Source organism: Heloderma suspectum, chromosome 6 (genome assembly GCF_057233095.1).
Source record: "Heloderma suspectum isolate Gila_16-S chromosome 6, 16-S_ref, whole genome shotgun sequence".
Lineage (NCBI taxonomy): Eukaryota > Metazoa > Chordata > Lepidosauria > Squamata > Helodermatidae > Heloderma > Heloderma suspectum.
The window spans coordinates 77,347,484-77,475,883 of record NC_139463.1 but is presented as its reverse complement, the minus strand read 5'-3'; the positions used below and the strand labels follow the sequence as shown (position 1 = coordinate 77,475,883).

Here is a 128,400-nt window from a genome sequence, read left to right as displayed (position 1 = left end):
CTGGACAGATAAAAGGATCCTTACCCTGCATCAATTAGTGGGTGTTGATGATTTTTTGCTATTTTCAACTTTGCAAGATAAATGTGGTTTGCCTGCTACAGCGGAATGGCAATATTTGCAGTTGAAACATTTGTTAGTATCTAGATTCAGTCCTGCTGCTTTTGCGTCTCCTTCACTACTCAAAATACCTATTGAAGCTGACCAGATGTATCAACCTACAATTCATGTTTATAAATACTTATTATCAATGAACAAATATGATACAAGTGGTTTACGGCAGGAATGGAATAGGGAATTGGAATGTCCTATTTTGTTTAATCAATGGACCACTGTTTCGGCATCTGTATCGGATATCTCTATGGATCTTTGGTTACGCCTTATTCAGCAAAAACTTTTGTTTTGGGTCTATCAGATGTCACAATGTCTCTTTAATAAAGGGTTGTCAAATTTGGCTAATTGTTGGAGGTGTAATGTAGTCAATGCTTCTCTTATTCATATGTTTTGGAAATGCCCAATAGTTGTTCCTTTGGGGAGAAAGTTATTATATGGATAAATTTTGTATTGGAAAGCTCTTTAATATTCCCTGATGTAAAGGTTCTCTTAAATTACTTGCCTGTTTTTTGGAATGTGACACGTGGTCAGCATAAATGGATCTTCCGTGCCCTTGTGGTTGCTAAAAGACTGATACTACGATACTGGAAGGATAAAAGCTCACTGCCTATAATGCAATGGACTGAAGACTTAACAACGCTAGCAACATTTGAAAGACTGAAATATAGGCGTAACTTGCAAATGGACTTCTATTTGGATATCTGGTCTGCTTTTACTGATGTGTAACCTATTTTTTTCTCCTAAGAATATTGTAATATTTGAAACTGAGGATTTTAGAATATGTTATTTTTTTAAAAAATGGGATTTTTATGTTTTTTGTTTGTTTGGTTGGTTGGTTTGGTTAACATTCACAATAAAAAAATCTGATTGAAAAAATAGTTGCTGGTTGGGGAGCACCACAGCTTCCCATTGGATGCACCATCCATTGTACAAGTTGAGTAAGATTGGCCTCTGTAGATAAAAGAAAAGATGCATGGCCCCTTTGGATGAGAATAGCCCTGGAGGGAGTACAGGGAAACAGTGAGAAAGACTGAGAGAAGAGCAACATACTTTCAAGTTTGGCTAGAAAATGAGACTAAAGATGCCCCTGACGTCAAACTGTGTGGACTGCAAAGTGATGTGCTGGTTGGGGAAGTCTGCCCTTAGTGGCTGAAGATGTTACTGCAGGCTTCAACTCTGTGGACACATTTAAATGAATTAGAACATCCAGTTTACAGCGGATGCAACTCAGGAATCCACATGGCAAGGAGGGGTGGGGAGCAGGTGGTTCAAATCCTTCCTTTCTTCCTGAATTCGTGTGCTAAATGGTGAATGTGGTTTTAATGGAGACAGAGATGGGTGTACAATGTTAAAAAAAGGATTATAACTTGAAGTGGAAAAAGTTACCTGTGTATATTGTATTTATATTACTTTTCAGCCAATTTCAGTTTTTGTTTACAAATTGCTATTAATTTTAAAGTGCTTTTCTGTATAACCAGGCAATACTGCATATTTAGTCTATTGTAATCAATTACATTTAACAGTCTACTTCCTTTTATGAATCCGTACAAATTAAAATGTAGAGAACATATTTGTACACAGTGCTGTCTGCTCTTACATTGGATATTAAAATAAACAAATTGTGAGATGGGCTTCACAGGAACATGCAATGTAAAACTGACCATGAGAAAAGCACTCAGTTCACAAGTCCAAACTGACAAATTTCAGTGATTGTCCCTGTGATTTGTTAAGAGACATAGCAAAGCAGAGTTTAACTGGAAACTGTATTAATTTGAAATCAAACAGATAATCTGAAGGAATTATCGGAATTCTAGGGACAAATACAGTTTCATCTGAAGCACACTCAGTTAAAACAGTGGCTCCAATCACGTGGGACCTTAGGCTCTTTACTTGAAGGTATGTCCCATTCCACAATGTTGGGGGACTTAAATTGCACAAAAGCATTATTGGTGTAATTTGGGCAAAGGCAACCCAGGCGGATTCTGTGAGTTTAGGAACTCTACAGGATAGTGGACCACTTTGTCCACGTTCACTACCACATCTATAAAGTAATAAATTCTTTTGTCAGCATTGAACTTGTCAAGGATGAGCTCATTAACTATTGCAGTCATATCATTTTTTGAAACTAAAATAGCTTATTCACATAACCACAACATGGGCTTAGTTGCTGATTGCTCAGTTCCAGGGTAAACATTGGACACTAAATTTTCAATGGAGTTTAGCATGTATATTTTGAACTGAAAAGACAGCCTCTCTAGATTATTATAATACATGAGCAGACACACTCTTAAGTCTCTGCCCTGACTGACAGATACTCAGAGATGGCCAGGGCTGAGAAATTAGTTGGAAAGCTAGAAGGTGATTCGGGGGGAGGGATCATTTTTCGCCCACCCCCCAAAGCCCCTCCCCCAATTTGAACTTGAAACTTCTTTTGAAAGTGCTTTTAGTACAACCTTAGTTTGGATGGACTATAGAAAACCTGAGATGTTCTCACAATGGTTTTATGAGGGACCACAAACAATGGTTATTTTTATAGATAGAAAGGGGCTAAATTAATCTCTGCACCTTATGTTGTACTCACCTGATGTAGAGTCTTGCTGTCTCGTGATCTCACAAAATTTAATTTTTGTGAACCACCCAGAGAGCTTCGGCTATTGGGCAGTACAGAAATGAATGAATGAATGAATGAATGAATGAATGAATGATCTCCTACCTTGAAGGGCACACACCTTCCATTTACCATCCCTGTCATAATTACCTTTTGTGGCACACCACAGTACATTATCGCCAGCTCCCTCCCTGGTGCAAGCGGAGTATGACTCATTCTTGAAAATGAAGGGAAAGGTACATGGGCGATGTTCTGAGGAGGAAACAAAAGGTATGAGAAAGAATCCTTAAGAAGAAACTCTTACAGGGAAATGAAGGGAAAGGTACATATGGGTCATGTTACTTAAAGAACAGATGGAGCTGCCACATACAAAGTCAAACCATTGGTTCACTGAGCCCAGTATTGACCACATCAGCCTGTGGTCTAAAGCTATTAGAAAGAAATTACAAATGCTGGGTTTTTCTGATAGCTTTCTTTCCACCCAAGATACTTCTCAAGTAAAATCTCTCCTTGCACTTTGGATTAAAAACATGGATATCCAATATTCCGTATCTGCAGCCCATACTACTTGTTCCCCAACTCATTTAGGTTTGACATTTGACATGGAGGGCACAATCCTATCAGGATAGGTGTCCGACTCCGAACTTGGAGGCGACCACCTATCCAATGCAGGGCAGGAGAAGCACGGAGGGGATTGTCCCCTCTGTGCTTCAGCCACCCTGCATTCACGGCTAGACAACTGATTTCAGCTGTCTAGCCATGGGAAGTCAGAGCGGGGGGGCGGATGCTGGACGACGCATAGAAAGCATCGGAACAGTGTGTCCCCCCTCCCCGCCCCAGCACGCCCCCAGGAACGCCCCATTTTCACCGCTATTCCGGGGCCATTCTGCGCTGCCTACAAGGTGGGAGGGTGGGAGGGGGTGGAGGTCGGCTCTCAGGGAACCAACCTATCCTGTGGCTGTCTAGCCACTGACTAGCGGCCATAGGTTTGTGCCCTAAGAGCTGTGCAAAATATATTGAAATTTTGACTGTTCCTAAATATTGTATAATTTTCTCTAAAGCCAGGTTCAATGCAATTCCTTCTGCTGTAGTGGATGGCTGCTTCCAGGGAAGCGGTAGAGTCTCTATCTCATATATTTCTTTTTTGTAGTTTTTATAGAAACAAGTGAATAAGATATATCATATCCATCTTAAATAAATTCCCTGGAAGACCCTCTGACTGGTATTTGACTTACCAATTGGCTGATGCTAATAAATATGTAACACAGGCTGCTGCAAAAAAAATTATTCTCTGCTGTTACAATTCATAAGGACATTCTTCAGATTATTAATAACTGGTTGATGGTATTTTATCATACTATTTTTACTGTATTTATGTTTTAAATATTTGAAATATTTGTACAGTTAGTTGTTGATGATGTATTTTATTTGTGGAATATTTTGTGTTTTAAATGGGCTGTGACTATATAATAATAATAATAATAATAATAATAATAAACTGAACATTACCATTGTCAATACTGGCTGGGGATGATGAGAGTTATATTCCTACACATTTGGAGGGCACCAGTTTGGGGAAGGGTGTGAACCTTTGGAGGGACAAGAAGATGTTTCAAGCACAAAGCAGAACTACACACTGCAAGGGGAAACGGGGGTTCTCGATATTCTGTTTCCCTCCAGAACACCCATACAGAGGTAGGGAGCAATTGCCAGGGAGATTCAGCTGGCAAGAAGGGGAGACTAGCTTTCTTTCCATGCCAATTTCCCAGGCTCTCAAATCTGAAAGAAATACTATGATGGGAGTCTGAGGCATGACCTTTGGGTGGGGGGAGGGGGCATTTGCAGGGAAGAAAACATAGATGTGGGGAAGGTTCAACCACTTTTCACACCTGCCAGTTTTCTTCTGCAAAGTGCTCACTGCTGCATTTTGTATTATCTTGAAAACCCTGGGTTTTAGATGCTGTGTTTGCCCAAGGCATCTAAAACTCCCTCAGTCGGGCCCAACACACTCTTGAGAAGCCCTTTTTTCTCCCTACACTTGTTGGAGCACCAACAACAGAGCAGCAATGACTGTAGAGGTTTATGCTGCTGCAGTGAGGGGGCCTTGGACAGAAAACCCCCTTTATGCTTGCGGTCCACAATATCCTAAGGCTACTGGGGTGCCCTCCCAGGGACCTTAGGATTGCGCCCTAGTAAGTTAATTAAAAAAGTAAGACTGTGGAGCAATATCTTATCCCTGAGTGGAGGTTTCTGTTGGGATTCTGCACTTCTCACCATGAAGGGCACAGTATTTCCGCTGCTGATGCTCATCCTAGTTTGTGGCTGTGATGCACCACAGCATCTCATTGGAAGAATCATCCCTGGTGCATGAAGAATAGGACTTCCCTTTGTTCATTATAGGGAAAATGCAGGGAAGAGAAACTGAAATGGAAATAGAGGAGGAGGAGAACCGGAGCTACAGGGCTCCTTCACGCTGAGCTTTTATCCTGCTATTGAGATTGCTCACTCATGGAAGTTCGCGGGTCCTTTTCTTGATGTTGGAAGAAAACTTCTTGAATTGGAGGTTTGCGGGTCCTTTTCTTAACCTCCAGGGCACATCCCAGGGTATTTCTTGCTTATTCCACCTCAAAAAGGTCTGGAACGAATGCACCATTTATTTAAGTCGGGTTGTTGCACTAGTGAAACAGCCACTAGATGGCACCGTTTCATTGAGTTCTATGGAAACTTGAACATTATCAGCATCCCCTCTCAGCAATCATGTGGTCACTGTCTGGGAGCCCACTGTAAACGTGGGAAGGCTCCGGAACGGGAGGACCGTGGGGGTTTTCTTTAGTGTAAAGGCAGCCACAATAAACTAAAATGAAAAGGGAGAAAGAGTGGCGTAATAATGCAAAATCTCATTTTAGGCTGTAGCACAGGCTGAAATTATTTATTTTTCATTCCTTTTTGAAGATTTATCCCCTGCCATTTGATCAAACAATTGTCGAAATGGCTTACAATAGGTTGTAATAATAGAAGAACTCACACACCCCAAAATACCTCACATATTCACAAGCCACTAGACACACACATTCACATGCACTAGCTGTGGACCGGTTCCATTTGTATCACAGTTTGCCAAGATCAAATTCTTCAAGCATCCCTGACAGTAAGAGCTTTAAGCAAACTATGCTGGTGTTTGGGGTATTTAGCCCCACCCCGTTTGCCTTTGGCCTCATCCATCACTGGAAACCATCCCCAAAGAGCTTCTCTGAAGTTTAATTTGGCCTTCAGGCCATACGAGACTCCCTACATTCAGTGTATGCAGTTCTGAACAAGATGGATGGATGATCTGACTCAGTATAGGAATAGTGTGAATGGTGAGTGAGAACACTGGCTGGCGCTCTCATCTCCGACATTCAGTGGAGAACTGTTATGGCTAATCAATAATGGAAGAAACATATGGAAATGTAAACTTCAACCAATTATTAAAAATCATTTAACTAATATGGCTAAAGGCTTTGGGAATTGTAATTTGGTAAACGGGCTGAGTATTTTTTGTTGAAGATCTCTCTCTTTCTCTTTCACACACACACACAGTTCCCAGAGAATGGGCATGACACCACTTTTATGGTATAGGAATACTCTACAGAAAGTCAAAGCCAGTTTCAAATCAGTCACTGCTTTTCTATCATCATCATCATCAAAACCACTAATACAACCTCACAATTATGTTTTGGGGGCATGACTTTAATGCTCTGCAGAGTTACCTGGGAATAAGCTCTATTGAACTGAGCGGTGCTTAGTTACAACTCCAGAGGTTCAACTTGTAGAACACATTGAGCTTTAACAAAACATCATCAGGCAGCTGGAAGGCAATCTTTACCTTTAAAATCAAAATGCAAACCATTTCAAAGTACTAGCATTTAGACTGCAAGCAGCCTGATGTAGGTGAGACCTACCCACTCCTGCCCTATTCTCTGATCACTTCTATGCTTATCTGTCACAATAAACAGCAGTTAAATCTGAATGCCTCATTATCTCATTCACTTGTCAGACGGAGGGTCCATTAATTGCTCCAGCAGATGATACCATTCATTTTGCTTAATTTCTTATTGTTGCAGTATGGATGCCCCCCCCCCCATGTCCATGTAACACGGGCTGTACATTATAACTATAACGTATGCATTACAGAGCATTGTATGAAATGTATCTTATTCCAATACAGCATCTACATCTGATGGTTCTGGCACTCCTGTGGAATAATGGAACCCTGGGTTCCATAGCATTATTGTGTGAAGAATTGCTCCTGTTTCCTTAGATTAATCTTCCTACCAGTTCATTTCAGTGGCTGATCACAACCAGTTGTAATTTATGTTGATATTTGTCTTTATCCTACCTTATTTATTTCTGATATTTATATAATGCTAAATGTAATAAAATTAGGGGTGTGCATGCCCCCCCCACTTCACTTTGGATGCTGCTTTGGACCTTCTGAAGCAGCCATGCTTTGCTTTGGACTGATTTGGACCCAACCCACTATCTGAATCGTTCAGTTTTGATGTTTTCCCACTGACTTGCATTGGAAAACAGAAAAGGCGATACCTTTTTCAGTTTTCATGATAAACGCACAAAATTTGGGAACCTGGCAGCCCTCATGGAGCTGATTCAACCTGCCAAATTTCAGATGGTTTGGCCCAGGAGTTTTTGTGCTAGGCACAGGTGAAATTTGAGTTCTTCAACAAAAACTCTCAAAGCAAAGAGCTATAATTTTTCACTGTTTCCCCAGAAGTGCATGAAATTTGGGGACCTATCAGTTCCCATGGAAGGGATCCCACCTGCCAAATGTCAGAAAGATTTCCCAGCAGTTTTTGTAGTAGGCACAGGTAAAATGTGCTGCTCTCAGAAACTCCAACCAAAGTTCATAAAGGGATCATCAGAGAAGTTAGGTGTTGAAGCTGTGATAGGAGGAGGTCACTATTCCTAATCTCCGCTGTAGGTTTCATTGAAGGTCAAAATAACAACCCTTTCCCCTAGTACTACCTTCCTATTCACAGTCAGTGACCTCAGGCTCTCTTTGGATGAATTTCCTGGGAAAACACTGGCTGGTAGGCAGGAAGCAAACACAGCAACCCTGCCCGGCAGACACAGCAGCACCTCATCCACCTCTGTCCCTGCCAAGACCCCCGAAGATGACTCATATTGGGCTGGCTTGCTTAAATAATATAATAGTATTATATTATTTAAATAATAGATGTTGATGTGTGTGTAGTACTTTGCACACTGTATTTTGACATGTGGACATGTCTTTGAACAAATGTGTATTTTGAAATGTATTTTGAAATGTGGACATGTCTTTGAAACAAAGACAGGTCTTTGAACCTGGAGACTGATGGGAATCCTATGCAGAAAGGGAGCGGTGAGGAGGCAATCTTCACCTCAGTGCTCCCTGTTCTGCATTTTAGCTAGACGGATGTAGGGGGAGGGAAGGAGGCTGGGGCAGCCTCTGAATATGGCATAAGGTGGCCTCCCCAGTCTCCTCTGCTCCCCACCCACCAGCACACCCACTTTCCCTTCCCATCGAGATCATGTTTGCAAGCTCGTAGAGGCAGCTGGCACGGTCCTCTCCATTCCAGCTGTGAGGGGAGGGGAACTTGGACTCCTGGGTCTGAGGTCAGAGTGCTGACTCTGACCTCAGATCCAGGAATACAAAATATCCTGTGACCCCCTCAGACACTGTCTAGGGGTCATAGGACTGCTCTCCCTGAAGCCTACACAGAGTGATAGAAGCTCCTGGGAACTGAACAGCACTAATGCAAAAGAAGGATCATGAACGCCAACCAAAGCTTATTTGGAATGAGGGATAAAAAAAAATACCTAGAAACAACAGAATTCCACCCCACCCTGTCCTGCCCAAGTGCAAAACACAGAAGAGCTCTCTTAAGAATATATCGTATATTTTATGGCATCGCTGCGCTTATCATAACGTTGACAACTTTAGATGACTCATCTTAGAATGATTTCCTTCATCTTAGAAACATTGCTGAACACTCTCTAGAGTGGTCTTCCCTAACCTGGTGTCCTCCAGTTGTTCTGCACTGCAACGCCAGCTTTCCAGACCAGTGGCCCTGCTGGCTTAGGCTGGTGGGAGTTGATGTCCAAAACATATGAAGGGCACCAGGTTGGGGAAGGCACCTCTAGAGAGCAGCAGTAGAGTCTGTGGGGAGTGTCTTTAGGACTGGAAGGAGAAATGAGGATGCTTGATCAGGTATCAGGGTTCTGGAGGAGCCTGGATGACTCGCTTTACTTTCCACATTGTTATCAGCCACTTTTGACATCAGCTAACAATACTTTTCCATGGCTTGAATTTTGAAGTACAGCAATGTACTTTTGGAACGGCATATTTTCCTTGAACTGTACATTTTGTCCATGGTCACGCGTTTTAAAAAGGCCCTGATAGCATCAGGGAAAAGGTCTACCATTTCTGGTAGATCTCGTGGCTGAGTAGCGATAAGTCCTGGGCACCAGGTCTACCAAGAGAGGTGGATCTCACCTCAGAGAAATTGGTATACCAGGTCTACTCCTCTGTTGTTTCTCCGTAGGTAGACCTGGTGTCCAGACAATGTCCATCTACAGCTGAAACCCTCAGTTCTTTCCATGCCTCCCTTCACCCCTATAATAGCCCTTTGGGCCAAAGGCCATGACAGGGTTGAAAGGGATGTGACCAGCTCAGCCTGCAGCTCACTGCTAGACTCTGCTCTACAAGCAACACACAATAGATTCAGGTACCTTCACTTTGGCTCTAAGGCCAACAGTAAAAGACAGATGGGGAGAGGTTCCACTTGGGCAACCTGCAAAAGCTATAAATTGCAGGTTCTCTGAAAACTATACACATATTACAACAACCCATTCTAACCCTTAATCAATTGTGGTGCTGCTACAATCGATTTCACAGCCCCATCTGCATTTTCTTAAAATACTGACAACACTGGACTGCTAACACACACACCCTCCGCAACATAGGAATAACAACACTGGGCTCCTTTGGGTTACTTGTGTAACCCACACTTTCTCAGCCACAGCCCTGCCTCCTGCCATATGGGTAGAATAACAATGAACTTTATCTGCACACATCATTAGTGTATTTTTTAAAATGATTATGAACTCAGAAAAAATATTAACAAGACCTGAGTTAGACAGACCATGAACTCCTGTCTTTGCTGCTACCTTTTGCTTTTGTTATTGTTGTTCAGTCATTAAGTCGTGTCCGACTCTTTGTGACCCCATGGACCACAGCACGCCAGGCCTTCCTGTCCTCCGCTCTCTCCCAGAGTGTGCTCAAGTTCACATTCATTGCATCGGTGATGCTATCTAGCCATCTCATCCTCCGCCGTCCCCTTCTCCTTTTGCCTTCAATCTTTCCCAGCATCAGGGTCTTTTCCAAGGAGTTTTCTCTTCGCATTTAGTGGCCAAAATATTTGAGCTTCAGCTTCAGTATGTGTCCTTCCAATGAGCAGTCAGGGTTGATTTCCTTTAGGATGGACTGATTTGACCTCCTTGCAGTCCAGGGGACTCATAAGAGTCTTCACCAGCACCACAGTTCAAAAGCATCAATTCTTTGGCGCTCAGCCTTCCTTATAGTCCAGCTCTCGCAGCCATACATTACTACTGGGAAAACCATAGCTTTGATTAGACGGACCTTTGTCGGCAAGGTGATGTCTCTGCTTCTTACCATGCTGTCTAGGTTTGCCATAGCTTTCCTCCCAAGGAGCAAGCGTCTTTTAATTTCATGGCTACAGTCACCGTCTGCGGTGATCTTGGAGCCCAAGAAAATAAACTCTGTCACTGCTTCCATTTCTTCCCCTTCTATATGCCAGGAAGTGATGGGGCCAGATGCCATGATCTTAGTTTTTTTAATGTTGAGTTTCAAACCAGTTTTTGCACTCTCCTCTTTCACCCTCAAAAAGAGGCTCTTTCGATCCTCTTCGCTTTCTGCCATTAGGGTGGTATTGTCTGCGTATCTGAGGTTGTTGATAATTCTCCCAGCAATCTTAATTCCGACCTGAGATTCATCCAACCTGGTGTTTCTCATGATGTACTCTGCATATAAGTTAAATAAGCAGGGCGACAATATACAGCCTTGTCGTACTCCTTTCCCAATTTTGAACCAATCGGTTGTTCCATGTCTGGTTCTTACTGTTGCTTCTTGACCCTCGTACAGGTTTCTCAGGAGACAGGTAAGGTGGTCTGGTACCCCCATCTCTTTCAGAATTTGCCAGAGTTTGTTGTGATCCGCACAATCAAAGGCTTTAGCGTAGTCAATGAAGCAGAAATAGACATTTTTCTGGAATTCTCTTGCTTTCTCCATGATCCAGCGAATGTTAGCGATTTGATCTCTAGTTCCTCTGCCTCTTTGAAACCTCGCTTGTACTTCTGGTAGTTCTCAGTTCACATACTGCTGAAGCCTAGCTTGTAGGATTTTGAGTGTAACCTTGCTGGCATGTGAAATGAGTGCAATTGTACGGTAGTTTGAACACTCTTCGGCATTGCCCTTCTTTGGAACTGGAATGTAAACTGACCTTTTCCAGTCTTGTGGCCACTGTTGAGTGTTCCAAATATGGTGGCATACTGAGTGCAGCACTTTAACAGCATCATCTTTTAGGATTTTAAATAGCTCAGCTGGAATACTGTCATCTCCGCTAGCTTTGTTGTTACTAATGCTTCCTAAGGCCTACTTGACTTCACTCTCGAGGATGTCCAGCTCAAGTTCAGTGACCGCACTATCATGGCAGACAGGGGCATTAAGATCTTTCCTGTATAGTTCTTCTGTGTATTCTTTCCACCTCTCCTTAATCTCATCTGCTTCTGTTAGGTCCCTGCCTTCTTTGTCCTTTATCATGCCCGTCTTTGCACAAAACGTTCCCTTGAGATCTCCGATTTTCTTGAAAAGATCTCTAGTCTTTCCCATTCTGTTGTTTTCCTCGATTTCTTTGCATTGTTCATTTAAGAAGGCCTTCTTGTCTCTCCTTGCTATTCTCTGGAACTCTGCATTCAGTTGGATATATCTTCCCCTTTCTCCCTTGCTTTCGCTTCCCTTCTTTCCTTAGCTACTTGTAAAGCCTCATCAGACAGCCACTTGGCTTTCTTGCATTTCTTTTTCTTTGGGATGGATTGAGTTGCTGCCTCCTGAACAATGTTACGGACCTCTGTCCATAGTTCCTCAGGCACTCTGTCTATCAGGTCTAATCCCTGAAATCTATTCCTCACCACTGTATATTCATAAGGGATATGATTTAGGTCAAACATGTATGGTTTAGTGGTTTTCCCTACGTTCTTCAATTTAAGCCGAAATTTTGCAAGAAGCAGCTCATGATCTGAGCCACAGTCAGCTCCAAGTCTTGTTTTTACTGACTGTATAGAGCTTCTCCATCTTTGGCTGCAAGGGACATAATCAATCTGATTTCCATATTGACCTGGTGATGTCCACGTGTAGAGTCGCCTCTTCTCCTGTTGGAAAAGAGTGTTTGCTATGATCATCATGTTCTCGTGGCAAAACTCTATTAGCCTTTGTCCTGCTTCATTTTGTACACCAAGGCCATGCTTGCCTGTTATCCCGGTTATGTCTTGACTTCCTACTTTGGCATTCCAATCCCCTATGATGAAAAGGACATCTTTTTTTGGTGTTAGTTCTAGAAGGTGTTGTAGGTCTTCATAGAACCAATCAACCTCAGCTTCTTCAGCATCAGTGGTTGGGGCATAGACTTGAATTACTGTGATGTTGAATGGTTTGCCTTGGATTCGTACTGAGATCGTTCTATCGTTTTTGAGATTGTACCCCAGTACTGCTTTTCCCACCCTTTTGTTGACTATGAGTGCTACTCCATTTCTTCTAAGGGATTCTTGCCCACAGTAGTAGTTATGATGGTCACCTGAATTAAATTCGCCCATGCTTGTCCATTTTAGTTCGCTGATTCCCAAGATGTCGATGTTCAGTCTTGCCATCTCATGTTTGACCACCTCCAGCTTACCTTGATTCATTGACCTTACATTCCAGGTTCCTAAACAATATTGTTCTTTACAGCATCGGATTTTCTTTTCACCACCAGACACATCCACAGCTGAGTGTCCTTTCGGCTTTGGCCCAGCCACTTCACTCTTTCTGGCTCTACTTGGAAATTCCCTCTGCTCTTCCCCAGTAGTATATAGGACACCTTCCGACCTGAGGGGCTCATCTTCCAGCGTCATATCTTTTAGCCTTATGATACGTTCCATGGGGTTTTCTTGGCAAGAATGCTGGAGTGGGTTGCCATTTCCTTCTCCAGTGGACCACATTTTGTCAGAACTCTACCCCATGACCTGTCTGTCTTGGGTGGCCCTGCACGGCATAGCTTATGACTTCACTGAGTTACGCAAGCCCCTTCACCACAACAAGGCAGTGATCCATGAACTAAACCCAGCTACTGGAAACTCCTGGATTTTTTCGTTTTTGTTTTTTTAACGGGTCTGCAATTACTTGCCCAAAAAGGCTTAACACACCCCATTTGTCGGTGTATTAACCATTGATCTGAGTTACCATAGGGTTTTATACTTGGGCGGGGTGTTACAATGACAAAAATCCAGTGTGCAGAAGGAGATTATCTTCCCTTGTGATTCTGGGACTCTCAGGGCTTGTCCTGTCAAGCAGCACCCCACAACACACTTCTCAGATACGTTCCAGTATTCTCCCCCCATCTCAGCTGGAAAACAACACATTGGTTCACTTCAGCCAGGGGCCCCTGCCAGGAGGAACAGGACAGGAAGTCAGCTATTTCCACAGTCACGGTAAGCGAGGGATGCTTTACAAGGCAGGCACTCCCGCAGGCTCCCAATCCAAAGGCCTAACAGGCCACGATGCTCCTTGGCTGGTCCTGCTAGAAAGCCAGCCTCACTGGCCCTGTCCACATTCTGCCATTTCCCTCGCAGCCCGTCTCAACTGAGCGGGATGGAATCCCACCCCATCCCTGGATTTAATTCGCTGGCCTCCCCTGGCTGGGCCTGGCCTGCCGAGGATGCGGGGAACTGGAGGGGAGAGAGAGATGGGGCAGGCTGCAGAACATGAGCTGCTGTTGCCGCTCTCGTAATGGAGCTACTTTGGCGTGGAGGAGCGTTCTGCTTGCTCTGACCTCTTTGCCTTACGAGGTTCTCCCCCACAGCACGGGATAGACTCAAGGGCATCACTCCCTCCTGTCTTAAATTTACTGACCTCCCATCCTGTCCTGTGCCTTGCCCATGTAGCTGGAAACTGGAAGTAGAGATAGAGCAGGTGCAGCATGAGCAGGTGCTGTTGCTGTTCTTTACAGAAGGCTGGTGATTGCAATATCGACATTCTTTTTCGTGGAACAGCAGGTACAAATCAAATACCACAGAAAATGGCTTTCATAGGGCCTGCAATTTCTTCAGAAACAATCAATACAACTTCCTCAAGCTCCCTGGACGTTCCACACGGAGTGGAATCTGATTTTGTTTTAAAAACAAAAGTACAACAAACACATTGCAGCAGCTCCAGTACCACCAACACAATATTAAGAATGGGGCCTAAGATGCGACAAGATTTGGGCTGGGGGGGGGGGGGGCACTCAGGAAGGAGTTGCAGCATAGATTTCTTCCATCAAGGTGACAGTATGACCTAGCGATACAAGAAGGAGCCAAAGAGCCCTAAGATGTTGATCAAATTTGCATGCTGATCAAATTTGCAGATGACACAAAATTGGGCGGGATAGCTAATACTTTGGAAGACAGAAACAAAATTCAAAGGGATCTTGATTTTAAATCTGTATTTTAAACTCTTGCACTGCTGCTAGGTTTTATTGTGGTTGTATTGTTATATTGTGGTTTTAATGTTCTATATATTTTAAATTGTTTTATTGTGTGTTGTTTGGTTTTAATTTTTGTGAACCGCCCAGAGAGCTTCGGCTATTGGGCGGTATAGAAATGAAATAAAAAAATAAAAAAATAAATGATAGACTGGAGCGCTGGGCAGAAAACAACAGAATGACATTTAATACGGATAAATGCCAAGTTCTGCACCTAGGAAAAAGAAACCAAATGCACAGTTACAGGATGGGGGATACATGGCTCAACAACACTACAAGCGAGAAGGATCTTGGAATTGTTGTCGATCACAAGCTGAATATGAGCCAACAAAGTGATGTGGCTGCAAAAAAGGCAAATGCTATTTTGGGCTGCATTAATAGAAGCATAGCTTCCAAATCCCAGGAAGTACTAGTTCAACTCTACTCAGCACTGGTTAGGCCTCATCTGGACTACTGTGTCTAGTTCTGGGCACCACACTTTAAGAAAGATGCATACAAACTGGAGAGGGTTCAGAGGCGGGCAACAAAGATGATCAGGGGACTGGAAACAAGGCCCTATGAAGAGAGACTGAAAGAACTGGGCCTGTTTAGCCTTGAGAAGAGAAGACTGAGGGGAGATAGGATAGCACTCTTCAAGTACTTGAAAGTAGGGATGTACGAAAGTCACTTACCTTTTCGCAGGGGTGATTCGCGGTGGGGGGGAGGCGCTTCGCTTCTCCCCCCGAAGTTCAGGCGAGGGGGGGAGGCATCCCGCCTCGCCCGGCCGAAATTCAGGCCGGGGGGGGAGGCGCCCCACCTCACCCGGCCGAAATTCAGGCTGGGGAGAAGCGCCCCATCTCCCCGGCCGCAAAAGAAAAAGTAAAACAAAAACAAAAACACCCCGTGATAGGCTACATAACGATTAATGTAGCCTATCACGGCTAGATTTCCAAAGTCAGCCGAGATAGGCTACGTTAATCGTCATGTAGCCTATCACGGGTGACTTTGGGGGGAAAAAAAAGCGCATACGCAAATGGCGGCGGCCCATGGGCGCCGCCATTTGCGTTCCTTATTTTGGCACGTCTAGTCTACGTAAAAATTTAGGTAGACTATGGCGAAAATAAGGGCAACGCAAATAGCGTTCCCTTCTTTCGCCGTAGTCTACGTAAATCTTTACATAGACTAGACGTGCCAAAATAAGGAACGCAAATGGCGGCGCCCATGGGCCGCCACCATTTGCGTACGCGCTTTCCCCCCCCCCCAAGTCACCCGTGATAGGCTACGTGACGATTTACGTAGCCTATCACGGCTGACTTTGGAAATTTAGCTGTGATAGGCCACGTAAATCGTCACGTAGCCTATCACAGGTGTGTTGTTGTTTTTTACTTACTTTTTTATTTTGTAATGGCGGCGGCGGCAGCCAGTCGGGAGACCGGCCGCCACCCCCGCCCCCGACGAAACGCCGCCGGGACCCACCGCCGAGAGGCCAGTGGCCAACATCCCCTTCCTGGGAAAGGTGCTTGAGCGGGTGGTTGTAGGACAGCTCCAGGCACTGTTGAATGAAACGGATTATCTGGATCCATTTCAATCTGGCTTCAGGCCTGGTTTTGGAATGGAAACTGCCTTGGTCATCCTGTGGGATGACCTCTGCCAGGAGAGGGACAGGGGGTGTGCGACCCTGTTTATTCTTCTGGACCTCTCAGCGGCTTTCGATACCATCGACCATGGTATCCTTCTGGATAGGTTGTCTGGGTTGGTACTGCACTACAGTGGTTCCGCTCCTACTTGGATGGCCGATTCCAGAAGGTGGTTCTGCGGGAGTATTGCTCTGTGCCATGGCAATTGTGCCATGGGGTTCCACAGGGCTCTATTTTATCCCCTATGCTGTTTAACATCTATATGAAACCGCTGGGGGAGGTTATCTGGAGGTGTGGGCTGAGGTGCCATCAATATGCGGATGGCACCCAGTTCTACCTCTCTTTCTCATCAAAACCAGGTGAGGTAGTGGCTGTTCTGAATCAGTGCCTGGGCATGGTAATGGACTGGATGAGGGCCAATAAACTGAAACTCAATCCAGACAAGACGGAGATACTGTCAGTGGGTGATTCGTCTGCCTGGCTAGGTGATATTCAACCTGTTCTGGAGGGGGTTGCACTCCCCCTAATGGATCACGTTCGTAGTTTGGGGGTGCTCTTGGATCCAGAACTGTCACTTGAGGCACAGGTGAACTCAGTGGCACGGAGCACTTTTTATCAGCTTAGGCTGATATACCAACCACGCCCTTATCTGGACAGAGATAGCCTGGCTACAGTTATCTATGCTCTGATAACTTCTCGTCTGGATTACTGCAATGCGTTACATGTGGGGCTGCCTTTGAAAACGGTCCAGAAACTTCAGCTGGTCCAAAATAGGGCAGCAAGATTGTTAACAGGGACTGGCCTGCGAGCTCATATTACGCCAGTACTTTTTCAGGTGCACTGGCTGCCAGTCCATTTCTGGGCCCGATTCAAAGTGCTGGTATTAACCTTTAAAGCCCTTAAGGACTTGGGGCCAGGTTACCTGAAGGATTGCCTCCTCCCATATGTGCCTGCCCGGACCTTAAGATCATTGTCAGTGGCCCTTCTCTGTGAGCCCCTGCCAAAGGAAGTGAGGCGGGTGGCTACTAGGAGGAGGGCTTTTTCTGCTGTGGCACCCCGGCTCTGGAATGAGCTCCCTAGTGAGGTTCGCCTGGCGTCTACATTGTATTCCTTTCGGCGCCAGGTGAAGACCTTTTTTATTTTCCCAGGCATTTTAGCATTCTAAATGTTTAGCTTAGCTGTTTTAAAAATCTGTATTTTAAACTCCTGCACTGCTGCTAGGTTTTGTTGTGGTTGTATTGTTATATTGTGGTTTTAGTGTTCTATATATTTTAAATTGTTTTATTGTGTGTTGTTTGGTTTTAATTTTTGTGAACCGCCCAGAGAGCTTCGGCTGTTCGGCGGTATAGCAATTAAATAAACAAACAAACAAACAAACAGTCCGGGATTGCAAACCTTCAGTGTTGCTTGCTCTATAACGCAGTGGCGAGCAACTTCAGACGCCTTGAGATAGCTGGCCTACAACTCCCATCAACCACAGGCAGCATAGCCAGTGGTGAGGGATCGTGGGAGACGTAGGCCGAGGCATCTGCAGGGCCACGAGCGGGCCACTCCAGCGAGGTGTTGGGGACGTGGTGTTTCAAAGCATGGAACGAGCGGGGGGGGGAATGTTAGTCGTGTTGTTCGCGACTGAGCTAATGCACGTGGCCGGCTGAAGCGCCCGGCCGCCCGCCTCTAAGGCCGCTCCGCCCCGCTCCTCCTGGGCCCCGGCCAAGGGCCCCGGCCCCGCCTTCCCTCGCGAGCGCCGGACACCCCCGGCGGCCTGGGCTCCCCCACGCGAGGGCCGCCCGGCGGGGCGGGGCTTGCCCGCGAGGCCGAGTCGCCCTCCTCGGGGAGCGGATAAGAGGCCCCGGGACGGAGGGAGGGAGGGACGGAGCCGCTCAGCGCGCCCCGCCGCCCCGGACGGAGCCCAGCATGAGCCGGCGCCGCCGAGGCCCCCGCGCGCGCTCCCTGCTCCTCCTCGCCCTCCTCCTCTTCGCCGGGCGACAGAGTAAAGCAGCTCCAGCGTCGGGGCAGGGCGCCGGACGCCGCGAAGGAGCGGGCGTCGGCTTCGCTCTGCCTCCGGCCCCCGGTCCGGGGGCGGGTGGAGGCAGAGGTACGCTCCCCGCCCGCCGGCTCAAAGGGCGGCCGCGGTGCCCGGGAAGCTCCGCGGGCGACGGCCAGCGACTCCCCCGCGCAGGAAGACGCGGCCAGGTTGCCGGGAAAGCCGCGCGCTCTGCGCGGCACGAACAGAAACGATCCTGCCGCAGGCTGCTGGGCCCGAAACTAATAACGCACATTGAGGGGAGTATCCAGTGTTAGTCCCACGTGGAGCAGACCTGCTGAAACGAACGAGCCTTGTTAGGGCGACTTTAGGTCCTGTTCTTTCAAAGGACTAACGTTGGATGCTACCCCTCGCTCCTCCTCCTCCCTCTCAATCTTCCTTTTATCTTGGTTTCTTCTCTTTTAGACCCTTAATGGTTTTATGTTGCATTCTATGGTTTTCATGTTTCTGAACCTCACACACACACCCCCCCACACACACAACTTTGGCTCTTGGGAAGTATAGAAATGTAATAATAATAAAAATAATCACACACACCCCGCCATGTAGTTGACTGATCAACCATGGGCCCATAACTCTCTACCTCACAGGGTTGCTGTGAGGATTCAGTCAGAGCAGCCAACCGTATGGACCCACTTTGAGCTCCTTGGAGGGATGGGAAGATTAAAAATCCAGAACCCCTGAGGTGGGTGTAATAAATGCAGCAGTGTAATGGCTTGGGTCCAGCGTCTGCCTTCTGCAAGAGGAAAGCCCCTCCACCTGGTTTCTGGAGATCCCCCCACATCAGGCTCACCCTATTCAGCAGGGACATCTGACTCCCGGTATAGCATTTTCAGGGGGCTGGAGGGGCTGCAGTGGGAAGGAGGGGAAGTCCACTTCCACCAGCAGTTGACCCAACATATATCTGGATCCAACCCATTGAAAAAATAAAATATTATGAGCCGAGTGAAGAGAGGGGGACAAAGATTAATTCATAAAGGGAAAGGTGCTAAATTCAAACCTGCTTTCTAATTCCAGGTGTGTATGTGCTGGTTGAGTTTATGCAGAAGTGCAAGCCATGGATTTGGCACATGGTTACATAACCCATAATCAAATAATGGAGGGGTCCCCATTATGGTGCATGCGGGGCCCCAACGTGGTGCCCACGGGCACCTCAAAGTGTTTATTTTTTTCTCATTTCTTAAAATATACATACATGGATTCGTATAAAATGCATACAACTTTCTAGCAGTGATACAAGTGTAAAGTAATGCATGTTGGAGCAAAAAATCCCAACTTCAAGTATAGCCTGATGGGATCTGAGCTAGCAGTGACTGACCAGGACAGAGATCTTGGAGTTATGGTGGACAGCTCAATGAAGATGTCAACCCAGTGTGTGGCTGCTGTAAAAAAAGACAAGCTCCATGTTAGGCATAAGTAGAAAAGGAATTGAGAATAGAACTGCCAATATCATACTGCTGCTATTCAAGTCTATGGTGCGACCACACTTGGAATACTGTGTACAGTTCTGGTCACCACACCTAAAAAAAGACATTGCAGAGCTGGAAAAAGTGCAGAAAAGGGCAAGTAAAATGACCAAGGGGCTGGAGCATCTCCCTGATGAGAGAAGTTTACAACAGCTGGGAGTTGTAAGGGTAAGGGGAGATATGATACTGATCTACAAAATTATGCATGGTGTGGAGAATGTAGATAGGGAGACATTCTTCTCCCTCTCTCAAAATACTAGAACCCGGGGTCATCCCATGAAGCTGATTGGTGAGAGATTCAGGTCAGATAAAAGGAAGTACTACTTCAAGCAGCACATAGTTAAACTACAGGATGTAGCGATGGCCACCAATTTGGATGGCTTTAAAAGGGAGTTGGACAAATTCCTGGAGGAAAAGGCTATCAATGGCCACTAGTCTTGATGGTTAGGTGCTACCTCCAGCACCAGAGGCACTGAGTCTATGTACAGTCAGGGCCAGGACAAGCATCCCGATTTGTTACATTGATTTCTATCCTGTCTTTTGAGCAAGAATAATCCTGAAGGTGGGCTTACATAAGAACATAAGAAGAGCCAAGCTGGATCAGACCAAGGGTCCATCTAGTCCAGCATTATGTTCACCCAGTGGCCAACCAGCTGTCCACCTGGAACCCACAAGCAGGACGTGAGCTCAACAGCACCCTCCCACCTATGTTACCCAGCAACTGGTATACAGTCAGGGCCAGAAATATCAGAACAAGGATAACTGTTTTGGCAGTTGTCCTCTGTACACCACCACATTGAAGTTGAAAGGAAACACACCCAGATGGGAGCGAAGCCAGGACTTTCAGCTGTAATTCAAGGGGTTTGACAAAAGTAGGGCACTAACCATTCAGAAAGGACAGCCAGTGGCATACACCCCCCCCCCAATTGTTGGTGGCTCATAAGTAATGGAACAAACCTACATCATTTCAAACTTAGGGATCACCTTTAATACCTGGATGAAAATCCTTTGCAGTCAATGACTGCCTGAAGTCTGGAACCCATGGACATGACCAAATGCTGAGTTTCCTCCCTCGACATGCTTTGCCAGGCCTTTACTGCAGCTGCTTTCAGCTGCTGCTTGTGGGTCTTTCTGCCTTCAGTCTTGTCTTCAGTAAGTGAAAAGCATGCTCTATTGGGTTGACATCAGGTGACTGACTTGGCCATTGAAGAACAGCCCACTTCTTTGCCTTGAGAAACTCTTGGGTAGCTTTTGCTGTGTGTTTTGGGTCATTATCCATCTGCAATATGAAGTGGCGTCCTATCAATTTGGCAGCATTCGGCTGAATCTGAGCAGAAAGTATAGCCCTATACACTTCAGAATTCAGCCTGCTGCTTTTATCAGCAGTCAGGTCATCAATAAACACCAGTGACCCGGTTCCATTGGCAGCCATACATGCCCATGCCATAACACTGTCTCCTCCATGTTTGACAGATGATGTGGTATGCTTTGGATCATGAGCTGTTCCTTTCCTTTTCCATACCTTTCTCTGCCCATCATTCTCGTACAAGTTAATCTTGGTTTCATCAGTCCAAAGAATCTTATTCCAGAACTGGGCAGGCTTTTTTAGGTGTTTGCTAGCAAAGGCTAATCTGGCCTTTTGGTTCTTGAGTGTTACCAGTGGTTTGCACCTTCTTGTGAAGCCTCTGTATTTACATTCATAAAGCCAGCTCTTGACTGTAAATGTTGACAATGACATGCCTACCTCCTGAAGAGTGTTCTTGACCTGGCTAGATGTTGTGAAGGGTTCCTCTTCACCATGAGCAGAATTCTGTGGTCATCCACTTTAGTTGTCTTCCATGGTCTGCCAGGCCTTTTGCTGTTGCTGAGCTTGCCAGTTAATTCCTTCTTTTTCAGGATGTTCCAAACTGTTGTATTGGCCACTCCCACTGTTTTTGCTCTCTCTCTGATGGATTTAGTTTCCTTAGCCTAATGATGGCCTCCTTCACTCGCATGGACACCTCTATGGACCTCATGTTGGGAATTCCAGTGAACAGCTACCAAATGCAAATGTAACACTCAGAACCACCTCCAGGCCTTTTCTCTGCTTGATTGGTCATGGGGCACCCAGGAAACAGGCCACACCTGGCCATGCAGCTGCTTGTCAGCCATTCGTTCTATTACTGATGAGCCACCAACGATGGGTGTATGTGTATGCCACTGGCTGTCCTTCCTGAATGGTTAGTGCCCCACTTTTGTCAAACCCCTTGAATTACAGCTGAAAGTCCTGACTTCGCTCCCATCTGGGTGTGCTTCCTTTCAACTTCAATGTGGTGGTGTACAGAGGACAACTGCCAAAACAGTTATCCTTGTTCTGATATTTCTGGCCCTGACTGTATACCAGTTGCTGGGTAACATAGGTGGGAGGGTGCTGTTGAGCTCACGCCCTGCTTGTGGGTTCCAGGTGGACAGCTGGTTGGCCGCTGGGTGAACATAATGCTGGACTAGATGGACCCTTGGTCTGATCCAGCTTGGCTCTTCTTATGTTCTTATGTAAGCCCACCTTCGGGATTATTCTTGCTCAAAAGATAGGATAGAAATCAATGTAACAAATCGGGATGCCTGTCCTGCAAACAGCAATATCCGAATACAAGCTACATCTCCTAACAACTGTGCATTCCCTAAGAAGCATAAGGCAGGCAGCTCCAGGTGTCTAGATGTGTTTGGCCAGAAGGGCAGTGGTCTCTAACAGGGCTGCACACAAACACAAAATAAGAAAAACAGATGAAAATTCTGGAACCATGAGAGTTGGAAGAGATCTTGGGGATCATCTAGTCCAACCCTTTCCTCAGTGCAGGCGCTGCAATGCAAGATGCAACTACAGCATCCTTTTTCATCTTGGTCCTGTCTTCTATGGTACCATCCACCCCCTCCTAGCTTTGCATCATCTGCAAATTTGATTTCAGAGCAGCCCCTCTAAAAACATGCTGCACAGTGTTACTTAGGATTCGAAGAACTCTGCTGGATTATACCATACATTTACCTAGTCCGGTGTCCTTCTTTCTCTGGTGTGATGGCCAGCTAGAAGCTTTCAGAAAGCCCTTGTGTGTTGTTCCTCAGCCAGCAGTATTCAGTGGCACAGTGATTCTGCTTACAGAGGCTCTATATAGCTATAATGACGACTAGCCATGCAATTCATTAATCTATTAAAGTCATCTAATGTAGCAGCCATCACCACATTTCATGGCCACTAGGGATGTTGGGAAATCCACAATGGAACCAAATGAGTTTGGATTTTCAAAAATCCAACCAGCAGCAGACCGGCTTTTCCCCTGTTGGGAGGATTCTGCAGCCTTTCGGAATGGCATTCTAACTTTTCCGACATATGTGCAAATTTCATCATAGAAAAATATGCAAAATAAAAACCAGGCCAAAAATGCGTGTTTCCACCATAGGCTAAAGCCTGAAATTCGCATTTGGGGGGAATTTGCGCATTTTAACATGTGCAAATTTGCACAACTACACATTTCCCCAAATGCGATTTTGTACAAATTCAGAAACTAAAATGATCCGATTGCATAGATGGGTGGACGACGGAACGAAAGGCACTGGACAATCTGCAAAACACAGACGGAACAGATTTTACATGATCCGTACATCCCTAATGGCCACAAGTTCCATAGATTAGGTTCCCACTTGTCTAAACTAGTACTTCTCATGTGTCCTGGATATACACTTAATAAATTTCATTGGATGACTCTAAGTTAAGAACATAAGAAGCGCCATGTTGGCTCAGACCAAGGGTCCTTCTAGTCCAGCATTCTGTTCACACATTGGCCAACCACCTGCCTGTGGGGAACCAACAAGCAGTGCATTAGTACTCTCCCACCCATTTCCCCCAGCAACTGGTGTACATAGGCATACTGCCTCTGATATTGGAGGTAGCATATTTCCATCAGGACTAGTAGATGCTGACAGCCTTGTCCTCCATGAATTTGACCAATCCACTTTTAAAAACGGGTAGCCATCACAAGTTGGTTCCCATCAAGTTCTAGACAAATCTTTATCTTCTTTCTCCATACTGTGCATAACTGTATAAACCTCTCCCATGTCCCCTCCCTCTGGTTTTTTTTTCTAAATTAACACCCCCCGTCCAAACCAAACACTTTCTCTTTTCCTAGTAGGAAACGTGTTCTGATCCCTCAATCATTTGGTTGCCCTTCTCTGCACCTTTTCCCAACACTTCAATAATCTTTTTGAGACGGGATGACCAGAACCATACATCACATTCCAAAAGTGGACATAGCAGAGTTGACATTTTCATTGAACTATCCACAAGAACCCCAAGATCTCTTTCCTGGTTGGGCCCCTCCTCTTGAGATCCTATCAGTGTCTAAGTGAATATTGGATTTTGAGCTATTCAGCATAGAATGTATTCTCCAGACATTATTCAACAAATCAGCTCCACAGATTGAGATTAGAACATTTTATTTTTATATATACCATGTAGCACTCCCTTGTTAAACCAACAATATTTTTCCAATCTAGAAGAATTAGCAGGATAACTTCCTGTTGGAGTCTGTCCTTTGGCATTGGATACTGTAATGTATGTTCAAAGCCTCCTTCATAGCTTATTGCCGATTCTGCAAGAGCCAGACAAAAGAATATAGGTTGCAAATGAAAACATGAGAAACTGCAAAGAATTCAGCCATAAATGGTTCTCATATTGTCTCATCAATATCTGAACTTTCTGTTCCATCCACTTCATGGTCCCAACCATAGAGTCACAGATGTACTTCATGAGCTGCATGTTGCCAGCCTGTAGTCAAAGGGACTAGTGACATGAACTATGAATCTCTTGATATCTGTAAGGAGGTGTTCTGGCTAGGTAAACATTATGTTTGGCATATATATTTATAGTTGATCTACAGAGAAAGCAATTCATAAACGTCCCAGGATATTGCCTGCAGGCACACAATTCAGTAACCTTGCTGAAGCTAAGCAGGTCTGGGCCTCGTCAGTGCCTGCCACTTCTAATAGCGAATCCAGGTGGTGAGTGATGATGGAACTGTGGCCAAAACAGGGCCAACTGAGAAACAAGGAGGTATCAGCACGCTCAAGGGAACCCTTAAAAAAACAAAAAAATTAAAAAATAATAAAAAAACAACAACCCTATGGGGACAAAAATTCTCCAAAACAGCTCATTGGTACCATCAGTTGGAAAATAAAAGGCCCAAGGTCAACCACTGAGCTTCATGGCTGAGTGGGGATTTGAACCTGAGTCTTCGTAGTCTGAGATTCTCACCACTATAACACTATTGTGGACTATATATGAAATAAATACAGTTATATATTACCTATCACTATTAACTGACACCTGTTGCAACAGACTTTGATGAATAAGAGCATAGACATTGACCGCAGTCACACTGAATAAAAACCAGAAATCCTGGATTAATAAACTGCAATGAGAATGCGCTGTGTGCTGGTGTATGCTGCCTGTTCACTTCTACTTTGCTTCTTCCTTTGCACAGGCCCCTAAACAAACCAGGAAGAGGAGAGCTTCATGTGATGTCCAAATACAAGATGATGGTTAACGGTGCACAAACAAGCCAGGTTTAAATGACAGGTTGACACTTTCCTAAGAACCCTGACTCGTTTGGGTGAACTAAACCATAATCCTGGACTCTGATTCATGTGACACTGTCCCCTTCCTGGTTTGATTACCCACATCCAAAAGAAGGAGCAAACCGGCTCCATGCACCAGCACATAACCCATTTATAACACGGTTTATTAACCAGAATGTGTTGCTTTTCGGTATGTACAAACGTGGCCTATAAAAAGAACAAAGTTACGTAGGCTGCTAAAATTTTCTTTCGTTCGTTCTTTCTCTTTCTATCTATCTATTTATAAAATTTCTTAATTGCCCATCTGGCTGGTCACCCGGCCACTCTGGGCGATGTACTACAACACATCCAAAACAGTAAAATTAAGCATTAAAACATCATGTTCTAAAAATACCCTAACCCACCCCAAATGCCTGCCTGAACAACCAGGTTTTCAACGCATGGTGGAGGCTCATTAAAAGGGGGGAATGGCGGAGTTCTCTCGGGAGGGAGTTCCACAGAGTAGGGGCCACCACAGAGAAGGCCCTCTCCCTTGTCCTCACCAGCCTAGCTGTCCTGGCTGATGGCACAGAGAGAAGGCCATCCGAGGCTGATCTTGTTGAGTGGCCTGTCTGGTATTGCTGGAGGTGCTCCTTGAGATAGGCTGGGACAGAACCGTATAGGGTTTTAAAGGTCAAAGCCAACACCTTGAATTTGGCCCAGAAAACAACTCGTAGCCAGTGCAACTCCTTCAGCTCCCGAGTGATGTGATCATGCCAGCAGCTGCCTTTAATCAGGCGAGCCACCTTGTTCTGCACCAGCTGCAGGTTCCAAACCGTCTTCAAGGGTAATCCTACGTACAGTACATTACAGTAGTCTAGACGAGAGGAGACCAGGGCATGTACTACCGATGGGAGCAGATGGTCGGGAAGGTAGCGGTGCAGCCGCCGTATCAGATGGACTCGGTACAGTGCTTCCCAGCTCACCGCTGACACCTGAGCCTCCATGGACAGCTGGGAGTCTAAAATGGCTGCAGACCTGGTCTTTCAAGGGTAGCTGTACCCCATTCAGAAAAATAGGAAGGTACCTTATATTAAGCCAAACTAACAGTGTATCTAGCATAGCATTTTCCACTCTGACTGGCAGGGGCACTCCAGGGTTTCAGGTATGTGTGTTCCCCAGCCCTGTCTGGAGATGTGAGGGCTTGAACCGGGGACCTCTTCCGTGCAAAGCAGGTGCTCCATCACTGAGCTACAGCCCTTCCTCGTACATCAAAAACAGTGAACCGTGCATAAGGCTGCAACCCACGTGTTATTTTAAAAGGGCTCTTCATATGCAGCTATTGTTCAGTCAACTCCTCACAATACTTTTATGTAAATACCTTCAGAATTTCATTCAGAATCAACCGGACCCATGGTGCAGATGGATCCAGGCAGATTTCCTCCCCATTCTTCAGGGTGGCTCTGTTAGTTATGGCAGAGAAAACAGACACATCAGCAAAGAGCTTTCACAAAGCCAATGCTAGTTAAAAATGATTTTTCAAAAGAGCTGGCCAGGTTGGGGATGCTTACATGGCTTCAGTAACGGCGCAGTGAGGCCCCGCGGTGATGAATTTTACATTACCAATGAGACTTGGTTCAATCATCTGAGAGGTCACCTGGAGGCACTGGCAACGTAATTCCCCCATCACAAGGGCAGCTGTGGATGGAAAGGACAAAGATTCAGTGAATATCATTTGCACTTCCCTCTCCAGGACACAAACCTTCAAAAACATGTGAGTGTACCTAACTGCCCAAGGGAGTGCAAGACATTCATCCCCTGCTGACAGATGCAGCATTCGCATTTAAAAGTGCGGGGTGGGTGTAGATTTCTTTTTCTATTTTTTAATCATGTTTCATATTAGGAGTACATTTTTATGCACAGATGCATGCGGAGTACTACTCGCGCACACACGCACACACACACACTTGGAATAGTAGCCATAGCTCTATAATCCTCCTCCTAGTCTTTATCTGAGCCAGGACTCAGCCTGTTTTTAACCCAGGACTGAGTATTAAATGCACAGCATGCAGGGGATTCTAACTTCTTTTTACTTCAGTGTAAGTGTGCGCCTCCCCCCTGATCCAGATTGGGACCTCCACACATAGATAGGGTATGTGAAACCTTCCCACCCAGTTGTTTCCACCCGTAAATTCAACCCTCCTGTACAGGGCAAAAAAAAGACAAAAGCTCCACCCGATCTTTAACCCATACCTAAACATCCATGAGCAGTGGTCCCAATTCAGACTGAAGCCCTGCATGCTTAAATACAGCAAAAAAAAAAAGTTAGGATCAGCTACATGCCACTCATACTGCTTCACAGAGCTGGTCTGAATATATGATAAGGAAGAATCATATACACTGCTTTGACTCCCTGCAGGAAGCAACAGATAAAAACATGCAATAAATGAAAGCTCCAGATTATATGATTATGGATTATTCCAGGGGCCCCAATCTCTTTGGACCTGTGGGAATTTGAGATACTGCTGTGGGCACCGCAAAAAAATGCCTAATCAGTGGGTCACCACTTTGGCGTCTCCCTTTGGCATCTATAGATCTTAGGCTGTGTCTTAGTCACCAAAAAACTTTTGCTTTGTGACCACTGGACACTGCAACGTCTCTTTATTTAATAAGGGATTATCTAATTCACCTAATTACTGGAAGTGCAATACAGGTAATGCTTCTTTTCAACATATGTTCTGCCAATGTCCAGTGGTTGCTTCTTTGGGGGAGGAAGGTATTACACAGAAAACATTTGTACTGGAGCAGTCTTCAATATTCATTGATGTATATGCTCTTTTAAATTATGTACTGGCTTCGTGGAAATTAGCAAATGGTCAGCGTAAATTAATTTTCTGCACTCTTTTCACAGCTAAAACACTAATATTACAACAGTGGAAGAATAAACACTCAGGTCCTATAATGCAATGGATTGAGGACCTTACAACACTTTCCCATATTTGAAAGGGTGGCATCTAGATGTCTCCTTCAAATGGAAACTTCTTTGGATATTTGGGGAATTTTTTTTTTTCGGGCCTCCACAGACATCATGTTGGGGCCCCGCAGGCACAATGGCACCCAAGGGTGCTGCATTGGCGACCCCTCCATTATTTGACTATGGATTATGTGACCATGTGCAAGATGCATTACTTGCACTACAGCATAACCTCAAGCAGCCCATAAACACCTGGGATTAGAAAGCAGGTTCGAATTTAGCACCTTTCCTTTTATGAATTAATCTTTGCCCCCCGCCCTTCACTTGGATCATTGTTGTTGTTGTTCAGTCGTTCAGTCGTGTCTGACTCTTCGTGACCCCATGGACCATAGCACGCACTGGTGGAACTGGACTCCCCCCCACTCCTTCCCATTGCAGCCCCTCCAGCCCTCCAAAAATGCTACACTGGGAGTCAGATGACCCTGCTGAATGGGGTGAGCTTGGTGTGGGGAGATCTCCAGAAACCAGATGGAGGGGCCTTCCTCTTGCAGAAGGCACGTCTGGGACCCAACCCATTACACTGCTGCATTTATGACAGTGACCTCCAATGTCCAACTTTTTTATCCTACCCTCCCTCCAAGAAGCTCAAAGTTCTCCACTCTCCTGTGAGGTAGAGAGTGCCTGGCCCAGAGTCGATCAGTCAACTAAATAGGGGCCGGAAGCTATTATTATTATTTATTACATTTCTATACAGTCCAATAGCCAAAGCTGTCTGCGGGGCTCATAAACATGAAAATCATAAAACACAACATTATAAAACATATCCAACCATTAAACTTTAAAACAGAGGAAACCAAGGTGAAAGAAAGAAAGAAAGAAAGAAAGAAAGAGGGGTTTAAAGAAGGTTGTCACAGAGTGGAAGGCCAGGATCTCTTCTTGATCATCCCAGAGTGCAGGACACAGAATAATGGGCTCAAGTTACAGGAAGCCAGATTCCGGCTGAGCATCAGGAAAAACATCCTGACTGTTAGAGCAATACGACAATGGCACCAATGACCTAGGGAGGTGGTGGGCTCTCCCACACTGGAGGCGTTCAAGACGAGGCTGGGCAGCCATCTGTCAGGGATGCTCTGACTTGGATTCCTGCACTGAGCAGGGGGGTAGACTCGATGGCCTTGTAGGCCCCTTCCAACCCTACTATTCTATGATTCTATAGGAGGAAGCGTGTTGAGGTAGCATCCAATGCTAGTCCATGGAAAGAGTGGGACCTGAAGTCCCGACTAACTTGAGTCTCATTCATTTCAACAGGTCTACTCCACATAGTACTAGCAATGGATGCTCCCCTAAATGCATATTATTAGTTCCGTGCCTAGCAGCCTGAGACAGGGCAATTTTTGTCCCCGCAGCGTCGAGCGCGCGGTTTTCCTGGCAAGCTGGCCGCAGCTTTCTGCGGGGGGAAAGTCGCTCGTCGTCGCCCGCAGAGCTTTCCAGGCAACTCAGCCTCCTTTTGATCTAGCGGGCGGGGAGCGCGGCTGCGTCCCTCTGCCTCCTCCCGACGGAAGGCAAAGCCGAAAGCGACGCGCGCTCCTCCGCCCCGCCGCGCCCGCGGGCAGCTTCGCCGCGGCTGTGCGAGCCCCTACCGGAGAAGAGGAGGAGGGCGAGGAGGAGCAGGGAGCGCGCGCGGGGGCCTCGGCGGCGCCGGCTCATGCTGGGCTCCGTCCGGGGCGGCGGGGCGCGCTGAGCGGCTCCCTCCCTCCCTCCCTCCGTCCCTCCCGGGGCCTCTTATCCGCTCCCCGAGGAGGGCGACTCGGGCCTCGCGGGCAAGCCCCGCCCCGCCGGGCGGCCCTCGCGTGGGGGAGCGCAGGCCGCCGGGGGTGTCCGGCGCTCGCGAGGGAAGGCGGGGCCGGGGCCCTTGGCCGGGGCCCAGGAGGAGCGGGGCGGAGCGGCCTTAGAGGACGGCCACGTGTACCAGTTCATCCGCGAAGAACACGACTAACATTCCCCAACTACCAGCCTCGTTCCGTGCTTTGAAATGCTGCGTCCCCAATACCTCGCTGGAGTGGGCCACTCATGGCCCTCCAGATGTCTTGGCCTACAACTCCCATGCTCCCACACCACTGGCGATGCTGAAGGGAGTTGTAGGCCAACAAGCTCAAGGCGTCTGAAGTTGCTCATTTGCCGTCCCTGATGTTTGGGCGGGGGGGGGGGTTGGTAGAAAAAGAGAAATATTCTGAGCATGTGCAACTTCACCTTCTAACCACATGTAAACCATAGCATTGCAGGAATAAAATTGAGCTTGCCCTGATCCTGGGGCCCGCGGTGGCTTAGTGGTTAAGACGCTGAACTGCAGACCGGAAGGTCGGCAGGACAGCAGTTCGAGACCCGAGTGCTGCGTGATGGAGTGAGCTCCCGACTTCGGTCCCAGCTCATGCCAACCTAGCAGTTCGAAATACGGTTGTACGAAAGTTCCGCCACGGAAATCGGTGGCAGAACAGCCCGCCACACCCCCCCGGGACGAGACTTACCTTGGGTGGATCTTCCTGGTGGCGGCAGCTCCGGTGGTGTTTCGGTGGCAGCGGCTGAGGCGGCTGGTCTTCCGACCGGCTGCCACCACCGCAGCCGCCATTTCCAGGTTAAAAAAACCAAAAAAACGTGATAGGCTACGTAAAGATTTAAAAACACCGTGATAGGCTACGTAAATCTTTATGTAGCCTATCACGGCTGACTTAAAAAAAAAAAATGTGCGTACGCAAATTTGTGTTCCTTATTTTGTGTTCCTTATTTTGGCACGTGTTAGCCTATGTAAACATTTACGTAGACCAAGATGGCGAAAATAAGGGGAACGCAAATAGCGTAGACGTGCCAAAATAACGCAAATGGCGGCCACCATTTACGTACGCGCGTTTTTTGTTTTCGTTTTTAAATCAGCTGTGATAGGCTACGTAAACATTTACGTAGCCTATCACGGCTGACTGCAGGGACGCAAACGGCGGCTACGGCCGCCGCCATTTGCGTCCCTGCTAGCCAGCGGCCGGATGTCCAGCTGCTGGCGGAGCCGGCCAGCGGATCCTCAGAATCGCAGACCACAGCTGGCTGGCCAGGATTCCGGAGGGGAGGAACGGAGCGCCTCCCCCCCAGCCAGGATTCCGGAGGGAGGGACGGAACGCCTCCCCCCCACCATCAACATAATCATTGATGTACTTTCGTACATCCCTAGTTCGAAAGCAAGAAACTGCAAGTAGATAAATAGGTACCGCTTTGGCGGGAAAGGTAACAGCATTCCGTGCACCTTGGTGTTCAGTAATGCCGGCCACATGACCATGGAAGTGTCTTCCAACAGCGTTGGCCCTTCGGCTTAGAAATGGAGATGAGCACCACACCCTAGAGTCGGGCACGACTGGTTGGGGACACCTTTACCTTTGCCCCGATCCTAAGCACATTTGTTGTTGTTCAGTCGTTAAGTCATGTCTGACTCTTCGTGACCCCATGGACCACAGCTAGGGATGTTGGAGAATTCTGCCACGGATCTCGGTGAGGCCGAATGCACTGGCATTCGGCTCCCCGAACTCCGTGGCGGAACGGCCTGCCACCCCTCCGTGCCCCGCGGATCCCCCCCAGGATGAGATTTACCTGGGGCGGATGTTCCGGACAGCGGCGTCTTCAGCTGCCACCGCCGTCGCCATTTGCAGTCTGTTCCCCCCCCCCATTCATGATAGACTACGTAAAGACTTACGTAGCCTATCACGTCTGGGTTTAAAAAAAAAAACCACGTACGCAAATGGCGGCGGCTACGGCTGCCACCATTTGCGTTCCTTATTTTTGGCCGTCTTAGTCTATGTAAATATTTACATAGACTAAGACAGCAAAAATAAGGGGGAATGCAAATAGCGTAGCGGACGCTATTTGCGTTCCCCCTTAGTTTCGCCATCTTAGTCTACGTAAATATTTACGTAGAGTAAGACGGCCAAAAATAAGGAACGCAAATGGTGGCGGCCATAGCCGCCGCCATTTGCATACGCTTTTTTTGGGGGGGTTAACCCAGACGTGATAGGCTACATAAGTCTTTACGTAGCCTATCACGGCTGAATACAGGGACACAAACAGCGGTGGCTATGGCCACCGCCATTTGCGTCCCTGCTAGCCAGCGGCTGGATGTCCGGCTGCTGGCGAAGCCAGCCAGCAGCTCTGCGGAATCCCCACGGAGCGGAGCCGGCCGGCCAGTATTCCAGGGGGAAGGCTGGAGCACCTCCCCCCCCCAGCAGAACCCGGCGGAGCTAGGTAAGAGGGGTTTCGTACACCCCTAACCACAGCACGCCAGGCCTTCCTGTCCTCCGCTCTCTCCCGGGGTGTGCTCAGGTTCCTATTCATTCCATCGGTGATGCTATCTAGCCATCTCATCCTCTGCCGTCCCCTTCTCCTTTTGCCTTCAGTCTTTCCCAGCATCAGCGTCTTTTCCAGGGAGTTTTCGCATTAGGTGGCCAAAATATTTGAGCTTCAGTAGCTGTCCTTCCAATGAGCACTCAGGGTTGATTTCCTTTAGGATGACTGATTTGACCTCCTTGCAGTCCAGGGGACTCATAAGAGTCTTCTCCAGCACCACAGTTCGAAAGCATCAATTATTTGGTGCTCAGCCTTCCTTATAGTCCAGTTCTCACAGCCATACATTGCTACTGGGAAAACCATAGCTTTGATTAGACGGACCTTTGTCGGCAAGCTGATGTCTCTGCTTCTTACTATGCTGTCTAGGTTTGCCATAGCTTTCCTCCCGAGGAGCAAGCGTCTTTTAATTTCATGGCTACAGTCACCGTCTGCAGTGATCTTGGAGCCTAAGAAAATACAATCTGTCACTGCTTCCATTTTTTCCCCTTCCATATGCCAGGAAGTGATGGGGCCAGATGCCATGATCTTAGTTTTTTTAATGTTGAGTTTCAAACCAGCTTTTGCACTCTCCACTTTCACCCTCAACCAGAGGCTCTTTAGATGCTCTTCGCTTTCTGCCATTAGGGTGGTATCATCTGCGTATCTGAGGTTGTTGATAATTCTCCCGGCAATCTTAATTCTGACCTGTGATTCATCCAACCCGGCGTTTCTCATGATGTACGCTGCATATAAGTTAAATATCGCCTTGGTGGATGATATGAGGAGGGCTCTGGATAGGGGTGAATGCTCCTTCCTTGTTCTCCTCGACCTCTCAGCGGCTTTTGATACCGTTGACCACGGTATCCTCCTGGACCGCCTGGAGGGGTTGGGCATTGGAGACACTGTATTGCGGTGGTTCCAGTCCTTCCTCTCTGGCAGGTACCAGAGGGTAGCACTGGGAGAGGAGGTTTCGGACCCGTGGCCACTTACTTGTGGGGTGCCACAGGGTTCCATCCTCTCCCCGATGCTATTTAACATCTATGTGAAGCCACTGGGGGCTATCATCAGGAGGTTTGGGGTGCAGTGTCATCAATATGCGGATGACACTCAGCTCTACCTCTCATTCAAATCTTCACCAAGGTTGGCCGTAGAATCCCTGTCCAAATGTCTGGAGACGGTGAGTGGCTGGATGGGGAGGAATAAGCTGAAGCTCAACCCTGACAAGACCGAGGTACTTTTGGTGGGAGACAAGAGGAGGCTGGGGGATGTTGACCTGGTGTTGAATGGGGTACAGCTACCCTTGAAAGACCAGGTCCGCAGCCTGGGGGTCATTTTGGACTCCCAGCTGTCCATGGAGGCTCAGGTGTCAGCTGTGAGCCGGACAGCGCTGTATCAACTCCATCTGATACGGCAGCTGCGCCCCTACCTTCCCGACCATCTGCTCCCATCGGTAGTACACGCCCTGGTCTCCTCTCGTTTAGACTACTGTAATGCGCTCTACGTGGGGTTACCCTTGAAGACGGTTAGGAAACTGCAGCTGGTACAGAACGCGGCGGCTCGCCTGATTAAAGGCAGCCGCCGGCGAGATCACATCACTCCAGTGCTGAAGGAGTTACACTGGTTACCAGTTGTTTTCCGGGCCAAATTCAAGGTGTTGGTTTTGACCTTTAAAACCCTATATGGTTCCGGCCCAGCCTATCTTAAGGAGCGCCTCCAGCAACACCAGACAGGCCGCTTAACAAGATCAGCCTCGGATGGCCTTCTCTCTGTCCCATCAGACAGGACAGCTAGACTGGTGGGGACGAGGGAGAGGGCCTTCTCTGTGGTGGCCCCCACTCTGTGGAACTCCCTCCCTAGGGAACTCCGTCATGTCCCCTCTTTAATGAGCTTCCATCGTGCATTAAAAACGTGGTTGTTCAGGCAGGCATTTGGGGTGGGTTAGGGTATTTTTTTAAAAAAAAAATTATGGTAAAATTTTATTGTTTTAAATTGTTTGTGGTGGGTTGTACATCGCCCAGAGTGGCTGGGTGACCAGTCAGATGGGCGATTAATAAATTTAATAAATAAATAAATAAATAAATAAGCAGGGCGACAATATGCAGCCCTGTCGTACTCCTTTCCCAATTTTGAACCAATCAGTTGTTCCATGTCTGGTTCTTACTGTTGCTTCTTGACCCTCGTACAGGTTTCTCAGGAGACAGGTAAGGTGGTCTGGTACCCCCATCTCTTTCAGAATTTGCCAGAGTTTGTTCTGATCCGCACAATCAAAGGCTTTAGCATAGTCAATGAAGCAGAAATAGACATTTTTCTGGAATTCTCTTGCTTTCTCCATGATCCAGCGAAAGTTGGCGATTTGATCTCTAGTTCCTCTGCCTCTTGAAACCCAGCTTGTACTTCCGGTAGTTCTCGGTTCACATACTGCTGAAGCCAAGCTTGTAGGATTTTGAGCATCACCTTGCTGACATGTGAAATGAGCACAATTGTACAGTAGTTTGAACACACTCTGGCGTTGCCCTTCTTTGGAATTGGAATGTAAACTGACCTTTTCCAGTCTTGTGGCCACTGTTGAGTGTTCCACATTTGTTGGCATATTGAGTGCAGAACTTTAACAGCATCATCTTTTAGGATTTTAAATAGCTCAGCTGGAATACTGTCATCTCTGCTAACTTTGTTGTTAGTAATGCTTCCTAAGGCCCACTTGACTTCACTCTCTAGGATGTCCGGCTCAAGTTCAGTGACCACACTGTCATGGCTATCAGGGACATTCAGATCTTTCCTGTACAGTTCTTCTGTGTATTCTTTCCACCTATTCTTAATCTCATCTGCTTCTGTTAGGGCCCTGCCTTCTTTGTCCTTTATCATGCCCGTCTTTGCACAAAACATTCCCTTGAGATCTCCGATTTTCTTGGAGAGATCTCTAGTCTTTCCCATTCTGTTGTTTTCCTCGATTTCTTTGCATTGTTCATTTAAGAAGGCCTTCTTGTCTCTCCTTGCTATTCTCTGGAGATCTGCATTCAGTTGGATATATCTTCTCCTTTCTCCCTTGCTTTTCGCTTCCCTTCTTTCCTCAGCGACTTGTAAAGCCTCATCAGACAGCCACTTGGCTTTCTTGCTTTTCTGTTTCTTTGGGATTGATTGAGTTGCTGCCTCCTGAACAATGTTACCGACCTCCGTCCATAGTTCCTCAGGCACTCCGTCTATCAGGTCTAATCCCTTAAATCTATTCCTCACCTCCACTGTATATTCATCAGGGATATGATTTAGGTCATACCTGAATGGTTTAGTGGTTTTCCCTACGTTCTTCAATTTAAGCCGAAATTTTGCAATAAGAAGCTCATGATCTGAGCCACAGTCAGCTCCAGGTCTTGTTTTGACTGACTGTATAGAGCTTCTCCATCTTTGGCTGCAAAGTACATAATCAATCTGATTTTGATATTGACCATCTGGTGATGTCCAAGTGTAGAGTTGCCTCTTGTGCTGTTGGAAAAGCGTGTTTACTATGATCAGCATGTTCTCTTGGCAAAACTCTATTAGCCTTTGTCCCGCTTCATTTTTTACACCAAGGCCATGCTTGTTATCTAGGGATGTCAGAGAATTTCGCCACGAATCTTGGGGAGGCCGAATGCCAGCGCATTCGGCCCCCCGAAATCGGTGGCGAAACGGTCTGCCACTCCCCCACCACTCCCCCCCCCCGGGATGGGACTTACCTTGGGCGAATCTTCCTGGCGGCTGCGGCAGCAGTTTGGTGGCAGTTCAGTGGCGGCGGCGGCCAGTCTTCCGACCAGCTGCCGCCGCCACCATTTCCAATAAAAAAAAACATGATAGGCTATGTAACGATTTACGTAGCCTATCACAGCTAGATTTTTAAAAAATACCGTGATATGCTACATAAATGTTTACATAGCCTATCACGGCTGAATAAAAAAAAAATGCGCGTACACAAATGGCGGCGCCCGTGTGCGCCGCCATTTGCGTTCCTTATTTTGGCACGTCTAGTCTATGTAAACATTTTCACCGTAGTCTACATAAATGTTTACGTGGACTAGACGTGCCAAAATAAGGAACGCAAATGGCGCCCATGGGCGCCGCCATTTGCATACGTGCGTTGTTGTTGTTGTTGTTTACTCAGCCGTGATAGTCTACGTAAACATTTACGTAGCCTATCACGGCTGACTGCAGGGACACAAACGGCGGCGGCTATGACCGCCGCCATTTGCGGACCCAGCCGGCCAGGATTCGGGGGGTGGAGGGACGGAGCGCCTCCCCCCCCGGCCAGAATTTCGGGGGGGGAGGGACAGAGCGCCTCCCCCCCACCTCGAATCACATTTCGTTAAAAGGTAAGTGACTTTCGTACATCCCTACTGTTATCCCGGTGATTTCTTGAATTCCTACTTTAGCATTCCAATCCCCTATGATGAAAAGGACATCTTTTTTTGGTGTTAGTTCTAGAAGGTGTTGTAGGTCTTCATAGAGCCGATCAACCTCAGCTTCTTTGGCCTCAGTGGTTGAGGCATAGACTTAAATTACTGTGATGTTGAATGGTTTGCCTTGGATTCATACTGAGATCATTCTATCGTTTTTGAGATTGTACCCCAGTACTGCTTTTCCCACCCTTTTATTGACTATGAGTGCTACTCCATTTCTTCTAAGGGATTCTTGCCCACAGTAGTAGTTATGATGGTCACCTGAATTAAATTCGCCCATGCTTGTCCATTTTAGTTCGCTGATTCCCAAGATGTCGATGTTCAGTCTTGCCATCTCATGTTTGACCACCTCCAGCTTACCTTGATTCATTGACCTTACATTCCAGGTTCCTAAACAATATTGTTCTTTACAGCATCGGATTTTCTTTTCACCACCAGACACATCCACAGCTGAGTGTCCTTTCGGCTTTGGCCCAGCCACTTCACTCTTTCTGGCGCTACCTGGAAATACCCTCTGCTCTTCCCCAGTAGTATATTGGACACCTTCCGACCTGAGGGGCTCATCTTCCAGCATCATATCTTTTAGCCTTTTGATAACGTTTCATGGGGGGTTTGGGGCAGGAATACTGGAATGGGTTGCCATTTCCTTCTCCAGTGGACCACATTTTTTCAGAACTCTCCACCATGACCTGTCTGTCTTGGGTGGCCCTGCACGGCATAGCTTATGGCTTCACTGAGTTACGCAAGCCCCTTCGCCACAACAAGGCAGTGGTCCATGAAGGGGAAGCACATTTACTTGGGGATAAACAACATTTTAATCATATATTTTTAAGTATTTTTAAAAAAACAACAGTGAGCATCAGTCACCATGTACTTGCCCATCCAGCTGCCCCCAACTATAAAATATTTCCTGAAATAAGAAGGGAAGGATGCTCCAGCAACTGGCATCAGCCCCAGTGGGCCACGGTATGCTCATGCTGGCCCAGGTGCTGCTGCCCTGCCTGTTTGCTGCTGCCCCATCACCAATCCCTGGGTGGTCATTTGCACACACACACACACCCCGCTGGCTTCAGGGCCCTGGACCATGGCCCCGAACTACAGCACTAGCTGCACCACTGTATGCACTGAATGCATCCAAGCCAACCTGGAGCTGGTTTGCCATTGCCATTGCGTGAATGCTCACCAGGGACCCACGCTGAGGTTCCCTGACAAAGCACAAGAAGGATAGATGTATTTACAAACTGGTGAGTCCTGTTAAAAAATTATGACCTGGCTTGCATCTCATGGTAAGCAATGTCGTTCCAGGGTTATCCAAGGGTTGTTTAACTCTCAAGTAACACACAGTTACACAGGTGTGCACAATACAACAAGCCTGTATATTCAAAATGGTGGTCAGTACATGTCAGGGAACCCCATGGGTGAATTGACCCACAGTGGCCTATGATGATGTGGAAACTTCCCCTACATGAACACAGGGAAGGTGGGGAAGGAGGAACACATTCCTAATGCCTGAAAGCTGGGTGCAGTTTCCAGACGGGCAGCTCCTAGCGCTACCGTTCTGAACTCATTGTGCAGCCATTCCACCTTTTCTTCCATTCCATAATGGGTTTTCCGCAGTAAGAAAAAGATGGAAGAAGTGGTGGGAAACCACGAGAGGGTTATGAGTAAGAGGATGTCATCTGGCCCCTCTGTAAATTCCTGTGAATGGGGCAGGGTGGTGGCTTAAAAAGAGCCTTGTCTCGAAGCACCCTGAGGCTTTTATCACGCAATCATCCTGCCTTGTTCATGGAATTTGATGTGGGGGTTCCAGATAACGTTCATCTTGTAATCCTCTGGTGTTTTCTCATTGGTTCTTCCGTCTTTTTTTGTTCCAGATAAATAAAACCCCTTAACAAGGGACTGACAGAATAGCTACACGTCTTTTGACTGGTAGCACTAGGGGTCCTCTGGAAGCACACAACGTGGCAAGAAAAAAGACAGAATAAATGGAGTGCTTCCAGGCTGGGGGCTGCTAGTGCTACCATGCAATGTGCAGTGATTCCATCTTAACAAATATTTTTCTGGAAAAGAAAAAGAAGACAGGTAAAGTGGTGGGGAAACATGGAAGGGTTACAAATGGAAGACAGCCTTGTGTGGATCCCTCGTAAGATCCCATGAATGGGGCAGGGTGATGGCATGATAAAAGCCTTGTCTGGAAGCTCCCTCTGGATGTCCCATTGGTGCTTAACCTTTTGAGGTGTGCTTGCATTGCCTCATCCCATTGCCCCAGTAAAGGAAAAGCTGCTCCCATACTTGCTCTCCTCTCCAGATTCCACTATATGTATAATAAATTGCCCATATCCTGCCCAGCTATATAGAAGGGGCGTTGGACTGAGATTCCTGCTGGATCAACTACACTGATGGAAGTGGACTTCTGTACCCCCTCATTCCCAAGGTATCCCCTCCAGCCCCCTGAACATTCTATGAAGTCAGGAGACCCTGCTGAATGGGGTGATCTATGGCATGTTGGGGTTGAATCCCCCAAAACTGGGCAGACAAACCTTGTGAGTGGAACCCTTCCTCTAGCAGAAGGCAGTTTCTGAATACAATGCTATGTATGAGAGAGAGAGAGAGAGAGAGAGAATATGGAATCCAATTAAGATTAAGTCTGGCAACAAGAACATACATGGAAAGACATTGGCTAAATTAAATGGAGGAAATAATATTCAAGCTCACGATAAAGCCCATGATAAAGCTCGCGTAATAGTAATGACGAACAAAATATCAGTAGGTACTGGAGGCCCACCAATAGCTAGGAAATAGAGCACAGAACCAGAAATGTTATGTGGAACACTTTGGAGGAGCATTTGAATTAAAGGACTGAAGGAACATGAGTTTTTTTAGTCAGGCAGAAGAACTGGTTCCACAGGTCTAGCTTTAGTTTAACTTAATGCTCGTTCAATGAGACCTGTTCATCTTCCATGGCTGGAAGCCACTAACTATTGTACAGTGTACCTTCTTGGGTGGTGTCTGTAAGGAACAATTTGCTACTTTGAATGTAACAGGGGAAGGAGAGGCAAGTCTGAGTTTTTGCAGCCGGCTGGGAAGGAGCAGCCTTGGGAAAGGAAACAGTCCCTTGTTTGCTTTGGGGGACATGATACTACTTTAACAATTGCCACTGTCTACCAGGGTGCCTGCTTTTCTCAGCATGTGTATTTGTGAATAAAATAAAATGTTATCACAAAAACACTGTGGCTGGGTTTACACGTAACGCTAAGCCATGATGAGTTGCTAACCACTAGGCTCGTAGATTGTGCAAATGACCCACTATGCCCATTGGGTTCACTATCATGGGTTCCCCCAGAAAATAAGACATCATGGCTTAGTGTGTTGTGTGAACCCAGCCTGTAAGGCTCCAGTAATCTCCCCTCTCAAGGGAACTGACTGTGGAACTTCCAGGGAGCTTGAAGAAATGGTACTGATTATTTCTGAAAAAATTGAAGGGAATATGAACACCGTTTTCTGTGGTATTTGATTTGCGGCCGCTGTTCCACGAAAAAGAATGACATTCAAGTCCATCTTGCAATCAACTTCCAATGGCCTTCTTTGTTTAGAAGCCTCTTTAGAAACCGCCCTCCTTGCGACCATAGGTATCCGCTCCAAGGGGCAAGGGGGTGCAACTGCCCCCCCCACACACACACCAGATTCCAATCATGACATCATTCTGAGAGTGGCAACAGCAGCCACTCATGCCCTATCTCTACTTTCAGTTTCCAGCCACAAGGGTTGGAAAATTAAAGGCAGGAGGGAAGGATGCCCTCGAGTATCCGGCGCTGCGGGGAGCACCTTAACATGAGCAGTAACAGCACCTCATGTTCCGTGGCCTGCCCCCATCTCTCTCTCCCTTCCAGTTCCCCGCATCCTCGGCAGGCCAGGCCCAGCCAGGGGAGGCCAGCGAATTAAACCCAGGGGTGGGGTGGGATTCCATCCAGCTCAGTTGAGACGGGCTGCGAGAGAAATGGCAGAATGTGGACAGGGCCGGTGTGGCTGGCTTTCCGGCAGGACCAGCGAGGGAGCATCGAGGCCTGTTAGGCCTTTGAATTGGGAGCCTGTGGGAGCGCCTGCCTTGTAAAGCATCCCTCGCTTACCGTGGCTGTGGAAATCGCTGACTTCCCGTCCTGTTCCTCCTGGCAGGGGCCCCTGGCTGAAGTGAACCAATGTGTTGTTTTCCAGGTGAGATGGACAATACTGGAACATATCTGAGAAGTGTGTTGTGGGGTGCTGCTTGACAGGACAAGCCCTGAGAGTCCCGGAATCACAAGGGAAGATTCTCTCCTTCTGTACACTGGATTTTTGTCATTTAACACCCACCCACCCCCAAGTATAAAACCCTATGGTAACTCAGATCAATGGTTAATACACCGACAATTAGGGTGTGTTAAGCCTTTTTGGGCAAGCAATTGCAGACCTATTAAAAAAAAAATCTGGGAGATTCCTGTAGCTGGTTTTGGATAGTAGTATGTACACTAAAAAACAAAAGGTAGAAGCAAAGACAGGAGTTCATGATCTCTCTAACTCGGGTCTTGTTAATATTTTTTCTGAGTTTATAAACATTAAAAAATATGCTAACGACGTGTGCAGATAAAGTTCGTCAGTATTCTACCCATATGGCAGGAGGCAGGGCCGTGGCTGAGAAAGTGTGGGTTACACAAGTCCTGCAAAGGAGCCCAGTGTTGTTGTTCCTATTTGCACGAGGGTGTGTATGTGTGTTAGAGTAAGTAGCGTATGACAGCTCTGTGGCGGGTTGTCGGTATTTTAGGGAAATGCAGATGGGGCTGTGAAACTGATTGTAGCGGCAGTGCAATTGATTAAGTGTTGGAATGGGTTGTGGTAATGTATCTATAGCTTTAACAGACCCTGCCGCTTTCAGCTCTTGAACCTGTCTTCAACTCTCTCTTAGTGTTGGCCTTAGAGCTGAGACAGTGTTCCACGCCGCTCCACAGTGTTTTCTCATCTACTGCAGAAATAAAGAAACCTCTTGTGAAGGTACCTGAATCTATTGCGCCGGGCCTGTAGAGCAGAGCCTAGCAGTGGGCTGCAAGCTGAGCAGGTCACACACACACACACTCATACTAACCATGCCCTTCGACCCTGTCCTGGCCTTTGGCCCAAAGGGCCATGCCAGGAGTGAAGGGAGGCATGGAAAGAATGGAAGAGTTCAGCTGTGGGTGAAAAAGACATTGTCTGGACACCAGGTCTACCCACTGAGAAACAACAGAGGAGTAGACCTGGTATACCAATTTCTCTGAAGCTTTCGAACTGTGGTGCTGGAGAAGACTCTTACGAGTCCCCTGGACTGCAAGGAGGTCAAATCAGTCCATCCTAAAGGAAATCAACCCTGAGTGCTCATTGGAAGGACAGATGCTGAAGCTCAAATATTTTGGCCACCTAATGCGAAGAGAAAACTCTCTGGAAAAGACCCTGATGCTGGGAAAGACTGAAGGCAAAAGGAGAAGGGGACGGCAGAGGATGAGATGGCAAGATAGCATCACCGATGCAATGAATATGAACTTGAGCACGCTCCGGGAGAGAGTGCAGGACAGGAAGGCCTGGCGTGCTATGGTCCATGGGGTCACGAAGAGTCGGACACGACTGAACAACAACAAGATCTACCTCTCTTGGTAGACCTGGTGCCCAGGCCTTATCACTGCTCAGCCACCAGATCGACCAGAAATGGTAGACCTTTTCCCTGATACTATCAGGGCCTTTTCAAAATGTGTGGCCATGTACAAAATGGACAGTTCAAGGAAAAATATGCAGTTCCAAAAGAACACTGCTGTACTTCAGAATTCAAGCCCTGGAAAAATATTATTCTCTCAAAGGATGGGTACCTTCGAACAACATATAGAAAAATCGATGGAAATGCAAGTATTGGAAGTAAAGAAGGAGATAAAAGACACGAAGAACTGAGACAAGAATTTAAGAAATTAGATGATGCATTAAATCAAAGAACAGAAGAATTTAAAATAATGACAGAGTGGAAGTACTGGAAAATAATGCAGAAATTGTAACCACGGAGTTAGAATGTGAGCAAGATGCCTTAGCTTGGTTTGAGCTTAAAGAAAAAGAACTAGGGATGGCGGAGAATTTCTCCCCGAAACTTTGGGGGGCCGAGTGCCAACGTGTTCAGCCCCCCGAACAAGTTTCGGGGAGAAATTCTCCGCACCCCCCCGCACCCCTCACCCCCCCCCGGGACGGGACTTACCTTTGCCGAATGTCCCTCCCAGCGGCGGGTCCGGCCGGCGGTTCATCAGGTCTTCGTCAGGGGCGGGGGCGGCAGCCGATCTTTCGACCGGCTGCCGCCGCCGCCATTGCAATAAAAGAAAAAAAAAAAAAAACACCCCCGTGATAGGCTACGTGACGATTAACGTAGCCTATCACGGCTAGATTTGCAAAGTCAGCCGTGATAGGCTACGTAAATCGTCACTTAGCCTATCACGGTTGACTTAAAAAAAAAAAAAAAAAGCGCGTACGGATAATGGCGGCCCCCATAGGGAGCCGCCATTCCCGTTCCTTATTTGGTCGCTGTAGTCTACGTAAATGTTTACGTAGACTACGGCGAAAATAAGGGCAACACTATAGTTAATCGTCACGTAGCCTATCACGTTAATCGTCACGTAGCCTATCACGGGGGCGTTTTTTTTTTTTTTTAACTGTTCAGTTCGCGGCCGGGCGAGGCGCCTACTCCCCGGCCTGAATTTCGGCCGGGCGAGGCGGGAAGCCTCCCCCCCGGCCTGAATTTCGGCTGGGCGAGGTGGGAAGCCTCCCCCCCCGGCCTGAACTTCGCGGGGGGAGCAACGAAGCGCCTCCCCCCACCGCGGGAAATCTTCGAGGACAGGTAAGTGATTTTCATCCACCCCTACAAAGAACGCTTGTTACATTTTAGAGGAGTCACGGAAGGTTATGGCAATGAAGAACCTGACCTCAGAATGGAATTGGTAAAGACCATAGCAGCCTTTTTGAGTAAAGAAGAGAAAATAATGGAAATAGATCGAGCTTATAGACTGAATTCGACATATGGAAAAACAAAAGGTCTACCCAGAGATATCATTGTTCATTTTGTAAAGAAAACTACAAGGGATTCAATTCTTCAGAAACACTGTAAAACTAAACTGAAGATGGTGGGCAAAGAGATTATCATCATAAAAGAAATTCCTGGAAGATTTCTGAGGAAAAGATTATGCATTTTTAACAACAACCTTGAAACAGAAAAATATCTTGTTTAGATGGGAATTCCCAGAAGGTGTGGTCTTCTCTTACAGAGAACAGAGATTTAAGTTGAACTCAGTTCAAAAAGCAAGTGAGTTCCTTCGAACTTATGGAACAGATTGGACAGACTTACAACCTGAAGTACAAGAAGAGGGCAGTACACAGAGTGCAACAGGAGGAAATTAAAAATGTACTTTAATCTTATATCGCCTTAAAAATGGATTATAAATTTTTAACTTGGAGCATCAATGGGGCGAATGCTCCGCATCGGATTTACCTTTCAAGCAGTGGCAGAGAGATATAACGAAGTTTATATGGCAAGCAAAAAAACCAGGAGTTAAAATAAAAATCTTACAAGATGCAAAGGAAAGAGGTGGCTTGGGATTACCAGATTTTAAAACCTATTTTTTGGCCTGCTGCTTGATGTGGATGAAGGAATGGGTGACACTGAAAAATAGAAGACTTCTAGAATTAGAAGGACACAAATTGAGATACAGGTGGCATGGTTATTTGTGGTATGATAAAACGAAAGTGAATGTAGATTTTAATAATCACTATATAAGAAGGGCTGTATTAAGGATTTGGAATAAATATAAATTAAGGTTCTATAAAAAAAATGCCACATTGGATATCCTCACAAGAAGCAATGCATAGAAGAGAATTTGATAGTACGCATAAATGGATAAGATATAATTATTTATTGGAACTGTCACAAGGGGAATATAAGTTAAAATCAAGGGAAAGACTATTGGAAGAAGGTCATGTATGTCAGTGGTTTTCATATTTGGAAATTAAAGAAAGGTTTAAAATAGATGAGGAAAATGGTGGATTTGAACAAACAGAATCTGCGTTTGAAACAGCACTGTGTAAAAATGACGAACATGTTATTGCTAAACTGTATAAATTACTGTTATGGTATGAGACAGAAGATGAACAAGGATGGGGAGAAAAGGGGGCTTTCCCAGGGAAGTGGACCTTGGAGGGGCCAGTACAACGCTTCCTATGCGTCATCCAGCCTCCCCCTGCCCCCCGCTCCAAAGCACTGTAGCTAGGTAGCCAAAATCGGCTGCCTAGCCACAAATGCAGGGCAGCCGGAGCACAGAGGAGACAATCCCCTCCGCGCTCCACCCACCCTGCATTGGATCGGCAGTTGCCTCCAAGTTCGGAGGCAGCAGCCCATCCCCATAGGATGGCACCATTAATCATTGACCTGACTTAGCATAGAGTTTTATGCTGCTTTCCCATACCAGCATCAATAGCCCAATCCTATGCATGTTTACCGGGGGTCGGGGCGTTAAACCACAACAATCCAGTGTACAAAGGAATGAATCTTCCCTTGTGACTCTGGGACTGTCAGGGCTTGTCCTGTCAAGCAACACCACCACCACTTCAATAGATTCTAGTATTCTTCCTCCATCTCACCTGGAAAACCACTCATTGGTTCACTTTAAATTAAAATGAACTCAGCCAAGAGCCCATGCAAGGAGGAACAGGATGGGAAGCCAGTGATTTCCACAGCTCTCTCATAATGGAGCTAGTTTGGTGGGGAGGACCCTGCTGCCTGCTACTCCCGGGAAGTACTAGTTCCCCTCTACTCAGCACTGGTTAGGCCTCATCTTGAAAGGTTGTCACAGAGAGGAAGGCCAGGATCTCTTCTCGATCATCCCAGAGTGCAAGACACAGAATCATGGGCTCAAGTTACAGGAAGCCAGATTCCAGCTGAACATCAAGAAAAACTTCCTGACTGTTAGAGCAAGACGACAATGGAACCAATGACCTAGGGAGGTGGTGGGCTCTCTCACACTGGAGGCATTTAAGACAAGGCTGGACAGCCATCTGTCAGGGATGCTCTGACTTGGATTCCTGCACTGAGCAGGGGGTTGGACTCGATGGCCTTGTAGGCCCCTTCCAACCCTACTATTCTATGATTCTATGATTCTACTACCTCTTTGCGGTACGAGGTGCTCCCCCACAGTGCCAGTTAAACCTGAGGGCATCACTCCCTCCTGCCTTTAATTTACTGATATCCCACCCTGTCCTGAGCCTTGCCTGTGTGGCTGGAAACTGAAAGTAGAGAGGGCATGGGCAGCCACTGCTGCCGCTCTCAGAATGATGCCATGACTGGAATTGGGGGGGGGGGCAGTTGCACCCCCTTTTCCCTAGCAGTGGATGCCCATGGTTGCAAGCAGGGAAGTTTCTAAAGAGCCTTCTAAACAAAGATGGTCATTGGCTGTTGACTGCAATATGGACTTGGATGTCTTTCTGTTTTGTGGAACAGCAGCTGCAAATTAAGTACCACAGACAATGGCTTTTGTATTGCCTGCAATTTCTTCAGAAACAATCAATACCTTTTCCTCAAGCTCCCTAGAATTTCCACAGTGAGTCCCCTTGGGAGGGGAGATTACTGGAGCCTTAGAGGCTGGGTTCATACAACGCACTAAGCCATGATGACTTATTTTCTGGGGGAACCCATGATGGGTTTGTGTGTCATCTGTGGGAAGTTTCTGCCACCCACAATGGGTTAATCTGCCCAGACACCCCACTCTGAGAACCCACACTCTGCAGAATGGGCACAGTCGGCCGTTTGCACAATCTACGAGTCTAGTGGTTAGCAACCCATCATGGCTTAGCGTTAAGTGTCAACCCAGCCACAGTGTTTTTGTGATAACATTTTATTCAGAAATACGTATGCTAAGAAAAGCAGGCACCCTGGCAGACAGTGGCTATCTTTAAAGAAGTATCATGTCCCCAAAGCAAACAGCATACCTTTGAAGTTTTCCCAAGGCTGCTCCTTCCCAGCTGGCAGCAAAAACTCAGACTTGCTTCTTGTTCCCTGGTTACATTTAAAGTAGCAAATTGTTCCCTACAGACACCACCCAAGAAGGTACACTGTGCAATAGCTAGTGGCTTCAAGACATGGAAGACTAAGGTGTTCTCATTAAACAAGCATTAAGTTAAACAAAAGCTAGACCTCTGAAACCAATTCTTATGTCTATTTATAAAAACTCATGTTCCTTCAGTCCTTTAATTCAAACACTCCTCCAAAATGTTCCACATCGCATTTCTGGTTCTGTGCTCTATTTCCTAGCTATTGGTGGGCCTCCAATGTGTATGGAGATATTGTTCGTCACTACTATTGCCCAAGCTTTATCCACTGGCTTGAATATTATTTCCTCCCTTTAATTTAACCAGTGTCTTTCCATGTATGTTCATTGTTGCCAGACTCAAATCTTCATGGGATTCCATATTCTCTCTCTCTCTCTGTTGGTCATTGGATTCAGGAACTGCCTACCCTTAGAGGAAGGGCTCCACTCACAAGGTTCCTCTGCCCATTTGGGGGGATTCCCCCCACCCACATGCCACAGATCACCCCATTCAGCAGGGTCTCCTCACTTTGTAGCATTTTCAGGGAGCTGGAGCGGATGCCATGGGAAGGAGAGGGAATGGAAGTCCACTTCCATCAGTGCAACTGATCCAGCATAAAGCTTGATCCAACACCCCCTCTATATAGCTGGGCAGGATATGGGCAATTTATTCTTCATGATTTTGTTTTAAAGACAAAGGTATGACAAACCCATTGCAGCAGCTCCAGTACCACCAACACAACATAAGAAAGGCCTAAGATGCCAGAAGATTGTGTGTGTGGGGGGGGGGAGGGTGTTCAGGAAGGACTTAGTTTAGATTTCTTCCATCAAGGTGACAGTATGACCCAGCAATACAAGAAGGAGTCAAAGAGCCCTAAAATGTGGAGATCCACCAGTCTTCCTCTCTTCCAGGTATCTGTTGATATTTTTTCTTTACATTTCAGAATGCTTTTAGTGTTACGGCTACAAGCATAACTACAGTCACTAGGGAAGTTAACTCCATTGAACACATTGGGACTTACTTCTGAGTAAACAAGCCTAGGATCCTCCCATCAACCAGAGTGGTTGGATCCAACCCAGGCCCCCTCCTGCGCCTTGAAGGACAAACTCGATGTGCAAACAAACAGGTGAAAATTTTTCACTTCATGGTGCTAAAACATGATCCCCTGCTAACGTCTGTACATCAAGCCCACTAGAATCCCTCTCCCACACACAGCAAAGCCCATGCATAAGCACCAGTGACAGACAATGGCTGCAGCAGCCCCACCCCCTGCCTCCTGCTCCGTGGCCAGCATCCCTGAGCTGGTAGCTGGTGCTGAAGGGCGATGAGGGCAGAGGAAGAGGAGGGAACGGTGGCAAACCCCACACAGCCCATTGGGCAGGCACCCCCACATGGAGCGGGGATGGGCAGCAGGGTGGGAAAAGGCGCAGGAAGCTGAGGGGCTGGCTGGGGACGGTGGAGTTGCGAGGCGTGGCGGCTGCTCAGGGGGTGGAAGGTGGAGAAGCCGAGGGCTGAGGAGGGGAATAGGGGCTGCCGTGGAGAGGGAAGGTGGCTTTGTTCCCTTCTGCCTCTTTTCTCCTTCCTCCCCTGCTGAGGAGGGGAGCAGATGACCTTGGAGCCCCAGAGCTCCAAGGCTCCCTCTCTCGCCCCCTTTGTCTGACTGGCTCTGCTTGGTCAGCGAGAGGCAGCTGCCACTCACCACACTCCCTTCCTCTGCTCCTTCCTCCCACTGCATCTGCCCCAGGGCAGCAGCAGGCAGGGAGCAGGCTCCAATAAAGGTACAGCACCAAAGACCCGGTGTGACCTGCCAGCACTACATAACTGGTTAAGGAGGAAAAGATGGAATAGCTGCACATTGTATGGTAGGACTAGCAGCCCTCTGCCTGGAAGCACTCCATTTTTCTGTCTTTTTTCTTACCATGTTGTGTGCTTCCACCAGACAAAGGACTCCTAGTGCTGCCAATCAAAAGACGTTGTGTAGCAATTCTGTCTGTCCCTTCTTAAGGGGTTGTATTCTCCTGGAACAAGAAAAGATGGAAGAAGCAGTGGGAAAACCCCTGGGGTTCACAGGATGAACGTTATTTGGAACCACCTGTATCAAATTCCATGAACAAGGCAGGACGATAAAAGCCTCAGGGTGCTTCCAGACAAGGCTCTTTTTAAGCCACCACCCTGCCCCATTCACAGGAATTTACAGAGGGGCCAGATGACATCCCCTTACTCATAACCCTCTCGTGGTTTCCCACCACTTCTTCCATCTTTTTCTTACTGCGGAAAACCCATTATGGAATGGAAGAAAAGGTGGAAAGGCTGCACAATGAGTTCAGAACAGTAGCGCTAGGAGCTGCCCGTCTGGAAACTGCACCCAGCTTTCAGGCATTAGGAATGTGTTCCTCCTTCCCCACCTTCCCTGTGTTCATGTAGGGGAAGTTTCCACATCATCATAGGCCACTGTGGGTCAATTCACCCGTGGGGTTCCCTGACATGTACTGACCACCATTTTGAATATACAGGCTTGTTGTGTTGTGCACACCTGGGCACTGTGGGTTACTTGAGAGTTAAACAACCCTTGGATAACCCTGGAACGACATCACTTACCATGAGATGCAAGCCAGGTCATAATTTTTGACCAGGACTCACCAGTTTGTAAATACGTCTATCCTTCTTGTGCTTTGTCAGGGAACCTCAGCCTGGGTCCCTGGTGAGCGTTCGCGCAATGGCAATGGCAAACCAGCTCCAGGTTGGCTTGGATGCATTCAGTGCATACAGTGGTGCAGCTAGTGCTGGAGCTCAGGGCCATGGTCCAGGGCCCTGCAGTTGGGGGGCGGGGCGCAAATGACCACCCAGGGATTGGTGATGGGGCAGCAGCAAACAGGCAGGGCAGCAGCACCTGGGCCAGCATGAGCATACCGTGGCCCACTGGAGCTGATGCCAGTTGCTGGAGCATCCTTCCCTTCTTATTTCAGGAAATATTTTATAGTTGCGGGCAGCTGGATGGGCAAGTACATGGTGACAGATGCTCATTGTTTTTTAAAAAATACTTTAAAAATATATTATCCTTTTCCACATTAAAATGTTATTTATCCCCAAGTAAATGTGCTTAGGATCAGGGCAAGCTCAGTTTTATTTCTGCATTGCTATGGTTTACGTGAGGTTTGAAGGTGAAAGTGCACATGCTCAGAATATTTTTTTCTACCAACCCCCCCCCCCCGCCCCCGCAGTCAGGGATGGCAAACGAGCAACTTCAGATGCCTTAGGATTGTTGGCCTACAACTCCCATCAGCCACAGGCAGCATGGCTAAAGGTTAGGGATCACGGGAATTGTTGGCCAAGACATCTGGAGGGCCATGCGTGGCCCGCTCCTGCGAGGTATTGGGGACGCAGCGTTTCATAGCATGGAACGAGGGGGGTGGTGGTGGTGGGGAAATGTTAGTCGTGTTCTTCGCGGATGAACTGGTACACGTGGCCGCCCTTTTAAGGCCGCTCCGCCCCGCTCCTCCTGGGCCCCGGCCGCGGGCTCCGGCCCCGCCTTCCCTCGCGAGCGCCGGACACCCCCGGCCGGCCTGGGCTCCCCCACGCGAGGGCCGCCCGACGGGGCGGGACTTGCCCGCGCGGCCCTGACTCGCCGTCGCTCGAGGAGCGAATAAAAGGCCCCGGGAGGGAGGGAGCCGGTCAGCGCGCCCTGCCGCCCCGGACGGAGCCCAGCATGAGCCGGTGTCGGCGAGGCCCCTGCGCGCGCTCCCTGCTCCTCCTCGCTCTCTTCGCCTTCGCCGGGAGGGGCTCGCACAGCCGGGGTAAAGCAGCCCACGGGCGGGCCGGGGCGCAGAACCGGCGGAGGAGCGGGCGTCGCTTTCGTCTTCGCTTTGCCTCCGGTCCAGGGGCGGGAGGAGGCGGAGGAACGCAGCCACGCTCCCCGTCCGCCGGTTGAAAAGGGGGCCGAGGTGCCTGGGAAGCTCCGCGGACGACGGCGAGCGACCCCCCCGCGCAGAAAGCTGCGGCCAGCTTGCCAGGAAAACCGCGCGCTCTGCGCGGCAGGGACAAAAATTGCCCTGTCGTCTAGGCACGGAACGAGTAATATACATTGAGGGTAGTATCCAGTGCTAGTCTTACGTGGAGTAGACCTATTGAAATGAATGAGCTTTTAGTCGGGGCGACCTTAGGTCCCACTCTTTCAATGGACTAGCTTTGATGCTACCCCAACACACCACCTCCTTCCTTCCTTCTTTTTCTTTCTTTCACCTCGGTTTCTTCGCTTTTAAACGTCAATGGTTTCATGTTTTATAAGGTTGTATTTTATGGTTTTCATGTTTATAAGCCCCACAGACGACTTCGGCTATTGGACAGTATAGAAATGTAATAAATAATAATAATCCCCCCTCCTGCCCAGTCACCATTGATCAGCCATGGGCACTCTGTACCTCACAGGATAGCTGTGAGGATTCAGTGGGAGCAGAGAACAGTATGCACCCACTTTGAGCTCCTTGGCGAGAGGTAGGATAAAAAAGTCAGAAGGGACCTTGGAGGTCAGTGTAATAAATGGAGCAGTGTCATGGGTTGCGTCCCGGATGTGCCTTCTGCAAGAGGAAGGCCCCTCCACCTGGTTCCTGGAGATCCCCCCACACCAAAGGTGCAGAAAATCCATTTATGCTGACCATTTGCTAATTTCCACAAAGCTGGTAAATAATTTAAAAGAGCATATACATCAATGAATATCGAAGACTGTTCCAGTACAAACTTTTTCTCTGTAATACTCTCCTCCCCAAAAGAAGCAACCACTGGACATTGGCAGAACATATGTTGAAAAGCATTACTTGTATTGCACTTTCAGCAATTAGGTGATTTAGATAATCCCTTATTAAAGAGACGTTGCAGAGACCAATAGACACAAAAGTTTTTGCTGAATAAGACACAGCCTAAGACCCATAGGTGCCAAAGGTAGATGCCACAGCGGTGACCCACTAATTGGGCATTTTGTTGCAGTGCTCACAGCAGTATCTCGAATTCCCTGGGGCCCCTGGAATAATCCATACTCATATAATCCAGGGACTTGATTTGTTACGTGTTTTTATCCGTTGCTTCCTGCAGGGAGTCAAAGCAGTTTATATGATGCTTCCTTATCATATCTTCAGACCAGCTCTGTGAAGCAGTATGAGTGGCATGTAGCTGATCCTAGGTTGTTGCTTTTTTACTTTACTTAAACATGCTGGGCATCGATCTGACTTGGGACCACCACTCATGGGTGTTTATGTATGGGTTAAACATCAGATGGAGTTTTTCTTTCTCTTTTTAGCCCCGTTCAGGAGGGCTGAATTTAGGGATGGAAACAACTGGGTGGGAAGGTTTCACACACCCTACCTATGTGTGGAGGTCCCAATCTGGATCAGGGGGGAGGCACACACTTACACTGAAGTAAAAGGAAGTTAGAATCCCCTGCATGCTGTGCATTTAAGCCCTGGGTTAAAAACAGGCTGAGTCCTGGCTCAGATAAAGACTAGGAGGCGGATTATAGAGCTACAGCTACAATTCCGGGGGTGGGGGGGTGGGGTGGGGTGTATGTATGTGTAGTTCTCTGCATGCATCTGTGCTTAAAAATGTACTCCTAATATGAAACATGCTAGATTAAAAAAAACAGAAATCTCCCACCCCCTCCCCACTCCCGGTTTTAAATGCAAACCCTGCATCTGTCAGTGGGGGATTGTCTTGCATTCCCTTGGGCAGTTAGGTACACTCACATGTTTGTGAGGGTTTGTGTCCTGGAGGGAGAGGTGAAATGATATTTGGTGAATCTCTGTCCTTTCCATCCACAGCTGCCCCTGTGACTAGAGAATTACATTGCCAGTGCCCCCAGGTGACCTCTGAGATGATTGAACCAAGTCTCATTGGTGATGTAAAATTTGTCTCCGAGGGGCCTCACTGTGCCGTTATTGAAGTCATGTAAGCATCCCCAACCTGGCTAGCTCTTTTGAAAAATCATTTTTAACTAGCATTGGCTTTGTGAAAGCTCTTTGCTCATCCAGCTGTTTCCTCTGCCTTATCTAACAGAGCCACCTTGAAGAATGGGGAGAAAGTCTGCCTGGATCCCACCGCATCATGGATCTGGGACATTGTGGACAGTATTCTGGAGGTAGTTACATAGAGCATTGTGAAGGGGTTGACTGAACAATAGCTGCCTATAAAGAGCCCTTTGGATCAATAGCTGCCTATGAAGAGCCCTGTGCATAAGAACTGCAGCCGTATGCACAGTTCACTCTTGCTGGAGTACAAGGAAAGGCTGTAGGTCAGTAATGGAGCATCTGCTTTGCTCAGCAGAGGCCCCAGGTTCAAACCCTTGCATCTCCAGACAGGGCTAGGGAACACCCCTACCTGAAACCCTGGAGTGCCTCTGCCAGTCAGGGTGGAAAATGCTATGCTAGGTACGCTCTTAGTTGACTTGATATGAGGTACCTGCTTATTTTTCTAAATGAAAATTTCAGCAGCCTACATGTCTGATTGCAATGTTGTTTTTAATAGGCCATGTTTGTACATAACGATAAGCCAAGAATTGTGGTTAATAAACCATGTTATAAATGGGCTAGGTTCAATCACATGAAGTTCTCCTCTTCCTGGTTTGTTTAGGGACTTGTGCAAGGGAAGAAGCAAAGTAGAAGTGAACAGGTAGCATGCACCAGCACACAGTGCATTCCCGTTGCAGTTAATTAATCCAGGATTTCTGGTTCATCATTAAATGTGATTGCGGTCAATGTCTATGCTCTTATTCATCAAAGTCTATTGCAACAGGTGTCAGTTAATAGTGATAGGTAACATAATTGTATTTATTTCACATATAGTCCACAATAGTGGTGTAGTGGTTAGAATCTCACACTATGAAGACCCAGGTTCAAATCCCCACTCAGCCATGAAGCTCAGTGGTTGACCTTGGGCCTTTTATTTTCCAACTGACAGTACCAATGAGCTGTTTTGGAGAATTTTTGTCCCCATAGGGTTGGGTTTTTTAATTTAGTACTTCTGCAAACGTGACGGTTCCCTTGAGCATGCCGATACCTCCTTGTTTCTCAGCTGGCTGTGTTTTGGCTATGGTTCCATCAGCATTCACCATCTGAGTTTGTTATTTGGAGTGGCTATGAAAGGCAGGCACTGACCAGGCCCAGTCCTGCTTAGCTTCAGCAAGGTTACTGAATTGTGTGCCTGCAGACCATACCCTGGGACTTTTATGAATTGCTTTATCTGTGGATCAACTATCAATAGATATGCCAAGCATAAGGCTGACATTGCCAGAACACCTCCTTACACATATCAAGAGATTCACAGTTCATGTCACTAGTCCCTTTGACTACAGGCTGGCAACATGCGGCTCATGAAGTACATCTGTGACTCTAGCTGGGAGCATGAAGTAGATGGAACAGAAAGTTCAGATATTGTTGAGGAGATATGACAACCATTAGTGGCTGAATTCTTTGCAGCTTTTCATGTTTTCATATGCAACCTATATTCTTTTGTCTGGCTCCTGCAGAATCAGCAGTAAGCTGTGAAGGAGGCTTTGAACATACATTACAGCGTCCAATGCCAGGACAGAATCCAACAGGAAGTTATCCTGCTAATTCTTCTAGATTGGAAAAAATATTATTGGTATAACAAAGGAGTGCCACACAGTATATATAAAAATAAAAGGTTCTAATCTCAATGTGTCGAGCTGATTTGTTGATTAATGTCTGGAGAATACATTACACGCTGAATAGTTCAAAATCCAGTATTCACTTAGACGCTGATAGGATCTCAACAGGAGGGGCCCAACCAGGAAAGAGATCTTGGGGTTTGTGAAGGTAGGATCAAGCTGCCAGGACCAGCCCCAACCTCCCTGTGAGGTAGGACTGCTCAGGACCTGATCCCAGCTCACCTTCCAAACCCCTTCCAGTCCCCCAATATACCCAGTAGCCACCCTCCTAAGCCAAGAGGCAGTGAAATTAGCACAGAGGTTATGCAGAGGGATCACACCAACTAAAAGTTGGATAAAGGTTATTAAGATCAAAATAAAGGGGTGGAGGGAAAGGGAAGAATAGAAGTAGCAACTTGCACAAGAGGGTACAAAGCCAAATCACTTAACTATAAAAAGACAGCTTTGTGAATGCACACTCAAGCCAAAATAATAAAGCTACCTGGCGTATCCTTACTCACCTAAGTATGGATCTCTGGATAGCAATTGGCCATCTGCAGGTATAGAACCATCTAGACGAAGGGAGACCCCATGCCTCTACCTCAGCCCTCTTTTAAAGCCCAACCCTGGCAACCCAGGGCAGATTTTCCTTTAGCCAATCACCAGTTCAGCACCCAGGGGGACTGCCCTTGCTTTCAAGAGGCTGGAACTCCCCACCAACTCCAGCTGTTGTCACTCCCCAATTGGCAGAGACTGCACCTCGCCTCGCGCGGAGGGCAAAGGAGCCTCTTGGTAACACACAATTCTAGGTGGTTATATCAGATGTGACCGTCTGGCCTAATCTTATGGTGGAAAACAGGCCGTCATTCTTGACAGGGTTCTTCTGGATAGTTCAGTGAAAATCTCAACTCCGCTGTGTTCACTTTTGGAATGTGATATATTGTTCTGGTTATCCCATCTAAAAAGGTTATCGAAGTGCTGGGAAATGGTGCAGAGAAGGGCAACCAAATGATTGAAGGGTCAGAACATATTTCCTAGTAGAAAAAGATAAAAGTGGTTTGGAAAGTTTTTTAATTTAGGGAAAAAAGACTACCAGAGGGAGGGGACAGGGTAGAGGTTTCTACGGTTACACACAGTATGGCAAAAGACAAAAGAGAAAGATTTGTCTAGAACTTGACGGGAACCAATTTGTGATGGCTACCAGTTTGGATGTCTTTAAATGTGGATTGGTCAAATTCATGGAGGACAAGGCTATCAATGGCTACTATCATGATGGCTATATGCTACCTCCAGTATCAGAGGCAGTATGCCTATGTACACCAGTTGCTGGGGAAAATGGGTGGGAGGGTGCTAATGCACTGCTTGTTGGTTCCCCACAGGCAGCTGGTTGGCCACTGTGTGAACAGTGCTGGACTAGAAGGACCCTTGGTCTGAGCCAACATGGCGCTTCTTATGTTCTTAACTTGGAGTCATCCAATGACATTTATTAAGTGTATATTCAGGACATATCAGAAGTACTACTTTACACAAGTGGGAACCTAATCTATGGAACTTGCGGCCATTAGGGATGTACAGATCGTGTAAAATCTGTTTCATCTGTTTTGCAGATTGTCCAGTGCCTTCCGTTCCATCATCCACCCATCTATGCAATCGGATCTTTTTAGTTTCTGAATTTGTACAAATTTGCACATGTTAAAATGCACAAATTCCCCCAAAATGCACATTTCAGGCTTTAGCCTATGGTGGAAATGTGCATTTTGGCCTGGTTTTTATTTTGCATATTTTTCTATGATGAAATTTACATATATGTTGGGAACGTTAGAATGCCGTTCCGAAAGGCTGCGGAATCCTCCCAACGGGAAAAGCCAGTGCACTGCCAATGGGATTTTTGAAAATCCAAACTCATTTGGTTCCACTGTAGATTTCCCAACATCTCTAGTGGCCATAAATTTGGGATGGCCGCTACTTTGGATGACTTTAAAAGATTAGTTAACTGCATGGCTATTCATCATTGTAGCTATAGAGAAACTCTGTAGGCAGAATCAAGTGTACCACTGAATACTGGTGACTGGGGAACAACAAAACACAAGGGCTTTCTGAAGGCTTCTAGCTGGCCATCACACCAGAGAAAGAAGGACAAGGGAGTAGATAGACCTGTGGTCTGATCCAGCAGAGTTCTTAGAATCCTAAGTAACACCGCGTAGCACGTTTTTAGAGGGGTTGCTTATCAAATTTGCATATGACACAAAGCTAGGAGGAGGTGGACAATACCATAGAAGACAGGACCAAGATGAAAAAGGATGCTGTAGTTGTATCTTGCATTGCAGCGCCTGCAATGAGCAAAGGGTTGGACTAGAAGATCCCGAAGGTCCCCTCAAACTCTCATGGTTCCAAAATTTTCATCTGTTTTTCTTCTCCTTTTGTGTTTGTGTGAAGCCCCGCTAGAGACCACTGCTGTTCTGGCCAAAGACATCTAGGCACCTGGAGCTGCCTGCCTTATACTTCTTAGGGAATGCACAGTTGTTAGGAGATGTAGTTTGTTTTAGAACATTGCTGCTTTACAGGACAAGCATCCCGATTTGTTATATTGATTTATATCCTGTCTTTTGAGCCAGAATAATCCCCAAGGTGGGTTTACATAAGAACATAAGAAAAGCCATGCTGGATCAGACCAAGGGTCCATCTAGTCCAGCATTCTGTTCACACAGTGGCCAACCAGCTGTCCACCTGGAACCCACAAGCAGGGCATGAGCGCAACAGCACCCTCCCACCCATGTTCCCCAGGAAGTGGTGTACATAGGCTCACTGCCTCTGGTACTCGAGGTAGCACATAGCCATCAAGACATTGACAGCCTTTTCCTCCAAGAATTTGTCCAACGCCCTTTTAAAGCCATCCAAGTTGGTGGCCATCGCTGCATCTTGTAGTTTAACTATGTGCTGTGTGAAGTCCTTCCTTTTATCTGTCCTAAATCCCTCACCAATCGAATTCATAGGATGACCCTGGGTTCTAGTAATTTGAGAGAGGAAGAAAAATATCCACATTCTCCACACCATGCATAATTTTGTAGACCTCTATCATGTCTCCCCTTATCCTCCTTTTTTCCAAACTAAATAATACCAGCTGTTGTAACTAGGAGCAGTACAATATCGGCAGTTTTATTCTCAATTCCTTTTCTGATTATGCCTAACATGGAGCTTGCCTTTTTTTACAGCAGCCACTGTGTTGATATCTTCACTGAGCTGTCCAACTCCAAGAGTTCTTTCCTGGTCGGTCACTGCTAGCTCAGATCCCATTAGGCTATACTTGAAGTTGGGATTTTTTGCTCCAACATGCATTACTTTACACTTGCTTTCATTGAACCTCATTTGCCATCTAGATGCCCATTCTCCCAGTTTGTAGAATTTACCCTTTATTCCTACTCTCTGCTTTCTGTTCTTTAACCAGTTACTGATCCATAAGAGGACTGCTAAGGTTGCTCAGGAGTCCTTGGTGAGGAACTTTGTCAAAAGCCTTTAGGAAGTCCAAGTAAACAATGCCTACCAGATCACCCCTGTCTATTGACACTCTCAAAGAACTCTAAAAGGTTAGTGAAACAGGACTTACCTTTGTGGAAGCCGTGTTGATTCTTCTTCAGCAGGGCTTGTCCTTCTATATGCTTACTAATTTATCTGTAATAATGCCTTCAACCAATTTACCCAGAACAGATGTTAAGTTAACAGCCTGTAATTTCCCAGATCCCCCCCCCCCGATCCCTTTTTTAAAATTGGTAAAATAATGCAATACAGTAACACTGGGGCTGCTTCTTTTCCCTCTGACAGAGGGACAGGGATGTTCCCTAAGCCTGTTATGGGGATCATATTGTATTGATTCACCCCCATCTGCCAAAACAGTGCCTCCTTTCTGCCCACAGTGTGACTTCAGCATGGATTTCTATACTGCACAGCCATCAGCCTAGTTGCACTGTGCAATATTCTGGGTGTTCTAACCCCTCAGTCATTTGGTTGCCCTTCTCTGCACATTTCCCAACACTCTGATACACTTTTTCAAATTGGGTGACCTGAACTGGGATGATCCCCTCCTTTCAGAGCCTATCAGAGTCTAAGTACAGTTTGGCTTTTGGACTATTCAGCATATAATCTATTCTCCAGACATTAATCAACAAATCAGCTCCATAGATTGAGATTAGAACATTTTATTTTTATATATACTGAGTATATACTTTTATTTTACTTTTATATACACTCCCTTGTTATACCAATGTTTTTTCCAATCCAGTAGAATTAGCAGGAAAACTTCCTGTTAGATTCTGTTCTTTGGCATGTGGATGTTGTATGTTCAAAGCCTCCTTCACAGCATATTCAGCAAGAACTAGACAAGAGAATGTAAGTTGCAAATGAAAACATGAAAAACTGCAAAGAATTCAGCCACAAATGGTTTCCATATTGCCTCATCAAAATCTGAACTTTCTCTTCCATCTACTTCCTGCTCCCAACTAGAGTCACAGATGTACTTCATGAGCTGCATGTTGCCAGCCTGTAGTCAAAGGGACTAGTGACATGAACTATGAATCTCTTGATATCTGTAAGGAGGTGTTCTGGCTAGGTAAACATTATGTTTGGCATATATATTTATAGTTGATCTACAGAGAAAGCAATTCATAAACGTCCTGGGATATGGTCTGCAGGCACACAATTCAGTGCCTACCACTTCTAATAGCAAACCCAGGTGGTGAGTGATGATGGAACTGTAGCCAAAACAGGGCCCACTGAGAAACAAGGAGGTATCAGCATTCTCAAGGTAACCCTCAAGTTTACAGAACTACAATTAAAACAAAACAAAACTTAAGCTCACTAGCACCAACAGTTGGAAAATAAAAGTCCCAAGGTCACCCACAGAGCTTCATGGATGGGTGGGGATTTGACCCTGGGTCTTCATAGTCTGAGATTCTAACCACTGTACCACTATTGTGGACTATATGTGAAATAAATCCGGGATTAATTAACCGCAATGTGAATGAGCTGTGCGCTGGTTAACGCTGCCTGTTCACTTCTACTTTGCTTCTTCCTTTGCACAAGCCCCTAACAAGCCAAGATGGGGAGAGCTTCATGTTTTTGTCCAAACACAAGATTATGGTTAATGGTGAACAAACAAGCCAGGTTTAAATGACAGTTTGTCATTGGCTTAAGAATCTTGACTTCTTTGGATGCATTGAACCATAATTCTGGGTTCCGATTCACATGAAGCTCTCCTTTTCCTGGTTTGATTACCCCACATGCGAAGGAAGGAGCAAATGGGCTGCATGCACCAGCATGTAACCAATTTACAACATGGTTTATTAACCACGATGCCTGTCTTATCGATATGTACAAACATGGCCTATCAAAAACAAAGTTCCAATCGTCTACACAGGCTGATTAAATTTTCATTTACAGAAATACGAAGCTATGTTATACCAAGTCAAACTAATAGTGTATCTAGCATAGTATTTTCCACTCCAACTTGCAGGGACAATCCAGGGTTTCAACTAGGAGTGTTCTCCACCCTCTCTGAAGATGCAAGGGCTTGAACCTGGGACTGCTTCCGTGCAAATCAGGGGCTCCATTACTGAGCTACAGCCTTTCCTTGTACATCAACAGTGAACTGTGCATAAGGCTGCAGCCCAAGTATTAATTTAAAAGGGCTCTTCATATGCAGCTATTGATCCAAAGGGATCTTTATAGGCAGCTATTGTTCAGTCAACTCCTCACAATGCTCTATGGAAATACCTTCTGAAGGGCTTTCACCATCACCAGGACCCATGGTGTCTCGGGATCCAGGCAGACTTTCTTCCCATTCTTCAGGGTGGCTCTGTTAGATGAGGCAGAGGAAATAGCTGGATGAGCGAAGACTTTTCACACCACCAATGCTAGTTAAAAATGATTTTTCAAAAGAGCTGGCCAGGTTGGGGAGGCTTACATGATTTCAACAGTGGCACAATACGAGTCGTCATGAAAGAATTCTATAGTAGCAATCTGTTTTTCTGGGATCCTCTGAGAGGTCACCTGGGGGCACCGGCAAACTCGTTCTTCAACCACAGGGCCATCAGTGGATGGAAGGGACAGAGATTAACTGAATATCATTTGCACTTCCCTCTCCTGGACACAAACCCTCACAAACATGTCAGTGCACCTAAATGCCCAAGTGAGTACAAGACAATCATCCCCTGCTGAAACACACCAGTTTGCATTTAAAACTGGGCTTGGGAGATGGCCTTTTCTCTATTTTTTTTTTAAATCTAGCATGTTTCATATTAAGAGTACATTTTTATCCTTCACAGATGCATGTGGAGTACTACACACACACACACACACACACACACAAAACCCCTTGGAATTATAGAGCTATAGCTCTATAATCCTCCTTCTAGTCTTTATCTCAGCCAGGACTCAGCCTGTTTTTAACCCAGGGCTTAGTATTCAATGCACAGCACGCAGGGGATTCTAACTTCTTTTTCACTTTAGTGTAATTGTGCACCTCCCCGATCCAGATTGGGACCACCACACACAGGGTATGTTAAACCTTCCGACCCAGCTGTTTCCCACCCTACATTCGCCCCACCTTCATGGGGGGAAAAAATAAAAGCTCCATCCTATGTTTAATCCACACACATACACCCAATCTGAATTGAGGCCCTGCATGCTTAACTAAATAAGAAGAAGGGGGAGGAGGGGGAGGAGGAGAAAGGATCAGCTACATGCCACGCATATTGCTTCACAGAGATGGTCTGAAGATATAATAACAATCATATACACTGCTTCGACTCCCTAGAGGAAGCAACGGATAAAAACAGGTAATAGATCAAATCTCTGGATTATACGATTATGGATTATTTCAGGGGTCCCCAATCTTTTCGGACTCATGGGTGCATTTGGGAATTTGAGATACTGCTGTGGGCTGCACCACAGAATGCCTAATCAGTAGGTCACCTGTCACGTCTATGAATCTTAGGCTGTGTCTTTTTCAGCAAAACCCTTTGCTTATTATCTACTAGTCTGTGCAACGTCTCTTTAATAAGGGGTTGTCTAATTCAGCTAATTGCTGGACATGCAATACACTTCCTTTAAACTTATTTTTTAGCAATGTCCAGTGGTTGCTTCTTTTGGCAGGAGGGTATTACACACGAAAAGTTTGTACTGGAGCAGTCTTTAATATTCACTGATGTACACGCTCTTTTAAATTATTTACCAGCTTCGTGGAAATTAACAGATGGTCAGCATAAATGGATTCTCTGCACCCTTTTCACAGCAAAAAGCCTTATATTACAACACTGGGAGGATAAACGCTAACCTCCTATAATGCAATGGATTGAGGTCCTTACAACACTTTCAGTATTTGAAAGGGTGGCATCTAGATGTCCCCTTCAAATGGAAACTTATTTGGATATTTGGTCCACTTTTGTTGCAGCCCATGTACAATTACTAGAAAGTTCTATGCAGTTCATTCAAATCCATGTATGTATATTTTAAGAAATGACAAAAAAAATGTTTCCAGGTGTCTGAGGGCACCATGTTGGGGCCCTGCATGCACAGTGGCATGCACTCCCGGGCATCGCATTGGGGACCCCTCCGTTATTTGATTATGGATTGTGTAACCATGTGCCAAATCCAATGCTTGCACTACAGCATAACCTCAACAATCCCATACAGACCTGGGATTAGAAAGCAGGTTTGAATTTAGCACCTTTCCTTTTATGAATTAATCTTTGTCCCCCTCTCTTCACTCGGCTCATATTTGATTACATTTTTAGTGGGTGGGATCCAGATTTATGCTGGGTCAACGCTGATGGAAATGGGCTTCCCCTCCCCCTCCTTCAGCCCCTCTAGACCACCAAAAACACTACACCGGGATTCGGGTGACCCTACTGAATGGGGTGAGCTTGCTGGGGGGGGGGGGATCTCCAGACACCAGGTGGAAGGACCTTCCTCTTGCAGAAGGCAGATAGATGCCAGACCCAAGCCATTACACTGCTGCATTTATTACAACCACCTATGAGGTTCTAGGTTTTTCATCCTGCCCTCCCGTCAAGGAGCTCAAAGTGGGTCCATATGGCTCTCCACTCCCACTGAATCCTCACAGCAACCCTGTGAGGTAGAGAGTGACTGGCCCACTGTTGATCGGTCAACTTCACGTTGGGAGGGGAGGGTTATTATTAATTACGTTTCTATACCGCCCCAGAGCAAAGCCATGGGGGGGGGATTAAACATGAAAACCATGAAATACAACGTTATAAAACATTGTATAAAACCATTAGAAGTGTAAGACAGAAGAAACCTGTGTAAAACAAAGAGAAGGGAGAAGGAAGAGTGTTGGGGAAGCATCCAATGACTATACTGCCCAATAGCCAAAGCCGTCTGCCAGGTTCAGAAACATGAAAACCATAGAATGCAACATAAAACACAAAAAAGAAACCAAGCTAAAAGAAAGATTGAGGGAGAGGAGGGAGGAGGAGGAGCGAGGGGTAGCATCCAACGTTAGTCCTTTGGAAGAACGGGACCTAAAGTCGCCCTAACAAGGCTCGTTCGTTTCAGCAGGTCTGCTCCACGTGGGACTAACACTGGATACTCCCCTCAATGTGCGTTATTAGTTTCGGGCCCAGCAGCCTGCGGCAGGATCGTTTCTGTTCGTGCCGCGCAGAGCGCGCGGCTTTCCCGGCAACCTGGCCGCGTCTTCCTGCGCGGGGGAGTCGCTGGCCGTCGCCCGCGGAGCTTCCCGGGCACCGCGGCCGCCCTTTGAGCCGGCGGGCGGGGAGCGTACCTCTGCCTCCACCCGCCCCCGGACCGGGGGCCGGAGGCAGAGCGAAGCCGACGCCCGCTCCTTCGCGGCGTCCGGCGCCCTGCCCCGACGCTGGAGCTGCTTTACTCTGTCGCCCGGCGAAGAGGAGGAGGGCGAGGAGGAGCAGGGAGCGCGCGCGGGGGCCTCGGCGGCGCCGGCTCATGCTGGGCTCCGTCCGGGGCGGCGGGGCGCGCTGAGCGGCTCCGTCCCTCCCGGGGCCTCTTATCCGCTCCCCGAGGAGGGCGACTCGGCCTCGCGGGCAAGCCCCGCCCCGCCGGGCGGCCCTCGCGTGGGGGAGCGCAGGCCGCCGGGGGTGTCCGGCGCTCGCGAGGGAAGGCGGGGCCGGGGCCCTTGGCCGGGGCCCAGGAGGAGCGGGGCGGAGCGGCCTTAGAGGCGGGCGGCCGGGCGCTTCAGCCGGCCACGTGCATTAGCTCAGTCGCGAACAACACGACTAACATTCCCCCCCCGCTCGTTCCATGCTTTGAAACACCACGTCCCCAACACCTCGCTGGAGTGGCCCGCTCGTGGCCCTGCAGATGCCTCGGCCTACGTCTCCCACGATCCCTCACCACTGGCTATGCTGCCTGTGGTTGATGGGAGTTGTAGGCCAGCTATCTCAAGGCGTCTGAAGTTGCTCGCCACTGCGTTATAGAGCAAGCAACAAGGAAGGTTTGCAATCCCGGACTTTTTGTTCTTTGTGGAAAAAGTGAAGTATTCTGAGCATGTGCAGTTTCACATTCTAACCTCATGTAAACCATAGCATTGCAGAAATAAAACCGAGTTTGCCTTATGCTAAGCACATTAACTTGGGAATAAGCACCCTTTTACGTAGAAAAGGATCATATATATTTTAGGTATATTTTTGAAAAACAACAATGAGCATTTGTAATCATGTACTTGCCCACCCAGCTACCCCCTACTATAAAAGGTTTGTCCTGCCTGATTGCTGCTGCCCGATCACCTCTCACTCTCTGGCTGGTAATTTGCCACCACCCCACCCCCTGCTGCAGGGCTCTGGACCATGGCACCAACCTCCAGTACTAGCAACAGTGAGTCCAAGCCACCCTGGGGCTGGTTTGCTGTTGGCATTGAGCGAAAGCTCAACAGGGACCCACAGTGAGGTTCCTTGTTGTTCAGTCTTTAAGTCATGTCCGACTCTTCGTGACCCCATGGACCATAGCACGCCAGGCCTTCCTGTCCTCCGCTCCCTCCCAGAGAGTGCTCAGGTTCATATTCATTGCATCGGTGATGCTATCTAGCCATCTCATCCTCTGCCATCCCCTTCTCCTTTTGCCTTCAGTCTTTCCCAGCATCAGGGTCTGTTCCAGGGAGTTTTCTCTTCGCATTAGGTGGCCAAAATATTTGAGCTTCAGCTTCAGTATGTGTCCTTCCAATGAGCAGTCAGGGTTGATTTCCTTTAGGATGGACTGATTTGACCTCCTTGCAGTCTGCCTCATTGTAAGAATTGTAGGAATGAGGCAGAATGGCGGCTTCAAAAGAGCCTTGTCTGGAAGCACCCTGAGGCTTTTATCACGCAGTCGTCCTGCCTTGTTCATGGAATTTGATGTGGGGGTTCCAGATAACGGTCATCTTGTAATCCTCCGGTGTTTTCTCATTGCTTCTTCCGTCTTTTTTTGTTCCAGATAAATAAAACCTCTTAACAAGGGACTGACAGAGTAGCTACACAACGTCACCATGCATTGTGCAGCTATTCCATCTTTTCTCCTTAACAGATGTTTTCTGATAAGAAAAGACAGACAATGTGGTGGGCAAACATGTAAGGGTTACAAATGGAAGACAGCCTTGTGTGGATCCCCTGTAAGATCCCAAGAATGAGGCCGGGTAATAGCATGATGAAAGCCTTGTCTGGAAGCACCCTCTGGATGTCCCATCGTGCTTAACATTTTGAGGTGTGCTTGCATTGCCCTATCCATCACCCAGTGAAGGAACAGCTACTGCAACACTTGCTCTCCTCTTCCCTGCCTTTTTTCCTCTATGTCATTTCTGTTAGATTGTAAACCTGTGGCAGGGACTGCCAGATCTTTTCATCTTTGCACACCACTAAGACAGGTTTAAGTGCTTCCTATGAGAATAATAATCATAATACTTCCTCTTTTTTGAAAAACATTCAAAGTGTTGACATAAGAATTAAAGTCAAAACTGCAAAAAAAAAGTTTAGGAAGTAAATTTTCTTAAGTAAAGTCCCAAAAGCAGCACCAGTAAAAACACACCAACTGAAAAGCAGCAGTCATTATATGCTCTAAAAACAGCATATAAGGAAACATTAAAAGCATTCTGAAATGTAAAGAGAATTTGTCAACAGATACCTGGAAGAGAGGAAGACTGGTGGATCTCCACATCTTAGGGCGCTTTGGCGCCTTGTATCTCTGGGTCATACTGTAACCTTGATGGAAGAAATCTGTGCCGCAACTCCTTCCTGAGTTCCTTCCCCAGCCCAATCCTTCCTTCCCGAGCCCAAATCTTGTGGCATCTTAGGCCCTGTTCTTATGTTGTGATGGTGGTACTGGAGCTGTGCAATATGTTTGTCGTACTTCTGTCCTTAAAACAAAATCCGATTCCACTCCATACATAACAGAGACTCTGGAATGTCCAGGGAGCTTGAGGAAACGGTATTGATTGTTTCTGAAGAAACTGCAGGCCCTATGAAAGCCATTTTCTGTGGTATTTGATTTGTACCTGCAGTTCCACGAAAAAGAATTACATCCAAGTCCGTATTGCAGTCAGCAGCCTTCTGTAAAGAGGCTTCTTTGTTTAGAAGCCTCTTTACAAACTGCCCTCCTTGCAACCACGGGCATCCGCTCCTAGGGGCAAGGGGGTGCAACGCCCCCCCCCCGATTTCATTTGTGACATTGTTCTGAGATCAGCAACAGCACCTGTTCATGCTGCACCTGCCCTAGCTCTACATTCAGTTTCCAGCCACACCAGCAAAGCTCAGGACAGGATGGGAGGTCCATAAATTAAATGCAGGCAGGGGGATGCTGCCAAGTTTAACCAGCGCTGCGGGAGCACCTCCTCCATGCAAAAGTAGCTCCGTTACAAGAGCGGCAACAGCACCTCATGTTCTGCCTCTCTCTACTCTCCAGTTTGCGGCAACGTGGGCAGATGAAGCCCAGCCGGGGAGGCCAGTGAATTAACCCAGGGATGGGGGTGGGATTCTATCCAGCTCAGTTGTAAAGCATCCCTTGCTTACTGTGACTGTGGAAATCACTGACTTCCCATCCTGTTCCTGCTGGCAGGGGGCCCTGGCTGAGTACACTTTAATTTAAAGTGAACCAACATGTCATTTTCCATGTGAGGTGTGGAGAAAATACTGGAGCATATCTGAGAAGTGTGTTGTGGTGGCGGGGTGTGTGTGTGTGCTGCTTGACAGGACAAGCCCTGAGAGTCCCAGAATCACAAGGGAAGATTCTCTCCTTATGTACACTGGATTTTTGTCATTTAACACCCACCCACGGACCCCCAAGTATAAAACCCCATGCTAACTCATATCAATGGTTAATTCACCTACTACTGGGGTGTCTTACGCCTTTTTAGGAAAGTAATTGCAGACCCATTAAAAAAACAAAAAACAAATCCAGGAATTTCCTGTAGCTGGGTTTAGTGTCTACTAAAAAACAAAAGGTAGCAGCAAAGATAGGAGTTCATTGTCTCTCTAACTCAGGTCTTATTAATATTTTTTCTGAGTTTATACACATTTTTTAAAATTCCCTATGACGTGTGCAGATAAAGTTCGTCGGTATTTTACCCATGTGACAGGAGGCAGGGCTGTGGCTGAGAAAGTGTGGGTTACACAAGTCCTGCAAAGAAGCCCAGTGTTGTTATTCCTATTGGGGGGGGGGGGTAGAGTAAGGAGGGTATGACAGCTCTGCAGCGCAGTCCAGTGTTGTCAGTATTTTAGAGAATTGTAGATGGGGCTGTGAAAGTGATTGTAGCGGCAGTGCAACTGATTAAGGGTTGGAATGGGTTGTTGCAATGTAGCTATAGCTTTAAGAGAACCTGCCACTTTTAGCTCTTGCAGGATGCCCAAGTGGAACCTCTCCCCATCTCTCTTATGTTAGCTTTAGAGCTGAGATGATGTTCCATGCCGCTGCACAGTGTTTTCTCATCTATTGCAGAAATAAAGAAACCTCTTGTGAAGGTACCTGGATCTATTGCACCGGGCCTGTAGAGCAGAGCTTAGCAGTGGGCTGCAAGCTGAGCAGGACACACACACACAGCAATACTAACTATGCCCTTCAACCCTGTCATGGCCTTTGGCCCAAAGGGCCATAACAGGGGTGAAGGGAGGCATAGAAAGAACTGAAGATTTCAGCTGTGGGTGGACATTGTCTGGACACCCAGTCTACCCACTGAGAAACAACAGAGGAGTAGATCTGGTATACCAATTTCTCTGAGGCTAGATCTACCTCTCTTGGTAGACCTGGTGCCCAGGCCTTATCACTGCTCAACCACGAGATTGACCAGAAATAGTAGACCTTTTCCCTGATGCTATCAGGGCCTTTTCAAACTGTGTGACCATAGACAAAATGTACAGTTCAAGGAAAAATATGCAGTTCCAAAAGTACATTTGTTGTTCAGTCATTAAGTCGTGTCCGACTCTTCGTGACCCCATGGACCGTAGCACGCAAGGCCTTCCTGTCCTCCGCTTTCTCCCAGAGTGTGCTCAGGTTCATATTCATTGCATTGGTGGTGCTATCTAGCCATCTCATCCTCTGCCGTCCCCTTCTCCTTTTGCCTTCAGTCTTTCCATGCCAGGAAGTGATGGGGCCAGATGCCATGATCTTAGTTTTTTTTTAATGTTGACTTTCAAACCAGCTTTTGCACTCTCCACTTTCACCCTCAACAACAGGCTCTTTAGATCTTCTTCACTTTCTGCCATTAGGGTGGTATCGTCTGTGTATCTGAAGTTGCTGATAATTCTCCCAGCAATCTTAATTCCGACCTGTGATTCATCCAACCTGGCGTTTCTCATGATGTACTCTGCATATAAATTAAATGAGCAGGGCGACAATATACAGCCTTGTCGTACTCCTTTCCCAATTATGAACCAATCGGTTGTTCCATGTCTGGTTCTTACTGTTGCTTCTTGGCCCTCGTACAGGTTTCTCAAGAGACAGGTAAGGTGGTCTGGTACTCCCATCTCTTTAAGAATTTGCCAGAGTTTTTTGTGATCCACACAATCAAAGGCTTTAGCATAGTCAATGAAGCAGAAATAGACATTTTCCTGGAACTCTCTTGCTTTCTCCATGATCCAGCAAATGTTGGCATGTTCCTCTGCCTCTTCGAAACCCAGCTTGTACTTCCGGTAGTTCTCGGTTCACATACTGCTGAAGCCTAGCTTGTAGGATTTTGAGCATAACCTTGCTGGCATGTGAAATGAGCACAATTGTGCGGTAGTTTGAACACACTCTGGCGTTGCCCTTCTTTGGAACTGGAATGTAAACTGACCTTTTCCAGTCTTGCGGCCACTGTTGAGTGTTACAAATTTGTTGGCATATTGAGTGCAGCACTTTAACAACATCATCTTTTAGGATTTTAAATAGCTCAGATGGAATACTGTCATCTCCGCTAGCTTTGTTGTTAGTAATGCTTCCTAAGGCCCACTTGACTTCACTCTCTAGGATATCCAGCTCAAGTTCATTGACCGCACTATCATGGCTATCAGGGACATTAAGATCTTTCCTGTATAGTTCTTCTGTGTATTCTTTCCACCTCTTCTTAATCTCATCTGCTTCTTTTAGGGCCCTGCCTTTTTTGTCCTTTATCATGCCCGTCTTTGCACAAAACGTTCCCTTGATAGCTCTGATTTTCTTGAAGAGATCTCTAGTCTTTCAAATTCTGTTGTTTTCCACGATTTCTTTGCACTGTTCATTTAAGAAGGCCTTCTTGTCTCTCCTTGCTATTCTCTGGAACCCTGCATTCAGTTGGATATATCTTCCCCTTTCTCCCTTGCTTTTCGCTTCCCTTCTTTCCTCAGCTACTTGTAAAGCCGCATCAGACAGCCACTTTGCTTTCTTTCATTTCTTTTTCTTTGAGATGGATTGAGTTGCTGCCTCCTGAACAATGTTACCGATCTCCGTCCATAGTTCCTCAGGCACTCTGTCTATCTGGTCTAATCCTCTAAATCTATTCCTCACCTCCACTGTATATTCATAAGGGATATGATTTAGGTCATACCTGAATGGTTTAGTGGTTTTCCCTACCTTCTTCAATTTAAGCTGAATTTTTGCAATAAGAAGCTCATGATCTGAGCCACAGTCAGCTCCAGGTCTTGTTTTGACTGACTGTATAGAGCTTCTCCATCTTTGGCTGCAAAGTACATAATCAATCTGATTTCGATATCAACCATCTGGTGATGTCCATGTGTACAGTCGCCTCTTGTGCTGTTGGAAAAGCGCGTTTGCTATGATCAGCGTGTTCTCTTGGCAAAACTCTATTAGCCTTTGTCCTGCTTCATTTTGTACACCAAGGCCATGCTTGCCTGTTATCCCGGTGATTTCTTGACTTCCTTCTTTAGCATTCCAATCCCCTATGATGAAAAGGACATCTTTTTTTGGTGTTAGTTCTAGAAGGTGTTGTAGGTCTTCATAGAACCGATCAACCTCAGCTTCTTCGGCCTCAGTGGTTGGGGCATAGACTTGAATTACTGTGATGTTGAATGGTTTGCCTTGGATTCGTACTGAGATCATTCTGTGGTTTTTGAGATTGTACCCCAGTACTGCTTTTCCCACCCTTTTATTGACTATGAGTGCTGCTCCATTTCTTCTAAGGGATTCTTGCCCACAGTAGTAGATGTAATGGTCACCTGAATTAAATTTGCCCATGCCTGTCCATTTTAGTTTGCTGATTCCCAAGATGTCGGTGTTCAATCTTGCCATCTCATGTTTGACCACCTCCAGCTTACCTTGATTCATTGACCTTACATTCCAGGTTCCTAAACAATATTGTTCTTTACAGCATCGGATTTTCTTTTCACCACCAGACACATCCACAGCTGAGTATCCTTTTGGCTTTGGCCCAGCCGCTTTACTCTTTCTGGCGCTACTTGGAAATTCCCTCTGCTCTTCCCCAGTAGTATATTGGGCACCTTCCGACCTGAAGGGCTCATCTTCCGGCGTCATATCTTTTAGCCTTGTGATACGTTCCATGGGGTTTTCTTGGCAAGAATACTGGAGTGGGTTGCCATTTCCTTCTCCAGTGGACCACATTTTGTCAGAACTCTCCACCATGACCTGTCTGTCTTGGGTGGCCCTGCACGGCATAGCTTATGGCTTCACTGAGTTACACAAGCCCCTTCGCCACAACAAGGCAGTTGTTTTTCCCCTTTCCATGAAGGGGAAAAAAATGTACATTGCTGTACTTCAAAATTCAAGCCATGGAAAAGTATTGCCAGCTGATGTCAAAAGTGGCTGATAACAATGTGGAAAGTAAAGCGAGTCATCCAGGCTCCTCCAGAACCCTGATACCTGTTTCAGCATCCTCATTTCTCCTTCCATTCCTAAAGACGCTCCCCACAGACTCCACTGCTGTTCTCTACACCTGCCTTCCCCAACATGATGCCCTCAAGAGATGTTGAATCTTCCCATGTGATTCTGGGACTCGGATTGTCCTTTCAAGCACCCCCACCCCCGCCACCATATCGTCGATGCATTCCAGTGTTCTTTCTCCATCCCACCTGGAAAACCACTCATTGGGTCACTTTAACTTAAAATGAACTCAGCCAGGAGCCCATGCAAGGAGGAACAGGATGGGAAGCCAGTGATTTCCACAGCTCCCTCGTAATGGAGCTACGTTGGCAGGGAGGAGCCTGCTGCCTGCTACTACCTCTGCGGTACGAGGTGCTCCTCCACAGAGCCCGATAAACCTGAGGGCATCACTCCCTCCTGCCTTTAATTTACTGAGTGATCTCCCACCCTGTCCTGAGCCTTGCCTGTGTGGCTGGAAACTGAAAGTAGAGAGGGCATGGGCAGCCACTGCTGCCGCTCTCAGAATGATGCCAGACTGGAATTGGGGGGGGGGCAGTTGCACCCCCTTTCCCCTAGCAGCATATGCCTGTGGTTGCTAGGAGGGCGGTTTCTAAAGAGCCTTCTAAACAAAGAAGGTCATTGGCCATTGACTGCAGGATGGATGTCATTCTTGTTCGTAGAACAGCAGCTGCAAACCAAATACCACAGAAAACAGCTTTGTATTGCCTGCAGTTTCTTCAGAAACAATCAGTACCATTTCCGCAAGCTCCTTAGACGTTCCACAGTGAGTCCTCTTGGGAGGGGAGATTACTGGAGCCTTAGGGGCTGGGTTCAGACAACACACTAAGCCATGACGACTTATTTTCTGGGGGAACCCATGATGGGTTTGTGTGTCATCTGTGGGAAGTTTCCGCCACCCACAATGGGTTGATCTGCCCAAACACCCCACTCTGAGAACCCACGCTCTGCAGAATGGGCACAGTGGGCCGTTTGCACAATCTACGAGTCTAGTGGTTAGCAACCCATCATGGCTTAGCGTTACGTGTCAACCCAGCCACAGTGTTTTTGTGATAACATTTTATTTTATTCACAAATACACATGCTGAGAAAAGCAGGCACCCTGGTAGACAGTGGCAATCTTTAACGTAGTATCGTCCCCCAAAGCAAACCACAGAACCTTGAAGCTTTCCCAAGGCTGCTCCTTGCCCGCCAGCAGGAAAAACTCAGACTTGTCTCTCCTTCGCCAGTTACATTCAACATAGCACGTTTTTCCCTACAGCCACAACCCAAGAAGGTACACTGTGCGATAGCGAATGCCTTCCAGCCATGGAAGACTAACAGGTCTCGTTAAATGAGTATTAAGTTAAACTAAGGCTAGACCTGTGGAACCAATTCTTCTGCCTGACTAAAAAGAACTTCAGTGCTTTAATTCAAACACTCCTCCAAAATGTTCCACATCACATTTCTGGTTCTTGGCTGCATTTCCTAGCTATTGGTGGGCCTCCAATATGTATGGATATTTTGTTTGTCATTACTCTTAGGTGAGCTTTATCCACTGGCTTGAATATTATTTCCTCCCTTTAATTTAACCAGTGTCTTTCCATGTATGTTCGTTGTTGCCAGACTCAAATCTTCATGGGATTCTATATTCTCTTTCTCTCTCTCTCTCTCTCTCTCTCTCTCTCACTCACTCTCACTCTCTCTCTCTGGTATATAGCACTGGATTCAGAAACTGCTTTCTACTAGAGGAAGGGCTCCACTCAGAAGGTTTGGCAGCCCAGTTTTTGCGGATTCTCCCCCACACGCACACATGCCACAAATCACCCCATTCAGCGGGGACTCCTGACTTGGCAGCATTTTCAGGGGGCTGGAGGAAATGCCGTGGGAAGGAAAGGGAACGGAAGGCCACTTCCATCAGTGCAGTTGATCCAGCATAAACCTGGTTCCCACACCCCCTCTATATAGCTGGGCAGGATATGGACAATTCATTATTATACAAAAATACGACAAACACACTGCAGCAGCAGCTGCTGCTGCTGCTTCTGCTTTCGTTAAACGTGCGGGGCCTCAATCTGGATTGGGACCACTGTGCTTGGGTGTATGTGTGTGGATTAAACATAACATGGAGTTTTTCTTTCTTTTCTTTCTTGCCCTCGCAAAGGCGTGGAAACAGGTGGGTGGGAAGGTTGAACATACCCTGTCTGCATGTGCTGGTGCCAATCTGGATCGGGGAGGTGTACACTCACACAAAAGTAAAAAAAGGAGATGTTAGAATCAGCTACATGCTGTGCATTAAATACTCAGCCCTGGGTTATAAACAGGGTGACTCCTGACTCAGATAAAGACTAGAAGGAGGATTATAGAGCTATGGCCACTATTCCAAGGGGTGTGTGTGTGCACATCTGTCATGGATAAAAATGTACTCCTAATATGAAACATGCTATATATATATATATACACTTACATATACATATATACATATATATATATATATATATATATATATATATATTTTAAGAGAAAAGACCCTCCATCCCACCCGGTTTTAAATGCAAACCCAGCATCTGTCAGCGGGGGATGAGTGTCTTGCACTCCCTTGGGCAGTTAGGCACACCAACATGTTTGTGAGGGTTTGTGTCCAGGAGAGGGAAGTGCAAATGATATTCAGTGGATCTCTGTCTTTTCCATCCACAGCTGGCCCCGTGACTGGAGAATGACATTGCTGGTGCCCCCAGGTGAACTCTCAGAAGATCCCAGAAAATCACATTGCTAATATACCATTCTTCCATGACGACTCTTATTGCGCCGTTATTGAAGTCATGTAAGCCTTCCCAACCTGGCCAGCACTTTCTAAAAAATCATTTTAATCAGTATTGGCAATGTGAAAACTCTTCGCTTATCCAGCTATTTCCTTTGCCTTACCTAACAGAGCCACCCTGAAGAATGGGAGGAAAGTCTGCCTGGATCCCTTCTCACCGTGGGTCCAGGTGACTGTGAAACAAATTGAGCAGGTATTTACATAAAGTATTGCGAGGAGTTGAGATGGGGGAGATGGAGCGCCTGCTTTGGATGCAAGAGGTCCCAGGTTCAAGCCCTCACGTCTCCAGACAGGGCTGGGGAACACCCCTACTTGAAACCCTGGAGTGCCCCTGTCAGTCAGAGTGGAAAATGCTATGCTAGATTCAGTATTAGTTTGACTTGATATAAAATAGCTTTCTTTTTCTTTTTTTAATGAAAATTTATACACCCCAAAAGTCAGGATTCTTAAGCCAACGATAAACCATCATTTAAACCTGGCTTGTTGGTGCACCGTTAACCATCATCTTGTGTTTGGACATCACGTGAAGCCCTCCCCTTTCTGGCTTGTTCAGGGGCTTGTGCAAAGGAAGAAGCAAAGTAGAAGCGAGCAGGCAGCGTGTACCAGCACACAGCTCATTCCCGTTGTGGTTTATTAATGCAGGATTTCTGGTTTATCATTAAGCGCGATTGTGGTCCATGTCTGTGCTCTTATTCATCCAGGTCTATTGTAATAGGTGTCCGTTAATAGTGATAGGTAATATATAATTGTATTTATTTCATATATAGTCCACAATAGTGGTGTAGTGGTTAGAATCTCACACTATGAAGACCCTGGTTCAAATCCCCACTCAGCCGTGAAGCTCAGTGGGTGACCTTGGGCTATTTATTTTCCTTTGAATATATTTTATTTATTTTATTTTTATAAATGAAATAAACAATACCAAAAATACGAACAACCTCATCAATACTACAATTTCCCAACAATACAATATTTTGATGAGGACACTACAATAACAAAAGGAGAAGGAAAAAGAAAAAAGGAAAAGGAAAAGGGAGGAGGAAAGGAAATGAAGAAAAAAAGAAGATTCTTTCCCCTTCCTTCCCCCTCTCCCTCTCCCTCCCCTTTAAAGAATTAAGTTTAAACTCCAATACCCCCCAGCCTCCGATGCCATTCTATTTTAAAAACTGTATCTATAACCTTAACAATCTTACAGTTTAATAAACAACCTTACATTTCAATATCATATCATCAACTTTATATCAAAGAAACAGGTCTACAGTTCATTCCCAGTAGCCTATATTATTATTATTATTAATAATAATAATAAGTAAAAATATATAGTGTTATATAATAATAAAACTTAAAATATACCAACAGTCAGTAAAATATTTTATACTAGATATATAAGTGCACAATATACCCTCAAACAATAAATTTAAATACAGCATACTATATTTTGAAATAAAAAATATAAAGAAAAGCAAAAAAAAACAAAAGATGAAAGAGAATAAACGAATATACGTATAGTCATTTATCTTCTGACCCAGCCTGGATCATGTAGACTAAACACAAACAGTTAACAAAGCTTGTTTAAAGATTCCAGTTCATGGGGTTGTAACAGAAATCTCACGCGTTTTTACGTTCAGCCATGCCTCCGCCATTTCATGATTTAGAAACTTCTTCATCTGACCTTCAGACACAATACAAAGTGTAGCAGGATATTTTAAGTAATCTTGTAAGTTCATTTGTTTTGCCATATTTTTTGCTTTGATAAATTGCCTTCTTTTATTCGCCACCTCTTTGATGTAATCTGGAAATAACATAACTTTATCTTGTTTCCAGGAAAGGCTTCCACCCTCTCTTGCCAAACGCAGGATATAATTCTTTGTGGAGAATTTTGCAAATTGGACTATGATCGTATAGTCAGTCCCTTTAGCATTTGGCACATGAAATGCCTGCTCAATATCAAGTAAATAATCAGATGGGATAGGGAGTATCTCATGCAAAAGTTTATCCACAAAAATAGGCAATTTTACGTCATTAGACAGATTTTTAATCCCAATGATACGTACAATGGATCTTCTTGTGAAGGCCTCCAGTTGAGAAATTCCGTCAGAGGCATTTTTAAAACAAACTTGTGTCATAGTTTCATTCCCTGCCACTTGGTCTTCTAGCTCGTTAATTTTCATCTCCATTTTTTGCCATGACGCATTAATTAAATCCACAGCTCCTTGCAAGGCGGTGATGGAATTTTGGCTTAAATCCAACCTTTTGGCTTGCTCTGTAAATTGCGAAGATAAAGTCTTTATCAGAGTAAATAATTCCCCTATATCTTCTGTTTTCGAAACTTCTGACACAGGAGGTACGGGCGGAGTTGGTGGTGATGCCAGCCCCTTTCTACTCCTCGGTGTAGTCATGTTTCTCTCAAACATTTATTTATTTTCCAAATGGCTGTGCCAGAGAGCTTACGTTTTTGTTTTTATTGTAGTTCTGCAAACCTGAGGGTTCCCTTGAGCATGCTGATAACCTCCTCATTTTTCAGTTGGCCTTGCTTTCGCTACAGTTCCATCAGCACTCACCACATGAGTTTGCTATTTGAAGTGGCTATGAAAGGCAGGCACTGTCCACACCGAGACCTGCTTAGCTTCAGCAAGGTTACTGAATTGTGTGCCTGCAAACCATACCCGGGGACCTTTGTGAATTGTTTTATCTGTAGAGCAACTATAAATAGATATGCCAAGCATAATGTTTACCCAGCCAGAACCCCTCCTTATAGATATCAAGAGAGTCATAGTTGGCACTAGTCCCTTTGACTACAGGCTGGCAACATGTAGGTCATGAAGTACATCTGTAACTCTAGTTGGGACCATTAAGTGGATGGAACAGAAAGTTCAGATATTGATGAGGTGATATGAGAACCATTTGTGGCTGAATTCTTTGCAGTTTCTCATGTTTTCATTTGCAACCTATATTCTTTTGTCTGGCTCTTGCTGAATCAGCAGTAAGCTGTGAAGGAGGCTTTGAACATATCTCACAACATCCAAATGCCAAAGGACAGAATCCAACAGGAAGTTTTCCTGCAAATTATTCCAGTTTGGAAAAAAGTATTGGTATAACATAGTGTTTTGCCAAAGGCAGAGAGGTTCTTGTTTGGATTCAGAGACCTCCATTGGATACAATGGTCTTCCGGAATTTCCTCTACACAAAGGAGTGCCACACAGTATATATAAAAAATAAAATGTTCTCATCTCAATCTGTGGAGCAAATTTGTTGATTTATTTCTGGAGAATAGATTATATGCTGAATAGTCCAAAATACAAACTGCACTTAGACACTGATAGGCTCTCAACAGGAGGAGATCAACCAGGAAAGAGATCTTGGGGTTCTTCTGGATAGTTCAGTGAAAATGGCAACTCTGCTGTGTCCACTTTTGGAATGTGATGTATGGTTCTGGCCACCTCATTTCAAAAAGGGTATCAAAATGTTGGGGAAAGGTGCAGAGAAGGGTAATCACATGATTGAGGGGTCAGAGCACGTTTCCTACCAGGAAAAGATAACGTGTTTGGTTTGGAAGGTTTTTTTAATTTAGGAACCAACATGTAATAGCTACCACTTTGGATGTGTCAAATTCATTCAAAATTCAAAAGTGGATTGGTCAAATTCATAGAGAACAAGGCTATCAGTGGCTACTAGTCCTGATATGCTACTTCCAGTATCAAAGGCATACTACTTTACACAAGTGGGAACTGAATTTATGGAATTTGTGGCCATTAGGAATGTACAGATTGTGTAAAATCCATTCCGTCTGTGTTTTGGTGATTGTCAGGTGCGTTTCGTTCGATTGTCCATCCATCTATGCAATCAGACCATTTCAGTTTCCAAATTTGTCCAAATTCACATTTGGAAAAAAGGGCAGTTGCGCAAATCTGCTTGTGTTAAAATATACAAATTCCCCCCAAATGTAGATGTTCAGGCTCTAGCCTATCGGGGAAATGTATTTTTGCCCCTATTTTTTTATTTTGTCTATTTCTCTTTTATTAAATTTGCACAAAGTTTGGGAAAGTTAGAGTACTGGTCCACGAGTCCATAGAATACTCCCAAAAGGGGAAAAGCCGGTCCACTGTGGAATGTGCGGGTGGGATTTTTGAAAATCCAAACTCATTTGGTTCCATTGTGAATTTCCAGACATCCCTAGTGGCCATGAAATGTGGTGATGGCCACTACATTCGATGACCTTACAATGGAGATTAGACAAATGCATGTCTATTCATCATTTTAGCTATATGGAACTTTTAGAGGCAGAATCAGTGGGCTATTGAATACTGGTGGCTGGGGAACCACAACACCGGAGGTTTTGCCATCAAAACCTGCTTGAGGGCTTTCTGAAGGCTTCTAGATGGTCATCAGAGAAAGAAGGAGTAGATAGACTTGTGGTCTGATCCAACAGCGTTCTTAGAATCCTAAGTAACACTGCATAGCACGTTTTTAGAAGGGGTGCATATGAAATTTGCAGCTGACACAAAGCTAGGAGGGGGTGGACAATACCATGGAAGACAGGATCAAGATGAAGAAGGATGCTGTACTTGCATCTTGCATTGCAGCACCTGCACTGTGCAGGGGTCAGACTAGATGATCCCCAAGGTCCTAGTCTCATGGTTCCAGGATTTTCATCTGTTTATCTTATTTTGTGTCTGCGTGCAGCCCTGGTAGAGACCACTGCTGTTCTGGCCAAACACATCTAGACACTGCCTTATACTTCTCAGGGAATGCACAGTTGTTAGGAAATGTAGCTTGTTTTAGGACATTGCTGCTTTGCAGGACAAGCATCTCGATTTGTTATATTGATTTCTATCCTGTCTTTCAAGCCAGAATAATCCCCAAGGTGGGCTCACATTAAATAATACAATACAGTAATACTCGGGCTGCTGCTGTTCCCTCTGAAGGAGGGAGAGGGATATTCCCTAAGCCTGTTATGGGGATCATATTGCATTGATTCACTCCCATCCTGCCTCAACTGTGCCCCCTTTCTGCCCACAGTGTGACTTAGAGCTTCTTCACAGCAGGCTTTTATCCTGTGATTGAGATTGCTCTTTCCTGGAAGTTTGTGAGCTCTTTACATGATGCAGTGACCCTGCCGTGACCCTACTGCACTAAATGCCCTTTGTTCCATTTTTAAATGCATTGCAGATAATGAGCGATCAGATTACCCTGTTGTGTTCCGCTTTAGTTGCCTCCATCAAAAGAGTTAAAGTGGGAAGAAGAGGAGCGAGATCAATGATAGATAGCACTCTGATAAAGCAGAGTGCTTTATCAGAGATTCAGGAATGCCAATAATACATTTACGTTAGACTACGTGACTATCTCTCTGCTGCCTCTCGCTACGCATGCCTGAGTATGTGAAAGGCATTGCCTGTTTTCTGTCTCCTTCTCAGCTAGACAAAGAAATTAGTAGAGAGCAGGCATAAGACAGCTCCCAGAGACTTGTGTATGTTGGTGTGTTAGCCCCAAAAGTTGCCTTATTCTGCAGAATAAAGTTGTGTTGGACCAGATCTCTGCCTCCTCTCGTTCTTGGTAAACAAACTGGATGAATCTACCAGGGACAGAACGTAATTTTTGTAACAATTTCTGGCACCCTAGATGGGACTCCCTGTGTAACCTGGGAGCTGGGCAAACGCCAGATCAACCGAAGTGAGGGGCACCCTGGACCTTGTTTGGTTCACCATGAGGTTTGAGGCAGCTGTTGCCTGGCATCCCGGCTAACAAAGGACTCCTGAAGAGAGGCAAGTAGAGGTCTTTTGGAGGTCAGGATGCTGTCTGAGGGGTCATTTGGAGGCTAAGCCATGAGGTAAATCAGATCCGCACTGTCCGGGCCATTTGGGGAGTGGAAATCTCCCATTTCATCCAGTTGAGCCTTGCTTAAGCAGCAGTTGGATGTGTGTGTGTGTGTGTGTGTGTGTGTGTATGTATGTGTGTGTGTGTGTATGTATGTGTGTGTGTATGTATGTGTGTGTGTGTGTATGTGTATATATATATATATATAGAGAGAGAGAGAGAGACAGACAGAGAGAGAGAGAGAGAGAGAGAGAGAGGACTGGCAGGGATGGGATCAGAACAATCTGGAAGAGAAGAGCCGAGACCTACTAGGATGCACGCTTAGGAATGTTAAGTTGTTCAAGCTGGATTACGGTGTTTTGTCATCTTTTGTCATCAAGATCAAGGGGAGGGCATTCTCATACATGCAAAGATTTCTAAGCCACCACTTTTGCATCGGCAACTCCATGTTGCATGAGTTCTGACAGAGTGTCAGGCTTGCCTCTGAGGATATAGAGTGTCAGGACAGTTCAGATTTTGAGAAAGAGCTGGAACATGTGGGGTAGGAACTTTCTTAGGCTTTAGAAGCACAGCTGGGCTTAGAGGTGTCACAGGAGAGGGGGGAGATCTTCCCCTCTCACCTCTTAAGTTAAGAGAATTTGCTGCCCCACCTTTTTTCTAGACAGAAACCAACTTTTGTCGTTTCTCTTTGAACTTTTCGAAGGCTGTTTCCTTTGTAGTCTGTGAATCTCTAGCAATTTGCAGCTGTATGCTTCATTAGGGTAAATGGAATCAAAGCCTTGGAAATGCAGCCTCTTGTCTGAGTGTTGAAGTCACAAATCAAACTCAGCCTGCTGTACACTGAGCTGACCACAAACACAACCCACAATCTACAGCAACGGAAGTTTAAGGCTATGACAAGCCTCACAGTACTCTTCACAGCAAGACTCTAACAGTCTAAAGTTCCAGTCCATGTGCAGAGTGCCTCTCAAAAGTCTAAACAATGATGGATCCAAACAAAGAAGACTTTGGGCAATAAAGATGGGATGTTTCTAGAAAAAGCTCTCTGTCTCTTCATCAGTTTAAAAGGGGAAGGTGTAACCTTACACCTCTTCTAGATTCCTCGACAGATAAGAACCGAGCAATACTGCTCAGCTTTCCAGCTGTGATGCTTTCTTTTGCAAATCTCACTCTATTTGCGTTGCCCTTATTTTCGCCGTAGTCTACGTAAATCTTTACGTAGACTACCCGGGACCAAATAAGGAACGCAAATGGCGGCGCCCATGGGCGCCGCCATTTGCATACACGCTTTTTTTTTCCCCCAAAGTCACCCGTGATAGGCTACGTAACGATTAACGTAGCCTATCACGGCTGACTTTGGAAATCTAGCCGTGATAGGCTACGTTAATTGTTGCGTAGCCTATCACGGGTGTTTTGTTTTGTTTTTACTTTATTTTGTAATGGTGGTGGAGGCAGCTGGTCGGAAGACCGGCCGCCACCCCCGCCCCCGCCAAAACGCCGCCGAAACGCCGCCGGGACCCGCCGCCGGGAGGGACATTCGCAGGAGGTAAGTCGCATCCCGGGGGGCGGAGAATTTCACCAACAATTTCAGGGGGCCGAATGCATTGGCATTCGGCCTCCCAGAGATTCGGGGAGAAATTCTCCGCCATCCCTAAGGCTATGTAACGATTTACATAGCCTATCACGGCTGACTTTGGAAATCTAGCCGTGATAGGCTACGTAAATCGTTATGTAGCCTATCACGTGTGTGTGTTTTTTTTTTTTAAAAATACTTTTTTATTTCACAGCCGGAGAGACGGGGCGCTCCTCCCCGGCCTGAATTTCGGCGGCGAGGGATGGGGCACCTCCCCCCCGGCCTGAATTTCGGCGGCGAGGGATGGGGCACCTCCCCCCCAGCCTGAATTTCGACCAGGTGGGGCGGGGCACCTCCCCCCCCGGCCTGAACTTCAGGGGGAGAACCGAAGCGCTTCCCCCCCATCGCGAAGCAAGCTGCGGGACCAGGTAAGGGACTTTTGTCCATCCTTATTCCAGGGTGAATTGGAAGCAGCTGATGCCTAGAGCCCATCACTTAGAAGTAAAGTAGCCACAATAATGTAAGAGTTCTTTAAGATGAGAAAATGTGACTAGAAAGAAAAGGGAGCATATCCCAAATGTATGTCCTTGAGAATAATAAGGTTTAAGTAAGTTTCTGTTGAGACAATGGAAAACAGCCTAATTTGCAGAGAAGACAAGTAAAGAGTTAAGCTGGTGCATGGCACAGAAAGTTTGAAATATGATCTACAGAACAGGCAAGCCATAAAGATAAATGTGCTTAGTGCAAAGAGGAAAAGATATTGGCAAAGAAAAAAAAAAGAACTTCTGGAAGCTGGAGGGGCAAAAAGAGAGGGGCCATGGTAACCATAACAGAAGAAAAACCAGACTGACGAAGATCAGGGTGCAAAACCTCCACCCTGAAGGGCAGCTTGGCTCTAAGAACCCTTTAGTTACAATAAAAGTTAAAAAGAGACTGAAACCTTTGATTGACTTGATTATAAAAAGAAGGCGAAGCCCCTGTATGAAGCTTTGACAAAAAATATTACCCACTAGAAGTGGACAATTGAAATAAAAAGGCTTTTCTTAAATTGAAGCAAGCCTTGATATTTACCACCTGCTTTAGCCTTATCAAACCCCAGATCATGAAATTTTTATTTCTTTTCCCCCGCTATTTTATTTATTTTTTAAAAAGAAAAACAAAAAACAACAACAGAAACAGAAAAACAACAACAATACACATACACTAAAATATATCTTAAGACTGTAAAATATCTACCTTTGGCTCCCCTTACACAACAAATGCTTATTATTATTCTCTAGTTCTTGTCTTAGTTGTATATCATACATTGAGTTCACAGACATTATCTCCTTTCTCCTAATTTTAACAAGAGAAAAAAGAGAATCAACCATCGCAAAGTTCAAAATCCACATACGTAGACATCATTTTTCTCTATTTCTTGTACAAATTCTATAAAAGGTTTCCAATCTAACATAAATTTAGTTGTTGACCCTTCTTTAATTATAATAGTAAGTTTTTCCATCTCTGCCAGTTCCATCATTTTCATGATCCGCTTGCTCACAGTTGGTACCATTTCATTCCTCCACTTTTGTGCATACAATAACCTTGCAGCCGTTGTCATGTAGAGAAAGAGGGTTCCCCCCTTCTCTTTTTCATGTTTATCTGTTAGTCCCAATAAAAACATTTCTGGCTTTAGTTCTATAGTAGACTTTAATATTCTTTGAGCTAAAGACTGTATTCATTTCCAAAATGTTTTAGCTTTTTCACAAGTCCACCATAAATGATAAAACGTTCCCTCTTGGCCTTCACATTTGCAACATTTTCCAGAAACACCTTTATACATTTTAGACAATTTAAATGGTGACATATACCATCTATTCATCATCTTATAAAAGTTCTCTTTAAGACTTGTACCTAAAGTAAATTTTAAATCTTTTCCCCACATATTTTCCCACTCTTCCATTGATATATTATGACCAACATTTTGTGCCCATTTTATCATACAATCTTTTACTTGTTCATCTTCTGTCTCATACCTTAACAGTAATTTATACAGTTTAGCAATAACATGTTCATCATTTGTACACAGTGCTGTATCAAACTCAGATTCTGTTTGTTCAAATCCACCATTTTTCTCATCTATTTTAAACCTTTAAGTTGCAAATATGAAAACCACTGACATACATTACCTTCTTCCAATAAGCTTTCCCTTGATTTTAGCTTATATTCCCCTTGTGACAGTTCCAGTAAATCATTATATCTTATCCATTTACGCGTACTATCAAATTCTCTTCTATGCATTGCTTCTTGTGAGGATACCCAATGTGGTATTTTTTTTATAGAACCTTAATTTATATTTATTCCAAATTCTTAATACAGCCCTTCTTATATAGTGATGATTATTAAAATCCACATTCACTTTTGTTTTATCGTACCACAAATAACCATGCCACCCGTATCTCAATTCATGTCCTTCTAGTTCTAAAAGTCTTCTACTTTTCAACGTCACCCATTCCTTCATCCACATCAAGCAGCAGGCAGAAAAATAGGTTTTAAGATCTGGTAATCCTAAGCCACCTCTTTCCTTTGCATCTTGTAAAATTTTTATTTTAACTCTTGGGTTTTTTGCTTGCCATATAAACTTCGTTATATCTCTCTGCCACTGCTTAAAAGGTAAATATGATGTAATAATGGGTATCATTTGAAACAAAAATAACATTCTAGGTAATACATTCATTTTGATCGTTGCAATTCTTCCCAAAAGTGATAGTTCTAATTTTTCCTATTTTAATAGGTCTTGTTTAATTTCATTCCACACTTTAACATAGATATTTTGACAAAGCATACAATTCATTTGTCAAAAGTACTCCCAAATATTTTACTTTCTTTTCAATTTGGAAGCCAGTCTTATCCCTCAACTTTTTTTTTCTTGAACATTCATATTCTTTGTTAAAATTTTTGTTTTCTGTTTATTAACTTTGAACCCTGCCACTGCTCCAAATTCTTTTTTTTTTCATTAAAATTTCAATTCCCTTTAAAGGTTCTTCCAACATAAACACCAAGTAATCTGCAAAAGCCCTCAGCTTATATTTCTCCTTTTTAATCTTTATTCCTTTAATTTGATCATCTTGTCTTATATCTCTGTTCAGTAATTCTAGAACCAATATAAACAATAGTGGTGACAATGGGCAGCCTTGTCTTGTTCCTCTTTGTATCTCACAAGGTTTAGTCAGATCCCCATTTATAATTATTTGAGCATTTTGATTGGTATATGCCAATTTCACTGATTTTATAGTTTTCTCCAAAGTCCAGTTCTTCTAAAGTCTTAATTAAAAATTTCCAATTGAGATTATCAAATGCTTTCTCTGCATCTAAAAGATCAGAGCTGCTTGTTTTTCTGGATGTTATGTTTTTCCAAATATTCCACCACATTCAGGACTGTTCTTACATTATCTTTCATATGTCTCCTTGATAAGAAACCACTTTGGTCCTCATATACAAACTCCTGCAATATTTTCTTGAGACTTTCTGCCAAAATTGTTGCAAATATCTTATAATCATTGTTTAATAATGAGATTGGTCTGTAGTTTTTTGTCAAGGTTAAATCCTGTCCTTCTTTAGGTATTAATGTTATATATGCATGTTTCCAGTATCTCTCCATTTTCTAAAATATTGCTTATCATATTTTTCAACGGTTGTAAAATTTCTTCTTCATACTTCTTATAATATAATCCTGATATTCCATCTTGTCTCAGAGTTTTTCCCAATTTAATTTTTTGTATTGCTTCCACCATTTCATTTACTGTTATTGGGCCATTCATCATTTGTTTTTGTTCCTTAGTAATTTTTGGTAGATTTTGTTTATGAATAGAATCATAGAATCATATAAAATATATTTATCCATTAATTCTGGGGAGATATCCTGTCCTTTATACAAATTTGAATAATATTGATAAAAGGCTTTCTGAATTGCCACATTATCAGTTAATTCTAATCCACTTTCGCTTATTTTCACAATTGTTTTCTTTTTCCTTTCTGAGTTTATAGGTCAACCATCTTCCTGGTTTATTAGCAAATTCAAAATTTCTTTGTTTTACATTAAATTTTTAGATGCCTTGATGAAGCCAAAAGAAGTAGCTATGTTGCACATGAGAGCACATAGAAAGAGTGCCATTCTTGAGAAAAGAAAAGGCAATGCTTTGGAAGATAAGGCTGCAAAAGAAGCAGCACAGATAAGAAGTGAAGAAGTACATTATGCAGAAGCCCTAATCCCATGCTCTAGCACAGACTTGGTTCCAATTTACTCCCTGGCTGAAAATGAAAAAGCCCTTGAATTCCAGGTAAAACAAACTGAAGATGGATGGTGGGTAGTCCCAAGAGGCAAAGTATTCATACCCAAGCCTCTTTTGAGTTTTATAGTAAGAGATTTGCACCAGACTATGCATTTAAGAAGAACTGTGATAGAAGATCTACTCATGAGACTCATTGTGGCCTCAAGACTGTATGTTGAAACCCAGAGAGCAGTGGCTAATTGCCCTTTGTGCCTCAAAAACAATCCAAATATGTTTAAACCCCCAGCTCAAATAAGAAGTCACCTATGGGCTTACTATCCTTTTCAGAGACTTCAAATTGACTTTTCAGACTTGCCCCAGACTCATGGCTATCGGTACCCGCTAGCAATAGTAAACCAACTGACTGGATGGGTTGAGGCCTACCCAACTTGCACAGCCACTGCACAGACAGTAGCCAAGATCCTGTTAAAAGAATTAGTCCCTAGGTTCTTGTTACCTGAAGAGACTAAATAGGATCAGGGGGCCCATTTTGTTGGACAGGTGACGCAAGCAATGGCCCAGGCATTATAAATTAACTGGAAGCTACACCCCTCTTGGAAACTTCAATCCACAAATCAAGTTGAGAGGATGAACCACACCCTAAAGTCAACTCTTACTAAGATTTGTTCAGAGACTAAGTTGAAATGGCCGCAGGCCTTGCCAATCACCTTGACTCGAGTATGGTGCACCCCCAAGAGAAGTATTAAATTGACACCTTTGAAATGTTATATGGGCACCTACCTCAGATATTACCTATGGCTGATAGCTTAAATGTGAATTTAAAAGTAAGAGCTTTAGAGATCCAAGAATATGTTACTGCCTTGCAGTCTGTTCTGTTTTGTCTTTACAGGTTCGTGGTACCCCACCAATCCTTGTCTTTGGATGCTCCAGTGCATAGTTTCAATCCCGGTGATTGGGTGCTGATCCAGTCCTAGAAAGATGAACCACCTACCGAGAAGCGGAAGGGTCTGTTTCAGATCCTACTCACCACTCACATTGCTGTAAAAGTCGCTAAAGGGAAGACGTGGATTCATCACACTCGAGTAAAGGCATCACCTGTACCAGAGAGGGTCACACCGGAAGCTGACCCACCTGAAGGCCACCGTTGGAGTAGTAAACCCCTAGAGGGACTCAAGTATTTGTTCATGAGAGAGCTTTCTCTTAACGCTTACTCATGCGCATTATTCTTTCCTTCTTAAGTCTAGTTGTCTTAATACTCCCCACTCGAGTAAAAAGAAATTAGTTTAAGAGGTATGTTGAGTTTATGTTTAAGTAGAATAGAGATAATTCTATTCTCTATTACAAACACCCATCAACAGTCAAGAGACTTCACTTTGTTGCCTGCCTTGACTACAGAACTGCAAGTAATAGTTAGAGCTCTGCAAAAAAAGGGCACTCTCTTTCCAAGGGTTCCTGATAAATTGAACAAAACTGAGTTTTGAAAGTTCAGATTCCAGATATACACCAAGAGAATGTGTTTTTGTTGTCAACATTCTGGTACTAGAACAGAAAAAGAATCCTAGGCCTCACTTGTTGATTAGAGAAAACCGTCAATGCCACAGCCATAATTGTGAGGGCCATGCAATCTAAAATTGACTCTCAACTAGCAAGTGGTACAACATACGTTTGTTTTAAATTATCTCTTAGCACATCAAGGTAGTTTCTGCACCTTAGTAAAGCAAGGGTGTAAAGTTCCATGATTTAAACAAAACCATAGAAGATGAAATCACCAAACTCCAAGAATTTGCACAGAATTATTCAGGGGCAGGTGATCCTTGGTTATGGTTGATTTCCTGGCTCCCTGATTTTGCATGGTTGAAACAACTTGTGATTGGCACAGTTCTGTTTGTTATGATACTATTGATAATAGTTTGCACCTTTAAGTGTGTAGTCCATTGCTGGACCAAAGAGAGGTATGGGATTTGAGAAAAGCCTTTTTGAGGGGGGAGTGTTATAGAAATTTCAGTTGTAATATGTTTATTATCCCATGGTTTTATAAGCTATGCTATGTCTATTCTACGTCTGTGTGAGATTGCCATGCTAAACAAAGACACAGTGCTTTATCAGAGACTCAGGAATGCCAAGAATGCATTTACGTTAGAGTACATGACTATCTCTCTGCTGCCTCTCTCTACACATGCCTGAGTATGTGAAAGGCGTTGCCCGTTTCTTGTCTCCTTTTCAGCTAGACAAAGAAATTAGTAGAGAGCAGGCATAAGACAGCCCCCAGAGACTTGTGTATATAAGCCTCTGGATCACATTACTTGACTGAGATCTTTGTTGGTGTATTAGCCCCAAAGGTTGCCTTATTCTGCAGAATAAAATCGCGCTGGACCAGATCTCTGCCTCCTCTCATTCTTGGTAAACAAATTGGATGAGTCTACCAGGGATAGAACACAATTTATTTTTGTAACATAAGGGAAGACTCAGATACGAGGAGGAGGGGGGAAGGGGAGGGGGGAAAGGGAGCGCAGGTAAAGGGAGTCCGTTGTGATCCTGCATTTAAAATGGAAGCAGAAAGGCCCATTTTAAATGCAGGATTTTAGGCTGGTGTAGAAATGCCCTTAGGCATGGATTTGTATTCTGCATGGCCATCAGCATAATTGCACTGCGCAATATTCTGGGTGTTTTCTTGCAAACATCCAACAAAACATTCCTCTGAACTGGCTCCCAGGGCATCTTACTCGCTCTTACATTTTGAGGGAAACATTGCAAGCCAGACCATAGCACTTAAAAAATAAAGCAGTAACCATTTATTTACATACCAGCTTTCTTGTATAGCCCCAAAAGCAGAATTGTGGGGTTTTATTCATATTTTAAAAAAAAAAAAAATACTAGAAAAGCAGTAACTGGTTTGAAATGTGATTTGGATTTCTGCATGATACTACTATTCATAAAAGTGGTTTCATGCCCCATTCCCTGGGAATTGCGGTTGTGTGTTTGAGCGTGTCTGCGTGTTCCCAAAGTCCTTAGCCCCACCAGTTAAACTAGTAAAGAATAATTTAAGTTTACAGAAGACATGCACCCATTCAGTTTCTTGCATTGTTGATTAGCCATAAGTGTTCTCCTCTGTGTCTGAATGTCAGAGATGGGAGCATCAGCCAACATTCTCACACACCATTCATACAGTATACTGAGTCAGATCATCCATCCATCTTGTTCAGAACTGCGTATACTGACTGGTGGTGGCAGGGAGCCTCGTATGGCCTGACGGCCAAATTAAACTTCAGAGAAGCTCTTTGGGGATGCATTCCAATGGTGGGAGAAGCCAAAGGCAAAAGGGGCCAAACACCCCCCAAACCTGCATATTTTGTTTAAAGTTTTTACTGTCACCGACGCGTGAGGAATTTGATGGTTGGAAATTGTGATACCAACGGACCTGCTCCACAGCGACTGTGTGTGAAAGTGTGTCTGCAGTAACTTGTGTGTGTGAATATGTGAGGTTTGGGTGGAGCGGGGCGGGGTTCCTGTATTATTACAACCTGTTGTAAGCCATTTTGACAATCAGCTGATCAAATGGCAGGGAATAAATCTTCAAAAAATAATGAAAAATACAAAACCTGATGACCCTTGCCAGGGCTCAAGACTAAAAGGGGATTTTGTATTATTTTGCCGCTGTTCCTGTCTTTTCATTTTAGTCCACTGTAGCTCCTGTTCTTCCCCTTCATGGATCACTGCCTTGTTGTGGCGAAGGGGCTTGCGTAACTCAGTGAAGCCATAAGCTATGCTGTGCAGGGCCACCCAAGACGGACAAGTCATGGCAGAGAGTTCTGACAAAATGTGGTCCACTGGAGAAGGAAATGGCAACCCACTCCAGTATTCTTGCCAAGAAAACCCCATGGAACGTATCACAAGGCTAAAAGATATGACGCTGGAAGATGAGCCCCTCAGGTCGGAAGGTGTCCAATATACTACTGGGGAAGAGCAGAGGGTATTTCCAAGTAGTGCCAGAAAGAGTGAAGCGGCTGGAAAGGACACTCAGCTGTGGATGTGTCTGATGGTGAAAAGAAAATCCAATGCTGTAAAGAACAATATTGTTTAGGAACCTGGAATGTAAGATCAATGAATCAAGGTAAGCTGGAGGTGGTCAAACATGAGATGGCAAGATTGAACATCGACATCTTGGGAATCAGCGAACTAAAATGGACAAGCATGGGCGAATTTAATTCAGGTGACCATCATATCTACTACTGTGGGCAAGAATCCTTTAGAAGAAATGGAGTAGCACTCATAGTCAACAAAAGGGTGGGAAAAGCAGTACTGGGGTACAATCTTAAAAACGATAGAATGATCTCAGTATGAATCCAAGGCAAACCATTCAACATCACAGTAATTCAAGTCTATGCCCCAACCACTGAGGCCAAAGACGCTGAAGTTGATCAGTTCTAAGAAGACCTACAACACCTTCTAGAACTAACACCAAAAACAGATCTCCTCTTCACCATAGGGGATTGGAATGCTAAAGTAGGAAGTCAAGAAATAACCAGGATAACAGGCAAGCATGGCCTTGGTGTACAAAATGAAGCAGGACAAAGGCTAATAGAGTTCTGCCAAGAGAACACGCTGATCATAGCAAACACGCTTTTCCAACAGCACAAGAGGCGACTCTACACATGGATATCACCAGATGGTCAATATCGAAATCAGATTGATTATGTCCTTTGCAGCCAAAGATGGAGAAGCTCTATACAGTCAGTAAAAACAAGACCTGGAGCTGACTGTGGCTCAGATCATGAGCTTCTTATTGCAAAAATTCAGCTTAAATTGAAGAACGTAGGGAAAACCACTAAACCATTCAGGTCTGACCTAAATCATATCCCTGATGAATATACAGTGGAGGTGAGGAATAGATTTCAGGGATTAGACCTGATAGACAGAGTGCCTGAGGAACTATGGACAGAGGTCCGTAACATTGTTCAGGAGGCAGCAACTCAATCCATCCCAAAGAAAAAGAAATGCAAGAAAGCAAAGTGGCTGTCTGATGAGGCTTTACAAGTAGCTGAGGAAAGAAGGGAAGCGAAAAGCAAGGGTGAAAGGGGAAGATATATCCAACTGAATGCAGAGTTCCAGAGAATAGCAAGGAGAGACAAGAAGGCCTTCTTAAATGAACAATGCAAAGAAATCGAAGAAAACAACAGAATAGGAAGGACTAGAGATCTCTTCAAGAAAATCGGAGATCTCAAGGGAACGTTTTGTGCAAAGACAGGCATGATAAAGGACAAAGAAGGCAGGGACTTAACAGAAGCAGGTGAGATTAAGAGGAGGTGGAAAGAATACACAGAAGAACTATGCAGGAAAGTTCTGAATGTCCCTGAGTACCATGATAGTGCAGTCACTGAACTTGAGCCGGACATCCTCGAGAGTGAAGTCAAGTGGGCCTTAGGAAGCATTACTAACAACAAAGCTAGCGGAGATGACAGTATTCCAGCTGAGCTATTTAAAATCCTAAAAGATGATGCTGTTAAAGTGCTGCACTCAATATGACAACACATTTGGAACACTCAACAGTGGCCACAAGACTGGAAAAGGTCAGTTTACATTCCAATTCCAAAGAAGGGCAACACCAAAGTGTGTTCAAACTACTGTACAATTGCGCTCATTTCACATGCCAGCAAGGTTATGCTCAAAATCCTACAAGCTAGGCTTCAGCAGTATGCGAACCGAGAACTACCGGAAGTACAAGCTGGGTTTTGAAGAGGCAGAGGAACTAGAGATCAAATCACCAAGTTTCTCTGGATCATGGAGAAAGCAAGAGAATTCCAGAAAAACGTCTATTTCTGCGTCACTGACTATGCTAAAGCCTTTGATTGTGTGGATCACAACATACTGTGGCAAATTCTGAAAGAGATGGGGGTACCATACCACCTTACCTGTCTCCTGAGAAACCTGTATGAGGGTCAAAAAGCAACAGTAAGAACCAGACATGGAACAACCGATTGCTTCAAAATTGGGAAAGGAGTACGACAAGGCTGTATATTGTCGCCCTGCTTATTTAACTTATATGCAGAGTACATCATGAGAAACGCCGGGTTGGATGAATCACAGGTCGGAATTAAGATTGCCGGGAGAATTATCAACAACCTCAGATACGCAGATGATACCACCCTAATGGCAGAAAGCGAAGAGGATCTAAAGAGCCTCTTGCTGAGGGTGAAAGTGGAGAGTGCAAAAGCTGGTTTGAAACTCAACATTAAAAAAACTAAGATCATGGCATCTGGCCCCATCACTTCCTGGCATATGGAAGGGGAAGAAATGGAAGCAGTGACAGATTTTACTTTCTTGGGCTCCAAGATCACCACAGACGGTGACTGTAGCCATGAAATTAAAAGACACTTGCTCCTTGGGAGGAAAGCTATGGCAAACCTAGACAGCATAGTGAGAAGCAGAGACATCACCTTGCTGACAAAGGTCCGCATAATCAAAGCTATGGTTTTCCCAGTAGTAACGTATGGCTGTGAGAGCTGGACTATAAGGAAGGCTGAGCGCCGAAGAATTGATGCTTTCGAACTGTGGTGCTGGAGAAGACTCTTACAAGTCCCCTGGACTGCAAGGAGGTCAAATCAGTCCATCCTAAAGGAAATCAACCCTGAGTGCTCATTGGGAGGACAGATCCTGAAGCTGAAGCTCAAATACTTTGGCCACCTAATGCAAAGAGAAAACTCCCTGGAAAAGACCCTGATGCTGGGCAAAAGGAGAAGGGAACGGCAGAGGATGAGATGGCTAGATAGCATCACTGATGCAATGAATATGAACTTGAGCACGCTCCGGGAGAGAGCGCAGGACAGGAAGGCCTGGCGTGCTATGGTCCATGGGGTCATGAAGAGTCGGACACAACTGAACAACAAGCTCCTGTTCTTATCCTTTTGTTCTGTTTCTATTAGCATTCCCCTTCCCTGCGTTTTCCCATTTATTTACAAACAGAAGTCCTACTTTTCATGCACCAAGAATGATTCTTCCAATGAGACACTGTGGTGCACTGCAACCGCCTATTACGATGAGCATCAGCAATGGAAGGACTGTGCCCATCATGGTGAGAAGTGCGGAATCCCACTAGAAACCCGCACTCAGGGATAAGATATTGCTCTGCTGTCTTCCTTTTTGTCCATTAACTGCCTGAGGGTGCAATCCTAAGGTCCCTGAGAGGGCACCCCAGTGGGCACAGGATATTGTGGACCGCAAGCATAAAGGAGGTTTTCCATCAGAGGCCTCCTCGTTGCAGTGGCAGAAACCTCTACAGTCATTGCTCCTCTGTTGCTGGTGCTCCAATGAGTGTTGGGAGAAAAAAGGGCTTCTCAAGAGAGTGTTGGGCCAGACTGAGGGAGTTTTAGATGCCTTGGACAAACACAGCATGTAAAACCCAGGGTTTTCAAGATCATACTAATGCAGCAGTGGGGTCGTTGCAGAAGAAAATTGGCAGGTGGGAGAAGGGGTTGAACCCTCGCCACGTGTATGTTTTCTTCCTGCAAATGCCCTCATCCCACCCCAAGGTCATTCCCCAGACTCCCACCATATTATTTCTTTCATATCTGAGAGCCTGGGAAATTGGCATGGGGGAAAAGCTAGTCTCCCCTTCTTGCCAGCTGAATCTCCCTGGCAGTTGCTCCCTACCTCTGCATGGGTGTTCTGGAGGGAAACAAAATATTGAGAACCCCCATTTCCCCTTGCAATGTGTAGTTCTGCTTTGTGCTTGAAACATCTACTTCCTCTCACACATCTTGCTCTCACACCAGAGATGCTCACCATAAAGCATAGAGGTATAACAAGACATTACTCATACCATAGACTCATTATATACAGACATGTAACATCACAGCTACCCCTCCTAGCTTTCTGCCTTCTGCAAATTTGATAAACAGCCCCTCTGAAATTGTGATGTGCAGTGTTATTTAGGATTCTAAACACTCTGCTGGATCAGATCACAGGTCGATCTAGTCCCATGCCCTTCTTTCTCTAGTGGCCAGCTAGAAGCCTTCAGAAAACCCACAAGCAGGGTTTGATGGCAACAGCCCTCCTGTGTTGTTGTTCCACAGCCACCCGTATTCAGTGGCACACTGCTTCTGCCTAAAGTGGTGCTATCATTTCCGAGTAGGAAACGTGCTCTGACCCTTTTCCCAACACTTCGATACCCGTTTTGAAATGGGATGACCAGAACCACGTACCACATTCCAAGAGTTGACACAGCAGAGCTGCATTTCATTGAACTATCCAGAAGAACCCCAAGATCTCTTTTCTGGTTGTTCCCCTCCTGTTGCAAGCCTATCAGTGTGTAAGTGCAGTTTGGATTTTGGAATATTTACTTATAATTTATTCTTTCCAGACATTAATCAACAAACCAGCTCCACAGATTGAGATTAGAACATTTAATTTTTATATGTACTGTGTGGCACTCCTCTGTTATACACATTTTTTTTTCCAGTCCAGAAGAATTAGCAGGATAACCTTCTGTTGGGTTCTGTCCTTTGGCGTTTGGGTTATGTTCAGTCGCCTTCACAGCTTATGGACGTGTCTGTAAGAACCAGACAAGAGAATATAGCTTGCAAATGAAAACATGGGAAACTGGAAAGTATTCTGCCACAAAGTCTTCCCATATCACCTCATCAATATCTGAACTTTCTCTTCCACCTACCTTATGCTCCCAACTAGTGTCACAGATGTACTTCATGAGCTACATGTTGCCAGCCTATAGTCAAAGGGACCAGTGCCATTAATTTTGAATCACTTGACATCTGTAAGACCGTGTTCTGGCTAGTTCAACATTATGCTTGGCATACCTATTGGTAGTTGATCTACAGATTGTGAGGGTAAGCCTGACTAGGCCTTGTAAGTAGTTTGGTTCAGGCGAGGTGCCTGATGGGATTTAGATAATGTGCATGTGTCTGACCATGAAAGGGTAATTGTAACTTGCTCATTATAAGCAGGAAACTCCTATCCACCAAAGTAAGCTCAGATAAGAAGGCAGCTGTGCTGATAAGACTGTTGCTGAGCTAAATTAGCTCTTGAGAATGCATAGTGTATTTTCTTTGTTCTCTAACTTTCAGTCTGTATAAAGGCATCCTGGTGTTGGGGTGGGGGGACACACAGAGTCAACTGTCTCTCCCTGAACTTTTAAAATTGAAAATAAAAAAAACAGAATTAAAAAAACATACGGGTACAAAATTCTCCAAAGCAGCTCACTGGCACCAACAGTTGGAAAATAAAAGGCCCAAGGTCACCCCCTGAGATTCATGGCTGATTGGGAATTTGACCCTGGGTCATCCTAGTCTCGGATTCTAACCATTACACCACTATTGTGGACTATATATAATACAATTCTATATTACCTATCACTATTAACTGACACCTATTACAATAGACTTCGATGAATAACAGCACAGACATGGACCACAATCGCATTTAATGATAAACCAGAAATCCTGGACTTATTAACCGCAACGGGAATGCACTGCGTGCTGGTGCATGCTGCCTGCACGCTTCTATTTTGCTTCTTCCTTTGCACAAGCCCCTAAACAAGCCAGGAAGGGGAGAGCTTCACGTGATGTCCAAACACAAGATGATGGTTAACGGTGCACAAACAAGCCAGGTTTAAATGACGGTTTGTCATTGGCTTAAGAATCTTGACTTCTTTGGATGCATTGAACCATAATTCTGGGTTCCGATTCACATGAAGCTCTCCTTTTCCTGGTTTGATTACCCCACATGCAAAGGAAGGAGCAAATGGGCTCCATGCACCAGCATGTAACCGATTTACATCGGTTATTAACCACGATGCCTGGCTTATCGATATGTACAAACATGGCCTATTAAAAACAAAGTTCCAATCGTCTACACAGGCTGCTTAAATTTTCATTTACAGAAATACGAAGCTACGTTATACCAAGTCAAACTAATAGTGTATCTAGCATAGTATTTTCCTCTCTGACTGGCAGGGACAATCCAGGGTTTCAACTAGGGGTGTTCTCCAGCCCTCTCTGGAGATTCGAGGGCTTGAACCTGGGACCTCTTCTGTGCAAAGCAGGGGCTCCATCACTGACCTGCAGCCCTTCCTTGTATGCCAACAACAGTGAACTGTGCATAAGGCTGCAGCCCAATTATTATTTCAAAAGGACTCTCCATATGCAGCTTTTGATCCAAAGTTCTCTTTATAGGCAGTATTGTTCAGTCAAATCCTCACAGTAATTTATGTAAATACCAGCTCAAGTTGTTTCACAACAACCTGGACCCATGGTGCGTGGGGATCGAGGCAGACTTTCTTCCCATTCTTCAGGTTGGCTCTGTTAGATAAGGCAAAGGAAATAGCTGGATGAGCGAAGCGTTTTCACACTGCCAATGCTGGTTAAAATGATTCTTCAAAAGTGCTGGCCAGACTAGGGAGGCTTACATGACTTCAAGTGTGGAACAATAAGAGTCGTTACGGAAGATTTTTACAAAAGCAATGCGACTTTGTGGGATCTTCCGAGAGGTCACCTGGGGGCACCGGCAAACTAGACCTCCAGTCACGGGGCCAGCTGTGGATGGAAATGACAGAGATCATTTGCATTTCCCTCTCCTGGACACAAACCCTCACAAACATGTCAGTGTACCTAAATGCTTAAGAGAGTGCAAGACAATCATCCCCCACTGACAGATGCTGGGCTTGCATTTAAAAATGGGCGCGGAGAGGAGGGTCTTTTCTCTCTCTCTCATTTTTAAAAAATCTCACGTTTCATATTAGGAGTATATTCTTATCCTTCACAGATGCGTGTGGAGTACCACACCTACACCTACACCCACACCCCCTTGGAATAGTAGCCATAGCTCTATAATCCTCCTTCTCGTCTTTATCTGAGCCAGGAGGCAGCCTGCTTTTAACCCAGGGCTTAGTATTAAATGCTGAGCATGTAGCTGATACAAACTTTTTTCACTTTCGTGCGAGTATATACCTCCCTGATACAGACTGGGGCCACCACACACAGCCATGGTGTGTTAAACCTTCCCACCCAGCTATTTCTACCCTGCATTCACTGCAACTTCACAGGGGCAAAAAAGAAAACTCCATCCTATGTTTAATCCACACACATACACCCAATCTGGATTGAGGCCCTGCATGCTTAACTAAAGGAGGAGGAGGAGGAGGGATCAGCTACATGTCACGCATGCTGCTTCACAGAGTTGGTCTGAAGATATGATAACCAAGAATCGTATACACTGCTTCGACTCCCTGGAGGAAGCAATAGATAAAAACATGAAATAGATCAAATCTCTGGATTATATGATTATGGGCTATTTTAGGGGTCCCCAATCTTTTCAGGCTCATGGGTGCATTTGGGAATTTGAGATACTGCTGTGGGCACCGTCCCAAAATGCCTAATCAGTGGGTTGCCACTTTGGCGTCTACCTGTCACTTCTATGAATCTTAGGCTGTGTCTTATTCAGCAAAACCCTTTGCTTTTTGTCTATTGGTCTCTGCAACATCTCTTTAATAAGGGATTGTTAATTCAGCTAATTGCTGGAACTACAATACAGCTCATGCTTCTTCTAAACATGTTTTGGCAATGTCCAGTAGCTGCTTCTTTTTGCAGGGAGGTTTTTACACAGGAAACATTTGTACCAGAACAGTCTCTAATACTCACTGATGCACATGCTATTTTAAATTATTTACCGGCTTCGTGGAAATTAACAAATGGCCAGTGTAAATGGATTCTCTGCACCGTTTTCACAGCTAAACAACGAATATTACAATACTGGAAGGATAAACACTTACGTCCTATAATGCAATGGACTGAGGACCTTACAACACTTCCAATATTTGAAAGGGTGGCATCTAGATGTCCCCTTCAACTGGGACATTATTTGGATATTTGGTCCATTTTTGTTGCAGCCCATGAATAATTGCTAGAAGGCTGCATGCATTTCATACAAACCCATGTATGCATATTTTAAGAAATGAGAAAAAATTAAAAAAAAATACTTTGAGGTGTCCGTGGGCACCATGTTGGGGCCCCGCATGCATCACAATGGGGACCCCTCCATTATTTGATTATGGATTATGTAACCACATGCCAAATCCATGGCTTGCACTTCTGCATAACCTCAACCAGCACATACACACCTGGGATTAGAAAGCAGGTTTGAATTTAGCACCTTTCCCTTTATGAATTTATCTTTGTCCCCCTCTCTTCACTTGGCTCATAATATTCTATTATTTTTTCGATGGGTTGGATCCAGATTTATGTTGGGTGAACTGTGCTGGTGGAAGTGGAGTTCCCCTCCCCCTCTTTCTCACTGCAGCCCCTCCAGCCCCCTGAAAATGCTACAATGGGAGTCAGATAACCCGGCTGAATGGGGTGAGCAGAAGAAACCAGGGTAAAATCGAGAAAGGAGGAGGCTGAAGGGGAAGAAGGAGGCAACATGTTGGGGTAGCACTGTAGCTATGAAATTAAAAGACGCTTGCTCCTTGGGAGGAAAGCTATGGCCAACCTAGACAGCATAGTAAGAAGCAGAGACATCACCTTGCCAACAAAGGTCCGTCTAATCAAAGCTATGGTTTTCCCAGTAGCAACATATGGCTGTGAGAGCTGGACTACAAGGAAGGCTGAGCGCCGAAGAATTAATGCTTTCGAACTGTGGGGCTGGAGAAGACTCTTACGAGTCCCCTGGACTGCAAGGAGGTCAAATCAGTCAACCCTAAAGGAAATCAACCCTGAGTGCTCATTGGAAGGACAGAAAATGAAGCTGAAGCTCAAATACTTTGGCCACCTAATGCGAAGAGAAAACTCTCTGGAAAAGACCCTGATGCTGGGAAAGACTGAAGGCAAAAGGAGAAGGGGACGGCAGAGGATGAGATGGCTAGATAGCATCACGGATGCAATGAATATGAACTTGAGCACGCTCCGGGAGAGAGCGCAGGACAGGAAGGCCTGGCGTGCTGTGGTCCATGGGGTCACGAAGAGTCGGACACGACTGAACGACTGAACAACAACAACAACAACAAAACTAGCCCCAACTAACTAAAGGCTCATTCATTTCAGCAGGTCTGCTCCACGTAGGACTAACACTGGATACTCCCCTCAATGTGCGTTATTAGTTTCGGGCCCAGCAGCCTGCGACAGGATCGTTTCTGTTCGTGCCGCGCAGAGCGCGCGGCTTTCCCGGCAACCTGGCCGCGGCTTCCTGCGCGGGGGAGTCGCTCGCCGTCGCCCGCGGAGCTTCCCGGGCACCGCGGCCGCCCTTTGAGCCGGCGGGCGGGGAGCGGCCGCGCCCCTCCGCCTCCTCCCGCCCCGGGGGCCGGAGGCAGCGCGAAGCCGAAAGCGACGCGCGCTCCTCCGCCCCGCCGCGCCCGCGGGCAGCTTCGCCGCGGCTGTGCGAGCCCCTACCGGAGAAGAGGAGGGCGAGGAGGAGCAGGGAGCGCGCGCAGGGGCCTCGGCGGCGCCGGCTCATGCTGGGCTCCGTCCGGGGCGGCAGGGCGCGCTGAGCGCCTCCCTCCGTCCCTCCGTCCCTCCCGGGGCCTCTTATCCGCTCCCCGAGGAGGGCGACTCGGGCCGCGCGGGCAAGCCCCGCCCCGCCGGGCGGCCCTCGCGTGGGGGAGCCCAGGCCGGCCGGGGGTGTCCGGCGCTCGCGAGGGAAGGCGGGAAAGGAGCCCTTGGCCGGGGCCCAGGAGGAGCGGGGCGGAGCGGCCTTAGAGGCGGGCGGCCGGGCGCTTCAGCCGGCCACGTGCATTAGTTCAGTCGCGAAGAACGCGACTAACGTTCCCCCCCGCTCGTTCCATGCTTTGAAACACCACGTCCCCAACACCTCGCTGGAGTGGCCCGCTGGTGGCCCTGCAGATGCCTTGGCCTACGTCTCCCACGATCCCTCACCACTGGCTATGCTGCCTGTGGCTGAAGGGAGTCGTAGGCCAACAATCTCAAGCGAGCTCAAGTTGCCCGCCTCTGCGTCATAGAGCAAACAACACTGAAGGTTTGCCATCCCTGACCGCATGGCAGTGGGTAGAAAAAAGAGAAATATTCTGAGCTTGTGCAGTTTCACATTTTAACCTCATATAAACCATAGCACTGCAGGAATAAAATTGAGCTTGCCCTGATGCTAAGCGCATTTGTTGTTCAGTCGTTCAGTCGTGTCCGACTCTTCGTGACCCCATGGACCATAGCACGCCAGGCCTTCCTGTCCTGCGCTCTCTCCCGGAGCGTGCTCAAGTTCATATTCATTGCATCCGTGATGCTATCTAGCCATCTCATCCTCTGCCGTCCCCTTCTCCTTTTGCCTTCAGTCTTTCCCAGCATCAGGGTCTTTTCCAGGGAGTTTTCGCATTAGGTGGCCAAAATATTGGAGCTTCAGCTTCAGTATCTGTCCTTCCAATGAGCACTCAGGGTTGATTTCCTTTAGGATGGACTGATTTGACCTCCTTGCAGTCCAGGGGACTCGTAAGAGTCTTCTCCAGCACCACAGTTCGAAAGCATCAATTCTTCGGCGCTCAGCCTTCCTTATAGTCCAGCTCTCACAGCCATACATTACTACTGGGAAAACCATAGCTTTGATTAGACGGACCTTTGTCGGCAAGGTGATGTCTCTGCTTCTTACTATGCTGTCTAGGTTTGCCATAGCTTTCCTCCCAAGGAGCAAGCGTCTTTTAATTTCATGGATACAGTCACCGTCTGCGGTGATCTTGGAGCCCAAGAAAGTAAAATCTGTCACTGCTTCCATTTCTTCCCCTTCTATATGCCAGGAAGTGATAAGGCCAGATGAGATGATCTTAGTTTTTTTAATGTTGAGTTTCAAACCAGCTTTTGCACTCTCCTCTTTCACCCTCAACAAGAGGCTCTTGAGATCCTCTTCGCTTTCTGCCATTAGGGTGGTATTGTCTGCATATCGGAGGTTGTTGATAATTCTCCCGGCAATCTTAATTCCGACCTCTGATTCATCCAACCCGGCATTTCTCATGATGTACTCTGCATATAAGTTAAATAAGCAGGGTGACAATATGCAGCCTTGTCGTACTCCTTTCCCAATTTTGAACCACTCGGTTGTTCCATGTCTGGTTCTTACTGTTGCTTCTTGACCCTCGTACAGGTTTCTCAGGAGACAGGTAAGGTGGTCTGGTACTCCCATCACTTTCAGAATTTGCCAGAGTTTGTTGTGATCCACACAATCAAAGGCTTTAGCGTAGTCAGTGAAGCAGAAATAGACGTTTTTCTGGAATTCTCTTGCTTTCTCCATGATGCAGCGAATGTTGGCGATTTGATCTCTAGTTCCTCTGCCTCTTCGAAACCCAGCTTGTACTTCCAGTAGTTCTCGGTTCGCATACTGCTGAAGCCTAGCTTGTAGGATTTTGAGCATCACCTTGCTGGCATGTGAAATGAGCGCAATTGTGCGGTAGTTTGAACACTCTTTGGCGTTGCCCTTCTTTGGAATAATAATAATAATAATAAGCGCGTTTACTTGGGAATAAGCACCATTTACTGAAGAAAAGGATCATCTGTTTTTTTAGGCAATTAACTCTTGCAGCATGCCCAAGTGGAACCTCTCCCCATCTCTCTCATGTCGGCCTTTGAGCTGAGACGGTGTTCCATGCCACTCCACAGTGTTTTGCCATGTATTGCGGAAATAAAGAAACCTCTTGTGCGTGTGGCCTGTAGAACAGAGCCTAGCAGTTGGCTGCAAGCTGAGCAGGTCCCATCCCCTCCACCCCACCCCCATAGTCACTATGCACTTCAACCCTCCCTGTCATGGCCTTTGGCCCAAATGGCAACTACAGGGGTGAAGGGAGGCATGGGAAGAACTGAAGATTTCAGCTGTGGGTGGAAAGACATTGTCTGGACACCCAGTCTACCCACTGAGAAACAACAGAGGAGTAGACCTGGTATACCAATTTCTCTGAGGCTAGATCTACCTCTCTTGGTAGACCTGGTGCCCAGGCCTTATCACTGCTCAGCCACGAGATTGACCAGAAATAGTAGACCTTTTCCCTGATGCTATCAGGGCCTTTTCAAACTGTGTGACCATAGACAAAATGTACAGTTCAAGGAAAAATATGCAATTCTGAAAGAACATTGCTGCACTTCAAAATTCAAGCCATGGAAAAGTATTGTTAAAAAGGTAAAGGTGTCCCCAACCAGTCATGTCCGACTCTAGAGTGTGGTGCTCATCTCCATTTCTAAGCCGAAGAGCCAGCGCTGTCCAAAGACGTTTCCATGGTCATGTGGCCGGCATGACTGAACACTGAGGTGCACGGAATGCTGTTACCTTTCCCGCTGAAGCGGTACCTGTTTATCTACTTGCAATTTCTTGCTTTCGAACCGCTAGGTTGGCAGAAGCTGAGACTGAAGATGGGAGCTCACTGCATCACGCAGCACTCGGGTCTCGAACTGCTGTGCCGACCTTCCAGTCTGCAGTTCAGCATCTTAACCACTAAGCCACCGTGGCTCCTAAGTATTGTTATTGTTAAGCTAAAGTATTGTTAGCTGATGTGAAAAATGGCTGATAACAGTGTGAAAAGTAAAGTGAGTCATCCAGGCTCCTCTACAACCCTGATACCTGATCAAGCATCCTCATTTCTCCTTCCACTCCTAAAGACACTCCCCACAGACTCCACTGCTGCTCTCTACACCTGCCTTCCCCAACTTGATACCCTTCAGATGTTTTGGACATCAACTCCCACCAGCCCAAGCCAGCAGGGCCACTGGTCCAGAATGCTGGGGCTGCAGTCCAAAACATCTGGAGGACACCAGGAGGGTGTCTCCACAACAACAGAAGGAGAAGCGAAGGGAGGCTTACCCAGATTTTTCAAGGAACTGGATTTAGTCTGCGCAGGGCTCCACGAACGAGTGCACCGCACATTCTAAGTCGCTTCGTAGGAACATATTTCCAAGTGGGTGGGGTTGGAGTGAACGTCATCAGACTGGCAGGGCTCACTCAACCAATACGAGAGGCTCCCCATCTCCAGGCTCTACCCCCCTTTCTCCTTCCCCTGAAGCTCCCGTAATGTGATGGATCAAAGTCTTGCATTAATTACTTCCTTACAGCAACAAAGCAAACAATAAAGAAATGCAGCATCACTGTTTAGGGAACAAGCCTCATTGACCACAATGGGAGTTACTTCTGAGGAGACACCTGCTTCTCCAACCTATGCCCGATTCCACCATTTTTTAGAATTTCTTTCTCTCTAAAACTGCATTAGTAAGCACTACCCCCATCTCACTATCACACATTTGTCCAGCAATACCTATACCCCATATCTTACTATCTCACTATCGCGCATTTGTCCAGCAATAGCTACACCCCCATCTCACTATCTCATTATTGCTGGATGCAGCTTCCAGATAGAGGGCGCCTAGTGCTACCAATCAGCAGCTATTCCATCTTCCTTAATGGATTGTCTGCAGTAAAAAAAAAAAAAAAATGGAGGAAGGGGTGGGAAACCACGAGAGGCTTATGCATAGAGGATGTCATCTGGACCCTCTGTAAAACTGTGTGGATGAGGCAGAGTGGCAGTGTAAAAAGAGCCTTGTCTGGAAGCACCCTGAGGCTTTTGATGGGGGGGGGGTTTTTTCCAGATAACATTAATCTTGTAAACCTCTGGTGTTTTCCCACTGCTTCTTCCATCTTTTTTTGTTCCAGAAAAATACAACCCCTTAAGAAGGGACAGACAGAATAGCTACACAATGTCTTTTGATGGGTAGCACTAGGAGTCCTTTGTCTAGAAGCACACAACGTGGTAAGAAAAAAGACAGGAGAAATGGAGTGCTCTGATAAGAAAAGAAGACAGGCAAAGTGGTGGGCAAACACGTAAGGGTTACAAATGGAAGACAGCCTTGTGTGGATCCCCTGTAAGATCCCATGAATGAGGCTGGGTGATGGCATGATAAAAGCCTTGTCTGGAAGCACCCTCTGGATGTCCCAATGGCGCTTAACCTTTTGAGCTGTGCTTGTAGTGCCCCATCCATCAGCCAGTGAAGGAATAGCTCTCCCATACTTGCTCTCCTCTTCCTTTCCTTTTTTCCTTTGTGTCATTTATGTTAGATTGTAAACCTGTGGCAGGGACTGCCAAATCTTCTAATATTTGCACAGCACGAAGAAAGGTTTAGATGCTTTCTATGAGAATAATCATCATAATTATTCGTTTTTTTGAAAAACATTCAAAGTGTTGACATAAGAAATAAAATCAAAACCAGAAAAAAAAAGTTTAGGAAGTAAACTTTTGGAGGGAGCAATCCTGTCTGGATCGACAGTCGCTTCCGAGCCCAGGGGCAACCTCCTATCCAGTGCAGGGTGGGAGGAGTGGTGAGGAGCGGATCTCCTCCTTGCTCCCCCAGACCGGTTTTGGCAGCTAGATAGTCGATTTCAGCTGTCTAGCCATGGGACCTTGAAGCATGGTAAGCAGCAGCCAGATGACACATAGGATGTGTTGTACCGGCATTTCTGACTTCCCCGCCCCAGCACGCCCCAGAAAAACGCCCTGTTTTTGCCACACTGTACTCCTCTTCCGAGTGCCGAGTGCGGGGCTGTTCTACGCTGCCTACGAGGCAGTGTGGGAGAGGGTGGAGGTTGGTTCCTGAAAACCGACCTATCCTATGGCCGTCTAGCCTCTGACTAGTGGCTATAGGATTGTGCCCTAAAGTACCAAAAGCGACAGCAGTAAAAACACACCAACTGAAAAGCAGCAGTCATTATATGCATTCAAAGCAGCATATAAAGAAACATTAAAAGCATTCTGAAATTCTTTGACTCTTTCTTGTGACGCTGGGTAATACAGTCACCTTGATGGAAGAAATCTATGCTGCGACTCCTTCCTGAGCACTCCCCCTCCCCGCCATCTTCTGGCATCTTAGGCCCCGTTCTTATGTTGTGTTGGTGGTACTGGAGCTGCTGCAATGTGTTTGTTGTCCCTTTGCCTTTAAAACAAAATCAGATTCCACTCCATGTAGAATAAATTGCCCATGTCCTGCCCAGCTATATAGAGGGGGCGTTGGATCCAGGTTTATGCTGGATCAACTGCACTGATGGAAGTGGACTTCCATTCCCTCTCCTTCCCATGGCATCCCCTCCAGCCCCCTGAAAATGCTACAAAGTCAGGAGACCCTGCTGAATGGGGTGATCTGTGGCATGTGGGGGGGGGGTGAATCCCCCAAAACTGGGCTGCCAAACCTTGTGAGTGGAGCCCTTCCTCTAGCAGAAGGCAGTTCCTGGATCCAATGACCCACAGAGAGAGAGAGAGAGAGAGAGAGAGAGAGAATATGGAATTCCATGAAGATTTGAGTCTGGCAACATACATAGGACATACATGGGAAGACATTGGTCATCTTTAAAGTGAGGAAATAACATTCAAGACAGTGGAGAAAGCACGGGCAAAATAATGACGAACAAAACATCCAAACATATTGGAGGCCCTCCAGTAGCCAGGAAATACAACACAGAACCAGAAATGTGATGTGGAACACTTTGGAGGAGCGTTTGAATTAAAGGACTGAAGGAACATGAGGGTTTTTTTTAGTGAGCGAGAAGAACTAGTTTCAGAGGTCTAGCTTTTATTTAACTTAATGCCTGTTTAATGAGAACTGTGAGTCTTCCATGTCTTGAAGCCACTAGCTATTGCACAGTGTACCTTCTTGGGTGGTGTCTGTAGGGAACAATTTGCTACTTTGAATGTAACTGGGGAACGAGAAGCAAGACTGAGTTTTTGCTGCTAGCTGGGAAGGAGCAGCCTTGGGAAAGCTTCAAGGTTCTGCTGTTTGCTTTGGGGGACATGATACTACTTTAAAGATCACCACTGTCTACCAGGGTGCCTGCTTTTCTCAGCATGCGTATTTGTGAATAAAATGTTATCACGAAACACTGTGGCTGGGTTGACACGTGACAGTAAGAGATGATGGGTTGCTAACCACTAGGCTCGTAGATTGTGCAAACAGCCCACTGTGCCCATTCTGCACTGCGTGGGTTCTCAGAGTGGGGTGTCTGGGCAGATTAACCCATCGTGGGTGGCGGAAACTTCCCACAGACGACACACAAACCCATCATGGGTTCCCCCAGAAAATAAGTCATCATGGCTTAGCGTATTGTGTGAACCCAGCCTCTAAGGCTCCAGTAATCTCCCCTCCGAAGGAGACTCACTGTGGAACTTCTAGAGAGCTTGCAGAAATGGTACTGATTGTTTCTGAAGAAACTGCAGGCAACACAAAAACCGTTCCCTGTGGCACTTGGTTTGCGGCCGCTGTTCCACGAAAAAGAATGACATCCAAGTCCGTCTTGCAGTCAACGGCCAATGACCGTCCTTGTTTAGATCCTCTTTAGAAACTGCCTTCCTTGCAACCATGGGCATCCGCTGCTAGGGGCAAGGGGTGCAACTGCCCCCGCCCCCAATTCCAGTCATGGCATCATTCTGAGAACAGCAACACCAGCTGCTCATGCTACAGCTGCCCAGCTCTACTTTCAGTTTCCAGCCACATGGGCAAGGCTCAGGACAGGACAGGAGGTCCACAAATTAAATGCAGGAGGGGGATGTCCTCGAGTTTAACTGGTGCTGTGGGGAGCACCTCATAAGGCAAAGAGGTCAGAGCAAGCAGAACGCTCCTCCACGCCAAAATAGCTCCATTACAAGAGTGGCAACAGCACCTCATGTTCCGCGGCCTGCCCCATCTCTCCCCCCCAGTTCCCCGCATCCTTGGCAGGCCAGACCCAGCCAGGGGAGGCCAGCGAATTAAACCCAGGGGTGGGGTGGGATTCCATCCACCTCAGTTGAGACGGGCTGCGAGGGAAATGGCAGAATGTGGGCAGGGCCAGTGAGGCTGGCTTTCCAGCAGGACCAGCCAGGGAGCATCGTGGCCTGTTAGGCCTTTGGATTGGGAGGCTGCAGGAGCACCTGCCTTGTAAAGCATCCCTCCCTTACCATGACTGTGGAAATCGCTGACTTCCCGTCCTGTTCCTCCTGGCAGGGGCCCCTGGCTGAGTTCACTCAAATTTAAAGTGAACCAATGAGTTGTTTTCCAGGTGAGGTGGAGGGCAGGACCAGACTTAGGGGTGGGCGAGCTGGGCAGTCACCCAGGGTGCAAAGCTGAGGGTTGCACCAAGCTGAGCTGAGGGGGGTGCCAAGGTGAGCTCAATGGCTGTGGGATGTTGTTTTTTTATTATTGCAATGTCTGCAGGGAGCCAGGGTGGCAAAAAGCAAGTGTCTGTAACCTTTCTTTCAAGGTTCTACAGGTTGTTTTGGTAGTAATTACAATAATGATCTTCCTTCAATGAGCTTTTTCAATTTCCACATTAATGTCATTTACGCTAGATAAAAATTGGGCGAACACAGCTTTACTTTAAGGCAATGTGAGCACTTAGCACTTCAAATACCCTAAATGCTATAAGCAAAGTATAAATAGTAGTAAAATAAAGCCATCAGCTGTATGAGATCAGCTGGATAACTTTTTCATTTATAACTTTTCTTTATTATTTTTAAAGATAAAAATAATGGATACTCTAAAATAAAGAATGCTTACCAAAAGATAGGAATTGCTACAAAACAAAAATATTGTAAGTAATACCTGTGATAGTTCGGCAGTGTTGTACAGTGCAACTGCTCAGAATGCAGCTTTTCAAACTTTGGCTTGTGCAAACTGTAGCACGGTAGCTGAGAAGTCAAGGTTTTGAGAAATGTCATTCTTGCTGGTCATCACACCTGCACCAGACCCCATAAATCCTCTGAGTGGCCCTGGAAAACTGACTACTGGGGTGAGGGGGGGAGCACTAAAGGCACTCCGTCCCCTAGGGCCGACCCTGGTGTAGGGAAAATACTGGACTGTATCTGAGAAGTGTGTGTGTGTGGGGGGGGTGCTTGACAGGACAATCCCTGACAGTCCCAGAATCACAAGGGAAGATTCACTCCTTGTGTGCACTGGGTTTTGTGGTTTAAACATCCCCCCCTGCCCCCACCCCGGTAAAGATGCATAGGATTGTATGTTAATGTAGGTATGTGAAAGCATCATAAAACTCTATCCTAAGTCAAACCAATGATTAATACACCCATGACATGGGTGTTTTAAGCCTTTTGGAGCAAGTAATTGCAGACCCATTAAAAAAAAACCCAAAAAAGAAATCCAGGAGTTTCCTGCAGCTGGGTTTGGACAGAAGTATGTCTGCTAAAAAGCAAAAAGGTAGCAGCAAAGACAGGAGTTCATGATCTCTCTAACTCAGGTCTTGTTAATATTTTTTCTGAGTTCATAATCATTTTAAAAAATACACTAATGACACGTGCAGATAAAGTTCACTGTTATTCTACCCATATTGCAGGAAGCAGGGCTGTGGCTGAGAAAGTGTGGGTTACACAAGTCCTGCAAAGGAGCCCAGTGTTGTTATTCCTATTTTGCGGAGGGGTGTGTGTATGTTAGAGCGTATGACAACTCTGCAGCGCAGTCCAGTGTTGTCAGTATTTTGGGGAAATGCAGATGGGGCTGTGAAATTGATTGTAGGGCAGTGCAATAGATTAAGGGTTGGAATGGGCTGTGGTAATGTATCTATAGCTTTAAGAGACCCTGCCACTTTTAGCTCTTGCAGCATGCCCAAGTGGAACCTCTCCCCATCTCTCTCATGTCGGCCTTTGAGCTGAGACGGTGTTCCACGCCACTCAGTCTTTTCACATGTATTGCAGAAATAAACCTCTTGCGAAGGTACCTGAATCTATTGCACAGGGCCTGTAGAGCACAGCCTAGCAGTGGGCTGCAAGCTGAGTAGGTCACATCCCTTCCACCCCACCCCCATATTCACCATGCCCTTCAATCCTCCCAGTCATGGCCTTTGGCCCAAAGGGCCATTACAGGGGTGAAGGGAGGCATGGAAAGAACTGAATCATAGAATCATAGAATAGTAGGGTTGGAAGGGGCCTACAAGACCATCAAGTCCTGCTCAATGCAGGAATCCAAGTCAGAGCATCCCTGACAGGTCGCTGTCCAGCCTCATCTTGAATGCCTCTAGTGTGGGAGAGCCCACTACCTCCCTAGGTAAGTGGTTCCATTTCGTATTGCTCTAACAGTCAGGAAGTTTCTCCTGATGTTCAGCCGGAATCTGGCTTCCTGTAACTTGAGCCCATTATTCCGTGTCCTGCACTCTGGGATGATCAAGAAGCGATCCTGGCCTTCCTCTCTGTGACAACCTTTCAAGTACTTGAAGAGTGCTAGCCTATCTCCCCTCAGTCTTCTCTTCTCAAGGCTAAACATGCCCAGTTCTTTCAATCTCTCTTCATAGGGCTTTGTTTCCTGTCCCCTGAACATCTTTGTTGCCCTCCTCTGAACCCTCTCCAGCTTGTGTGCATCCTTCTTAAAGTGCAGTGCCCGGAACTGGACACAGTACTCCAGATGAGGCCTAACCAGTGGTGAGTAGAGGGGAACTAGTACTTCCCGGGATTTGGAAGCTATGCTTCTATTAATGCAGCCCAAAATAGCATTTGCCTTTTTTGCAGCCACATCACATTGTTGGCTCATATTCAGCTTGTGATCTACAGCTGAAGATTTCAGCTGTGGGTGGACACGGTCTGGACACCAGGTCTACCCACTGAGAAACAACAGAGGAGTAGATCTGAGGCAAGATCTACCTCTCTTGGTAGACCTGGTGCCCAGCCTTTATCGCTGCTCAGCCATGAGACTGACCAGAAATGGCAGACCTTTTCCCTGATGCTATCAGGGCCTTTTCAAAATGTGTGACCACCCACAAAATGTACAGTTCAAGGAAAAATATGCAACTCTGAAAGAACATTGCTGCATTTCAAAATTCAAACCATGGAAATGTATTGTTAGCCGATGTCAAAAGTGGCTAACAGTATGAAAAGTAAAGTGAGTCGTCCAGGCTCCTCTACAACCCTGACACCTGATCAAGCATCCTCATTTCTCCTTCCACTCCTAAAGGCACTCCCCACAGACTCCACTGCTACTCTCTACATCTGCCTTCCCCAACCTGGTACCCTCCGGATGTTTTGGACATCAACTCCCACCAGCCCAAGCTAGCAGGGCCACTGCTGGTCCAGAATGCTGGGGCTGCAGTCCAAAACATCTGGAGGACACCAGAAGGGTGTCTCCACAACAACGGAAGGAGAAGCGAAGGGTGGCTTACCCAGATTTTTCAAGGAACTGGATTTAGTCCGCGCAGGGTGCCACGAACGAGTGCACCGCACATTCTAAGTCGCTTCATAAGAACATATTTCTGAGTGGGTGGGTGGGATTGGAGTGAATGTCATCAGACTGGCAGGGCTCGCTCAACCAATACGAGAGGCTCCCCCTCTCCAGGCTCTACCCCCCTTTCTCCTTCCCCTGAAGCTCCCGTAATGTGAAGGATCAAAGTCTTGCATTAATTACTTCCTTACAGCAACAAAGCAAACAATAAAGAAATGCAGCATCGCTGTTTAGGGAACAAGCCTCATTGACCACAATGGGAGTTACTTCTGAGGAGACACCTGCTTCCCCAACCTATGCCCAATTCCACCATTTTTTAGAATTTCTTTCTCTCTAAAACTGCATTAGCAAGCACTACCCCCATCTCACTATCTCACGATCGCGCATTTGTCCAGCAATAGCTACACCCCCTATCTCGCTATCTCATTATTGCGTGATAGTGAGATAGGGGGTATAGGCATTGCTGGGCAAAAGTGATATTTCGCTTTAATGCTTTATTTTTTAAAAAAAGTTAGAGGCTGCCAGGACCACACCTATACTTTGTGGGGATGGGCACCAAAGTTTAGTGGTAGGCAAGGTGAAATAAATGCCATGGTGTAGCTCAGAACTCTGATGGGCAGCTGTGAAATGGTGGAAACATTGGGGAAACATCCCTTGACCAGGGTCAGTGAGGTCACAGCCAGGTAAAAGACACACCCCTGGGCAGCGAAATCATGCAAGAATAAATGTGGAGAGTGGTGCACACCACAACAAGAAGCACAGACAAGCTGAATTAAGGAAAACAATCAGACTAAAAGTAGTCTCAGAAGTACCGGTTTTTCGGCATGATAGTCCAGGGTGGCTGCAAAATGGCCATGACATTATGTGCTCTGAATGACCTCCAAACACAGCAACCTCTCAGTAAATTGTTCGTGGAGACGCCTCCCAGGTTAGGGAAGACTGCTCTAGAGAGTGTTCACCAATGTTTCCAAGATGAACGAAATCATTCTAGGATAGGGATGTATGAAACAACTTGCCTGTTTTGTTTCGTGACATCCGCGGTGGGGGGGAGGCACTCCATCCCTCCCCCTGAAATCCTCGCTGGCCGGCTCCGCTCCACGGCAACTCCATGGATCCACCAGCCATGGCCGCCCGCAGCGACATCCGGCCACTGCTGGGCTGCGCAGGGACACAAATGGCGGCCGCCGTAGCCGCCGCCATTTGCGTCCCTTTTTTTCGCCGTGATAGGCTACGTAGATATTTACATAGCCTATCACAGTGAAAAAAAGGGAACGCAAATGGCGGTGGCTATGGCGGACGCCATTTGCGTTCCCTTTTTTTCCCTGTGATAGGCTATATAAATATGTACGTAGCCTATCACGGCCTCCGCAGGGACGCAAATGGCGTCCCTGCGTTAGCCGTGATAGGCTACGTAAGTATTTATGTAGCCTATCATGGGAAAAATCGTGAAGTGAATGGCGGCCGCAGATGCGGCCGCCATTCGCAAAGCAACGTGAATGGCACCAGGTAGGTGCTCTGTTTCACACACCTTTCGCGGGGTGGTGGGGCGGGGGGGGGGGGGCTTCGTTCCACCACGGATTTCAGGGCTCACTGAGATCCGTGGCAGAATTCTCCACCATCCCTATTCTAGGACGAGTCATGTAAAGTTGTCAGTGTTATGATAAGGGCAGTGATGCCATATAATATACGATATATTCTTAAGACAGCTCTACTGTGTCTTGCACTGGGGCGTTCTCTTGGTCCTAGGTATTTTTTTTATCCCTCACTCCAAATAAGCTTTGGTTGGAGTTTATGATCCTTCTTTTGCATTAGTGCTGTTCAGTTCCCAGGAACTTCTACTACTGTGCATAGGCTTTGGGGAGAGCAATCCTATGGCCCCTAGACAACATCGGGGGTGGGGGTATTATAGGGTATTTTGGATTCTTGGATCTGAGGTCGGAGTCAGTGCGCCGACCTCAGACCCAGGAGTCCAAGCTCCCCTCCCCATTCCCCTCGCAGCTGGAACAGAGAGGACCATGCCAGCTGCCTCTACGAGGTTGCAGACATGATCTCAACGGAAAGGGAAAGGGGGCGTGCTGGTGAGTGGGGAGGGGAGGAACTGGGGAGGCCACCTTTTGCCATATCCAGAGGCTGCCCCAGCCTCCTTCCCTCCTCCTCCCTGACACCTGAGCTAGATGGGCAAAAACATCTGTCTAGCTAAAATGCAGAGTAGGGGGAGTGCAGGGCAAAGGTTGCCTCCACACCACTCCCACTCTGCATTGGATTTCCATCAACCTCCAAGTTCAGGGGCTGATGGGAACTGCGATAGAATTGCGCCCAAAATGTCATAGAATGTGACGCTAGCCCACGAAGAGCACACAAAAGGGAAGTGCACAGGTGTGTTGTAGTGGTGCGTGCAACGTGCACCAATTACAACCACAAACTGCTGTGCAGCTCCCCCCACCCCCCGGAAAATTCCAGCAGGCTCCTGTGCTTGCAACAGCCCTTGTGGTGATCCGTGTACCCAGCTTCCTCATTAATATGAATGACCAGAACAGCCAGAAGAAATCACTCAGCATTTCAATACCTCAGCCCTATGTGGGTGAGCAGGGACTGTATGCCTGGATGGCTCTTGCTCTGCAATCAGGATCTCAGGTACCACAATGACATGGAAAGAACACTCTGCCCTTACAACAGTGTGCTTGAAGAGGGTGTGGGAGTTCTTTCAAGCCTCATGTATGAAAGCTGGGCATACACACTCCCCTGGCCTCCCACCACATGTTCATGTAACATCTGCAAAGGGGCTTACAGGCATATACCTGAACATGCAACCCCCACCCCCCCCCCGCGCAATCAAAACCTCCATGCCCTTTTCAGGCATTCAGTCCTGGTAACAATGGAGGTTTGGAGGGTGAGATTCACCCTCCAAACCTTCATTAGTGGGTGATGGGTACACATCATTCCTACAGGAGCCTATTTTAAGCTCTGTAGATGGGATCCTCAATCATGCGGAGGTGGTGTCATGCCCTCCCTGGAGGGATCCTCCTCTTGTGAGGAGCTGGAATGCCCAGAGATGGACGGTGCCAGAGGGGCCCCCCTGTCAGGAGACCTGAGGGAGCCTGGGCCCTCAGGCAAGATGACCATGGGTCTGTTACTGCAAGAGAAGGAGAGTTCTTCTTCTGAGGTGGAGGCTGAATGACCATCTAGCCCCCGAGAGCACTGTCACCCCTAGAAGCAGGTCAGTTGGGCTCCTTGAAGAAGTGCTTGATTAGAAGGGAGGGCTCCTCAGGAGCAAGGCTTGTAACAATGTGCAGCTGAGCCCTGGGTGGGGCTCAGGAAGCTCTAGCAATATAAGCCTTCAGTATCACTCTAGGATCTTTCTAGTATCATTCCTGGAAACAGCAGCTTGTTGTCAGCTCTAGTCTCCTGTTATCCTGACCTTAGGTTGTGTTTGGACCTCTATGCTACTGACCCCTTGCCTCCTGCCTGACACTGCCTTTGGATTCTGTTTCTCCTTGGTTGATCTCTTGCATTTTGACCTCGGCTGCACCTCAGGCCTCTCTCTGGAAAACTCCTTTTTGCCCTGTAAAAAGTGTGTTTGACTTTTTGCATGCTAATCGCCTATTGTATTCATCCCTGGATTTGCCTAGCAAAGAGCCAGAGCCAGTTAGAACAGGACAGGTGGGGCTACTGGGCCTTATCCTACTGGCCCCATTTCATTTGTTCATATCAGTTTTAATGAATACCTGAACAGGGCTCGCCTTTGCAAGGTACAGGTCTCATGAAAAGTGCATGTTCACAGGAACCTGCCTTAAGTCAGGTCCGACCATTAGTACAACTAGCTCAGCAGTGTCTACAGCAGGGGTGCAACACGTGCAGGCCACATGTGGCCTGCCAAGCCATTTTGGGCAGCCTATCAGAACCCCCGCATCTTCCACAGTGGTAGCATTGCCTAGAGTTTCCTGCACTAGCAGGGGAATCCCCAGGTTTGTGTGCATGTGTGCCCTCCTGGGGCCTGGAAAGGTTGTGTGCCCCTCGTCTACACTTCCTGGCAGCATCTCCCCAGGGTTTTAGACAAGAATCTTTCCTAGCTTTGCTTGGCGATACCAGGGATTGAACCTGGGACCTTCTAGCACTGAGCTGTGGCCCTTTCTTCTGTGTCCTCACTCACTTCAGCCTGCCCACCCAGTGATTCTCTTGACCCACCAAGTGTGGGATCATCTGTCCAGAAAGTAGCCAGCAAGAGAGCACCAGGCAAGGCCATGTGGAGTGGGTCTTCTGAACAGCCCTCGTATGTGTGAACGGGGGTGGGGGTGGGGCAGGGGCAAAATTGCAAAATAAAAATAACGGAATAAGGGGAGCTACGAAGCAAACTTGCTTTGCCGACGGTTGTTGGTTTCTTCTGTATATGTGACTGAGACATATTTTGTTTTGGTAAATCTGTTGAAAATCAAATGGTGTGTGTTCAAGGTACGGTCGTGTGAGCAGATATAAATAATATACCATAGTATCCAAATATTAGAACGCTTTAGGAGAGGATACCGGAAAATACCAGGAAATAATCTGATTTATAATCTAGTTGTTGTTCCTTAGGGAAGCGTGAAGAATAAGCAACTTCAAGAAGATCAGAAAAAGATAATTAATAATCAAAATACCACTAGAATTGCCATCAGTTATAAATGGAAGCAAAAAGATGTCCTATCAATAAGAGAATTGATTGTGAGGGTCTGGAAATTGGGATTTATGCTGAATCTCACAAACATTAGAATGAGAGAAGGTAGACAGGGAAACAAACATCTTGGGAATTGGTCTATTTTTGGGTGCAGCCTTATGATTTATTGGGAACATTGTAAGAAGGAAGTTACGAGGCAATACAAATAATGGCCAACTGATTGGAATAATAACATGCATGATTGTCCAGTGGTAATATTAATAAAATTTGACATGAGATTTTCAACTTTGAAAAGATACAGAAAAGAAAGAAAAAGATTTCTATTATATTTTTTTACAAGACAGAAAAAGGAGGGAGGGTGGAGTGGGAACATAACTGGAGAAACAAAACTGCCCAGTTCGGTTCCCAAATTAATCAACTGGAAACCACGGAGAGCTGTTTCTGTCCCAGCCCACTTCATTCCGACCTTGCTCTCATGCCCATGCCTACTGCTCCAAACACAGCAGTTCCTGCAGCACCAGCTGCCTTTCCTACCTGAAGGCTAACAGTATTTCCACCTGCCATCCACATCATAGTTCCAGGTGAGAGAGCACCAGTACTTCCCGCTGGAGGCCCCATCTGTAGTGCAAGACGCGCAAGACTTGCCTTTGTAGCGGAAAGGCACACTGCCCCTTGGGACCTGCATCTTGCTCTGGGAAGGTTGGGGAGGACGGAGAGAGGAAAGTGTGAGACGGGCAACTCCAGCATGAGAGTGGGGGCTTTAGCCAGCGATCCTACCGCTTTTGATACTCGAGAAATACTTGAGAGAAAAATATAACCATCTCTCTCCAGTTGTGGAGGGTGGGCAAGAACAGCATTACTGTAAGATCATGATGTCGTACTGGGAGACCATAACTCCGCATTTCTTTCCTTTTTCCTATCAAGAAACAGGCACAGATCAACAAGGAAAAACCAGGCTGGGTCTCTTCCGTACATTAGCTCATGGGACGCTCACCTGTGGAGTGGGACACACAGGCAGTGAGGTTTGGTGGTGCTCCTGGACAGGCCAAGGAGGGCTTGCGGGCCAACATTCCTCTCTGCCTCTCCGGTCCTGGCCTGCTACCTGATTCCCAGCTCGGCAGGCTAGACTCAAAACCACACGAAGGTTCAAGGAGCTGCTTATGCCCGCTGTGAGGTGTGCACACACACAGGCAAGACCAGTGCCAGGGGCAGGCTTTGGTGGGCACCTGCCAAGGCCCTTTCCACAGCAATAGGACCCACTCCCAATCCCCAAACACGCAGGCCCTGCTGCTCTTCCTTTTTTGCTGTTGCTGCTTGTCCACTGACCCCCTCTGTGGCTCAAGCTAGATGTGACGTCCAACATGGATGTTTGTTTTAAAAAAAATGCAAGTAGAAGCCTTGCCAGGGAGTGGGGAGCAGATAATTACTGGGAACACAGTTGGTCGGGAGGAGGGAATTCAGCCCATCCCTTCCCTGCTGTGTTCCTGGTGGAGGGTGGGTGGGAAAGAAACCACTCTTCTGAAGCAGGTACTTGCATTGGGAGGAGTTCTGCCAGCAGGGAGGGAGCGATTCCTCTCAATGCAAGCAGCAGCCTAAGGCACCTTTGCTTGGCACACTGCAGCCCCTGTAGTACTTGCTGACAGCTACTTCCAAGGAAACGTGCATGAGATCAGGCTGCATGTCTGAAACCAACTTTTTCCCTCCCATAAGCTCTCAGGGTTGGATCGGAGCCCAGAGAGCCCCAAAGCAGTTCTGATTCTGAGGAAGAGATAGAAACCACGGGAGAGGAACTTGCGCGCTGTTCAGAGGAGTAGCCGGGGGAGACCCCCTCCCAGTACACATTCCTGAGAGTGCTAGTGACCCTGGCAGGGAGAGGGAGGTGCAACAGCAGTTTCTGGACGCTAGGCGCCGGAGCAGCATCAAGCAGGAAATGGCGGGTGCTGAGAGGAGGCACTCAGCCCGCTTGGCGCGACAGCAACAGTGGCACCCCAATGCCCCACAGGAAAAGGGTGGACTCTCTCCTCCTAGCCCATAAGTACAGAGGTTTCCCGCCTTCCCCTCCAAATGGAGATCAACTGATTCCTAAGGTTAGAACCCTCAAGTAGGCAGCTCTCTTAAGTCTCACTTGTAGGATCAAGCAATTAACGTCTCTAAGTGTCATAAGGTTGAATGGGAATAAAAACTTGGAAAAGAGCCCTATTGTCTGTGTGTTGATTCTGGCTACCTTAGGATTTCAGAAGGAAGCAGGGACGACCTCCCGACACAAGCCCACCAAGGCAACGTGGTGCTACCTGGTAGCAGAAGCTGCAGGCTTCTCAAATTTGTGTCTGTGCAGAAGCTCCATTTCTGGTCCCTGTCATAGTTTTCTGTTGTGGCACACCAGAATCGCCCCTTCTCGTCCTCACCAGTGCAGGCATCAGATGTCTTGTTCTTATAGGTGAAGGGGAAGACGCAGGGCTGGCCATTGGAGTTCCCTCCATACTCTGCAGGTGTGGGGAGCACAGAAAATAACATGGGGTTGTACTGGGTCCAGTTGCCAGATAAAGGGGAAGGAGGCAATGAACAGGTTAATAATTCTGGAACTAGAGAAAGGCAGAACAGGCAACATTTCCAGTGACAGTGTACTGCTAGCTGGATTTCTGTGAATCCATCCAGTGGATTCAGAAGTTGTTTCTCCCCCAATGCCAAGTCCACTCTCACATTCTGACCTCAGGCTTCTATTCCTCATCTTAAAGGGCCAAAGAAGGCATTGCATGAATTGTGTGATTGCAATTAACATGTCTCGGGGTTTTTTTGTTTTTTTTAAAATAGCGGCGGGGGGGCGGGGGTGTCTGATAGGATCGGGACCATGGCATCCGTGGAGGGAGTAAACTTTCCCCCACCCCCACCCCATGGCCATGATGACAGTCCCTTTCTCCACCTCCCAAAATTGTGATTCACCCTGGGAGGGAAATTTCCAGTAGTCCTAGTGGATGTTCCCCCTTGTGGTAATGGCGGGTGTGTGTGTGTGTGTGTGTGTGTGTGTGTGTGTGCGCCTGAAAGCTGTTGCATTGGGGCTGACTTCTGAGTAAATATGCACAGAATTGGGCTATGCTTTGCAGGCTTGGTGGGACAATGTCCAAATTGGCAAAAGTTACATACGTATGTGTATGTATGTATGTACATGTGTGCATGCATGCATTCCAGATGCAGCCCCTGGTGCACCACTGTCAGACAGGTTGTCCACAAATAGAGAAGGTTCAAGACCACAGTCACTCTACCAAGGAGCGGTCCTCCTACCAAAATCTCTTCAAGAACAAACTAGCACATAGCCCAGGAAGTCATAAAGAATCCTAGAATAACATCCAAGGATCCTCAAGCCACTCTGGCCTTGGCTAATGTGAGTCTTCATGACACAGAGTTTTCCCCTGTGCTTCTTTTCCAGGTACAGAAGCCAACCAACGTGACTGGCAGTTGGATCTTACTTCAGCTCTGGCAACATGACAATGTCCTCCACACCACCTCAGGACATCAAGCTAGCTAGGGGGTCACAGGGCTGGCTGCATAGCTCACAAAGCTCTATCCTCCAGCATCGTGCTACTGCTGATCCCCTGCCTCCTAAGATGGCCACCTCAGTCTACCTCATGTTGGGGCCAGACCACCCAAATCCCTGTGTCAAAGTTAGCCATGGTATCTATTTTCATATGAAAGTCACTTACTGACTTCAACTCTGAGGGATTCAAGGGGGCATAGCATTACCTCACATGGTGACAACAGAATCCTCTCCCTCCTCAAATAGAGGTTTTCTGCCTCAAGTAGATGTCACTCCCTCTTAGGGATGTATGGATTTTGTTAAATCTGTTCTGGCTGTGATTCGTGGTTGTCAGGCATCTTTGGTTCCATTGTCCTCTCATTGACGGAACAGGTTTTTTTGAGGGAAGTGTACAAATGTTCCACCTGTGCATTAGTGCTAATTCACAACTTGCACTAATTTGCATTAGAGCAAGTGGGAAATTTGTGCAAATCCACCCCCACCCCCAGTAAAAAAAACTGTTATGCTAATCCCAGAATCCAGGCAACCCAGAAAAATCTGATTTGCTGTGGAGTCTGCAGGTCAGATTCATCGAAATCTGAATTCATTCAAATCCATTGCGGATTTCTTCAACATCCTTACTCCCTCCCTTATGGGGTGTGGGAGGTTGCAGAGACCAATATGGTTACATTGAAATATGGAGTACCAGAGTGCAGGACTAGATGGACCCTTGATCTGATCTATCATGGCTCTTCTTACGTTCTTATGCTCACATTCCTCAGCATCTCTGTTCACATCTTTTCCCCCATTTTTTCCCATCCGGAGTAAGCACAAGGGAAAAACCTGTGTCATGAAGACTCATATTAGCCAAGGCCAGAGTGGCTTGCGGATCCTTGGATGTTATTCTAGGATTCTGTATGACTTCCGGGACTATGCGCTGGTTTGTTCTTGGAGAGATTTTGGTAGGAGGACCACTCCTGGGTACAGTGACTGTAGTATTGAACCTTCTCTATTTGTGGACAACCTGTCTGACAGTGGATTGGTGGAGCCCCAAATCCTTAGAAATGGTTTTGTAACACTTTCCAGACAGATGAGCAGCCATAACTGCTTTTCTGAGGTCCTCAGAGATACCTTCTGATAGTTGCATGACGTGTTTCCACACAGCCATATGGTGAAGATCAAACTCGTAAAGTTTCTGATCCTTTTTATTGGGTGGGCCTTCTGAAACTCACCCCTGGAGATCTACCTAATTACTTAAGTACCTGATTCTAATAATTCCCTTTAATTGAGCTTATTAATTTAATTATTTTAATTAAGTACTTGTTGTTTGCCTAATTTATACATCATTTTATTTCACAAGACACAGGATAGGTTAATATAAACCCTCTTGGATATGTAGAAAAGGACTGGTTTTGATTCATGAAGGCTATCATGGTAAAACTATGGAATTTCTGTAATTAGGATTAGGGTTCACAAACTTTTTCTCACCACTGCACAAAAATATCCTATAGAAATCAATTATGATCCCCATAACAAGTTTAGGGAACATCCCCCTCTACTTTTGGACAGTAAACAGACCTGCAGTACTAGGAGGAATGGAAGAAGGAATATACAACCAGGCTACAGAACATCAGGGTGACTGAAGACCCAGCTGTCACTGCTCAGCAGGTCATTTCAGACTGCTGCACCTGCCTTCTTTCTCTGCTCTTGAACTGTGTAAACACCTGCAATCCTAAAGGGAAGCAAGGCAGTCCTACTTAAGGATGGCGGAGAATTCCACCATGGACTCCAATGAGGCTGGATTCTTTAGAATCCGGCCCCCCAGAGTCCGTGGCGGAACGGAGCACTCCCCTCCACCACCCAGCGAAATTCTCCCGGATGGACACTACCTGCCGTCGGCCGGTCCGGTCCGTCCGTTGCCGTCCGCTGCCCTGGTCTGCGGCCGCAAATCGTGTCTGCCATAGCGGACGCGATGTGCGTCCCTGCTTTAGCCGTGATAGGCTACATAAATCTTTACGTAGCCTATCACGGCAAACAGCAGGGACACACATGGCGTCCACTACGCCATTTGCTTTGCTACTCTTTGCATTGCTACTCTTTTCGTGATAGGCTACATAAATCTTTACGTAGCTTATCACGGCTAAAGCAGGGACGCAAATGGCGTAGTGGGCACCTTTTACATCCCTGCTCTTTGCCGAGATAGGCTACGTAAAGATTTCTGTAGCCTATCATGGCTAAAGCAGGGATGCAAATGGCATCCGCTACGCTGGACACCATTTGCGGCCACAGACCATCAGCAGACGGAAATCTGGCTGCGGCTGGGGAGGATTCCGGGGGAAGGGCTGGATCGCCTCCCCACTCCCTGTGGACGCCCCGGACCGGAACGGTAAGTGGATTTCGTACACCCCTAGTCCTACTCCAGAACAATGCCATGAGTCAGAGGGAGTAGAAGCAGCCCCAGTGTTACTGTACTGCATTATTTTACATAAGCCCACCTTGGGGATTATTCTGGCTTAAAAGACAGGCGAGAATTCCATCTAACTAACAAATCGGGATGCTTGTCCTGCAAAGCAGCTATATCCTAAAACAAGCTACATCTCCTAACAACTGTGCATTCCCTAAGGTAACTCTAGGTGTCTAGATGTGTTTGGCCAGAACAGCAGTGGTCTCTAGCAGGGCTGCACACAAACACAAAAGAAAAACAGATGAAAATCCTAGAATCATGAGAGTGGAAGGGACCTTGGGGATCATATAGTCCAACCCCCTGCTCAATACAGGCGCTGCAATGCGAGATGCCACTACAGCATCCTTGTTCATCTTGATCTGTCTTCCATGGTGTTGTCCACCCCCTCCTAGCTTTGTGTCAGCTCCAAATTTGATAAGCAGCCCCTCTAAAAACGTGCTGCACAGTGTTACTTAGGATTCTAAGAACACTGCTGGATTATACCATCCTAGTCCCGTGTCCTTCTTTCTATGGTGCGGTGGCCAGCTAGAAGCCTTCAGAAAGCCCTCATGTGTTGTTGTTCCCCAGCCACCAGTATTCAGTGGTACACTGATTCTGCCTACAGAGGTTCTATATAGCTACAATGACGAATAGGCATGCAGTTAACTAATCTCCTTTTAAAGTCATACAATGTAGTGGACATCACGACATTTCATAAGTAGCGATGTCAGGAAATCCGCAAAGGAACCAAAAGAGCTTGGATTTTCAAAAATCTGACTGGCAGTGGACCGGCTTTTCCCATTGAGAGGATTCCACAGACTTTCAGAAGAGCATTCTAACTTTCCCAACATATGCACAAATTTCATCATAGAAAAATATGCAAAATTAAAACCAGGCCCAAAACACGCATTTCCACCATAGGCTAAAGCCTGAAATGCACATTTGGGGGGAATTAGCACATTTTAACATGTGCAAATTTGTGCAACTGCACATTTGCCCAAATGCAAATTTGTACAAATTCAGAAGCTAAAAAGATCCGACTGCACAGATGGGTGGATAACAGAATGGAAGGCACTGGACTGGACGTTCCGCAAAACACAGACAGAACCGATTTTACATGATCCGTACATCCCTAATGGCCACAAGTTCCACAGATTAGGTCCCCACTTGTGTACAGTAGTACTTATGTGACCTGAATATACACTTAATAAATTGCACTGGATGACTCCAAGCTCAGAACATTAGAAGAGCCATGCTGGATCAGACCAAGGGTCCATCTAGTCCAGCACTCTGTTCACACAGTGGCCAACCAGCTGCCTGTGGGGAACCAATAAGCAGTGCATTAGCATCCTCCCACCCATGTTCCCCAGCAACTGGTGTACATAGGCATACTGCCTCTGATACTGAAGGTAGCATATAGCCATCAGGACTAGTAGCCATTGATAGCCTTATCCTCCATGACTTCGACCAATCCACTTTTAGAGACATCCAAAGTGGTAGCCATCACAAGTTGGTTCCTAAATTTAAAAAACCCTCCAAACCAAACACGTTATCTTTTCCTGGCAGGAAACGTGCTCTGACCCCTCAATCATGTGGCTGCCCTTCTCTGCACCTTTTCCCAGCACTATGATACCCTTTTTGAAACAGGGTGGCCAGAACCATACATCACATTCCAAAAGTAGACACAGCAGAGTTGACATCTTCACTGAACTATCCAGAAGAACCCCAAGATCTCTTTCCTGGTTGATCTCCTCCTGTTGAGAGCCTATCAGTGTGTTAAGTACAATTTGGATTTTGGACTATTCAGCATATAATCTCTTCTCCAGACATTAATCAACTCTACAAATTGAGATGAGAACATTTTATTTTTATATATACTGTGTGGCAGCATTCCTTTGTTATACCAATATTTTTTTTCCCAATCCAGAAGAATTAGCAGGGTAACTTCCTATTGGATTCTGTCCTTTGGCATTTCGATGCTGTACGATATGTTCAAAGTGTCCTTCATAGCTCATGGCCGTCGCTGCAAACGCTGGCAAGAGAATATAGGTTGCAAATGAAAACATGAGAAACTGCAAAGAATTCAGCCGCAAAGAGTTCTCGTATCATGTCCTCAGTATCTGAACTTTTTCTTCCATCTACTTCATGCTCATGCTACATGTAACTTCATGAGCTACATGTTGCCAGCCGGTAGTCAGAGGGACTAGTGCCATGGACTGTGAATCTCTTGCTATCTGTAAGGACATGTTCCGGCTAGGTCAACCTTATGCTTGGCATACCGATTGATAGTTGATCTACAGAGAAAGCAATTCACAAAGGTCCCGGGGTATGGTCTGCAGGCACACAATTCAGTAACCTTGCTGAAGCTAAGCAGGTCTGGGCCTGGTCAGTGCCTGCCTTTCATAGCCACTTCTAATAGCACACACACACCCCACGCACAAACACACACAAACCTAAGGTCATTGGCAATGTCAGTTCTTTGATTCATTTATAAAGATAAAAGTAGAATAAAAAGTATTAGAAAAAAAGAAAAAAAAAGAATCCTGACTTGTTTGCGTGCACTGAACCATAATCCTGGATTCCGATTTACATAAAGCTCTCCCCTTCCTGACGGCCCACATGCAAAGGAAGGAGCAAATGGACTATATGCCCCAGCACACAACTTATTCACAACAAGGTTTATTAACCAGGATGCTTGGCTTATTGTAATGTACAAACATGGCCTATTAAAAACAAAGTTGCAATCTTACACGCAGGCTGCTTAAATTTTCATTTAGAAAAACAGGAATCTACCTTCTATCAAACTAATACTGAATCTAGCATAGCATTTCCCACTCTAACTGGCAGGGGCACTCCAGGGTTTCAGGTAGGGGTGTTCCCCAGCCCTGTCTGGAGATATGAGGGCTTGAACCTGGGACCTCTTCCAGGCAAAGCAGGTGCTCCATCACTGAGCTACAGCCCTTCCTCGTACATCAACAACAGTGAACTGTGCATAAGGCTGCAGCCCAAGTGTTATTTCAAACGGGCTCTTCATATACAGCTATTGATCCAAAGGTCACATGCCAGCAAGGTTATGCTCAAAATCCTACAAGCTAGGCTTCAGCAGTATGTGAACCGAGAACTACCGGAAGTACAAGCGGGGTTTTGAAGAGGCAGAGGAACTAGAGATCAAATCGCCAACGTTCGTTGGATCATGGAGAAAGCAAGAGAATTCCAGAAAAACGTCTATTTCTGCTTCATTGACTATGCTAAAGCCTTTGATTGTGTCGATCACAACAAAATGTGGCAAATTCTTAAAGTGATGGGAGTACCAGACCACCTTACCTGTCTCCTGAGAAACCTGTACGAGGGTCAAGAAGCAACAATAAGAACCAGACATGGAACAACCGAGTGGTTCAAAATTGGGAAAAGAGTACAACAAGGCTGCATATTGTCACCCTGCTTATTTAACTTATATGCAGAGTACATCATGAGAAACGCCGGGTTGGATGAATCACAGGTCGGAATTAAGACTGCCGGGAGAATTATCAACAACCTCCGATACGCAGACGATACCACCCTAATGGCAGAAAGCGAAGAGGATCTAAAGAGCCTCTTGTTGAGGGTGAAAGAGGAGAGTGCAAAAGCTGGTTTGAAACTCAACATTAAAAAAACTAAGATCATGGCATCTGGCCCCATCACTTCCTGGCATATAGAAGGGGAAGAAATGGAAGCAGTGACAGATTTTACTTTCTTGGGCTCCAAGATCACTGCAGACGGTGACTGTAGCCATGAAATTAAAAGACGCTTGCTCCTTGGGAGGAAAGCTATGGCAAACCTAGACAGCATAGTCAGAAGCAGAGACATCACCTTGCCGACAAAGGCCCGTCTAATCAAAGCTATGGTTTTCCCAGTAGTAACGTATGGCTGTGAGAGCTAGACTATAAGGAAGGCTGAGCGCCGAAGAATTGATGCTTTCGAACTGTGGTGCTGGAGAAGACTCTTACAAGTCCCCTGGACTGCAAGGAGGTCCAATCAGTCCATCCTAAAGGAAATCAACCCTGAGTGCTCATTGGAAGGACAGATACTGAAGCTGAAGCTCAAATATTTTGGCCACCTAATGCGAAGAGAAAACTCTCTGGAAAAGACCCTGATGCTGGGAAAGACTGAAGGCAAAAGGAGAAGGGGACGGCAGAGGATGAGATGGCTAGATAGCATCACCGATGCAATGAATATGAACTTGAGCACACTCCAGGAGAGAGCGCAGGACAGGAAGGCCTGGTGTGCTATGGTCCATGGGGTCACGAAGAGTCGGACACGACTGAAGGACGACAATCAATTGATCCAAAGGGCTCTTTATAGGCAGCTATTCTTCAGTCAATTCCTCGCAATACTTTATGTAAATACCTTCAGAATTGCTTTCATAATCACTTGGACCCATTTTGCGGAGGTATCCAGGCAGATTTCCTTCCCATCCTTCAGGGTGGCTCTGTTAGGTATGGCAAAGGAAATAGCTGGATGAGCAAAGAGCTTTCACACCACCAATGCTAGATAAAGATTTTTCAAAAGAGCTGGCCAGGTTGGGGATACCTACATGACTTCAATTACGGCACAGGCAGGACTCTCAGGGAAGAGTTTTACGTTAGCAATGAGCTTTGGTGGGATCATCTTAGAGGTCACCTGTGGGCACTGGCAACGTATTCCTCTAGTCATGGGGGCAGCTGTGGAAGGAAAGAACAGAGATTCACAGAATATGCATCTCCCTCTCCTGGACATGAACCCTGGCAAACATATCAGTGCACCTAACTGCCCAAGGGAATGCAAGACAATAATCCCCTACTTAGACATGCCAGGTTTGCATTTAAAAGCGGGGGGCGGGGGGATTAGATTTCTTTCTCTATGTTTTTTAATCTAGCACATTTCATTTTAGGAGTAGATTTTTATCCATCACAGATGTATGCGGAGTACTACACATGCACCCACACACCCTTGGAATATTGGCCATAGCTCTATAATCCTCCTTCTAGTCTTTATCTGAGCCAGGACTCAGCTGGTTTTTAACCCAGGGTTAAAAATGCTACATTAAATGCACAGAATGTAGCTGATTCTAACTTCTTTTTATTTCAGTGTGGGTGTGCGCCTCCCCTCTGATCTAGATTGGGGCCACTACACACAAGTAGGGTGTGTTAAACCTTCCCACCCAGCTGTTTTCACCCCTCAATTCACCCCTCCTTCACAGGGGCTAAAAAAAGAAAGAAAAACTCCATCCTATGTTTAACCCACACACAGACACCCAAGGACAATGGTCTCAATTCGGATCGAGGCCCTGCATGCCTAACTACAGTAAAAACAATGATTTAGGATCAGCTACATGCCACGCATACCACTTCACAGAGCTGAAGATGTGATAAGGAAGACACTGCTTTGACTCCCCAGAGGAAGCACAGGCTAAAAACATGTAATAAATCAAGTATCTGGATTATATGATTATGGATTAAGGGTTATGGAAACATGTGTAAAATGCATTACTTACACTACTGCATAACCCCAGACAGGCCATGCACACTTGGGATTAGAAAGCAGGTTTGAATTTAGCATCCTTCCTTTTATGAATTAATCTTTGCCCCCCCACCTTCACTGGGCTCATAATGTCTTATTTATTCATTGGGTTGGATCCAGATTTACGCTGGGTCAGCTGCACTAATGGAAGTGGACTTCCCTCCCCCTCCTTCCCACTGCAGCCCCTCCAGCCCCCTGACAATGCTACACCGGGAGTCAAACGACGCTGCTGAATGGGGTGAGCTTGGTGTGTGGGGATCCCCAGGAACCAGGTGGAGGGGCCTTCCTCTTGCAGAAGGCACATTTGGGACCCAACCCATTACACCGGTTCATTTATTACGCTGACCTCCAAGGTCCCTTCCAACTCTGAACTTGTTTTTTCATCCTATCTTCCCTCGAAGGGGCTCATAGTGAGTGTATATGGTTCTCCCCTTCCACTGAATCCTGACAACAACCCCGTGAGGCGGAGAGTGGCTGGCCCAGGGTTGATCAGTGAACTTCATTGACTGGGGCAGGGGAAGCATTATTAATTACATTTCAATACTGCCCAATAGCCAATACCGGGGTGGGGTGGGGTTATAAACATGAAAACTATAAAACACAACATAAAACATAGTATAAAACCATTAAAAGTTTAAAAGAGAAGAAACCAAGCTAAAAGAAAGATTGAGGGAGAGGAGGGAGGAGGAGCGAGGGGTAGCATCCAACGTTAGTCCTTTGGAAGAACGGGACCTAAAGTCGCCCTAACAAGGCTCGTTCGTTTCAGCAGGTCTGCTCCACGTGGGACTAACACTGGATACTCCCCTCAAGGTGTGTTATTAGTTTCGGGCCCAGCAGCCTGCGGCAGGATCGTTTCTGTTCGTGCCGCGCAGAGCGCGCGGCTTTCCCGGCAACCTGGCCGCGGCTTCCAGCGCGGGGGAGTCGCTCGCCGTCGCCCGCGGAGCTTCCCGGGCACCGCGGCCGCCCTTTGAGCCGGCGGGCGGGGAGCGGCCGCGCCCCTCCGCCTCCTCCCGCCCCCGGACCGGGGGCCGGAGGCAGCGCGAAGCCGAAAGCGACGCGCGCTCCTCCGCCCCGCCGCGCCCGCGGGCAGCTTCGCCGCGGCTGTGCGAGCCCCTACCGGAGAAGAGGAGGGCGAGGAGGAGCAGGGAGCGCGCGCAGGGGCCTCGGCGGCGCCGGCTCATGCTGGGCTCCGTCCGGGGCGGCAGGGCGCGCTGAGCGCCTCCCTCCGTCCCTCCCGGGGCCTCTTATCCGCTCCCCGAGGAGGGCGACTCGGGCCTCGCGGGCAAGCCCCGCCCCGCCGGGCGGCCCTCGCGTGGGGGAGCGCAGGCCGCCGGGGGTGTCCGGCGCTCGCGAGGGAAGGCGGGGCCGGAGCCCGCGGCCGGGGCCCAGGAGGAGCGGGGCGGAGCGGCCTTAGAGGACGGCCACGTGTACCAGTTCATCCGCGAAGAACACGACTAACATTTCCCCACCACCACCACCCTCGTTCCATGCTATGAAACGCTGCGTCCCCAACACCTCGCAGGAGCGGGCCACGCATGGCCCTCCAGATGCCTTGGCCTACAACTCCCATGCTCCCTCACCATTGGCTATGCTGCCTGTGGCTGATGGGAGTTGTAGGCCAACACCTCTCAAGGCATCTGAAGTCCCCCCCCCCCCGCGTCCTAGAGCAAAAGAAACGAAGGTTTGCCGTCCCTGACTTTGAGCATCTCTACGCCAGCCTAAGTATCTCACAGACTCCACTGCTACTCTCTAGAGCTGCCTCCCCCAACCTGGTGCCATCCAGATGCTTTGAATGTCAATTGTTAACTCCCACTAGCCCAAGCCAGCAGGGCCAGTGGTTCAGAACGCTGGGGATGCCGTCCAAAACATCTGGAGGACACATGGACTGTGGCTTCATCACAACAGAAGGAGAAGTGAATGGAGGAGTAGGGGATTTTTAAGAAATGGAATCAGCTTTGCTGTGCTTTGATCCATGCAGGGTTCCACGCGAGAGTGCTTCACATCAGTAAAAAGCGCTTCACAGAACATACTTCCGGGTGGGAGCAGGGGTTGGAGTGAAGGTCATCTGACTGGCAGGGGCTACTCAACCAATAAGAGAGGCTCTCCCCCCCCTTCTCTTTTCCTCTGAAAGTCCAGATGCACCTCCATTTCAGGAGCAAGCCTCATTGACCACAATGGGAGTTACCTCTGAGTAGATACACATATACTTGTGCTGGGAAAGATGGGGGTGGGGGACAGGGATGGAAAACCAGCCCCCTTTCTAACTGCATGAACTTTATAAGGAAGGTGTTGAAGTAGTTACTTCCTAAGGCAACATACCAAGACATGGAGAATCGCATGTTCATAAAGCACCTTACTGGCTCTAAACTTCCATTCATGGGGATCTCTGTAAATTCTGATCTGGGCATTGAGAGGGCAAACCTCACTGAGCACAATGGGAGTTACTCCCGAGTAGACACATATATGCTTGTGCTAGGAAGGGGGGGGGAGAACACAGGCATGGGAAGCCAGCCCCCTTTCAAACCATACTGATACTGCTCAGGA

The 128,400-nt window shown here is 46.4% G+C and overlaps 4 protein-coding genes and 1 long non-coding RNA gene across 6 annotated transcripts; 2 read left to right on the top strand and 3 right to left on the bottom strand.

Annotated features, from left to right (window-relative positions):
- Window positions 1–24,128: 24,128 nt before the first annotated feature.
- Window positions 24,129–29,992, bottom strand: LOC146341278 (permeability factor 2-like). The gene is made up of 4 exons (XM_084805101.1): window positions 29,877–29,992; window positions 26,834–26,960; window positions 26,644–26,725; window positions 24,129–24,298 (listed from the first exon to the last, which is right to left on the bottom strand). Exons 1-4 carry the CDS (start codon window positions 29,941–29,943, stop codon window positions 24,287–24,289), a joined length of 288 nt encoding a protein of 95 aa, XP_084661227.1. The 5' UTR covers window positions 29,944–29,992; the 3' UTR covers window positions 24,129–24,286.
- Window positions 29,993–48,456: 18,464 nt separating this feature from the next.
- On the top strand, window positions 48,457–54,820 carry LOC146341277 (uncharacterized). Its single transcript, XM_084807343.1, has 6 exons — window positions 48,457–48,546; window positions 49,812–49,872; window positions 50,612–50,926; window positions 52,940–53,066; window positions 53,175–53,256; window positions 54,643–54,820. Exons 1-6 carry the CDS (start codon window positions 48,457–48,459, stop codon window positions 54,652–54,654), a joined length of 687 nt encoding a protein of 228 aa, XP_084663469.1. The 3' UTR covers window positions 54,655–54,820.
- A 9,119-nt stretch (window positions 54,821–63,939) lies between these two features.
- On the top strand, window positions 63,940–77,134 carry LOC146341276 (uncharacterized). The gene is made up of 5 exons (XR_014783867.1): window positions 63,940–64,264; window positions 73,777–73,903; window positions 74,012–74,093; window positions 74,668–74,745; window positions 76,500–77,134. It is a non-coding gene; the product is annotated as an uncharacterized LOC146341276 (long non-coding RNA).
- A 16,758-nt stretch (window positions 77,135–93,892) lies between these two features.
- On the bottom strand, window positions 93,893–99,139 carry LOC146341275 (C-X-C motif chemokine 6-like). The gene is made up of 4 exons (XM_084805102.1): window positions 98,950–99,139; window positions 95,976–96,102; window positions 95,787–95,868; window positions 93,893–94,103 (listed from the first exon to the last, which is right to left on the bottom strand). Exons 1-4 carry the CDS (start codon window positions 99,011–99,013, stop codon window positions 94,092–94,094), a joined length of 285 nt encoding a protein of 94 aa, XP_084661228.1. The 5' UTR covers window positions 99,014–99,139; the 3' UTR covers window positions 93,893–94,091.
- A 23,013-nt stretch (window positions 99,140–122,152) lies between these two features.
- On the bottom strand, window positions 122,153–127,100 carry LOC146341274 (interleukin-8-like). 2 transcript variants are annotated; one of them, XM_084805100.1, is made up of 4 exons: window positions 126,974–127,100; window positions 124,892–125,018; window positions 124,705–124,786; window positions 122,153–122,350 (listed from the first exon to the last, which is right to left on the bottom strand). In XM_084805100.1, exons 1-4 carry the CDS (start codon window positions 127,035–127,037, stop codon window positions 122,330–122,332), a joined length of 294 nt encoding a protein of 97 aa, XP_084661226.1. In that variant the 5' UTR covers window positions 127,038–127,100; the 3' UTR covers window positions 122,153–122,329. The 2 variants fall into 2 exon arrangements, with proteins under 2 accessions (XP_084661226.1, XP_084661225.1); XM_084805099.1 differs by having other exon boundaries at window positions 122,155–122,552.
- Between the last annotated feature and the right edge of the window lie 1,300 nt (window positions 127,101–128,400).

What these genes read in the sequence shown, in the direction of transcription:
- LOC146341278 (XM_084805101.1), bottom strand. Translation starts at nt 29,943, where the DNA reads ATGAGCCGGCGCCGCCGAGGCCCCCGCGCGCGCTCCCTGCTCCTCCTC. An exon ending in CGCCCTCCTCCTCTTCTCCG is followed by an intron (nt 26,961 to 29,876) that starts GTAGGGGCTCGC and finishes TTCCATCCACAG; the next exon opens with CTGCCCTTGTGATGGGGGAA. An exon ending in TGCGCCGTTACTGAAGCCAT is followed by an intron (nt 26,726 to 26,833) that starts GTAAGCATCCCC and finishes CATAACTAACAG; the next exon opens with AGCCACCCTGAAGAATGGGG.
- LOC146341277 (XM_084807343.1), top strand. Translation starts at nt 48,457, where the DNA reads ATGAGGGCAGAGGAAGAGGAGGGAACGGTGGCAAACCCCACACAGCCC. An exon ending in GAGGGGCTCGCACAGCCGGG is followed by an intron (nt 50,927 to 52,939) that starts GTAAAGCAGCCC and finishes TTCCATCCACAG; the next exon opens with CTGCCCCTGTGACTAGAGAA. An exon ending in TGTGCCGTTATTGAAGTCAT is followed by an intron (nt 53,067 to 53,174) that starts GTAAGCATCCCC and finishes CTTATCTAACAG; the next exon opens with AGCCACCTTGAAGAATGGGG.
- LOC146341275 (XM_084805102.1), bottom strand. Translation starts at nt 99,013, where the DNA reads ATGAGCCGGCGCCGCCGAGGCCCCTGCGCGCGCTCCCTGCTCCTCCTC. An exon ending in CCTCGCCCTCCTCTTCTCCG is followed by an intron (nt 96,103 to 98,949) that starts GTAGGGGCTCGC and finishes TTCCATCCACAG; the next exon opens with CTGGCCCCGTGACTGGAGGT. An exon ending in TGTTCCACACTTGAAGTCAT is followed by an intron (nt 95,869 to 95,975) that starts GTAAGCCTCCCT and finishes CTTATCTAACAG; the next exon opens with AGCCAACCTGAAGAATGGGA.
- LOC146341274 (XM_084805099.1), bottom strand. Translation starts at nt 127,037, where the DNA reads ATGAGCCGGCGCCGCCGAGGCCCCTGCGCGCGCTCCCTGCTCCTCCTC. An exon ending in CCTCGCCCTCCTCTTCTCCG is followed by an intron (nt 125,019 to 126,973) that starts GTAGGGGCTCGC and finishes TTCCTTCCACAG; the next exon opens with CTGCCCCCATGACTAGAGGA. An exon ending in TTATGAAAGCAATTCTGAAG is followed by an intron (nt 122,553 to 124,704) that starts GTATTTACATAA and finishes ATGTCCTTACAG; the next exon opens with ATAGCAAGAGATTCACAGTC.